At 44.1% G+C, this 119925-nt stretch overlaps 2 protein-coding genes across 3 annotated transcripts; one reads left to right on the top strand and one right to left on the bottom strand.

The window, feature by feature from the left end:
- Positions 1-53225: 53225 nt before the first annotated feature.
- HADHB (hydroxyacyl-CoA dehydrogenase trifunctional multienzyme complex subunit beta) lies at positions 53226-81286 on the bottom strand. Of its 2 annotated transcripts, none has more exons than XM_063441941.1 (16): positions 81221-81286; positions 75107-75169; positions 74667-74708; positions 73753-73852; positions 72772-72816; positions 71779-71878; positions 68367-68454; positions 63432-63619; positions 62889-63069; positions 62429-62550; positions 58987-59066; positions 58852-58899; positions 57553-57640; positions 55125-55199; positions 54355-54519; positions 53226-53631 (listed from the first exon to the last, which is right to left on the bottom strand). In XM_063441941.1, exons 2-16 carry the CDS (start codon positions 75159-75161, stop codon positions 53596-53598), a joined length of 1413 nt encoding a protein of 470 aa, XP_063298011.1. In that variant the 5' UTR covers positions 75162-75169; positions 81221-81286; the 3' UTR covers positions 53226-53595. The 2 variants fall into 2 exon arrangements, with proteins under 2 accessions (XP_063298011.1, XP_063298012.1); XM_063441942.1 differs by having other exon boundaries at positions 81212-81273.
- A 236-nt stretch (positions 81287-81522) lies between these two features.
- On the top strand, positions 81523-113153 carry HADHA (hydroxyacyl-CoA dehydrogenase trifunctional multienzyme complex subunit alpha). Its single transcript, XM_063441940.1, has 20 exons — positions 81523-81602; positions 86494-86535; positions 86639-86709; positions 95413-95546; positions 95635-95773; positions 98283-98402; positions 101681-101783; positions 102264-102386; positions 105600-105718; positions 106182-106238; positions 106387-106496; positions 107003-107137; positions 107876-108047; positions 108296-108382; positions 108618-108758; positions 108955-109023; positions 109185-109380; positions 110531-110645; positions 111912-112057; positions 112370-113153. The coding sequence occupies exons 1-20, from the start codon at positions 81548-81550 to the stop codon at positions 112513-112515; spliced, it is 2280 nt and encodes a 759-aa protein (XP_063298010.1). The 5' UTR covers positions 81523-81547; the 3' UTR covers positions 112516-113153.
- Positions 113154-119925: the final 6772 nt, after the last annotated feature.

Here is a 119925-nt window from a genome sequence, read left to right as displayed (position 1 = left end):
GGGCCACACGACCTCCTGTGTGTGGTCTCCCTTCAGTAGTTTGGTTGTTTCACAAACAGTGTTGAAATTCACTGTTCGTGAAACTATTGTATGAATGCTGGCGTTTTTTCATGCCGCCAGCATATGAACGCTATTGTTCGCATGGAACCTATGCAGCATACACATACTTGGTTCTTAAAGGGATACACACATCTTTATGACAATACAGTAAATATTGGCTAATTTGCCACATTGATGTTTTCATTCTTATTACCCAAAGCAAATACAGCAATCCAGGTATACTGTGCAGGGTACTTTCACAGGGTACCAGATGATGTCATGGAATCAGTCATTTATTTATACCCATACAATGGCTGGTGCTTGGCAGATTGTAGCCAAAAAGTGACACTGAAAAATAGTTTCTTGAGTAATTCATTATACTCTTCTTTGGATCGTATTATCTTGTTGTTGTTATTATTATTATTACTGTTCTGGTTATTATTACTTTTAAAGTAACAACACATTACTTAGCACTGTACAACGAGTGAACAAAGCATACAAGGAAATTCAAATAGACAAGTTTGACATACATGTACAAGAAGTGGTTAACTTCCTGCTCAATTTAGCTATCAATCTAAATGTTTTAAAATTCCAGAAAAGATTCCGATACAGTACATTCTACTCAGAATGAAAATGGATTGTTGGGTGAACTGACAGCACTGTCTGTAAATAGTGTGTGACTTGAGTAGACATGATGGAGACACTAGGAATTAAAGAAGACAAAAGGGAAATGTGACACCCGGGACAGTTAGTTACTTGGTAATGGAATGCTTTTCTACAGAAGTGAGCTTTTAAGAATTTGCCAAAATCATGACATGTAAGGGAGCATCTGAATTCTCTGGGAGGCAAACCCCATATGCATGAGGCAGCCCTGGAGAAATCTGATAGCTAGATTGTGGACAGAGGAGAAGCCCAAGTCTTCTGAGAAATTGAGAGCACAGGATGGGGTATTTATCATGATGTAATGGACCCCCTATACTCCGGCTGAGTATATCCATTATAAATCTCCTGAGTCCCAAGCACAGTAGTGATTATAGCCCACGTTCCCCAAACATCTTGATGAAGGGTAAAACAAATCAGTTGAATCTGGCCAACTGGCCCACTTATATAAAAAAATCAGGAGGCTGGAGAACATGCCCAGAACAATCCCACAAAATGGCTACAATTTACAGTGTCAGCATGACTAAGCATAAATAACATAAAATAAGAAAACACATAACAATACATAATAATCATATAGGAACCCCCACAAATGTTATAACCCCCGGATAGCTTGGGTCTGAGCGCCCAAGTTGTCCAAATAGCACTCAGATCCATGTAGTGTAGGGGAAACAACACCGTGTCAAAGTTATGAACGTCCGCACACGTGGTCCTATGCTAAAAGTTCCAGGGCATTTTGCCAGTCAGCTTTTGAGAGCTCCTGTGGCCGCAATACAGAGTGCTCCACCTGGCTCTCAGGTAGCGTTTGTTCCCCTTAATCTCAGGCACCTTCCTTTCAAAATGCGCTCTCCTGTTGTATTTCAAAGTCGTTCAAAACCCTGGACCAAGTTGTCTGGGAGTCGCATGGTCAACACATGCCGACAACAGTTCCATAACATTCGCGGCTAAGTACCGCTGAGAACAATTTGTGGGTTTCTTCATCCGAACAGCCGCCAGGGAGCTAGTGTTTTCGTTCCATTCGAATGAAGGTAAAGTGCAGAACCAGGGGCATCCAGGGAAAGCTGCTAATGGAGGCTGGGGAGATTTAACTCCCGAACAGGGTCTTTGTATGTGGCCCATAGTCCTCGTGCAGGAGGCTTTCTAGCAGGCTCCTCCAGGAGTTTGTGACAAACGTCCAGGATAAGGAGCGTTTGTCACAGGTGAGAACTAGGAATATAAATTGAACTCTATCTAGAAGATATATAGTGAGCTGTTGCAATGACTGACAGAGGGGTGAGGTGGGAGATAGTTACAGTGTAGAATTTAGTTGCATTAATAGGTACTAAGAAGTTAATTTCTCATGCAATTGTATTTGGGAAAATGTCCAGTCACCCAGGGAACCAGTGTGACAAAAATATTGGGCCCAGAGCCTTGTGGAACTCCAACAGAACAATGCATATGGATGTGCCAGAAAAGGAGACATGGAAGTAATGGTGAGACACCTGTGCAGAAATTCATGAATTAGCAAAATCAAACAGGCCAAGGTGAACACAAATATGTTGGCACCCAATGTTGAAAGCAGCAAAATACTTTGAAGAATTAGTGGGTAAAAGTGAACATCAAATAAAACCAGATTGCTGGTAACTTTGGTAAGAGGCATTTCAGTAGTGTTGGGATCAGAAAAGAGTACGAAGAGGGCCACATACAGTAGGCAGATGGAATGAAAGAGACTGGCCAGACTGGTAATTAGGGATGGACGGCATGGATAGGACATTTCCATAAAGTGTAAGCCAGAAGAGTTGCTAAACAGCTAAACCCAAACAGTAGATTTTATGTTCCGCCCTCATTTTTTGCCTTAAGACCCTCCTTAAACCAGCTCTACACCATGCCCTAAGCCCAGACCCGAATATGTTCTATAACTCACATTATGACACCAAACCATTGATTGAATTCAGAGTATTAAATAAACCTATCTTTATAAACTCTGCCCCTGCTGTATTTACCCCTCACCATGCTATATTAAACCCTTAAACCCTGTGCATTGAATCTCTATCCCCACAGCAATACTCCCACACTGTGCTGCATAATGAACTCAAAATATAAAGTATCTTGGTCACCAATTACATAACTGGAGATACAACAGCTCTCTCATTATTACAGGAGACTCAAAGCTAGTAATGAAATGAACCAGAATTAGACCTGGGCTTTCCAGGACTCTACTCTGGCCTGCAGTATCGACTAAATCAATTTACTTCATATGACGAAAATCTGTAACATTAACATTTCAGATCCTTATCCTAAGTTTCATATCCTTATATTTAAAAAAAATGTCTGCTCACCTGTCATCTAGCAGGAGCAGTTATGAGTTCCAGATATGAATACATCTAATTAATTCTGCTAATAATGTCGACTAGGTAGAATAATGTCTGAATTACAAATTCCAGATATTGATAATTTCAATCTACAATGTCTGGATTTTGCCATCCATATGACGTTGTATGCAGCAAATAGTTTTGCCCCATTGGGCATGGACCATTCAGACTGCAAAATATGGACACTGTTGAAGGAATATATCATTGTCCTAATTTTGGTCATTCAGAGCCTGAATTTGGTCTGGATTTCAGACGAAAACGAAAGCTGCCGAATGGCTAAAATCTTGACCGAATGAAAATTCAGGCCTAAAAAGATTCCGAACTATTTGCCACTATTTGCCCACTGGCAACACTATTGCAATATGGAGGTCAATAAGACCCCGTATTGCTACAATGGAGGCAATGTACCTCAATTTGCCCCCACCTGCCATGCGAGAAATGGACACATTCATTTCTTCTAAACATTAAAAACTAGTAACTGGGCAGCCATTGCTGCAAAGTCACTAGAAAAACCCTTATGGTGGAGGAACTAGCATCTCCCCCATGGTCCAATCCCATGATAGCCCTAACATGAATATTAAAGGAGAGAACTCATTGTCCCCTTCCCTGGCCTGCAGCAATTGGTGACATGTCAGGGCTCTAATATTTTTAATAAAGATGGGGACCTTTTGTACTCACTCCCAGCCTCCACTCAAGGGAAGATAGTGGGGGTGCCATTGTCCACAAAATTAGTATGCCCCCTGGATGGCTAGGGGCACCATTGCTGCCCAGTCGCTCGTTTTTAATGTATAATGGATATGCCACCACCTTCTGCATAGCGGGGGAGGTACATTACCTCCATTATAGCAAAATGGGGATCTTTATTTGCTATTTTAATGTGGTGAGGTTGCACTACAGAGAGTTTTTTATGTGCACTGAATGTTTGTGTGAATATTAACCTGAAATTGTTTCTCGATATGATAATGATAATGTAGTATTAGTAGTTACATAACAGTATTACTGTAATGTCAGCCATTCAGACAGACAAGCCTCTCTGCTAATGCCCATTCTGGTCTGTCAGACAGTTCAAAGAAAGCAATAGGGGGTGTGACGAAACCAACCTCGCCACTGGGCATTGGAGAAGCCTGTTTGCCCGCCTCCTACCTGCTGACTATGGCCCCTTGAAAATTGGTACGTTTAGAGAACTATATTTGGGCATATTGTATTTTATTGTGCGACTGCTGGCCCTTTAAGCACAGTCAATGGTATTTTATTGTACTGCTGCTGGCCCTTTAAGAACTATCCGTGGACCTATTGGGACTTTTGGGATACTGTACCTTTAAGACTGTGGAGCATATTACAGTAATACTGCCTTTAGTCCTTTAATATCAGGTATGCATTTATGTGTTCAGTTAACCTGGGTTATATGTATGCAGCATTCAACCGATTGTTCGGTAGAATCACTCCATTCAGTATATTGAGTGAAACTACCGAACAACCAGACCACCCAGGAATAAGTGTGCCTCCAATTACCGTTTGCAACAATGTTGCAAACGGGTAATTGGCAATCAGTGTAATGTATTCTTTGTCCTCTGGGTGGCCGCCATTCGGGAAACAAACACGTGGCGGCGGCCATCTTAAACTACCGAACAGCGGTGTTTTGCCGTAGAGTGTCTGGAACTAAAATCGGACACTTGACTAGGCAAACACCGCTGAGACCTCCATACTTCCAGAAATTCGGATAGAAACTACCGAATGACCCGCCGTTCGGTAGAAAGAACCCCACAAACAAGGGAATTCATTCAAACCCTCTCCAGGCTCTATAACACAGGAAATTCGCCTGTTTTCATTCCCTTGTTTGTGACCGACCGCAGGGCCAAAATGCATGGAACTGTTTTCGGATACTTTACCCATGCGGTCGGTCAAATCTTTGGAACCCCATATCTCACGAACCGTTCATCCGAATAACTTGAATTTTGAATATGTTGTCCCCCTGAATAAGGGCTATCCAGCGATACTGGATTTAAAGGTGTACCACCTGGTTTTGGGGTACATCCAGAACTTGGTTAAAAATGTGTACTATATAATTGGGTTTACTGTTATCTGAGGGGAGGGGATGTGTGGGCTGAACCATGTATGTGATTGGTTGTTTTATGCCTCCCCCTGGGTGTGGCCTGTAAGTGTACAACTGTAATAAAAGCCAGACTGGGTGTGCTAGCACCTCAGATCATCTTGTACCTTCATGAAGTTTCGGCTCATGTTTGGGGGATTGGAGAACTACACTCTGGGGATTGCTATAATCACTATACTCCCCAGGGTATTATCGCTGAGCTATGCTAAGAGCTTGTTCCTGTTCCTGCTCTCTGGAATTCGGAGAGGTCCATCTACTGGAAGCTAGTCCCTGGTCTTGGGTCCAGAGTGGGTAGCGTGGCGAGACCCCAACCAAGCTGCGGCGGTTCGTGGGGGTCTACAGTGGTTATGGTGTCTGGTGGAGTGCTTGGAGACCTCGGAAAGCACTAGGAGCATCCGTCAGCGGAGGGTACCCGGTCGGGGTGCCAGCGGTTCCGTTACAGGGGGAAACTGCGCAGACAAGGGTACACACAATTAAAATTATTCAACAAAATTTCCAGCTTATTGCCTATATACTACGCTACAAAGCTTCAGCCCCCCCCCCCCCCTTCATCACAGTAAATAGCAATTCAATCCATAAAACAAATTGACCTTTTATTCAGCCAAAAGATAATATTGGTGTCTTGTTGACTGTATTTGGGTAAAGCATGTTAATTCCACAACTTGGACAGAAACAGTGAATGCAGTCCAATAAATGGTGATATATACGTAATAAATGCTTCTTACTCATCAATCAAATTCAGCTGTCACAGTTATAGCAAACATTATATGGAGAGAAGGAGGAGATATGGCATGTCAACTGTAGAATGTTACCAAATTATTGCTCTTTGCCCAATAAATAGTGAGACATACATTTATTTTTCTTAAGAACAAAAAAAATAATATTGATATGATGGGATATGTCCAACACACAGGAGAAACAAATGACCCAATTCATCAGATACCAACAACATTAAACATTATATGGAGAAATGTCCCCCACATTTTTCAAAAGGAGCTCTTTGCCCAATAAATGGTGACATGTACATTAATGCTTTTTAAACACACAGATACACACTCTCAATGACAAACACACAATCTCACTGATTTGAAACACTTACTGACACACGCACTGACAGACACACGCACTGACAGACACACTGACACACACTCTCAATGAGAGACATACAATCTCACTGATTTGAAACACTTACTGACAGACACACGCACTGACAGACACACACTCACTGATAGACACACTCACTGAAAGACACACTGACACACACTCTCAATGACAGACACACAATCTCACTGATTTGAAACACTTACTGACAGACACACGCACTGACAGACACACACTCACTGATAGACACACTCACTGAAAGACACACTGACACACACTCTCAATGACAGACACACAATCTCACTGATTTGAAACACTTACTGACAGACACACGCACTGACAGACACATACTCACTGATAGACACACTCACTGAAAGACACACTGACACACACTCTCAATGAAAGACACACAATCTCACTGATTTGAAACACTTACTGACAGACACAATCACACATAGACCCACACTCACGATTTTACATTCTTGCACACACACTCACAAATGTATTTAATTTCTTGTCGTTTTATTATTATTTTTTAGGCCCATTCAGTCTTCTTACCTTCAGGAGAGCTGGTGTGAGTCCACTATTCTTCTCTCACCTGTCCCCTATTTTCCCTTTAACTTATTTCAATAATTTCACTGTTTATTGAAAAAAAAAAAATCTTACTCCCATTACTCTCGTTACAAACAATACTGATACTTTTCATATAACATGTACGTAATAACTGCGAATGAAAGCCACATAAATCCTGATTCATTCTACAAAGTAGCAGCTAATATAGAATGAAGTGAAATCTGTAAAATTCTAAATATCGTGCTTGTGACGAGACCAATCTCGCCACATTGCATTGGAGGAGCCTGGTTGCCCACCTCTTGCCCTGTGACTATGGACCCTGGGAGATTTGACCCGTTCAATTCAGTATGATAGAAGTTATGTATTTTTGTATCCTTTTGTGTTTTACTGGTAACATGTGCTCAATGGAGTCTGCCTCTATCCCTGGATATAATTGGATTATTTTCCCCATTGTCTCCAGGATAGAGGGCTCTGTAAAACCGGTTTGGGCCAGATAGCCATGCTGTCAGCCAGGCCTCAAAAGATACTTTACTAACTTCTGAACCCCTGGTCTGATTCATGCCATTTTTTGATATGTTGTTCCCCTGAATGGATTGATTGTGAATATATAATTTTTTATGTAACTGTGATGTATATTTTAGAAGTTATGAATATGCTGTAAAAACTGTATTTTTCCTGCCTGTGATAAATTACATTAACCCATTGTGTTCAGTAATTATATCACAGGCAGAGGGGAGGATTTTATGTGTTTGTGCTGGGTGTGTTTTATGTTTTACTGTACGGGATTGGTTACATGTTGTCCCTCCCTGTGGGATGTCCCCTTGCATTGGGACTTGCATAAAAGTCTGTGAGTGTTAATTAAAACAGACCACTGCTTGACCCTCAACACGGAGCCTTGTCTCGTTCTTGGGGGGATTTACTGTATGCTGCTAGAGACTGATTGCCAGGAGTGTAAGCTGATTGTCTGCTTTTCCTGTTCATCTGCTAGCAGCTATTAGTGAGGTTCCAGTTCGGGAGTTGGAGTGCTATTTTGTATCCAGTTCGGGAGTTTGGTGGTCTGCAGTAGCTGTGCCTGTATCTCTGGAAGGGGAAGATCTACTAAATGGCTTTTAACTCCTTTTATGCCTGGGGGTGCCGTTACAGTGCTGCAAACAGATCCCTCACAATCTGCTCTCAAAATTCCAAATCTAACTAAAAGCTTCAAACGTATAACCTGCTCAATGTAAATGTAGTCTTCATGCACGGCCATCCCCCGGAGTCTTCATGCATGGCCATTCCCAGGAGTCTTCATGCACGGCCATTTCCTGGAGTCTTCATGAATGGCCATCCCCCAGAGTCTTCATGCACGGCCATTCCTCGGAGTCTTCATGCACGGCCATTTCCTGGAGTCTTCATGAATGGCCATTCCCCGGAGTCTTCATGCACAGCCATTCCCCGGTGTCTTCATGCACGGCCATTCTCTGGAGTCTTCATGTACGGTCATTCCCCGGAGTCTTCATGCACGGCCATTTCACGGAGTCTTCATGCATGGCCATTCCCCGGAGTCTTCATGCATGGCCATTCCCCGGAGTCTTCATGCACGGCCATTCCCCGGTGTGTTCATGCACGGCCATTCCCCGGAGTCTTCATGCATGGCCATTCCCTGGAGTTATGCATGGCCATTTCCCGGAGTCTTCATGCACGGCCATTCCCCGGAGTCTTCATGCACAGCCGTTCCCCTGAATCTTCATGCACAGCCATTCCGGGGTGTCTTCATGCATGGACATTCCCCGGAGTCTTTATTCATGGCCATTCCCCGGAGATTTCATGCACGTCCATTCCCCAGAGTCAATGGAGGTCTAGGTGATGGTTCTAGGTCATTCAGTCGCTATGGATTAAAGTCTCTATAATGTCAAATAACTTCTATGACTGATACAATGCTGGAACCAGTGGCGAAACTACCGCTGGTGTAGCTGGTGTGGCTGCACCAGGGCCCGCACGCTCAAGGGGCCCATGCACCGAGGGCCACTCAATGGGTCTTGTTGAACAGGGGCCCTTTGAGTGTTGACCGTGCCCCTTTCACATCTGCCGTCTGGGAACAATCCCCACGCTAAAGAGAGCTAAAGTGGTTAATTTTTATGTTTTGTGGCACTACTATATGTCATTGCCATCTAATAAAGTTTTATTTTTTTTAATTTTGCTACACATTGGACCTGAATATCTATAGTGGTAACTTTGTTCTTTGTCTGAGACCAGTTCTATTTTTTTTTTCTATATTTGAACTTCGGGGTTATGCCCTCGCTAGCCCCCTTCTTAATGCAACAGGTGTAGGACATATTTTTTCTAAATATTTACAAAGTAACAGATCGTCAATCATGGACCAAATCTAGATTGCAGGATTATATATGGAGTTTGATTGGCGCTAAATACAAACTGCTCCTAGCTCAGCTGTCAGTCAGACATGACTGGTAACACCGGTATGGCCTCACCTTGTGGCTCCACTGCCTTTTTATATGAACAGTGTGATGATGGTACCATTGGCATCCAATCACTGGTAGATGCTTAGCAGCCGTCTCCCGGCATTACAATGATTTATTTATGGACAGTAAGGGGTGTGGTGATGGTGACATTGGCATCCAATCACTGGTAGATGCTCTGCAGCCGTCTCCTGGCATTACAATGATTTATTTATGGACAGTAAGGGATGTGGGGTGATGGTGACATTGGCATCCAATCACTGGTAGATGCTCTGCAGCCGTCTCCTGGCATTACAATGATTTATTTATGGACAGTAAGGGGTGTGGTGATGGTACCATTGGCATCCAATCACTGGTAGATGCTTAGCAGCCGTCTCCTGGCATTACAATGATTTATTTATGGTTATTTCAGGACATTACACAGCTGGAATTTATTCAAACTAGATGCAATATCCTGCTTCATTCTCTGTTTGCAGATCACACCGTCTTCCTCCCAGAGATAGTGCTCTATCCACGCTGAATCCCTGACATTAATCACCACCTTGTCAGCATGGACACTGCTATATTCCTTCTCCGTCTGCTAGTGCTCGAAATCTTCTACCTTCCTTTAAGGGATCTAGAACCTGTTGGAAGGAACTTGGTGAGTCCAGCTGCTCTCCTTGTCTATAATGCTTACTGTGAGCTCTCCTAACTAGAATTCTTGTAACAATCTTGATTCACTTTAAAAATGTTAGTTAAAACACTGAGATAAAATGATGAACTTTGCTATAGAGACGGTGCCATGATGCTACCGTCAGCATAGAATAGAATTTATGTTTTAGCATCATGGATGTTGAAGAGTTGCAACAGTTGGGGATCTTCACTGGACAAATATGAGAATATTTTCACATATTTGAAAGGGTAACAGGGGAGGGGAGAGCAATGATTTTGCTGCTGCTCTCCCATCCCATTTTAATTTAATCCCCCACCTACATAGCCAGTGAGGGACATGGGGGACACCTTTGGCCAGGCCACGGGTTCATAAATGTCTCCCCATCCCAAAGACCAAGGATTGGGGTAGGAAGCAGCAAGCTGCACAGACCCCATTTTTCACTTTATTTAACAGTTAATTACAAGGACGGAGCCTGGAGATCCTGCCTTGTAACAAATCCAAGAGTTATCAATACATTGCATTTAATGTTGTACTACAGGTCATTTATCTATTCATGTTTGAGACAAAAGACGCAAAATTCTGACAAATTAGTTGTTGTAGTTTTATCTAAAGTATATACCTACTGACTGTATACCACACAGTACCTGTTATATTGTTTAAACTTAATATAATTCAAGAAGAAATTAAGTGTAAAATATGATACTATCTCAACAGGCGGATCATCTTCAGAAACTGTAATCTCACAGGGACAAAAGTCACAACTCGCAGACTCATTCACTAACGCCAAAATAGCAAAACTATAATCAATCTCTCAGTCAGCCAAGCGTCCAGCTCGGTTACGTTGGGCTTAAATGTGAAACTCACTTTGAATTAAATGTAGATTCCCTTTGAATTCTCATTTAATGAATAACTCTGTGAGTGACTTGTGAGTGTGAACGTAAAACATAAATGTGTGAGTAGAAATATTTTTGTGAAAAACTATTCAGCAATACACCTTAGTGGAAAGTTTTTATTGCACATGAAAACCTAATGATTTCTTGAATCAGGATATTCATCCCACTTCTATCAGATTAATAGACTTATTTACTGAAGTCAGATTTCAAAGTGAATTCCAAATTTAAGGCCAAGATAGCCGAAGTCAGCTACACTTCACGTTTGACTACTTTGGTCTAAAAGTTGAAATTCCCTTTGAATCCTCACATAAGTAAATTACTTTGATGAATTTCCCAGTCGTGTTCTGAGCAATCGATGCTGCTCAGTAGATGCTCAGTAATCTGTATACTCAGTAATTCATCTCCGGGGTGAGATCTCAGACTCTTAGAAAAACAGAAGAGGATTAGACGGTAGGAAACTGTGTATTTATTTCTTTCCACTATTTGTTCCCCTTGTTATTGGGCATTTGTGTGACTTGTGATCAGTGTGAACATGTGATGTTTTAGTGTAAGTCCACCTGTACCTTAAAAATACTTCTAAATCATTTTACATAAAACCTTAAAAAAACATTATGTAATAGAGAGTTTCTTTAGACTCTCTGAATTGTGTTACTGTCCCATACCACAGGTACAGACTGTCATCACTCTTGGGCAGCCCATAGCATGTATATCATGGTACATTAATAGAGCATGTTTATAGAGCACACCTCCCATCACTCATAGGCAGCAAGAAGGAATCCATCATGGTGCGTCAAGTCACGTCCCAATCATGGAACCATCACAGTGTTAAATACGGTGTGTGAAAACACAATCCAACATTGAAATGACCAGCAGATCGTGTAATATGTACATTTTGGGGGATTAGTGTTGTGAGATCTATATTGGTTTATTTCCATTATCAATGAGTATAAAGGAAACTTGGCTCAACCTGCTGTTTGTTTAGTCAAACCCAGTGTCCGTGTTTGTCTGATGAATCATTACAGACGGATATGAGAATTTCAGTAAATAAATCAGAATAGGAAATAAGCAAATATTTGTTTGCACAGCAGAGCTTCTATCCCGGGCCCAGTAACATTATCCATTCTCGTGGACCATTGCTCAGGGTATCAGTTTGTGTTATGATAAACTCACCTTGGACATATGGATATAGTGTGACCGTGGACATACGGACAAAGTGTCACATTGGACATACGGATAAAGTGTCACCTTGGACATACCGATATAGTGTCACCTTGGACATACGGATATAGTGTCACCTTGGACATACGGATATAGTGTCACTATGGACATACAGATATAGTGTCACCTTGGACATGCGGATAAAGTGTCACCTTGGACATACCGATATAGTGTCACCTTGGACATACCGATATAGTGTCACTATGGACATACAGATATAGTGTCACCTTGGACATACGGATATAGTGTCACCTTGGACATACGGATATAGTGTCACTATGGACATACCGATATAGTGTCACCTTGGACATACCGATATAGTGTCACCTTGGACATACGGATATAGTGTCACCTTGGACATACGGATATAGTGTCACCTTGGACATACGGATATAGTGTCACTATGGACATACAGATATAGTGTCACCTTGGACATACCGATATAGTGTCACTATGTACATACGCATATAGTGTTTAGTTCATCATGAGGCCTCAAAAGGCATTCTCCAAAAAATTCCACTTTTACTGTTTAATGGATACTTGTTTACAGCCGTTTGTCAAAATTCTCTACTTTTAAAAAATTCAGCCTTTTCTGAATTACCCCGATTGAACTTTTTTATAACTAATTTATTTGGCCGAACAAAAGCCAATTATTTAGCTAATTTGTCTTGAGAAATGACTTATTTAAATGGCTGAAAATGTTGAGTTTCTCTTTGTGTGGATTCTCCAGAGTATTCTCTTACATGTCTTCCTCACCATGTTTCTTATTTTTTCTGTTTTCATATTTTAGTTGGAAAACGATCCTAGAATCTGGATGGCAAGATCTGTAGGTCTGTATAACATTCGTGATAATACATTGAATTTAGTAACATTACTTCTCAAACATTCTTCTGTCGATCTTCTTATCTTATCACGATTCATAAACCTGACAATTGATATAGTGTGTAGTTTGCCATTTACAATTGATCATTCGATGAAAAGGAGGATTGTCACTCAGTAAGGACAGATTCCGATCACCATAAAGATGGATTATAGGCACATTATTTAATACCTGGTGAATCTAACAACCAACTAAAAATGCAGTAACGTTTCATCCTTCGTCAATACACACAAACACAGTTTACATTTAGATTAATAGGCATGTGCATGGGGAAAATATTCGGCTTGGTTCGGCATTCCGAAATTTGGGACTTCATCAATTCGGGACTTCAGCAATTCGGCACTTCGGAAACTTCGGCACTTCGGATCTTAGACACTTCGGAACTTCGGCATCTTCGGCAACTTCGGCAACTTCGGCACTTCGGAACTTTGGCAACTTCGGAACTTCGGCAACTTCGGAACTTCGGCAACTTCGGAACTCCGGCATTTCGGGACTTTTCTTGCAGCCGCTTGGTAGATAACTCCCTAATTCCCACGGTATTAGGGAGTTATCTACCAAAAGGCTGAAAGACCTAAATTGGTCTTTCAGCCAAATTTACTAATACTAAGTAAAAATTACTTAGTATTAGTAAATTGTGCCCCTACTCGCTATACCGCGAGTAGGGGCATGTCTAGTGAACAGTGAGCAGCCTATGGCTCACTGTTAAAAAAAAAAAAGAGGCCCCCTCCCTGAGCGGCGGGTGGGGCCCCTAAAGTAAAAAAAGGGGGGAGGACCTATTGTCCTCCCCAACGGCCGCCACCCCTGAGCGGCGGATGGGGGCCCTAAACAAGAATAAGGGGGGCCTAATGTTCTCCCCCCTGGCCCCCACACCTGAGCGGTGAGTGGGGGCCCTAAATACAAATTGGGGGGCCCAAATGTCCTCCCCCCTGACCCCAACCCCTGAACGGTGGGTGGGGGCCCTAAATACAAATTGGGGGGGACCTAATGTCCTCCCCCGGCCCCCACCCCTGAGCGGTGGGTGGGGGCCCTTAACAAGAATAAGGGGGGACCTATTGTCCTCCCCCTGGCCCCCACCTCTGAGCGGTGGGTGGGGGCCCTAAACAAGAATAAGGGGGGCGCCTAATGTCCTCCCCCCTGGCCCCCACCCCTGAGTTGTGGGTGGGGGCCCTAAATACAAATTGTGGGGGGGACCTTATGTCCTCCCCCCTGGCCCCCACCCCTGAGCAGTGGGTGGGGGCCCTAAATACAAATTGCGGGGGAGACCTAATGTCCTCCCCCCTGGCCCCCATTGAGGCTGCTCACTGTTTAATAGACATGCCCCTACTCGCGGTATAGCGAGTAGGGGCATAATTTACTAATACTCAGTAATCTTTACTTAGTATTAGTACATTTGTCTGAAAGACCAATTTAGGTATTTCAGCCTTTTAGTAGATAGCTCCCTAATACCTTCGGAATTAGGGAGTTATCTACTTATTCATTCCTGTCATTACATGATTGGCTAAGTAACTTACATTTTATATGAATGTATGTTACTTGATTGTTGCAAATGCTTACAGCTGAATCCTGTCTATGTTTGTATACTTTTTATCTGAAATTGTATACAGTGTAACATTCTTCTTCTTTCACTGGGTAAGTATATTAGTACTTAGGCAATACTGTGCTTCGGAACTTCGGCACTTTGACACCACGGAACTTCGGCAACTTCGGAACTTCGGCACTTTAGCAATTCGGCACTTCGGCACTACTACACTTTGGAAATTCGGCAATTTCGGCACTTCGGCAATTCAGTTATTCGGAAATTCAGAAGCAGTCTGAATTACCCGAAATTCGGCCGAATTTTAATTTGGACAGAAACGAATTGAACATGTCTATAGATTAACGTGCACTCATGTTTTAGGGACGGGTCTATGCTAATCACACAGCCAAACATATATAATCTAATTTTGCCCAAGGCACAGTGCCCTGTTGTGGTTCCTAGTGTCCCAATGTTGCATTCGTTTTGTATATTTTGGTATTGACCCGGCTTGCTTTCGACTACCCTGTTTGCTGGCTTCCCTGACTCGGTTTAGTTTCCCGTATTTGTGTATTTCTGGCTCCCCTTGACCTTGGCTTGTTCTGATGTTCCTTGTATTTTATTCTATCTATACAGCCTTTCTAAAGCTTGGTTAAGGGACTTTTTTTTTTATCTTTCTTCATTTCTTCTGGTGGATTTTCACTCTACATGTTTGGTCATAACGCTACACATAGGTAATTCATAGAAAAACCTCTGTCTCCCATATTTATGTTAAGCTTTGAGTTTTACTGAAATATTACAGAAACCAGTATATTTTCTCAATGTAAAGGCATTCTGTACAGAATATTTGGACTGATATTCTCCTATTCTGATAAAAAATTAATCGGACAATCTGATACTCTCTCCTAGGCCAAGTGTCCAGCTCTGCCGACATAACACTAATCCCTCAGAGTCCAGCCAACGATGATCTACAGCTTCTTAACAACAATCTCCTAAATGCAGTATTTCCAGAAAAAGATCCTGTAATCACTAGCATCACGGCAGGTTGGTAATGAGTAACACAGTATGCTTGGATCTACAGATTCCCAAAATGTAAACATTCTACCTGTAACTATATCCAACAGCATTGCACTGGCGTCTTTAAGAAATACTCCAAGCACCATAACTACAGTGCGCTGTAGTGGTATTAGTGCCAGGAGTCCCCGGGTGCCCTGCCATGGTTTGACAACTTACCCGGAGTCCACTAGTCACCAGTCACAGCCTCCAGGAGAATTGGAATGTCCGTGCACGAGCTGGAGTAGCTTCTGGGTCTCCTGGAGGAAGTGAATGGTGTCCGGTAGACCACAAGTAAATTTGCAAATAGTTTGACTGTTTACCCTGGGATAGCACCATGGATGTCCTTACACCATAATCACCGCAGGACACTGTAGTGGTTGCTGTACATGGGGTTTGCCTCTAAATTTCCCAGCACATCACAAGAAAAGCTACAAAGTTGGTAGCCATGAACAGATGACCCTCTTACATAATAACATGCATCATGCAATCGACACATCCAATGGTCTTTCTCCTGTACAACATATAGTTAATGTGTCTACCTATCGAAAACTGATTGTGTCAGTCAGATGTATTGATTCTTCATAGATAGACGGTGTTGATGGCACAGATCGTCATGATATTTATAGGACAGATGTATACAGGGCCGGACTGGGTATGAAAACCAGCCCTGGAAAAAATTACATACCAGCCCCATAGCATTGCGGAGTCATCAGAATTCAGCTTAACAGCCCATTAAAATGCGGACGGCATATAACGCCGTAACAGCGTTAAAGGGACACTATAGTCACCCAGACCACTTAAGCTCAATGAAGTGGCCTGGGTGCAATGTCCCTCAGTTTTAACCCTTCACATGTAAACATAGCAGTTTCAGAGAAACTGCTATGTTTACATTTGCGGTTAATCCAGCCTCTAGTGGCTGTCTTCCGGACAGACACTAGAGGCGCATCTGCGACGTTGGAGGCACATTTCGCCTCCATCGCGCAGAGTGTCCATAGGAAAGCATTGAGAAATGCTTTCCTATGGACACTTTGAATGCGCGCGTGGCCATGCGCATTCAGCTCCAGTGACGTCGGACGGGGGAGCTGACGTCAGACAGGGAGGAGAGGTCACCAGCGCAGAGGGAGCCTGGTGCTGGATTAAGGTAAGTAACTGAAGGGATTTTAACCCCTTCAGCACCACGGGAGGGGGACCCTGAGGGTGTGGGCACCCTCAGGGCACTAAAGTGTCAGGAAAATCGCTTTGTTTTTCTGACACTATAGTGATCCTTTAAGAGTTTAAGGGGTTATTTTGGCCTGGGGAAGCCGAATGGTTATACACCTATGCTCTAAACCAGGAGTAGACATCCTTTGCCACTCCAGATGTTGTGGACTACACCTCCCATGATGCTTTGCAAGCCTTAATGGAGATGTAGTCAAAAAACAAAGGGAGTGTCGAAGGTTACCTACCCCTGCACTAAACCAAAAATATATAATACAGTTCCTACCCCATAAATATAATATTTAATGCTATAATATTTAATGCTCTCATCCAACCCCCTTCCCTCCACAGTTCCTAATAAATATATTACAAATATAATTCACCCCTGTAGCCCCCTCTATTTACATTTCCTTCTACACACACACACATATATACATATATATATATATATATATATATATATATATATATATATATATATATATATATACATACATATACATATATATATAAAAAAATATATTAATTGGGCCACAAATATAAATGTAAAAAAAAATAATCATTGCCTCATCTCAAATTCCCAAGTCGGATCTTTCCCGTCCCCCCCTCCCCCAATACACTGCTGACCCCCCCTAATATACTGCTGTCACCCCCCTCCTCTAATATACTGCTGACCCCCCCTCCCCAATACATTACTGCCCCCCTTCTTCCCCTCCCCAATACATTGCTGCCCCCCTTCTTCCCCTCCCCAAATACATAACTGACCCCCCTCCCCAAATACACATTACTGACCCCCCCTCCCCAAATACACATTACTGACCCCCCTCCCCAAATACACATTACTGCCCACCCTCCCCAATACACATTACTGCCCACCCTCCCCAATACACATTACTGACCCCCCTCCCCAAATACATTACTGCCCCCCTCCCCAAATACACATTACTGCCCACCCTCCCCAATACACATTACTGACCCCCCTCCCCAAATACATTACTGACCCCCCTCCCCAAATACATTACTGCCGCCCCCTCCCCAAATACATTACTGACCCCCCTCCCCAAATACACATTACTGCCCACCCTCCCCAATACACATTACTGCCCCCTTCCCAAATACACATTACTGTCCCCCCTCCCCAATACACATTACTGTCCCCCCTCCCCAATACACATTACTGCCCCCCCTTCCCAAATACATTACTGTCCCCCTCCCCAATACACATTACTGTCCCCCCTCCCCAATACACATTACTGTCCCCCCTCCCCAATACACATTACTGTCCCCCCTCCCCAATACACATTACTGTCCCCCCTCCCCAATACACATTACTGCCCCCCTCCCCAAATACATTACTGCCCCCCCTTCCCAAATACATTACTGCCCCCCCTCCCCAATACACATTACTGCCCCCCCTCCCCAATACACATTACTGCCCCCCCTCCCCAATACACATTACTGCCCCCCCCTCCCCAATACACATTACTGTCCCCCCTCCCCAATACACATTACTGTCCTCCCCTCCCCAATACACATTACTGACCTCCCCTCCCCAATACACAATACAATAGGTCCCCCAAGCCCCCTTATTCTTACCTTCAACCAGGGGAGGGCTGGCAGCCTTAGGCCTGGGGGGCAAAACCAGTCAAGTGGCCCATTGCGCCACCAAATCAGTTCACCATCCATGCCCACCTTTTTCTGGTTTTATAACGGATATTGATGTTATGGTAATCAGTAGCTCTTTGCCATACCCGCTCCTTCACGGCTCTGACTTTCAATGTTGTCAGAGCACAGGCTGAGAATCTCTGAGCCTGTGCTCTGACTCACTAACTGAGCGCCGGAACCACGAGGGAGAGGATTTGATCTGACTGCACCTACTGCTGGTGCGCACCAGTGGACCACCAGCGAATCGTTTAAATTAAATATGCTGGTGTACCCAACTTGTGAGCTGTGTTGGCCGCCGGGCGCCTCTGTTGTCATGGCACCCTGCGTGACCGCACAGCTTGCCCACCCTAACGGCTGGCCCTGCTGACACACACTGATGTTACTACTTAGACATCCCTCAATATTAATACAGAGATGAGAGTAAACACCAATAAACTGTGGAAACAGAGCTGATCCCCCCAAATTTATAAAGGTTTGCTTAGAGGATTTATTCAAGATTAAATCATGCCTCCTCCTCTCTCCCCCATGCGCTGCTCTGTAGGCTGGGAGGAAGTAAAGAGTAATCACAGTCTCCCAGCACAACGCCACCTGTGGCTGCATGGGGAACAGCTGTTTAATGTAATGCTTGCAGGACGGCCAGCTGCCGCAGAACCTCTTTGTTTCCGTCTCTGCAAAGGGCTCTAGGCACTGCTTGTTGTGAGTGTGAGCCACTGTAAATTAGGGGCAGAGGGCACTTGCACTGTGGTCAAGACGGGTCTGGGCAGGAGGAGAGTGCAGTGCAATCAGTGCACTCCCCTCCTGTGGGTCACCAGTAGACTGGTGCACCTGCCCAGGATCAGAGCCGGTGCAAGGATTTTTGCCGCCCTAGACAAAATATAAATTTGCCGCCCCCCCCATGTGACATCACAATTCCCCACCCATATGATCTGCCATATGAACTAACGCCAGTGCTGCACACAGTGCGTGTTTACATTAAAAAGCCTGCAGGGACCAGCTATAGACACCAGAACCACTTCATTAAGCTATAGTGTCCCTTTAATGTGAGGTAAATTATAGATTAGTGTCACTAATAATATACTAGATTGCCTACTTACAATTAGATGAGGATGATGATGGGCTGCAGTTTGGCTCCACTGGTCTGGTGTAGAACAGGACCTCTGGAGGCTGTTTGCAACTGTGGTCACAAAATTCAACGTTCTGGGAGAATTGGAAGCAGCTCCATTTTTGGGGGGCCTCTTACACAGCTCAAGGTCTGGGCCCCAGTGCCTGACGGTGAGTATGCCCATAAGGCCCACTCATAAGTCCACTTATATGTTCCACCCACCCATGAGCTCGCTCACAGGGAGTGGAGTGTGTAGGGGATGTGTTATGTGTTATCTCATATGTGTGCTTATGATATGTAGTGTATAGGGATACCAGTTTGTGCAGGTGATGCAGTGTGTGTGTGTAGTGGAAGCAGTGTGTATTTGTGTATAAGGGATGTATTATGTGTTTCTGGTTGTGTGTGAGGGATGCATTGTGTGAATCTGTGTTTGTATGCATAAGGGATGCAAGGTGTGTGTCTGTATGTGTGTGCATTGAGTGTAAGAGATGCATTGTGTTTCTGTGTGTAAGAAAAACAGTGTGTGTGTTTGCATGTGTGTGTAAGGGTTTGCATTGTATGTTTCTGTGTATGTGTGCAAATGATGCATTGTCTTTGTGTGTAAGGGTTGCATTGTGTGTGTGTGTGTAATGGATGCATTGTGTGTTTCTCTGTGTGTAAGTGAAGCATGTTCTGTTTCTGTGTATGCATAGGGATGCATTGTGTTTTTCTGTGTATGTATAGGGGTGCATTGTGTGTTTCTGTGTATGTATAGGGATGCATTGTGTGTGTGTGTGTGTGTGTGTGTGTGCGCGTAGTGTTATAGAGCTCCCTGTCTTGCCCCCTGTCCTATAGAGCTATCCCTTCTGTCCCTTAGAGCTCTCCCCTGCCCCTTAGTGGTCTCTCCTCTCCCCCACCCTCCCCTAGCGGTCTCTTCTCACACTCACCCACCCTCCCTGTGCTCTTCTCATCCCCCCTCCACCCTCCCTGTGTTCTTCTCACTCCTCCCTCTGTGTGTTCTCACCCCCCCTGTGTTCTTCTTACCCCCCCTCCTCCCTGTTCTTCTTACCCCCCCTCCTCCCTGTGTTCTTCTTACTCCCCCTCCTCCCTGTGTTCTTCTTACTCCCCCCCTTGTTCTTCTTACCCCCCCCTTGTTCTTCTTACCCCCTTCTTCGTATTACTCCCCCCTTCTTCTTACCCCATTCTTCTTACTCCCCCCTCTTCTTCTTACTCCCCCCTCTTCTTCTTACCCCCTTCTTCTAATTACTCCCCACTCTTGTTCTTACTCCCCCCTTCTTCTTCTTACCCCCTCTTTTTCTTATCTCCCCTCCTTACTTCCCCCTTCTTCTTACTCTCCCCCTCCCCTCTTTTTACTCTCCCCCTCCCCTCTTCTTACTCTCCCCCTGCCCCTCTTCTTACTCTCCCCCCTCCCCTCTTCTTACTCTCCCCCCCCTCCCCTCTTCTTACTCTCCCCCCTCCCCTCTTCTTACTCTCCCCCTCCCTCTTCTTACTCTCCCCCCTCTCTTCTTACTCTCCCCCCTCTTTTTACTCTCCCCCCTCCCCTCTTCTTACTCTCCCCCCTCTTTTTACTCTCCCCCCTCCCCTCTTCTTACTCTCCCCCCTCCCCTCTTTTTACTCCCCCCCTCCCCTCTTCTTACTCTCCCCCCCTCCCCTCTTCTTACTCTCCCCCCCTCCCCTCTTCTTACTCTCCCCCCCTCCCCTCTTTTTACTCTCCCCCCCCTCCCCTCTTTTTACTCTCCCCCCTCCCCTCTTTTTACTCTCCCCCCTCCCCTCTTTTTACTCTCCCCCCTCCCCCCTTCTTCTTACCCCCTCCCCTGTAGGTGGCCGAGCTGCACTCCGGTCCGCGGTCCCGGCCGGAGTGATAGGAAGGTGCTCAGTGTGCACCTTCCTGTCAGTCCGGCCGGGTACAGGAAACAGAAACTCCTGTTCCGCGCGGAACAGGAGTTTCTGTTTCCTGTACCCGGCCGGACTGACAGGAAGTGCACACTCAGTGTGCACCTTCCATCACTCCGGCCGGGACCGCGGACCGGAGTGCAGCTCGGCCACCTACAGGGGAGGGGAGGGAGGGAAAAGCAACTGCAGCCGCCGAGCGCTCTTTACAGAGCGCTCGGCGGCTGCATCATTTAAAGGGCCGGCCCGCCGCGGCCGGTCCTAAAATAATTTCGGGCGGCCTGGGGGGCAATTGCCTCCCTGCCCCCCGGCCCAGCCCGCCCCTGCCTTCAACAACAGTTCAGGGAAGAGAGGCCGCGATGCAGTCTCTGTAGAGCCGCCGCCGCGCAGCCGCCGGATGTGACGTCATGTCGTCATTTGACGCTCACATCCGGCGGCTGACAGGAAGTAGCTGTGCCCTCGCAGAGCAAGCAGCGGCCGGCGCAGGTGTGGCTGCGGCCGTGCGGTTGTGGCTGCGGCCGCACGGCCGCATAAGCAAACAGAAAAAAAAGTGCAGCCACATGTCAAAGCGGCCCCAGGGCTGGCGGCCTACCGGGAAATTTCCCGGTATCCCGGTAGGCCAGTCCGGCCCTGGATGTATAAATATGACCATGAACGGAAATATTATTTGAACTTTTACCTTTACTATAAATAGCTTGAATAGTATTTCTGCAGCCAATTATTTGTTTTAATTTAAATTCTTTCTGTAGGTCCGGGAATTATATTATTATTAGCTCCGAGCATAGTTACAGTTGGAAGTGACCTACAGCTGCTCTTTAATTCCAGCGAAGAAGTGACCGATGTTCATTGGTCTCTGCTTAATGTTCTGAATCAGAGGAAGGAGCTCAGTAATGGCACAAAGACCACCATAGTGACATCCAGGACCGACTCCATGCTGCGCATAACTGAGTTACCCAAAAGCTGGGCAGGTATATTCTTTGATGGTTTTTATGCTTTGTTTTCCTGTATTAAGGCTGATCGCGATCTACATTCACACAATATCTAACAATACACACGTTTTATAAAGTAGGACCATAAAGCTTGGATTGTCCTTAATCCATAAAGCACAGAAAGTTTAAGACATAACTAGGAATCTTCAGTGGCGTGTGTGAGGAATTATTTCAGCTCCTACCAGTAATTGCATTTTGTCTTTTTAATGGTTCTAATAAAGAACACCTGGATACTTTTTTTCCCCAAAATATTTGTCAATTTATTTTACGACTACAATATTTGTATTCAGCTCTGCCCCCAAGATAATGTGTTGCAGATCTAGTGCTTTATCTCTCTTCTAGATATTAAACCTCTTCTATTTTAATATTTTAAAGCTTGCTTATTTCTTTCAATGTGGGTGAGCAAAGATGGTGATAAAGCAAGATCAGGCTAAACAATTAGAATAAATTGATCGGACATGTAGCCAAAACTTTAGGCTTGTTAAAATTTTTTTTATCAGATCCTACATAATGGAGAACAAAGACACAACACATATATTGGAGTCAACGGCAAATACGTACTGACTCGTCCGTTAGGTTAAACAAGATCTGTACAAGAAATCTGAGTTGCATTGTCTATTATCTCCTGGGTATTTTTCAGGTGTGTATGTCTGCAGATATAAACACAATAGTTTACAGCAGCAATCGAACTACATAGTCAGACTGCCCTTACAGCATCAGGAGATCATGACCGAGCCAAAACAAGTGACAGTTTGGAGAAGTGACACCGTCTTTTCAGGAGTTCCCCTGGAATGCTGCATTTGGGAAGATGGCAAATCGTACAGCGTGTTCTGGGAACCTGGCCACGTCGCCGCAGGTATGACTGCCTCCATGTGAGACACTCTGATATTGACATATAGCATAACATACCTACATAAAGTCCAGTAGGTTTAATGGTGACATACCACTTTAATTCTGAGTTTTTTTTTTATATTTTATTATGTATGTGATTTTGACATGGATTGCCTGGATCAACAAGTTAAAGGATCTAGAACCCAAGGCCCAATATCTAGATGCAGCAACTCTAATTACTGTATCTGGGATCCAGCAGTTGTTGCTGCTATGACAATGTATCAAGGACAAGAGAATGGGTTTAGATTTCCAATACTGATCTGAAAATATTTTAGCAGAGTCAATATGTTTATTCTTCTCTCTTGATGTTTTATTTTTGGGGAAATTGTGACCAAGAGGAATGGGTGTAGTTCATAGAAAGACAGCATGACAGAGCAGGGGACAGAAGACAGAGGCTCCAAACCTGGATTAGTGACAGTAACAGTTACTGGGCGGAGGGCGCACAGATTAGATCTCTGAGAACCCATCTCATCACATGGTCACAGTATTGGGGAAAACTCCCCAATATGAGAAACCAGACAAGAATAAAACTGTCCAAACTTAAAACAGGACAAGAAAAACAACAACATTAAATTGACTGAGGGTTGTAGTCAATGGAGTATATTCAAAGCATGTGCTTGTCACCAGTGGGGTACCTCAGGGATCTGTACTTGGACCCATTCTCTTTAATATTTTTATAAGTGATCTTGCAGAAGGTCTTGATGGTAAGGTGTGTCTTTTTGCGGATGATACTAAGATATGTAACAGGGTTGATGTTCCAGGAGGGATAAGCCAAATGGAAAATGATTTAGGTAAACTAGAAAAATGATCAGAGTTGTGGAAATATCTAATGTGGATAAGTGCAAGATAATGCATCTTGGACGTAAAAACCCAAGGGCAGAGTACAGAATATTTGGTAGAGTCCTAACCTCAACATCTGAGGAAAGGGATTTAGGGGTGATTATTTCTGATGACTTACAGGTAGGCAGACAATGTAATAGAGCAGCAGGAAATGCTAGCAGAATGCTTGGTTGTATAGGGAGAGGTATTAGCAGTAGAAAGAGGGAAGTGCTCATGCCATTGTACAGAACACTGGTGAGACCTCACTTGGAGTATTGTACGCAGTACCAGAGACCATATCTTCAGAAGGATATTGATACCTTAGAGAGAGTTCAAAGAAGGGCTACTAAACTGGTTCATGGATTGCAGGATAAAACTTACCAGGAAAAGTTAAAGGATCTTAACATGTATAGCTTGGAGGACGAGACAGGGGGGATATGATAGAAACATTTAAATACTTAAAGGGAATCAACACAGCAAAGGAGGAGACTATATTCAAAAGAAGAAAAACTACCACAAGAGGACATAGTCTTAAATTAGAGGGACAAAGGTTTAAAAATAATATCAGGAAGTATTACTTTACTGAGAGGGTAGTGGATGCATGGAATAGCCTTCCAGCTGAAGTGGTAATGGTTAACACAGTGAAGGAGTTTAAGCATGCGTGGGATAGGCATAAGGCTATCCTAACTATAAGATAAGGCCAGAGACTAATGAAAGTATTTAGAAAATTGGGCAGACTAGATGGGCCGAATGGTTCTTATCTGCCGTCACATTCTATGAAAAGAAGCAGCCAAAGTGAGGTTTATTCCAGCCAGCGATTGGGCTTGATGTGAAAGATGGTCTTTATATTTCTTGTGTTATAAAAGTTTATTCTATATAATGAAAGTTAAAGAATTTCTAAAATTACATATATTGCTTTTTTTTTTAAATATAACTTTTTTTTAATTATTATTATTCTGAGCGGCCATTTTGGGTCCTTACTGTTATCTCAATTGCTGCTCAACCTTACTTCCTGCTGCTGTGATGGTTCTGTGTGAACCTGCAGCAACTGGTTGGTCAGATAATGGTATACTCTTGCCCAACATGGCTGCTCAGCCAGATACAAAGTGACCTTTTCTCTAAATAAATATACATAATTGTAGGAAAATATCATTACGTTTCATTAAATGTAGTAACTAAGTTATAATAGTTGTCCTTTATTACTTGCGTGTGGTGTTACCTAGAATATGTCTGGAACTGTCCGAATGCCGCCTTGAATACTTGAATTGATGAAATGACCCCCAATAAACACAGTCCCAGATTATTTTAAAGAGAAACTTCCCCAATTTAACACAACCAGACGGCAAACTAAAAGTGAGGGATCGTGGGGAGAGCAGAAGTGTAATTAAGTTTATTATTCACCCCATAAGATCAACGCTGAAATCCCTTTTATTGGGGTTAAAAAAACAATTAGCTCTCCCCGCCCCAGCAACGACTTCCCATAACGTGACAGGATGCGTATACTATCACTATCATCAATAATAATATTAATAATATCACCACAAATACGTGCTTTGACTTTGGTTTAATTTGTTTCCAAATGATCTGCCAACAGAACTCGCCATTAAAGTCTATGGGATTTTTTTGTAGATTAATAATTTGGAAAGATTATTAAATCCAGACATTAATTAGGAAAGGATCAATGAGATTTTAATGTTTTCTAAGTTTGTTCAGGGATCTCGATTAAATTATTACTAACGATACTCATCATATTGACCATTGAAAATGGGATAGCCAGATATAACCTCGTTATTCTAATCATTGTGGGTTATTTGCTTAAGTGACAATTCAAAGAAAATCCAAATTTCCATTTTAAGGAAAAAAATCTGTAAATCAGCTATGCTTCCAGTTCAGCTACCCGGGCCTTAAATGTTAAATTCTGATATACAAATGGCCCTGGTTCTTTTTGTAATGGCACAAGATGAGCTAAAACCAGCTTGAGATTTGAGCGGAACCCACCGTAGGACAGGCTAATTGAACTTGAACTGTTGTCTGTTCTCAATACTCTCTTGCAACATGTTATATGCAGAGACGCACAAATATACATTCACAAACACGCACTCATTCACACACATGCACACACATTTATCTTAATTGTCTCAGTGTTACTGGTAAAGCCCTCATGCAAAAGGATATAAATATTCCAGTTCCTTTCAACCCTGTTAAAAAAAAAATACATATTGTGCTCAATGTCATAATCAGCTGCATCTGTCTTAATTCTGCCCCGTGTTCAATTTCTAGAAATTAAAAAAAGAAATGGCGAAGTGTGTTACACGCTCTTTGTAGACAAAGTTCCTGAGACAGATACAGTATACCGATGTGTGTTCCAGGATAATACAACCCGGTCAGTAGAAGCTGGTATCAAGGTGGTGGTTATACAAGGTGAGTAGGCCATTCACTAACACTTATCTTTGTAATAAAAATAATAATAGCATAAATTGTTTGTATATTGACCATTTGCAGGGATAGATAGAAAATATAAATGATAAAAAGGCACACATTTTAATTTATTTATTTATCCCTTGAAGAAAGTGTTTTAGAGAACATAAAAAATATCCATTATAGTACAATATTTTTAAAAGGGTCTGAAATCTGAGCATAGAGGCAGAAACACAATGTTGCCACGGACGGTGGAGTAGAACGTTCCATAAATGCCTTCAGATTTGTAAAAGGTCTGCATATAGACATAATGCCCACACACAGTAAGTAGAGATGCTGGTTGAAAAACAGGCACTTGTACAATAATAAGACATTTAGTCTGGGCTGGCAAAGTCCTTGTACTAGCAATGTACGTTGGGCGTTGTAGCTATACAGTAGTTGAAAAACTATATTTTGAAAACCCTGGTAAAGACTATTTAACTTCTCTAAGTCCTTCTTTAAGCTCCCTATTAATCATGCCTTGCATTTATATATCTTATATTTTGTGTGATTTGATTCACAGCCAGAGACACTGTCTGTCCAGTAGATTATAATTATAACTCCATATGGAATGACACCAAGGCTGGGCATGTGGCAGAAATCCCCTGCCCTCCGGGCAAAGTGGGCAGCATAACGAGGCTCTGTTTGAAAGATGGCAAGTGGGGGCCGCCTCGGGTACCATGCCAGGACAGAATGCTGCTTTCACTCATGGAACAAACTCAGGTGAGTGTCTCTTTAAATCAACTATAATATAATTATAAATATACTGCAGTTTATGGGCTCCGTGGGTTGTTGATAAAGGCACGTCGGGGCCATAGTTTTGCTAAATGCAAGAATATTACATTCAAGGCCATAACACTGATATGAAATGTTCAGTGGCCACGTTTACTAACTTCAGCTAACTATTTAGACCCATAAATTGGGCTGTACTTTGTCATCACTTACAACATCTGGGGGAATCTGAATATTCATTTTTGTCATAAATTAATTTGGAATTTCCATGAAACTAATAAAAGAAAAGCCTGGATTTAATTAACATGAAGTTTACAGAGATACATTGTGACTTCCTGATAGCTTACATCTAATAAAGACGTAATGCTATTAAACGGGCCCCAGCAGACACTGGGCAATACTCCGTATGGATCTAATTGTGCTTTGTCCGGGTCTCTCGACCTTGTTTTGCATCGCCTGGAGGGACTTATTTGCATCTTCCACCAGCGTCCAACTTCCTTTCCAGTTTTTTACATTACAAATCCCTTCCTCTTACTCCATCCAAAAACTCTGGGGATCCAGAATGAGTACCTATAAGGCTCATTCTAAATGTCACATTAAAACTGGAATACCCTTAATAACAGATTAAATGAAAACTGGAATAATGCTAAAGAGGACACTATAGTTAGACAGAGGTAATTACATAAAAAGCAATAAGAACGATGTATTATATTTGATGAAATGTTAGACAAGAGGATACAATTTAACTTTAATTCCTGAAATATGTGTGAATGGCTCGGTTCAAAGTTTACACTGTAATTCGTCTTGGGAACGCATGTAGACCAGAGTATGAGGAATCATTGAACATGTTGTCTCGAACAACGCAGGATATTTATCAAAGCGTTCAGAAAAGTCCTTGTTAAATGTAGTTGTTTTTATTGCATTTTGTGGCGGAACGCACCGTTCCTTTTATCTGTTTTCCTTTTTATACGTTCAGGACTCATTTGCCAGAACCCACTGTATTCGACTTCCAAACGAGGACCACCCCTGTACCCCATTAGATCCTTCATACCAGTGTTCATAAGTGCGAAACTGCAAGGAAAGTAATTAATGAATGCTTCCCTGGATGGCAAGATTGATCATATAACAGTTCCAGTCTGGCTGAGAGGATAAATTAGCAGAGGTAACCAGTTGGGTTAGCCGGGGTCTGCTACATCTATCCCACTGTTACCGGTCACTTTGCTGGGGGGTATCATTCCACCGATTCCACCAGATATAGGTAACTGACTGGTTACCTCCGCTAATTTCTCCTCTCAGCCAGACTGAAACCGTTATACGATCAAGCTTGCATTCCCCCAGTAACTAGACGGGACATAATACTGGGAGTCAACTGATTTTTATTCGGCCACACACAGCTTTTATGCACTGACCTCAAAATGGGGTCTCCACAACAAAAGTACAAGGTTTTCCCAGGAGCCTCTGTGTCTGAGAGATAATTGAGTCAGAATACTATAACTCAATTATATCTCAATTACAGAAAAACATAAAAAATATTATACAATCCCCCCAAAATACCCCCAATATGAACAGGAAACCCACCTCCCTGGATAGCACTGGTCTGAGCGCCCAACTTGGCCAAATAGCACTCAGATCCGTTTGGTACAATAGGATCGCCACCAGGGTAAAGTTCTGACTGGCCAGCCACGATTCCCTGGCCCAAAATAGTTCCACGGAGTCCGACCGGTCTCTGAACGGGGGTTCCTGTGCATACAAGGTATTCCCTTGGTTTCAGGGAGCGAATGGTAGTTCCCATCTCCCAAATGTCGTTCGCATACCTGGTAGGGAAGTAGGACGGACGGACGGACAGCGGTATAATCTTTGACGGGGTTTGGGCAAGTGCCTAGCCATAAAGAGTTCCAGGCACTCGACCAAGTACAGCGTCCCCCGTTAAGGAGACACCCAGTGGAAGCATTCATTAATTACTTCCCTTGCGGTTTCACACTTATGTTCACTGGTGTGAAGGTTCTAATGGTCCTCGTTCGGGAGTAGAATACAGTGGGTTTGAGCAAATGACTCCCGAATGTATAAAAAGGAAAACAGATGAAAGGAAGTGTTCTCAACTTGTTCTAAAAAAAGAGAAGGCTATAGAAAATTCTGTCAGATTCTGCAGAAATGTACATTTTACAAGACCACCAACTTTAGAATGGTAAGAAAAGAAGAATTGAAACAATTTTTACAAAATCCAACAGATTTACGTATCTAAAAATAAGATATAAAGGTGTCAGCATCACTTTGAAAAACATCTCCCAGTGAGTCTAGGTGTGCAAGGGCCTTCCCAGCAGTCTAGTTCAGTATTAAGAAATATTATTAAAACATTTTAATAATTTCACATTTTGATATTTTTTTTATATATTGGTATATTTTATACATATATTGGTATATTTGTTATATTTAATATGTTGAAAGAAAATTTGTAAAAAGTTTATCCAAAAATATGAAATAATTTGAAAAGTTTATCCAAAAATACTAAATCAAGGCCTTAGTCTGATCTAATTCATTTAAGCCTGTTCTATTATCTTGCCAGTAAACTGATGTAAAGTTCAAGCCTTCCTACAGTGTTCTTTAAATAGTTTGCCTCTGTATCCACTTTGTTTTTGGCTTAACAGCTCCAAATCTAGTCCTGTAGAAACAAAAGCTTCGGCTTACTCACAGCAACTGCACATGCAAAGCTTTTGACTTGTCTTGGCCTGAAGATGATTCTGCTGGTGTGCTCACTTCTTGGATTAACTTGTGGAGAGCAGAAAATGGGGCACAAGAGAATACTGAGAACGGGCAGCAGCTGAATTAGCCTGCCCTTCAGTGGGTCCCCGCTCAGATCTCAAGCTGGTTTTCGCTCGTCTTATGCCATTACAGAGAGAACATCTCTGAAACATATCAGACAGGTCCCACCCATACAGGCATTCCAGATCCGAAATGCCAGCAAGTTCTCTCTGCACGAGAGACACAGCAACCCCAGACGATCGTTTCAGCCTTGTTAGGCATCATCAGTGAGGCATAGCTGATATCTCTCTAGGCACCGTGAGCAGTTTTGTATGTTAGTTCCATTTGGAACTGGGTGTTCTGTGTGGATTTTTAGGGATCCCAGTGACAGAGTCTTCGGACCTGTATGCTGGCTGCATGATGCCTCTAGCCCTAAATTGAAAGAGCTAGGCATGAGTGTCACAAACACATCCTACTTCAAAAAAGTGTGTGACGTAGTTGTGGTGGTGAAAGGGTTAAAGTTCACCATCTGTCTGCACTAGACCGGAATAAATGACAATATCCACCCCCACTTAAACATAATAATATATCTATTACTATTTTAACGCTGCCACCACCAAGACAATTTATAAATGGAGTGCCTTGGTCCCCCTGGTATTTCAATAATAAAAACCCACCAAATATTACTTAGTAAAATATCTATGTAATTGCAATATACTAATTAGTCTCTTCAGGTAACGTGATTCTTAACCAGAAGGCAGAACTTAATAAATTAATGTTTATTATGAGCAAAAAATAGTCGCAGTGCATACAAAAATATATGATAAACAAATTATTTACACCAACAACAGATAAAACCAAAAATGATAAAATAACAGAAGTCCTAATTACTCACTTAGGTTTTCAAAGTACAACTTCTGCCCAGGGGGTCTCTGGCAAGGAAGGTTGATGGTGACTCACACAAAATTAGATCTTGGCACCAACACGCCCCCAAATCATTGGATATATACCCTGTGGATTATCAAGTCTTGCCCAGGGGTGGAATTAAGGCGTACCTTCAGAAATAATAAGTGACAACCTCCTTTGTTCCAGACCAACCTCAATCCCAATGGAAACATTTGGCTCTATCTTCTCTTCTGTACCTGCCACAGAAATAATAATTGCCTCTATGAATTTGTTGTTATTTTCCCATTCTATACATATGTCGTATTACGGCCTTGTGATCCAATAAGATGGACATCACAATTCCTTCCCCAACGGTCAAGTTAGGCCTCTCATGTTTGGGCTTGTTTAGAAGATGGCGCTTGTCACATTCCAAATATAACAAAAATGAGGCTTAATTATTATTATGTGGGGTAAATATGAATGTGTCTCTTGGATATGATACTGGGACACCAGTGTCTCCATGAAACTAATACCATTACCACATCAAAGGATTGAACTATCAATTGAGCGTTTCAGGCCATATGGTCAAAGTCAGTTATTTTACATTGAAACTAGACATACAGGTGGCTCAACTGTAAAATATCTCACCTTGCAGAGCTTTTGATAGATCAAAAGGGCAATCCTTTTCACACCTTGCAGAAGCCCCTTTTGATCAAAAGAGCAATTTCTCTCTACCATTTGTGTAACCCCCTTTGACCTCCATACAATCAGATTAACCCCTTTTGACACTGACAATACCATCTCTGCCAGACCGACAGGTTCTTAATACACTACACAAATTACATTAAAGGGCAATATTCCATAGTATAATAATAAATTATGCACCCTTGCCGTGATACTGAGAGCTGCAACTGCCTTTGTAAACATTCACACCTCGTAACAAGGGGTGAAAACCACAAACCGCAAGGGAAACAAGCGGCGCGTGCTTCCCCTGGGTGGCCGCCGGTTCATATAACCGAACGCCAACCAGGGAAAGCATTAGTTTCTCGAGATTAGCATTAGGTAACCGAGAGAGGAGCGAGCCCTAGTGAAATCTCTGGAGCTGTGAGTCAGCTACACAACCACAGGGGTCCCGCTGGCTGCCCGGAAATATGTGCCGACCAATGGGAAAAGGAGCACCCATTCAAACTGGGTTTGCGCCACTTTCCTGGTTGGTCGGCATGAGTGATTGCTGATTGGTCGCTGCGGGGCACAAATGACCAATCAGCGAAGGAGCGCCCGTTCAAACTAAGTTTTGTGCCCTTTCTCCAGATTGTGCGGCGAAACCTCTTTCCTCCCCGAGCACCGATTGGTGCAGTCGGGTTTCGAGCCCTTCCTTCTGATTGGGTGGCGAAACCCCTCTCCTCCCCGAGCGCCGATTGGTGTAATCAAGTTTCGCACTCTTTCACCTGATTGGGCGATGAAACTCCTCTGCTCCCTGCGAGCTGATTTTCGCGATTTGTTTTTGCGTCCAACATCCAATCGCCTCGTTATTCACAGGGATCCCAGATGGGACCCGGGGCTATCTAGTGATGTAGATTTTATCTATGTGACCCCTTCCCTTACTGGGGTGCTGAGCACCAAAGTTTACCCCCCCCTTATGGAATATGTTTTTTTTTTTTTTTGACAATCTTTATTTATCGATATTTTTCAAAAGGTAAGGCAACATATGTCAGTCAGGGATAATACATTTTGTATGAGTAGACAACATTACACATGTAAGGATGAATTCTTGCCAATACAAAAATCAGACTACAGGTTCTTTTCCATTGGACCATCTAGATAATTAGGCTAAAGCCTGCGTTTTACAGCCCCTGTACGAAGCCAGGCCAGTGTCTCAGGATTGTGCGGCAATAGCCGCATCGGCCCCAGCCGATGAAGGCCGTGGTTCCAGATGTCCGCAGCCGGCTTGCTGTCACCGGGACACTGCCCCTGCTCCCCCAGAAGCCATTAAGGGCTATCTCCTGGGAACCCAGTGCTGTCTGAGGTGCCCGGTTTACCTTTGGGCCAGATTGTCTGTGCCCCCCAGTTTGTGTCTGTCGTCCCAGGGTGTATCTTCCCCCCAGCAGATTACGGTGTGAAGTGTTGTGCTAGTCTTATGGGAGGTCAACTGTGCTTCTCAGAGTCAGGGGAGGGCCTCCATTTCACTTAGTAGCATTCTATCTACTGTAGGGGCGGTGCTCGGGGCAATTCGCATGAGCTTTGGGGTCCAGCTGTTAACCGGGAGCCAGGTGATTCAGTCTCACAAACCTGCTCTGAGCTATTGGCTGATTTAAGTTATCAGTCCTGGATTGCTCCAGGTCTCAGTGGTGTGGGCAGAAGTCCAAGTGAGTGTTAAGTCGTCTCGTTGTCAGTCTTGTTTGTGGGGGGAACCGTCGGTTGTCAGTGTGGAATTGGGTGGGGGTGTCTGTGTCCATGAGAGGCAGGATATGTGTTGTGATGTTCAGCGAATTTCAGTTAAGTTGGAGCGGGGGTTACTGTTCTATCAGCCACATACGTGGTCCATGGATACCAGGTCAATGCACACTGCTCCGGTCTACCGTGTAAATCGTCCGTCAGGGTCTCCATCGAGTGTATGTCCTCTACCGCCGCCACCCATTGCCTCAGGGTGGGCGCACTTGGCTGTTTCCACATCCTAGGGATGAGGGATTTGGCGGCGTTGAGGAGGGGCAGCACCAGGGATTTTTTATATGCTTTCAGTGGGCTACGGGTGTGATGCAAGAGCATCGGTAAGGGAGCCAGGGGTATATCGGAGCCTGTGATGTTGTTGATCACTCTCCTAATTTGATCCCAGTAAGGGGCAATGACCGGGCATGACCACCACATGTGGATATACGTGCCAGGTTGTGTGCCGCATCTCCAGCAAACATCTGATGTGGTACCGAGCATGCGGTGCAGTGTGTCGGGTGTTCTATACCAGCGTGTTAGCACTTTATAGTTTAGCTCCTGAAATTTTGAACTAATGGAGCATTTGTGCGTGAGGGTGAAAATCTTTTCCCAGTCTTGGGTAGTGAGTGTCTCTCCCGCATCCCTTTCCCAATGATCCTTGAACCTAAGCTCTACGTCCCTAGTCGCCCGGGCCATGAGTAACGTGTAAAGTGTTGAAATACCCCTAGCGATGTGTGTGCGGTGTACACAAAGGGTTTCGAAGTCGGTTAAGGGTCTATGTATGTGCCCCCTACCCGACAGGGATGAATAATACGATTTTATTTGGCAGTACCTGAACTGTTCTAGAAATGAGGGTGTTCTATCGGAACATAGCTCACCAAGTGTTTTGAGGCCGCTGGTACTGAGCCACTGGTGTAGATATGGCCAGTCCGTCGGCTGGAGCCCGGCTAGATCCCCGCGCGTCAGCGTATCTGCCAAGTCCGGGTTATATATGAGGGGGGTCAAGGGGCTGGGTGAGGTGGTGAGTTGCAGTCGGTATCGGGTTGCCATCCAGACCCGTATGGTTGCGTCAATTAGGGGATTGTTAGTTTGTAGGGCTGCATACGTGGCCGTGTGTAGCCACAGTTTGGGGGGTATATGCCCCTCCGACTGTTCTAATTCCAAAGTGACCCATTGTTTTGTGGGATGTTGTGCATGCCAGTCTATGAACCTGTGTAAATGTGCTGCTCGGTAGTAAGTCTCTATTGAGGGCAGTGCGGTTCCCCCCAGCGGTTTGGGTAGTTCCAGTGTCGACCTCTTGGTGCGCGTTGGGCGCGAGTTCCAGACAAATCTAAAAAAAAGCTAAAGAACGCTCTGGGGACCGCGATCGGCACAGTCTGGAATAGGTAAAGCAGCCTGGGTAGTAGGTTCATTTTGACTGCGTTAATACGCCCAAACCATGATATATATTGAGGGGCCCATTTTCTCATATCTGCCTGTAACGTTTGTAGCAGTGGATGATAGTTATGGTAGTACAGTTGGGTTGTGTCTTTAGGTAACCAGATGCCCAGGTATTTCAATTTAGTGGGACACCACTTAAAGCGGAATTGGGTATGTAGCGTCGAGGGGGGGTCCTGTGGGTTAGGCAGGTGGAGAGCCTCTGACTTATCTGTGTTAAGCTTAAGATTAGATATTGAGCCAAACCTTTGGAATGCGGCCAGAAGATTAGGGAGTGAAACCCGCGGTAAGGTGAGAAAGAACAACATGTCGTCCGCGTATGCGGCCACCCGATATTCTCGATGACCAACAGTGAATCCCGTGATACCCCCGTCCCGTCTGACCGCCCCCAGGAAGGGTTCCAGGGAGAGGGCAAACAGGAGGGGGGACAGCGGGCAGCCCTGGCGGGTTCCGTTCCGTATGGTGAAGGGGGCGGATAATGCTCCGTTCACCCGTATCCGAGCCGTTGGGCTCGTGTACAGGGAAAGGACCCAGGATCGCATATGTGGGCCGAATCCCATATGTGTGAGCGTTTCTTCCAGGTACACCCAGTCTACTCGGTCGAATGCCTTCTCGGCGTCCGTCGAGAGCAAGAGTAGCTCCCGACGTTGCGACCGAGCCACCTGCAGAATGTTGAGGGCTTTGATGGTATTGTCCCTACCCTCCCTTTCAGGGATGAACCCAACCTGATCCGAGTGTACTAGGTGAGGCAGGTGCTTCGCGATTCGTAGGGCCAGTGTCTTGGCGAACAGCTTGAGATCAGCGTTGAGCAGGGATATGGGGCGATAGCTAGCGCAGTTCGTTGGATCTTTGCCTTCTTTGGGTATTACCGTGACTGTGGCCGCTAGTGTGTCGGCGGGAAACCGCCCCCCGTCTTGTAGTGAGCTAAGACCCCGTAGGAGGTTCGGCAGTAGGATGTCGCGGAATGTCCGCAAGTATGCCAGTGGGAGGCCATCTGGGCCGGGTGCCCTGTGGGATTTGGAGACTTTTAGTGCCGCTGCTAACTCATCTACCGTGAGGGGTCGTTCCAAGTCTCCTATCATCTCGGGGGTAAGTTGTCGTACTACGTGTTGGTCTAAGTACTCAGATATTTGTTTACGTCGTTGGGTATATGCGGCATCCGTCGTGGGCTGGGGGATGTTGTATAAGTCAGTGTAAAAGTCTACAAAGGCACGTTGGATACCGTCTGGTAGGCTTGTTTCAGTTCCGTTCCTCGCTTTAATTTTGTGTATGTGGTTCGACCTACGTCTGCCTTGGAGTTGGCGAGCCAACAGCCTATCGCTTTTGTTAGAGTATTCGAAAAAGTGTAGAGCCGTCTTTCTAAGGGTGCGCAAGAGTCCCTTGGCTAGTATGTCCCGTCTCCGCCTCCTGAGCTCCGTCAGTTGGTGGAACTCGTCCTCCCCCTGATTTTGTTTGTGTGCCTGTTCTAAAGTGGCGATTTGTGCGTGTAGGGCGGTCAATTGTTGTGCGCGCTCCTTTTTGCGCTGTGAGCATACTTTGATATAGTGGCCCCTGATGACGCATTTATGCGCCTCCCAGGTGGTAAGGGGGGGGGTGTCGGGAGTGTTATTAGTATCAAAGTAATGTGTCAGGGCTTGCCTGGCCTGTTCCCTATCCGCTAGGTCGAGCAGTAGATTTTCGCTTAACTTCCATTGCCGTTCAGCGGGTTTGTGCAAGGGGGACTGTATTTGTACTGTAATTGGTGCGTGGTCAGAATCTGCGATGAGCCCTATGTTAGCTCGTTGGAGCAGTGGCAGGGCCTCTTGTGCCATTAAGATGTAGTCGATTCGGCTGTAGCGTTGGTGCACAGCCGAATAGAAGGTGTAATCCCTGGCCTCAGGGTTTGCCACCCTCCAGCAGTCGGCCAAGCCACACCGGGCCAGTGCCCTTCCTGTGGAGCGTATGCAGTGACCTGGTATCGAGGTTTCTCCCCTGGATGTATCCAGCCTAGCGTCAAGGGGGGTGTTGAGGTCACCGGCAACTACCAAAAGGCCATCCCTGAATTTATTTAGTAGGGTGAGCGTCCTAGCCAGGAAGACGTGTTGGCGCCTGTTGGGGGTGTACAAGCAGGCGAAAGTGTAGGTGGTTTGTGCGATTGTTCCCTTAATTAATAAGTATCTACCCCCAGGATCTGACTTCTGCTCTAGGCAGACAAATGGAACCGTACTGGAGAGTAAAATTGCCACCCCGGCCTTCTTCCCATCTGGGTGATTAGCATAAAATCCTGTGGGGTAACGGCTGTTTCGCACGGCCGGCGCATCTGCGCCATGAAAATGGGTTTCCTGTAGGAACGCCACTGAGGCGCGCTCTGCCCACAGTGTGCGGAGTAGTTGGGACCTCTTTTCAGGGATGTTAAGGCCTCGCACATTGTTCGACCAAAGGGTCAGTGGCGTAGGCTTATAGTTAGAGCCCATCGCTTGCATCGTGGAGCGTGGGGTGCGTGAGCGGGAGTGTGTGTGTCGGTAATTGGGGGAGAAAGGGTAGTTAGGTCTGTCGGATGTCCGGGAAGGGGTGAAGTCTGTCTAGGAGAAAGGCAACTGTGACTCGCCTCGGTTGTTATCGCCCTCAGGTGTCAGGTCCCCTAAGTCACCTCAGAGGCCTCCGAGTATATGTACAAAGTGAGTCCGTTACTTGGGGTATGTGGTCTCTCTGGTCTGGGTCGTCCGTGAAAGTCGTGGTGAGCCCTTCCCCGGGCTCCCAGCTCATCAGTCGTGTCAGTTGGCTCTATCCGAGTGTGTTCCCACCCCGGAGACCCCACCCGCCCCGTGCGTCCCTCCCTGTCGTGGCCCACGTGCGAGCTATCCGAGTGACTCGGCCCCCAATTTGCACGCTAGTGTGGAACTGTTTCTATACATACTTTATAACGCCTAAGCAAACATTTTCAAACATTTGAAACTACATAACAGTCACATTAAACAATTGTGGAGACTGGTCCCTTTTCCCCCCCCTCCAAAGGGCCCCCCACCTCCCCGCCCCCGAGACACCACCACATTACAGAGAAACCCGCAGCAGTCCAGGTGGAGCGGGAGTCCGTGCTATAGGCCGGGCCTATCAGGCTAGTGCTTGGGGAGTTAATCTTCTCAGCGGGGTGCAAAAAACTTTGGCTTGGTGTAAGTCCCCTCGCCCCCAACCCCACTCTCCACCCACCCAAAAGGTGGTTAGTGTTCCCAAACAGCGGCAACTGGGCCAGTTCTAGCAAGGCATGTCCAGGCGAATTCCAACCCCGGTGAGTCCCCCCTCGGGTGTAAGGCTCCGTCTAGGCCACCCCCCGCCAGTGGGGGTCAGGACCCCTATATATGGGCTTGGGTCAGGGGACAAAGTACATACCAAGATGTGTCAAGGCTTCTGTCGGATCCATGGGGGGCCATGACCGTACAAGGTGTCCGACACCCACTGGGGCTTCCGGCGTGGTTGGCCAGGTCTTCAGGGACGTCTCGTGGTTTCTTTCAGCAGCGGATAGATGGTCATTGATGTGGGGGCAGGTCAGCGGTCGGGGTAGCCGAACGGGGGTCAGGGTCATAGGGCTTCATCATTCTTCGTGGCTGTCCGGGCCGCCCCGCCGGAACCCGCTGCCTGTAAGGCCCGTGCCCGGTCTGTCGTTAGCGGCTCGTGTCTGCTGTGGTTGTCGTTCCAGGACCCAATTGGGTACTGTCACCGCAGGTAGGCTTGTGGCTCGTAGGAAGCGCGGTACATCTGCAGGCCAGCGGATAATATGCCAGGAAGAGCCCACCTTCGCCTGCAGGCTGAAGGGGAAGCCCCATTTGTAAGGGATCCTCCGCTCTCTGAGGATGGCGGTTAGCGGATGCAGCGCCCTCCTGGCCTCCAGCGTGAGTGCAGAGAGGTCTTGAAAAAGCGAGATCTGTCCGTCTCTAAAGGCGATGTGCTGCTGGTGTCGCGCCGCTCTCATGATGTCGTCTTTTAAGGCGTAAGAGAGCAGGCAGCATATTACGTCCCTTGGTGGCCCCTCAGGGGACAAAGGCCGCAGCGCCCTATGGGCTCTTTCGATGCCGTAGTCTTCTGGGGCTCTGTCCCCCAGAATATGGGTAAACAGGTCCGTCAGGAGCTCGGGCAGCGTTTCGTCTGCGTTTTCGGGTAGGCCCCTTATGCGGATATTGTTTCTCCGTCCGCGGTTGTCAAGATCTTCAAGCTGTCTCCTCAGGTCCAATAGGACATTTCCCTGTCTGGTGGTGGCAGTGTCAGTAGCCTGTTGGTGCTGTACAGTCTGGGCTCTGTCTGCTTCTAGGGCCTCAACCCTGTGTTCAAGGGCTGTCAGGTCTTTCCTCACCTCTGTAACTTCTTCTCTGATCACAGCCCTGATTTCAGCCAGCATTTCAGTCTTGTCTGCGCGGGACAGCATATTGGCCGTGATCTTGGCCACATCCGATGCAATTTGGGCAAGGGATTCCCCCCTGGGCGAGCCCTGCGTCTGGCTGTCTGTGCTGTAAGCTCCTGGGGAGGCCGGCGCCATTTTGGCTGCGGCCGGTGCGGACCACGTGTCTCGCGGCGTGCAGACATATCCGTCCATGGGGCCGGAGGTGCGACCCGGCGAACCGGCTTGTGAGGGACCCGGTGTGTGGGGTCTCCGGGATTTACCCATCCCGGCTCGATTAGCGCTCGTTAATGGGTGCTAGTGTGAGCTGGGGGCGCGGAGCAGGCTCGAGATGCGTCCTACTCCATTCCCGTGCAGGCCACGCCCCCCCATGGAATATGTTTTAAGGTGGGTCCCTGTGTATTGTCTCCCAGTGCGGGAGATTACTATCTGTAACCCAACTCCCTCCTGCTTGACCCCCTGTGCATAAAAGCAGTGTGTTCCAAATAAAGATTGTCAGTGTTTTAACCTCCAGAACTGTGTCTTGTCTGGTTACTGGAGGGAAGGAAGATGAACCCCTGTGTCTGCTGTTCCAGCTTGGAGGGGATGCAACAGGGAAAGTCCTTGTAAGGACTAAAAGAGCTAGTTCCCCCATCCGTTTCCCCTGGTCCAGCTAGGAAGCAACCCCTCTGGTGGAGGTACCCAGCAGGGGTACAGGGAGCTCCGCTACACACTATAAGCAGAACTGCAGCAGAATAGGCAGAGGAGACGATACCTGTCTAGAAGGAGAGCTGCAGAGGAACAGGCGGAGGGGTTGATACCTGCCTGGAAGCAGAGCAGTAGCCTGGTTGGGTGGAAGAGCTCCTGAGAGTCCCCAGTGAAGCTTCGGCGACTGGGGCGAAAGCATTCCAGGGTCCCAGCAAGTGGCTAGGAAGCGGATTGGGGGGAGGTACTCGGTCGGAATACAGGAGCTCTGTCATAGTAGGCTTTGTCCTGATTACAACTCCATTGCCTGTACTCCATGACTGAATTACTTTAGGCAGGTTCAGTTAAAATCATTTTACACATCTGAATTAACCTCTAATTTTAATCATTGTACTTTTTTAGTTAGCTAAACCTCGTGGAACAAATTATAATCCTGATATTTTATCCTATTAACTTAACATTGAGAAACAAGCAAAAATATATATGTATGGTGTGAATATATGTATGGTGTGAACAAATGAAACAAAACCTTCATTCTTCAATTCTTCTTCTAATTATCTTTGAACCTCCAGTGGCTCCGTGCAGGACTTGGAGTAAAAGAACAGGAGATTCCTGGGGTGATAAACACTTTAAGAAACTACACTTTACCAACAGAGAATTATGTCAATCATTCCGGGGACATTGTTGCAGTGGTGGAGACAATACAGACCATCTCCTTGATGTCTGTGGAAAACGATATAAAAATGAACTCCAGCACAATTATGGTTAGTATTATACTTGAAATTATCAAACCGAGGAAAGCTTAAATACCTTTTGCCATGCAGTATACTACAGGGCTCGACAAAGGTCACCATGGCGACTAGAAATTTTGCCCTGTCGTCTGGGATTTGTCAACCTTTTAGCTAAAGCAGGCAGCTGGGCAAATAATGGAGCCGAGCAAGGGAGCAGAGAGGAGCTGCAAGTAGATTATTGCTCCCTCCAAAGGTAGGGAGGCTGGGTGCAATAAAATATATAACATAAATGTGTGAGTGTGTGCATGTCTCTGTAAGTGTGTGTGTATGTCTCTGTCAGTGTGTGTGCATGTCTCTGTAAGTGTGTGCGTGTGTATGTCTGTCGGTGTGTGTGCGTTTGTGTGTGTGCAATTGTGCGTGTATGTCTGTCACTGTGCGTGTGTCTGTCAGTATGTGCATGTGTGTGTCTGTAAGAGAGTGTGTGCCTGTTTAGGTACCTGCCCCCTCCAATCACCTTTTTTCTTGCTTGTCCCGCCTCCCTAGCTGAGTTCATCAATCTTTATAATTTGAGCTTTTTCAATGCTTTTCTATAGGAAAGCATTGGGTGGGTATTGCGCATGCTCTCTATGGGTAACATTCAGCGCCTCCATGCAGAGCACTGACACAGGACTCTCTAGTGGCCGTCTAAGTGACTGTCACTAGAGGTCTTAGTAGGCAGCAATGTAAACACTGCCTTTTCTCTGAAAATGCAGCGTTTACATTAATAAGGCTACAGGGACAGGCCATAGACACCAGAACTATATTAATCTGTAGTGGTTCTGGTGACTATAGTGTCCCTTTAAAAAAAAAAACAAAAAAAAACCATAACTGGCTCCTAACTTTTTAAGCTGGCTCCTAGATTCCAAACAAATTTGTCAAGGTCTGTTATATTATACTGTAATTCCCAGTGATAAGATGATGAGCCAATTTGTTGTCTGGGTAAATCTCTCTTGGGCAACAACCTCCTTCTAAGTTATTAATCAAATGTTAATGCAAAGCAAGATTGCATATCAATGAAAATGTTTAACCTTTCCAAATATTAAAATTTGTTGAAATGAATCTTCTTGCACAGTTTGGTCCTCAATGTTCCATTAATTCTGACTATCTATGGGCATTTATGCTGTACTACAATCTACTTCTTATTAACAATTACCATTACATAGATTTCACTTTAGATCATTCCAGAACATACTCTAAGCTTCGGGACTTTCTATCCAGAGGCTGGAGTATTCTTTTTACTTATTATCTTCAGGCCTTATGATAAGTAAATAGATATCTTGAGGTGGATTTTTTTTAGTGACCTTCACCAAACACCTCTTTTATCACTATTTCAAGGGATATATATCTTAGCATACATTTTCCAAATTCAGCTTGGATGTCACAATAGTTCACTGGTTACTAAACAACTCTCTTGATGTTCCTTTACGTTTTTCAGGACTTTGTTGCATTATGCAGTCAAATCTTGGACTATGATGTAGATACCTTGTGGTACGATGCACGTCTTGACGTTACTTCCTTGGGGTCCATCTTTATCCAGTCAGTTGAGAACATGACCAGAATGCTAGAACTGGATAAAGAAACCTTTCAACTTTTTGAGCCAAATATTTTCCTAGATGTTATCGTTCTGAGTAATATCTCCATAATGGACTACAACAGAACATTCTATGCAAACCCCAATGTCGAGGTATACATTCAGAATACTGTACTACAGAAACTTCTTGAACAGGGCAATATTACAGTTACCAGTATGGCGATTAAGCAATTAGCTAACGTGCTTCCTAATAATTATGATGACAGCCTTGAGGGCTTTGAACACCTAATCAAAAGCCATATCCTAATCAACACTATTACGACAAAGAACATCACTGTGAGAAAGGCAGATATAGAGATAATTTTTACCCTAACAAATGAAGAAAATAAGACAAGCAGTGAATTTGGTCAATGTGTCTTTTGGGATTATACCTTATTTAACGGAGTAGGAGCCTGGTCAAATGAAGGATGCCAATCTTTCCCTGTAGACAACAGGACAATGTGTCAATGTAACCACCTAACACCCTTCTCAGTACTGATGTCCGGTTCTGGGTTTCTTGAGGGTTTCCCTCTGAAAATTATTCGTTACATTGGTCTTATCACGTCCATCATCTGTCTAATTATTTTGTTAATCATATACATCTTTCGATGGAAGTCAGTGGTTACGAACAAAATTTATTTTTTCCAATACACAACATTGCTCAATATTGCTGTGTCTTTGCTCATTGCTGATGTTTGGTTCTTGGCATCTTCCTTTGTCGTCAAGAAGCATTCAAATAAAATTTGTATATCAGCGACCTTTATCAAACATCTCTTTTATTTATCCATGTTTTTGTGGACACTTTGCCAAGGGCTCATTCTGCTCCACCAACTGGTCCTTGGTTTTCACAAGCTCAGCAGGCGGACATTTTTACCCATTATGGTGGGGATTGGATATGTTTGTCCATTTGTTATTGCTTTGGCGACTCTTGTAATATATTATCCAAAGCACTCATACACTCAGGAAGGAACCTGTTTTCTCAATGAACACAATGAAGCTTTATATGCTTTCTCAATACCAGTTCTTATTATTGTTCTATTGAATATACTAACAATGGTGTTAGCTGTCTGGAAATTTTTGAGACCCACAGCCTCCGAGGGACCTGGTGGAGAAGACAAGAAAGCTCTGGTATCAATGCTGAAAGCTCTCCTTATTCTTACAGTAGTCTTCGGCTTCATGTGGATGATTGGAATTATGACAATGATGTGGGACGTTCATATATTTTTTCACTATGTTTTTGATTTTAATTCATTTCAGGTAAGTTAGCTAAGCGTGGGCAATTATATGCAGAGAAGATACTAAGGCTGAAATGTTGTTTCATATTATAGTAAATTATTTATCTAATCATTTATTATAGTAAATATATTATTAGTTTTACATTTTCCAAAGAAGCATTTCACAGCAGCATAGAATACAGTATTCTGTCGACCGTGGTTCAAATATTTTAGTTTTTGAGTTGCCTTTTCTGTCATTGGCCAAATCAGTTTGTAATTTTCAAATTATCGTTGCCAAAGTGATTTTTTTTACATATGTAAATCCTAGATTGAGAGCTCTGTTTTCCGCCTTTCACAAAAACTTTCATTTTTTTTTGTTTTTAATGAAAAACTCAATCAAAAATAATCTGAAATGTGCAAGACGGAACTTCTCCACTATATCTGCTTCTGAGTATTTCTTCCTAGGTCACGTATGGGACATTCATTATTAAACAGAACAAAGTTACTTTATCACTGGGCTCTGTTTAAGATCGTGATGATATTTGCAGTGATACCAATCAGCCAGCTTGTGATAGGTTAATAGGGCACGCCTGGGCTCTCATTGTTTGGATAGCACCGAGTTATCTGTTGAATAGGTGGTCAACTGCAGGGAAGCCTCTGAAAACAGAAGTGCATGTAGAGCCTTTTTCTCTAGCCAGTTTTAAAGGAGCACTCCAATTTAATGTCGGAATTGTCTCAACATTAAAAGGATCAAAAAGGTATTATATACACCTTTATTGACACTCCGGGAATGTCTCTTTTTTTTGCAGTCCAAGTCTGCCTCCTGTGCTACTGTCTAATCAGACTCTAATTGTATTAGAATGCCTACACCGGGGCTGCCCAGTAGGTCGATCCCCAGATGTTGTAGATTTACAACTTCCATGATGCTTTGCATGCCTTTATTATTTTATTATTTATATAGCGCCAGCAAATTCCATAGCGCTGTACAAGGGGTGGACTAACAGACACCTAATTGTAACCAGACAAATGGACGCACAGGAACAGAGGGGTTGAGGGCCCTACTCAATGAGCTTACATGCTAGAGAGTAATGCCGATAGATTGACAAAGCAACAGCTTGGAGGTCTACCTATTGGGCAGCCCTGCTCTACACGAACGCCACAGAAAATATTGCTGAATTCCTGCTGTTACATGATACATATTAATAGTTAAATAATGAATGCACCCACCCAGGCTCATTCACATGTACCACATTCCTGCAGCTGACCGATATTAGTATTACATGCATACTTACAGATACATTCATGTAAAACGCTGTAATATTGCGGATTCTGTCTCCCCAGGGCCTTTTTCTACTGATATTTGGATGCTTTATGGACATAAAGGTGAGGGATGGACCTTCGTTAAGTAATTAAGTTGAAAATCTCATGAATTCTCTGATAGGAAACCGTATGAATTGTGTCTCACCACAGGTCAGACTGGCTATTTGTGATATGTTTCACAGGGTCCAAGCTTCCTGCCCAACGCTTCCACCCCTGGACTTGTGTGGGAAGTGCTCGTATTCAATGGTAAGAAAACCCAACACAGAGCCTCTATAATTCACCTACTCCATGCTTGCCATCGTTTCATTTACAGGTTATTCATAAATAAATCCAGAGTAATTCATTACTCTGGATTATCAACATTTTGTGAAAAATCACAATATTTCCCTTCCCAAGATTCCAAATCAGATATTTATTAAAAGCAAATGCAGCTGTTCGCACCAAATGTGCGTATTCAGTTAGAAACAATTCAGCAGATACATTTTCTGATTACTCACAAAGACCTGGCTGTCCCACTCTGATAGCGATACTCCTGCTTCCTAATGTTTTGGTGGGCTACAATTGAAGATTATGCTAGCTTTAGTGTACTAATAATCTTAATTTTAGTAATGCCAGGAGGCGAGTATTTTGCATATCTATCTTTACTAACTCCACACAGCAGTTAAGAAACACATAGAGAAAAGAACCAATCACAGGAGAGCAGGATGTACACAATGCAATGTGACCTCATCATTTCCTCTTTCATAAAGCGACAACAAGCAGAAGTAAATATATAGCAAACAATAAAACTAATAATAACTCCAAGTTCCCATGTGCGAAGGAGCAAACTTCCAAAGAATTCTATACGAACAATGAAAAAGAGTTCAGGGTTGAGACAAATCCGAAGGATAAAATCTCCAATAGTTTCACGTGAAATGCCAATTATCTTCAGAGACGAATCATACTGAAAAGAGAATGTGTGACAGGTTTAGATATAGTCACGAACATGTAACTCCAATTAAAGTACCACCTAACATCCCATTGGAGAATATAGTAACTATAATCTGATAACTGAGTAATTGTAATGAGAACTCTAATGAGGATTCCATATTAATGGAAGTACGAACATATCATATAAGCACCAATGTGAGAGGCAAACCTACCTTAGCACCTGATATCTGCAAAGCAAACGAATAGAAAGGGTGGGCAGCGAAGCAGGGAGGGAAAATACTCGCCTCCTGTCATTATTAAAATTAAGATTATTAGTACACTAAAGCTAGCATAATCTTCAATTTTACCACATGACAGGAGGCTTCGTATTTTGCATTCTTTATGCTGAGAAAAGAGTATAGAACTAAATAAGAGTCCTACGGTGTGCCGAGAGACCCAGTATTCAGCGTTGTGGGGAGGTCTTCCCCGTTGAGCACCCACGTATACACCATCTAACGGGAAATTATACAAGAGTCCCGTAGAGTGAAAGGAGAACGACCTCCACAACTCATAAGCTGGAGAGGTATGACATTGGGTAGTTGGTATCCTAGAGGATCCTAGTCCCTTGGGCGTCCTCATGTAGTGATACTGGCTGCAGTTCCGTCTCCATCCTCACATAAGAGATCAAGATGCAGGACCGAACCAAACAGGCTGGGAATGTCCAGATGTAGGGGTAGGGTCGTCACATCTCTGGGTTCCCAGATTCTCAAGAGGTCCCCGGCAGCCTGCGATTGTCCGCTGACCTGCCAAGAAACCTCCAAAGTGGGTCCAGGTCCCCAGGTAGCCGACCCTCCTGAGGTAGAAGATGTGAGTAACCTATGGCTCCATGAGGAATTGTTTGTCATGAATGTAGCAGGAGAAGATCCTCGCCTGCTCGAGAATTACTGTAGACCTTGTAAGCATGAGAAGCATAAGTCCTCCGGGGAGGTCCGGTCGGACGGAGCGCGATCACCATCGTGCCTCGACCTATACTTTGACGAGTGGTAATATCCAAATCAGTCGGCCCCTGTGAGATGTGTCTCCCCCGGGAGACGGGTTGATCTTCTGTGAGGAAGATGGGGATCGAAGAAGCCTACATTTTGTCTGATAAACGTGAGTTAGTCCATCGCGGTGGATGTGAAACCTGACCGCCTAATCTGTGGTTACCTGCAGTAGGGTGCAGCCGATCTAGTACTTCTTTATCAATCCATGTATTGTGAAGTATAGGACCAAGAAGTCTAGGTATACAACATACAGAGTCGTGGTGGTGCCACGGAGAGTCGTACGAATATTCCCAAGTTGTGGAATAGTCTACGAATCCTCTGAGCGAATAGTCTTCTACAAGAGGTTCCAGACGGTTATCGGATGAACGTGGATGTTGACGAGTTTTCAGTTCACTGGAGTGATCTGAATGAGGTTCTCCCGGAAGAGAGTGTCTCGTCTTCCTCCTCTGTATTTATTACTTCTTTCGGTAGTTTATCAGCGCCCACCAGGCTCCGAGCTACTGGATCGAGAAGGAGAGGCGGTCGAGCGGGAAGCAAGAAACCGTCCTGACGTGTCTTTAGGTCCTGAACGCAAGTCGGTTGACTACGTGAAAGTGGTCTTCCCCGGGATTGAGTGCCTTTCACCTAGATGTGGTGAAATCCCCTGTGGATGTAGTAGGAGGAATATTGATGGTATCTGTGCGTACCGTGTTCTCTGTCCGCTTATCTGGAGCACCATTGGTTGACTCTCGCTCTATATGGGTAATAGAGCCAGCGGTAGCGGATCTCGGGTCTAATGTCCCGAAGTTGTCGACGACCGGCTCTGTTGCCAACTGGTTCTAAAGAATCCCTTGTAAAGGTAATCGCATCCCTCCTAGGGTTTTGGGCCCTTATGAAAGTCGTGGGACCCTTGCGAGTCTAATAAGTTCCCTTCGGAACTTTGTGTCTTGTGTCTGGGGTTCCGACTATCTTGGCACCCAGTACCGCCAACCATCCGTCAGTGCGGAGGAGTGCTGCTATGGGCATCCTATGGGAGAGGCCAACACTGGGGTTTCCTGCGAAGTGCAGAAACAGTTTTTTGAGTCCATATACCCAAGTTGTATGCCCGTTCCCAGACGATGTTTGGCGGCGTCCAGCATTGCCCATGGTAAGGTCGTGAATCCTGAAAGACCTCCTCCGTTGGTCACTATAGTCGTCTGAGACGTTCTGACCGGAATGGAAGGGCATGGGTTTGTCCGACCGTCAGCGGATATGGACATTCTAAGCAAGAGGCTGCAAAGCCACGAGTGCATAACGTCAAGTAGGTTTATCGTAGTAAGGGATACCCCTGTGTAAGTCACAAACCAGTAGTCAGGCACAGGATGCAGGGCAAACAGATCAGTCTACTATGATAGTATGCAATGTTCACGGAAATCCTTGCGGGTCTATTCCGAATCGTGGCCAAATAAAACAGACTGGGGCTCACCCAGTATATAGACGTTGCCATAGCATTGCCTCCGTTCAGCAGCACCGTGCAGTGCACGTATAGTGGGGGCTCACCTCGGGTGCACAAGGTATGAACCCTTAAGTGCTGGCCATCGCCCTGATAGAGAGTGTCAGTCACCTCTTCCATTATCAAATTCACCACAAGGGGAATATATATCGTTAAGTAGGCAGCTCAGAACTCCTGTTCAGCGGTTGTAACCGCATGCCTCTGTTCGGCATTTTAGTGCAGTGCACGTCTAGCCGGGCCCGGTGTAGGGGCGTGGGCCTTTAACTGCAGGCTGCAGAATAGCTACAGGGCATAAACCCGTACCGTATCATGATTCATTATCAATGGAGGTATTCCTTCAGCTGTAGGTAGAGGCTGTTGCTGTAAGACTTCCTTCCATCGGATAGTGTGACTCGCCTATCATAGGGGTCTCACCCCAAGAGCACCGGGTCTGAACCTGTAAGTGCTGGTCCCAGATCCGAAGTTTGGATTTTCAATCCTCGAGCTCGCTCTTGAGAGGGGTAGGAGTAGAAGCAGCAGTGCTGTAGGGGGCTCACCCCGGTTGCACAGGGTATGAACCCATCAGTGCTGGCCATCAGCCTGATAGAGAGTGTCCTACAGCTCTATCAATAATTAATGCACCACCATGGGGGATATTCTGCGCTTAAGCTTGCGACTCTGTCCCCTTTTTTGCCGAATAGATTGGTTTATACCTAGTCCGAGATCACCTCAGGTGCGCGGGGTATGTACTCGTCCAGCGTGGGTCACGGCCAAATAAAACAGACTGGATGAGAGCGCAATCCATTTCATTGTGTGCAATGCACCATGCAGACCCCAGCAGGGTGTAGTAGTGTGCAATTTATTGTGTGCAATTTATTGTCTCAAAGTATCAAAACAACTGCAGCAGGGTGTGTGATATGCAGTAGTGCGCACTTATTGTGTGCAATTTAATGTCTCAAAGTACCAAAACAACCCCAGCAGGGTGTGTGATATGGGGTACCCCAGCAGGGTATCTGTTGTAGTGTAAATAATGCCAGTGGACCCCAGCAGGGTCTGTATAAATGACAATAATGTGTAATAACCCCGGCAGGGTATTCTGTATCTGTCACTTAGTGTTGTCAAATTGTCCCAGCAGGGCAAACCACAATATTGGGATTTGTATAAATGGGCCTCACCCAGGATCACAGAGGTGGCCACAGGGCGACCTCCAAAAAGCAGCACGGTAATAGGGGCAGCACCCCAGGCAGGCACAGGGTAACAAGCCTTTTAGTGCCTAATATGGCAGTAAGGGGAGACAAAAGTGACTGACCTCTGAGGGATAATAGGATATAGCACTAGCTCTAAGCTCCGTCGTCTGTCATGTTCTGACAGGTAGTCTTAAGTGATAGGGGTCATCCCTTTGAGCATCCATTACCAGACATAGAGTCTTGCTGTAGATTCCTGAACCATGATCCAGGTGATATCCTTTCAAATCTCCCATCACTGATATGTACTCATACAGTACCATCTTGATAGTTTGTGTCCAAGGGTGCTATCCCTTTAAGGAATTCAAGGGTGGTATCCCTTTAAGGATTTGGTATCCCTTTTAAGTAGTTCCAGAGTGGTATCCTTTTAAGGAGTTCCCTCTAAGGGTCCAAGAATGGTATCTTTAAGGAATTTGAGGGTGCTATCCCTTTAAGGGACTTTTGGGGGTGATATCCCTTTAAGGTTCCAGTACCTCGAACCACTATACATGAGTACGACTCAAATCTGTAAATAAAAGGCCAGTTAGAATGCTTACCTTTGCTTGGATTCGAACTTGGGACCCTGGGGTCCAACGTCCGTGTCAGAGAATCGTGATCCCAAGAGCAGCTAGGCTAACTAATATCCCAGGTATATGTTACTCTCGAGCGCCGAAATCGTGGTGGGCGAGAGTAGCAAAACGGCCGTCCATAATCTCGCGAGACGCAAGATTAAAGATGGCCGCCGAGCGTAAAGGAGGGGGAACATGGTCCCTGGAGTCTCGGTAGACGCGGGATCAAAGATGGCCGGCCGCATCATGCTCGGGCTACCTCGTGGTCGCTCCACAGACTGCCCTGCACCAAGGTAGTGGATGTTGGAAAGCATCCAGCACATTACCAGGTGTACGGTATGGGGCAGCCTGAGAGAGCGAGGGCAGTGAGTCCGGCCATCCCCCTGAGGGTTGTGGGAGGAAGGGGCCGAACGGATAGGCCGGAAGAATGGGTTAATGCCCGGGAGCCAGTGGGAGCCGACGGGAACCGCGGGACGGAAGGGGTTAAGCCCCAGCCAGACCCAGAATCCCCATGAGACCCTGGGGGGAAGGAGGAAAGTGGGAAAAGAGGGTCCCCAGATGCTCCAGGTATAGAAGGCCAGGAAAATCGCGAGACAAGTCATGATACATATGGTATAAAGTACATCTACCATAACTACACATAAAACCTATCAAGTCAATAATAATAAAATTTACAGAATATCGAAATGGGTGGGTGTACCAGCGCTAATGTGAAAACCAAAATTAATATATACCAATTGGATAAAATATAATACAATTAAAGCTGCTAAAACACAAAAATCTTATCTTTAAAACAAAGGAATGAAATACAGGGTGATGGTGAAGCGCTATATTTGAATAAAATGTAGAAAATGGAGATAATACTAGAGATGAGTGAATATACCTGAATAAAATCTTTTTCTTGAAACCTTAACCTTGATATAAGTTTCCTTAAAAGTATAAACACAAAAAATATATCGTAGTGTAAAACTGTAAAATACACAATAAAATATGTACATAAGATTATTCCCACTCACACTCTATAGAGCCAAAAGATTTTAGCTCAGTTCTTGCGCATGTAGGGTCCGTAAAGGCGACCCTCTCCCTTCTTGGGAACCTTTATTCTTCCTATTTTCGATCTAGGATATAGAGCATATATAGTGCAGTACCTTAAGTAAATATCTTATAATTGATAAAATACAGAATGGGGTACTCACAAACCCAGAGCCTTCAGAATAGGCTCAATGGAACAGCATATGTGGTTAAGGACCACAATCCTTCTTTCTTGTAGCAGGAAAAGATTTGCCAAATAGTGTCTCAGTAAAAAATATATTTTTATTAAACTATCACGTTAAAAGTATAAAACAATATCTATACAAATATCCACTATATAGGCAAAAATCAGAAGAGTCCAATAATTACAGTCTTTTTCATACTCCAGGACGCCATTCGCCAAATAGGCTTCCTCAGCTGGATCAAAAAGTCTTTGTGAGTCACAAAGACTTTTTGATCCAGCTGAGGAAGCCTATTTGGCGAAACGTGTCCTGGAGTATGAAAAAGACTGTAATTATTGGACTCTTCTGATTTTTGCCTATCCTCCCTAATACACAAGTATGTCCCAGTCTAGTCCCTATGTTCTGCCGAAGAACTATATCTATCCTCTGTGCTCCCACCGCTGATGCTCACCTTCAAGACTTCTCTAAAGCTGCACTGTTCCTGTGGAACTCCCTTCCCTTATCAATTAAACTGTCAATAGCACCTGATTCCTCTCCTGCCACGGTCATATAAAAAAAAAAAAAAAAAAACCCCAAGTCTTCAGTGAATACTATTCTACCACTCTACTTTTCTACCCCTACCAGTAGTGTAAATATACCCCACTACCTCTAGCAAGTAAGCACATTGAGCAGGTCCCTCAACCCCACTGTGTGTCCAACTCATCTGGGTACAGTTACATGTACAGCACTGTGGAATTTGTTGGCTATATATATATATATATATATATATATATATATACACACACACACACACACCCCACCCCAAGAGGATGCACTCACCTGAACATGCATACATTATAGAGTGTTGCTGAGGCCAATTCATACAACATACAAGAGCCAGCACACTTGCTTATTCATTAAAAATCAATTCCAAGTCTCAGAATTTAATAGTTTTACATAAAAATATCTAAACCTTTCCATTTTGTAATTCAGAGTTTAGTGAATAAACTTTTTTTCTTCCCAGGATCAGAACAATGAGCAGGCCAATGAGGAAAGCTACAGGCCGATAGACAACGATACTGAAGTATCCAATACATGATGTTCATCACAATGAATCCGGTTTTACCTGCCTTCACCAGTCCCAAAGTATTTCCTCTCATCGTACGGTGTGGGCTGACTGCCAGTCTCAGGGTGGGTGGGCAAATTGTCTGGGTTTGAGGGTACATAGGCAGTCTTACAATCTGAGGGTGGGCAGATTCTTTGGGTTGACTCATGATGACGCAACTGAGGGTTTGTTAGGTTCAGCTCCCAGCATTGACACGCTTCCGGCTTCTGCAAGCCACCACAGGGTTAAAATTTACAGTGAAATGCTGGAGATGCAGACTGCAGTGTCATGACCACTTCAAATCACTGAAGTGGTTATGGTGCGTGGAGTATCCCATTAACTTGAAAAAGTCACAACCAAGCTCTTTTGGCATCAATTCACAGTTGAACAAATAATCAGATTGTAATAAAGTGATTTACCTTTTGATTGCAATGGTTTTATAGAGAAGCTGTGTAAAGGTTTTATTGCCCCCTTTCCTTAAGTCACTGCCCTGCAGATCTATCCCGCAGCTAGTTCACATTGTTACAGCTGCCATGCATCGTTCTAACAGGACTTGTTAGATGTGCTGCACACCAACCAGTTCTCCAGCACTCCTCCTACAGTGTACTTACTGCTAATGACTAAAGGCAGAGCACCGTGGGATGCATGAAGATCTCTCCTGTCCTCTCGTATACGTAAAGGTCTCGATCAAAATAACAAAGAACTGAAATAGAAACAAGCACCTAGAAGAACTATTTTGTTAGAATTGTTTTGTTTCTAAGCAAGTGATCTTTGACATATAGGGATGAGCTTACTAAACAGTGAGTCATGGCAGGCTGACATTTCATATACAAACGTTTGGTAAAAATAGGCACGTCCCTCAACACCCAACTTATGTGAAAAAGTCCAGCACGTAACAGACACCAATAACTGGGGGTAATTTCTGTGTAAAGTGACCACACTGAGAAAGTGCTACTTAAAAACGATCACAGTAATAGCAGAAGTTCCTCCCAGTACGGAATCTGGAAATCCTCCGGTGATCTGCATAGTAAAAACACATTTTATTGTGAGTGAAAAATGTGAAACACACATGGCAACATTTCTAGTTCTCATTTATTAAGGCAGAATAGCTCAGGAGGCCTCGGTTGCTGTCATGAGGCCCTGACGGAATTAAAGTGGCAAACATCTTCACGATTTATTTCCCAAGCAGAGATGCAGCTATTATTAAGCAGTTTAATAACTTCTCGTTTTCATTCTCTCGGGGTCAAGCAATCTCCGGTGCAGCAATGTCCTATGATGACCATTAGATGGCGCTAAGTGCTTTAGTAAAAAGTGGTGCGTTTGCAGAGAAGGCAACTAAGAAACCATTCACAAAACTGCAGATTTTTCATGGAAGGATCAAGATGTTTAGTGCATTATGACAGTCAGAACATGTCCAGGTCAATTCACAAATCGAGCTCGGATATTACTGGGGATAAAGTTCAACAATCATCCCGTGACCCTGAAAATATAAAATATTATGGACTTATTAAAGAGTAGGCAGGCGACAAACAGCTAAACAGAGTATCCACACAAGTGTAGTGTGCGCGTGTGTGTGTAATATTAATTTTATTATGTATGCCCACACATATTACATATACACACACACAATTTTATTTGAGTGAGTGTGTGTGAGCGAGTGTGTATGTATGTGTTTGTGTGTGAGCGAGTGTTTGAGTGAGAGTGTGTATGTATGTGTTTGTGTGTGAGCGAGTGTTTGAGTGAGAGTGTGTATGTATGTGTTTGTGTGTGAGCGAGTGTTTGAGTGAGAGTGTGTATGTATGTGTTTGTGTGTGAGCGAGTGTTTGAGTGAGAATGTGTGTATGTGTTTGTGTGTGAGCGAGTGTTTGAGTGAGAGTGTGTATGTATGTGTTTGTGTGTGAGCGAGTGTTTGAGTGAGAGTGTGTATGTATGTGTTTGTGTGTGAGCGAGTGTTTGAGTGAGTGTGTATGTATGTGTTTGTGTGTGAGCGAGTGTTTGAGTGAGTGTGTATGTATGCGTTTGTGTGTGAGCGAGTGTTTGAGTGAGAATGTGTGTGTCTATGTGTGAGTGTCTTGCAGTACCTAGAATGCCTTTGAACACAGCATGTAGCCAGTGTGCCGTATGACCCAATATATCTGCGTTTCCCGTGATGCAGAAGACCACCCAATAAACAAACGTGGGTGTTTTATTTGAAATGATTCACCTGTCCACCAGCTGCACAAGCAGCAACAAGTCCGTACTGTCCTCCCTCTTGCTTCAGTCTGTGGGCAGCAGCCATAACAAGTCGGCAACCTGTGGCTCCAAACGGATGTCCCAGGGACAAGGACCCACCCCACTTGTTAAATTTCTCAAGGGGAGGGGCTCCAACCTGCAAGAGTCAGATGGGAGTTCCATGCAGTTATTGGATAATACCAGATTTATAACGCTATCAAGTGAGCCAATATCACAATCAAATATATCCCCATCCAATATCATCAGCCAAAATAACCTGGCTATTGCACACACACAGTGCTCACCCATTACCAACCACCAAAACAGCCCTGCTACTGTGCTCACCCATTACCAACCACCAAAACAGCCCTGCTACTGTGCTCACCCATTACCAACCACAAAACAGCCCTGCTACTGTGCTCACCCATTACCAACCACCAAAACAGCCTCACCATTGAATATTCTGTGCCCAATAAATAACCAATCACCAATACAGCTCCGCTACAGTACACACAGTATCCACCCATTACCAACCACCAAAACAGCACTGCTACTGCACATACTGTGCCCACCCATCACCAACCCCCAATACAGCCCCGCTACTGCACACACTGTGCCCACCCATTACCAACCACCAAAACAGCAAATGCTTACCAAACTGATAGCAATAAAATCACCACCAGGGGGCAGAATATAATCTGTACTAACAGTAAGTGCTGCGGTATTATTAAAGGAAACAAAAGCTAATCAGGGAGTCCTTACCTTTGTCTTCCGTCCCATGTAATTCTGTGCAAACCAGTCTGAATCCATAGCCTTTAGGTTGGCCAAAATCTGCCCCTGAAACAGAGAATCAAAGGTTTCATGGAATGAGTTAACCAGAAACTCCAACAGAGGACAATCAGTGCAATTAAAATAAATAAAGTTAGTCAGTATATAAGGCAATATTATCCACACAGATTGGGTTTGTGTGTGGTGTACCGGAAATTAAATTTTTATAATGACAAGCATTTGGAAGAACCTCCCTTTCTCAAATCTGGAGCATTTCTGAGCAAGACGACACATAGAATTCAAAGTGGAGTTTTGATACAGGGGTTAAAGCGACATGAGTGCAGATAAGACACAGGTTTGATTGGGGGGGGGGGGGGGGGGGGAGAGAGGGAGAAGAGAAACAAACAAACAGTGCAGAAGATGGTACACTTTATACATACACACAAATATATATATATATATGCAAATGCATAAACATATACACATTACATACATGAACTCAAATACTAAAATATAAATGCACAGACCCATATATCTATGTTTACAGCAGGCAGGGTTAACCCTAGATGGACCTGGCACCCAGACCACTACATTGAGCTGAAGTGCCTATAGTGGTCCTTTAAATTCTACGTATATATTTATATAATAATATTTTTACATAATTGTGTCATTTAATTAATTACAATTTAAGGGGCTTGCCCGACAACCCAGGCAGAAATTCCAGAGAATTTGGTTCGCAAGCCTTGTATTTAACCCTGTAACTTTCCAAGACATTATAAAACCTGAACACAAAGATTAGTGTTTTAAAACATCACAACAATGATAGTCAGTGAAAGTGGCATTTTTTTGCCTTTTTCACACAAAAACGACACGGTCACTGAGGATATAGTTGTTGTGATACGTTTTACTTTTTTGAAACACTGATCTATATATTCAGCGAAGTCTCCCGAGTATAACGTACAGATTAAGTTTTTTTGTTTTTAAAGTTACATGGTCAAATAAAAGGCTTGCATTTCCGTTTTTTCACATGGAATTTTGCCAGATTGGTTACATTTACAGTGAAAAGGACATGGAGAACTAAAAAAAAAAAAAAAAAAAAAAAAAAAAATCCTTCAGCATGAGGCTGGTTACTGGTTTGCTATTGAGTTTTGGTAGCGCTTGGGAATCAAAAATGTTTAAAATGAAATGAGGCAAAAATGTGATTCTTTGTTAAACTAATTTGCATATGCCAGCCCAGAATCCTTTGCAGTAGTATCATCACAGCAAATTGGTGATTTCTGTGGGAAAAGCAAGTCTTATGGCTTGACTGGTGTGCAGATCATTAACATTGTATTTATATATAGACATACATAAACAAACTGAACAGAGGCTTTCTGATGCTCCGATCTGTTAACACAAAATGCACGGTACCACCTAGGCGTCAAACATTCTCGGACATGAAGAGAAGCCCGACAGGGTTATTTACTAAAAAGGAGAAAAGTGCTTTAAAGGGACACTATAGTCACCTAACTTACTCTAGCTAAATAAAGCAGTTTTAGTGTATAGATCATTCCCCTGCAATTTCACTGCTCAATTCACTGTCATTTAGGAGTTAAATCACTTTGTTTCTGTTTATGAAGCCCTAGCCACACCTCCCCTGGCTATGATTGACAGAGCCTGCATGAAAAAAAAAAAACTGGTTTCATTTTCAAACAGATGTAATTTACCTTAAATAATTGTATCTCAATCTCTAAATTGAACTTTAATCACATACAGGAAGCTCTTGCAGGGTCTAGCAAGCTATTAACATAGCAGGGGATAAGAAAATCTTAATTAAACAGAACTTGCAATAACGAAAGCCTAAATAGGGCTCTCTTTACAGGAAGTGTTTATGGAAGGCTGTGCAAGTCACATGCAGGGAGGTGTGACTAGGGTTCATAAACAAAGGGATTTAACTCCTAAATGGCAGAGGATTGAGCAGTGAGGCTGCAGGGGCATGTTCTATACACCAAAACTGCTTCATTAAGCTAAAGTTGTTCAGGAGACTATAGTGTCCCTTTAAAGTCATTTGAAATTTACGGTCAAAATATATGAGCTGAAAAAATGTAAATTCTGCTTTCAATTTGGCTACTGTGGCCTAGAATTTGAAAATGGACACTTTAGCAAATTACCATGCATGTATTTTAATTTAATTTAAAAAGCCTACTAGGTGCTCTCCAATCTAGAAAGAATTCTGACAGTGTGAAAAATTAAAGAGGAGCCACTAGTCTACCACAACACAGCCTGAGGAACTGGTTACTTTCACCTCATTCTTTTAAATTATTTAATTTATTTATGTTCTTATAACCCCAAGTGTCAGTAGCGTTCGTAAGGAAATCCTCATCCATCGGTCATTCACAGCGATTTCCTTACGAACAAGGAGAGATTTCAGAGATTAACTTACAGCAAAAGCCTCATGGAATTCAAAGACATCAATGTCAGCGAGGGACAGTCCAGCTCTCTCCAGCACTTTGGGAGTTGCATATGATGGGCTGGAACAGAAATGGCTCATTAATTTGAGGTATGAAGGAAAGATACGGACAAACATGGCAAGGGGGAACACTGCATCGTACCAACACGTATTTCTTATATGGGAGTGACAACAATAGCAAACACAGAATACAGAGCAGGCAGACAGCAAGCAATACAACAAACTGGGGTGGGATTTACATTTATATTAAATGTCTGAATGATGTCAGCCAAGGAATTTCAAAACAACAAATGTAAAAGATTTTGTGTTTAACAAAATAAAATCGGGGGCAATGTTTTAAAAGAGGAGCAGTCACCATGGAAACTAGCTACTTATTTTTGCCCTTTGATATTATATGGAATGCCAGCTTGCTAACTAGCAGCTCTAATATATCACTAGTTACAGAGCCAGTTAATGACACACCAAGTGCACGATTTCTAGGAGTTCATATTATCTTGGGAATGTACTTTGGTTTGTATCTAGATAATGGATTGAGAAGAGCAACGTCTCCTTATCTGGCCTTGCTACACACAGTCAGCCAAGGGAGCAATATTCAGAACAAACACAGGCCTCAATCTAATTAGCTTTCCAAATGAGTCACATAAAAAAAAAAAAAAAAAAAAAAAATCAGACTGTAATGGCGAGTGCTGCAGATCACCATTTGGAAGGTTTTGTGCTAACCGAGTGGAATCATTGGAAAGCGTATTAAATCCAAGCCATAGTTTGAATGACTACAATATCGGCCACTTTAATACGCTTTCCCAAACGTTGGCGTTTCCGTCTCATATTGGGGATTTCACATTACATCATTTGATTTTTTGCAGACCGTTGCATTCACAGACACACATAACTTTTGAACTACATGTCTCCCATTTTGGCACTCCGGGTTGGCTATTTATTTACTTCCTTTAGCCCTGCCGCAGACAAATGGTATGTTAGATGGGGGCCAGAGAGGACATCTTCATGTGTCCCCATGTAAAGAAATAAGTGGTCTCTGGCTTAAAAAATAAAAAAGTCACACCCTGTGACTCACGGTTTAGTTCGATTATCATTTACATCTCTGAATTGAGCAAAGCATTAGCCAATCCCATAGGCTTCAAATGCGGTTTAATTTACCAAAATGTTTGTTAATTTGCAGAGTTTGGAAACATTTCTCACCTGCTCTTACAATTAAATCAGCAATTCTCATCGAGCAAAGTTACTGCTGCTTTGACATTTTGGAAACGCACTTACCCCAGAAGAAGCTGGTCCTTAGGATCCTGAGACACGAAAACAAAATCCCTAATTGGACAAAAAAGCAATTCAGTTATCAGACCTGGAACAAAAAAAAACAAAAAAAACAAAACAAGAACTCATTGTCCAACTCACCGGAGATAAGCCTTAGGCTTGTAACCCAAAGCTAGAGCTTTCTCCTCAGACATAATCAGAACCGCCGACGCACCATCGGTCTGAAACAAGACAACGTGACCCATTTGTAAGAGCTTTCCAGGTTTAAAAGATACAACAACCAGTCAGCTAGCACATCCCAGCATGAACCGCACAGCAGCCAGCCTCCCTGCATCTACCACATCCCAGCATGAACCACACAGCAGCCAGCCTCCCTGCATCTACCACATCCCAGCATGAACCGCCACATAGCCAGCCTCCCTGCATCTAGCACATCCTGGCATGCACCACCACATAGCCAGACTCCCTGCATCTAGCACATCCCAGCATGCACCACCACATAGCCAGCCTCCCTGCATCTAGCACATCCCAGCATGCACCGCACAGCAGCCAGACTCCCTGCATCTACCACATCCCAGCACGAACCACACAGCAGCCAGCCTCCCTGCATCTACCACATCCCAGCATGAACCGCACAGCAGCCAGCCTCCCTGCATCTACCACATCCCAGCACGAACCACACAGCAGCCAGCCTCCCTGCATCTACCACATCCCAGCATGAACCGCACAGCAGCCAGCCTCCCTGCATCTACCACATCCCAGCATGAACCACACAGCAGCCAGCCTCCCTGCATCTACCACATCCCAGCATGAACCACACAGCAGCCAGACTCCCTGCATCTAGCACATCCCAGCATGAACCGCACAGCAGCCAGACTGCCTGCATCTACCACATCCCAGCATGAACCGCACAGCAGCCAGCCTCCCTGCATCTACCACATCCCAGCATGAACCACACAGCAGCCAGCCTCCCTGCATCTACCACATCCCAGCATGAACCACACAGCAGCCAGACTCCCTGCATCTAGCACATCCCAGCATGCACCACCACATAGCCAGACTGCCTGCATCGACCACATCCCAGCATGAACTGCACAGCAGCCAGACTGCCTGCATCGACCACATCCCAGCATGAACCGCACAGCAGCCAGCCTCCCTGCATCTACCACATCCCAGCATGAACCACACAGCAGCCAGCCTCCCTGCATCTACCACATCCCAGCATGAACCACACAGCAGCCAGACTCCCTGCATCTAGCACATCCCAGCATGCACCACCACATAGCCAGACTGCCTGCATCGACCACATCCCAGCATGAACCGCACAGCAGCCAGACTGCCTGCATCGACCACATCCCAGCATGAACCGCACAGCAGCCAGCCTCCCTGCATCTACCACATCCCAGCATGAACCACACAGCAGCCAGCCTCCCTGCATCTACCACATCCCAGCATGAACCACACAGCAGCCAGACTCCCTGCATCTAGCACATCCCAGCATGCACCACCACATAGCCAGACTGCCTGCATCGACCACATCCCAGCATGAACCGCACAGCAGCCAGCCTCCCTGCATCTACCACATCCCAGCATGAACCACACAGCAGCCAGACTGCCTGCATCTACCACATCCCAGCATGCACCGCACAGCAGCCAGCCTCCCTGCATCTACCACATCCCAGCATGAACCGCACAGCAGCCAGCCTCCCTGCATCTACCACATCCCAGCATGAACCACACAGCAGCCAGCCTCCCTGCATCTACCACATCCCAGCATGAACCGCACAGCAGCCAGCCTCCCTGCATCTACCACATCCCAGCATGAACCACACAGCAGCCAGCCTCCCTGCATCTACCACATCCCAGCATGAACCGCACAGCAGCCAGCCTCCCTGCATCTACCACATCCCAGCATGAACCACACAGCAGCCAGACTGCCTGCATCACCACATCCCACCATGAACCGCACAGCAGCCAGCCTCCCTGCATCTAGCACATCCCAGCATGCACCACCACATACCCAGCCACCCTGCATCCCTGCATCTAGCACATCCTGGCATGCACCACCACATAGCCAGCCTCCCTGCATCTAGCACATCCCAGCATGCACCACCACATACCCAGCCTCCCTGCATCCCTGCATCTAGCACATGCTGGCATGCACCACCACATAGCCAGCCTCCCTGCATCTAGCACATCCTGGCATGCACTATGCTACAACTACAGTTTCTATGCAACTGCAGCATCCCCACAGACACCGTTCAGCTCCCACTCCTCGCAGACACCACAATGCTCACACTTCACCATAGACTTCATTAACAGCCACCACAACTGAAACAGCGCTGCCGAATCCTCACGGGCACAGCACAGCTCTCACTCATGGAAAGCTCCATGTAGCAGTCAGAGTATAAAGGATCAGTATAAAAGTTCCATACCAATAACAGGGGCCACTCAAGTACATGTGAGGGCTGCAAACTTGGATTAAACAAATTGTCATAAATATAACCAAATCGCTAAATGAAAAATATTGAAATCCAAAATTAATCAACGTAGCAGCTAGAACGTTTAAGTGTAGAATCTTCTGTGGCAGAAATGCCTCTCCACGTGTTCTTGGAGGGGCCTGCTTGCCAGTCTCCTGCCAAAAGCCTACGGGCCCTTTAAAAATGTATGTGATTTATGTACTTTTGTACTCCATAAAGAGAGACCGACCGCTGGCCCCAAGTCCCAGGAACGGTTTTGGGCATAGGACCATGTGCACGGTCGGTCAAAATGACTTCCATTTAAACTCCAAACCCCTCAACCGGTCTGGGTGATTTTTGGATATGTTTCTCCCCCAGATCGGGCTATCAGAGGAGGTGTACTTAAGGGTACTTTTGGGGGGGTGTTGTATTGCATGTGCAGGCACAGGGTAGGGATTGACCTATTTTGTATGGCAGTGTCCTGGACCTGAGAGCCAATGTCATCCTGTGTATGTTTTTACTGTAGTGTACTTTCCGGTCCAGGAGGGAGTGCCCCTTGCATGGTGACCTGCATATAAAGCCACTTGACCTGCCAATAAATGAGTTCCTGCTTCCCCTCAACACGCAGCCTCGTCTCGTGATTGTAGGGAACAGCTATACCAGCTATAACCCCTACTCTTGGGATTGTTCTTTGGATTGCTATAAATCACTAGCTCTTGTAAGAGCTACACTGCTATACCTCTCTGGATTGGGAGAGGTCTACCCACTGGAAGCTGGATCCTGGTCTTGGGTCCAGGGTGGGTGGAGGAAGGAGAGACCCCAGCCAAGCTGTAGAGCTGGAAGTGGGTAGTACAGTGCTGATGTCTGGTGGAATGCTTGGAGTACTCTGAGCACAGGAGGCAGTGATTAGCGGAGGAACCCGGTCAGGGTGCCAGGCGGTCCATCACATCTTCCAAATACACCACCAATAACCATCCAAAACAAAAAAATATAAAGTGCAGCGCTAATATCATCAGGATGCACCAAAAGTGAATAAAATTAATGTGGGGTATACCTAAACAAAAAAAAAAACACAACTTTCATAATCAGATATTTCATATCACACATCCCATGGAAATAGTTACCAGGAAGGAGGAGTTTGCCGCAGTGACTGTCCCATGAGGTTTAATAAACGCTGGTTTCAGTTTTGACAACTGTTCCATAGAAGATGGGCGGATGCCGTTATCTTTATCCACTGTATTTTTACCTGAAATGATGGGTGGCGGTAATTAGTCTATAGAAATCCTATAGATAAAAAAGGGACAAATCGAACTAGGGCTGGATTCATTTATAAAAAGTCAGCGCTAGAGAGTCACTCGAAGCGACCACTTCAATGACTGTCTCTATGAAACATACAGAGTCTAACCCCTCTGCTGCCAAGGTGTAACTTAACCTCCAGCAGAGTAATTGGAGCGCCAACCGGAAGCACGAGTTCTGGGCTGGATAATGACCGTTCGGTTTGGGGTCTGCTGGAAAAACATGCCGCCCAGATTTACACCCAAGCTTCCCAACACAGTACTAAACACAGAGGAAAAGCCACGTTACCTGGGACTTTGTAGGGGATGATGTCCGACAGGAAGCCAGCATCTTGTGCTTTTTGGGCCAGGGTGTGAGAGCGAAGGGCGTATTCATCTTGTTCCACTCGTGAGACAGAGAATGCCGCTGCCAGCCGGTCTGCAGAGTGCCCCATGGTCTCACTGGTTGAGAATTCGGCAACCGCTGGGAGCTATAGGAGAACCAGAGCAATTATTTCAAACTTGCCAGATACAAGCAATCAATCCAGGCAAGAGGCATGTGTGAAACAAGGCTGTCCAGACATGAGCAAGCAATCCAGTCAGGATCAATGTTCACACATTGATAGTCACCAATTTACTAGTAAATGATGGTGTTTCAGTAACAATTCTAAAGAGAAACACAGCAGTAGTTCACAAGGCCTTCTCTGCTCTGCAAACCATAGATTGGAGGCACTGAGTGATGGTTTCATCTTAAAGCAATTCGAGGCTTTAAAATCCCATGACCTGAGAAAGCACATTCAAAAATCCCTAAACCTCTAGATGGACATTACGGTCACAGTTTGGTGAAAGTTACCTCAGGAGCAAAGAAATCAGGTCGAATTCTGGAGACCACAGAAAGCCTCTGTCCCAGGGTCTTGGCCTTATTGAGACTTAGCATAGCCTTCCTCATCTTCCTGCTGTGGCGAATGGGAACATCAGACATGAATTCCACTCCTCCAGCCACAATCACGTCACACTGACCCGATGCAATCAGACCCACCGCTGGAAACAAATAGAGATAGAGACATTAAAAAAAATTTATAATTTTTTTTTATACGTGATCCCTTTATCACTCTCTACGAGCCAATGAAAAGGTATCACTTATAAAGCGGAACTATTTAAGCTGCTCCGCACATCAACGGATAACAGAGGTGGGGGGAGGCACCAGCAACACCAATTCGGGTGACATACATGCTATGCTATCATCACTCATGAATTCCATGAGCAAAGTGAATGACAGACTGGAAAATCTCGAGTCGATCACCACAGCCCTCACAAAGGCTGGGCCTCCCGCTATAGTACAACCAGCATCAACCGAAACTCAGTTAGCGGGTTCAATCAATTCTTCTGACACTCAGGACGTTAACCCTGCACATATGATTCCAGCACACATTAAGAAAGATATCCTGGAAGGTAAAAATGTCAACTTAGCATCTCTGCCAATTGCCTCCCAGGATATTGTCGAAAATAAAACGTATGCTGCTTATGATGATGTATCTGGTGGTCAGATCCAGGGATTTAAGGTTAAACAGGAAACTGACCATCCCTGAGTTTGTTTTGGCATTTGGTATTTACAGAGATGTGATTTGTGCAGTGTACCCTAACAGAAGGGAAGAATTTGACCTATATATGCACAAGCTGGTAGACATAGGAAACAAATATGGTGGTACCGCATTTTATGACTACCATAGGTCTTTCAGCCAAAGTGTCTGGCGCGCTCTCCCAATTTGGTAACAGAACTAACTGGAGCAAGCTGGATACAGAGATTTTCTGCAGACACTTTGGTCACACAGGTCTTAAGACACCAACTTGTGCATCCTGCTCTCCCACTACCCACACGACCAATTTTTGTCCAAACACAGCAGACGAGATCACTCTCATGCTCCAAGCACTAGCACCTCTGGTAGAACAGAGAGAACTACCAGAGACAAATTGGGTCATCCCATTATTTCTTTTGGCAAATCATAGATTTGCAACAATTGTAATGTTGGTACGTGTAGTTACAGTGCATGCAGACTGTTGCATAGATGTTTAAAATGTTTCAGGGCACATGCAAAAACCATGTGTCCCAATAAAATGTACCCTAAACCGTACCCAACGTCTGTAAACATTAATGCATTTTCAGCACTACCGACTCATCACCCTTCCAGACATTTAGTAGATTTCCTAATCTATGAATTTTCAAATGGTTTCCATACAGGCATCGTACATATACCTTCAGGGAATCTAGAATCCACTAACCTGCAGTCAGCACAGCAGAACCCAACGGCTGTAGACACACTCAAAGCCCAAGAAATTGCAGAGGGGTTTCTACTTGGGCCTTTCAAATCACCACCATTTACAGTATGGCGCACGAACCCCATTGGATTGTCACATGGAAATCTTCCCTCAAACAAAGACTAATCCATGCAAGCAAGTTTACCACAAGACAAAATAGGGAACATTCTAACCGGTCCTGCACTATCTTCTGCTAGGTTCATGCAATCGTAAGGAGTTACAATCCCTACTAGGTTCCTTAAATTTTGCCATGCGCATCATACCAAAAGGCTGCGCTTTCATATCCAGACTGCTTTGCCTTTTTCCACACTTCCGACATGACGATCATAGGCTGTCCCTAGATACCCAAGCCACGGCAGACCTACACATGTGGAAGGGTTTCTTAACCACATGGAATGGTAAAAGCGTGTTCCTCCCAGGATTGTCTGACACTTCACCAACCATATGGTCAGACGTGGCGTCTACCACGGGTTTTGCAGCAATCTACGAGAATGAATGGCTTTGGGGTAGTTGGCCTGTAGAAGTCCAGGATTTAGAATGTTTCTCCACTACCTCAGCTCTTTTTGAGATCTACCCTATTTGGTTTGCTTTCATGTACCGGGTGTTTGTAACATAGCCGCTGACAATTTGTCTTGATTTAAATTCCAGGCATTTCATCAAGCACTTCCTACAGCCTCTCAAGCAGCCACAGCATCTAATCATGGATTAGACCTACTCATGCAACATAGCAGGGAACTGTCCCAATTCGCACTTTCATCCAATACTCGTAGGACGTACAGCAGAGCCTTCACCTTGTTTAAAAGATTCCTATTGGAACACAACATATCCCAACCTTTTGTCATGACAGCTATCCTGGGTTTTGCTTCTTTTTGCCATCTTAGACTACAACTATATTACAACACCATTAAATTATTTTTGACAGGCATTAAACACCACATTCTAACCCTATGGCCAAACAACCATAGCTTCATGTCATCATACCAGATAAAAAAAAAAACAAAAAAAAAACATACTCCGATGTATTCAGAAATCAGATCCCACACGTACCTTTCAGACAATAGACAACCAACTTTTCCAATCCTTATCTGACCTGTTAGATTTACACCCATTTAATTTAATAGCCTGCTATGGTTCTCAGGCCAAGAGCGTTTACCACCATCACCACCACTCAGACAGATAGATAGATGTCTTCAACGATCCCACCTACGCAAACACATGCATCACTACACATTGGCTCTACCACAGTCCAAAACGAGCCAACATGCACCACCAGTAGAAATAACATTATCCTACCCACAATAAATGGTGCCCTACCACACAACCATTATTTGTATTACAAGGCTCAGTGCTTACTACCGCTACATTCATGAGATACGTCAGATCTCTGTTAACCCAGCTAGGCCACAACCCTTCTACCTACTCGGGTCACTCCTTCCGTATAGGGGCGGCCTCCACAGCCTCCAGCACCAACATACCAGTGCACAATAGCGAATCAATGGGGCGATATAAATCTTCTGCTTGCACACGATCCATACCCAAACCAGTATAAGAAATAAGGAATGCATTAAAGGAAATGTCTGGTTAATTTGTATGTATTTGTTGACTGAATTAAAGCTTTGATTATTCACTTTTTGCCCTCTTTATTTGCAGGCCTACCGTATTGTCGGTCCTGGCACACCACAACCGACTTGATCTTTTTATACTATCCTATGCTTATACTGGAACTTACTCCTTATACGGCTATGTGCCCCCAACACAAGTATTAAGGCAGTGTGGCCTGTAATTATGAGAGGGGCTTATGATTATACACTTACCTATTTAAGGAACACCCCTTACCTGGCTCCATACCGTCCGAGGTCAGCGTTTGCATGACCTTCCCACCACTCCACAGATAATCTTGGTACCCTGAATTCTCAATAAATGTGGAACTTGCCTCGTTGCAACCTGCATCCATATATAAACTTGGAGCAAAGGGGTGCACTCAGCGGTCGTTTTCAATGTGCTTTATTCAAATCAACTTTGTGTCCTGATCGACGTTTCAACCCTGGCAGGTCTTTTTCAAGATCTTGACTCCCTGCATCCAACCCATCCCAGCATGCACCACACAGCAGCCAGACTCCCTGCATCTAGCACATCCCAGCATGCACTGCATCTAGCACATCCCAGCATGCACCGCACAGCAGCCAGACTCCCTGCATCCAACCCATCCCAGCATGCACCGCACAGCAGCCAGACACAGCAGCCAGCCATCTAGCACATCCCAGCATGCACCGCACAGCAGCCAGACTCCCTGCATCTAGCACATCCCTGCATGCACCACACAGCAGCCAGACTCCCTGCATCCAACCCATCCCAGCATGCACAGCACAGCAGCCAGACTCCCTGCATCTAGCACATCCCAGCATGCACCGCACAGCAGCCAGACTCCCTGCATCTAGCACATCCCAGCATGCACCGCACAGCAGCCAGACTCCCTGCATCTAGCACATCCCAGCATGCACCGCACAGCAGCCAGACTCCCTGAATCTAGCACATCCCAGCATGAACCGCACAGCAGCCAGACTCCCTGCATCTAGCACATCCCAGCATGCACCACACAGCAGCCAGACTCCCTGCATCCAACCCATCCCAGCATGCACCGCACAGCAGCCAGACTCCCTGCATCTAGCACATCCCAGCATGCACCGCACAGCAGCCAGACTCCCTGCATCTAGCACATCCCTGCATGCACCGCACAGCAGCCAGACTCCCTGCATGCACCACACAGCAGCCAGACTCCCTGCATCCAACCCATCCCAGCATGCACCGCACAGCAGCCAGACTCCCTGCATCTAGCACATCCCAGCATGAACCGCACAGCAGCCAGACTCCCTGCATCTAGCACATCCCAGCATGCACCGCACAGCAGCCAGACTCCCTGCATCTAGCACATCCCAGCATGAACCGCACAGCAGCCAGACTCCCTGCATCTAGCACATCCCAGCATGCACCACACAGCAGCCAGACTCCCTGCATCCAACCCATCCCAGCATGCACCGCACAGCAGCCAGACTCCCTGCATCTAGCACATCCCAGCATGCACCGCACAGCAGCCAGACTCCCTGCATCTAGCACATCCCTGCATGCACCACACAGCAGCCAGACTCCCTGCATCCAACCCATCCCAGCATGCACCGCAGCCAGACTCCCTGCATCTAGCACATCCCAGCATGCACCGCACAGCAGCCATACTCCCTGCATCTAGCACATACCCAGCATCCCCTTGTTTTACTTTAAAAGACCCGCCAGGGTCGAAACATCGATCAGGACACAAAGTTGATATAAATAACCACATCAAAAATATATACACATATATTTATACACACACACACAAACTGCAGAGCTTATATAAACCCATATTCACCTAGCAGGAAAGAGCCAAATGTTCCATTAATAGAATGTAAAATAAGTAGATAATAACCAGGAGTCGTACCTGTAGTCATTGCCTGATTGGATGATATACAGGCCATGGTGACAGTGTGCGCAGGCGTCTTATCTGAGAATCCAGCGCCAAGAGCAGCCTAGAAAAAACAGGGACAGCTTACAGGGTCAGTGACGGCAATCTTGTTATAATGCTTGTGACTGAATGTCTGGATAGTGGAACACACAGCTTACAGGGCCAGTGACGGGCAATCTTGTTATAATGCTTGTGACTGAATGTCTGGATAGTGGAACACACAGCTTACAGGGCCAGTGACAGGCAATCTTGTTATAATGCTTGTGACTGAATGTCTGGATAGTGGAACACACAGCTTACAGGGTCAGTGACGGCAATCTTGTTATAATGCTTGTGACAATGTCTGGATAGCGGAACACACAGCTTACAGGGCCAGTGACGGGCAATCTTGTTATAATGCTTGTGACAATGTCTGGATAGTGGGACACACAGCTTACAGGGCCAGTGACGGGCAATCTTGTTATAATGCTTGTGACAATGTCTGGATAGTGGAACACACAGCTTACAGGGCCAGTGACGGGCAATCTTGTTATAATGCTTGTGACTGAATGTCTGGATAGTGGAACACACAGCTTACAGGGCCAGTGACGGCAATCTTGTTATAATGCTTGTGACAATGTCTGGATAGTGGAACACACAGCTTACAGGGCCAGTGACGGGCAATCTTGTTATAATGCTTGTGATTGAATGTCTGGATAGTGGAACACACAGCTTACAGGGCCAGTGACAGGCAATCTTGTTATAATGCTTGTGACAATGTCTGGATAGTGGAACACACAGCTTACAGGGCCAGTGACAGGCAATCTTGTTATAATGCTTGTGACAATGTCTGGATAGTGGAACACACAGCTTACAGGGCCAGTGACGGGCAATCTTGTTATAATGCTTGTGACAATGTCTGGATAGTGGAACACACAGCTTACAGGGCCAGTGACGGCAATCTTGTTATAATGCTTGTGACTGAATGTCTGGATAGTGGAACACACAGCTTACAGGGTCAGTGACGGCAATCTTGTTATAATGCTTGTGACTGAATGTCTGGATAGTGGAACACACAGCTTACAGGGCCAGTGACGGGCAATCTTGTTATAATGCTTGTGACAATGTCTGGATAGTGGAACATACAGCTTACAGGGCCAGTGACGGGCAATCTTGTTATAATGCTTGTGACTGAATGTCTGGATAGTGGAACACACAGCTTACAGGGCCAGTGACGGGCAATCTTGTTATAATGCTTGTGACAATGTCTGGATAGTGGAACACACAGCTTACAGGGCCAGTGACGGGCAATCTTGTTATAATGCTTGTGACTGAATGTCTGGATAGTGGAACACACAGCTTACAGGGCCAGTGACGGGCAATCTTGTTATAATGCTTGTGACTGAATGTCTGGATAGTGGAACACACAGCTTACAGGGTCAGTGACGGGCAATCTTGTTATAATGCTTGTGACAATGTCTGGATAGTGGAACACACAGCTTACAGGGCCAGTGACGGGCAATCTTGTTATAATGCTTGTGACTGAAGGTCTGGCTAGTGGAACACACAGCTTACAGGGCCAGTGACGGCAATCTTGTTATAATGCTTGTGACTGAATGTCTGGATAGTGGAACACACAGCTTACAGGGCCAGTGACGGGCAATCTTGTTATAATGCTTGTGACTGAATGTCTGGATAGTGGGACACACAGCTTACAGGGTCAGTGACGGGCAATCTTGTTATAATGCTTGTGACTGAATGTCTGGATAGTGGAACACACAGCTTACAGGGCCAGTGACGGGCAATCTTGTTATAATGCTTGTGACTGAATGTCTGGATAGTGGAACACACAGCTTACAGGGCCAGTGACGGCAATCTTGTTATAATGCTTGTGACAATGTCTGGATAGTGGGACACACAGCTTACAGGGCCAGTGACGGGCAATCTTGTTATAATGCTTGTGACTGAATGTCTGGATAGTGGAACACACAGCTTACAGGGCCAGTGACGGCAATCTTGTTATAATGCTTGTGACAATGTCTGGATAGTGGAACACACAGCTTACAGGGCCAGTGACGGGCAATCTTGTTATAATGCTTGTGACTGAAGGTCTGGCTAGTGGAACACACAGCTTACAGGGCCAGTGACGGCAATCTTGTTATAATGCTTGTGACAATGTCTGGATAGAGGGACACACAGCTTACAGGGCCAGTGACGGGCAATCTTGTTATAATGCTTGTGACAATGTCTGGATAGTGGAACACACAGCTTACAGGGCCAGTGACGGGCAATCTTGTTATAATGCTTGTGACTGAATGTCTGGATAGTGGAACACACAGCTTACAGGGTCAGTGACGGCAATCTTGTTATAATGCTTGTGACTGAATGTCTGGATAGTGGAACACACAGCTTACAGGGCCAGTGACGGGCAATCTTGTTATAATGCTTGTGACAATGTCTGGATAGTGGAACACACAGCTTACAGGGCCAGTGACGGCAATCTTGTTATAATGCTTGTGACAATGTCTGGATAGTGGAACACACAGCTTACAGGGCCAGTGACGGCAATCTTGTTATAATGCTTGTGACTGAATGTCTGGATAGTGGAACACACAGCTTACAGGGCCAGTGACGGCAATCTTGTTATAATGCTTGTGACTGAATGTCTGGATAGTGGAACACACAGCTTACAGGGCCAGTGACTGCAATCTTGTTATAATGCTTGTGACTGAATGTCTGGATAGTGGAACACACAGCTTACAGGGTCAGTGACGGCAATCTTGTTATAATGCTTGTGACTGAATGTCTGGATAGTGGAACACACAGCTTACAGGGCCAGTGACGGGCAATCTTGTTATAATGCTTGTGACTGAATGTCTGGATAGTGGAACACACAGCTTACAGGGCCAGTGACGGGCAATCTTGTTATAATGCTTGTGACTGAATGTCTGGATAGTGGAACACACAGCTTACAGGGCCAGTGACGGGCAATCTTGTTAGAATGGTTGTGACTGAATGTCTGGATAGTGAGTGAGTCAATGCCCTGGTACTATATGAAGCTCCCACTGAAGATTAAACAAGAATCAGAACCACATGACAGAATGACACAAACCATTATTCTAAGAGGAGGTGGAAGTAAACAACGCTCCCGGAGGGATCCTCTCATGAAATAGGCTTCATGTCAAAGTTTGGGAGTGGATCTTCTCTTGAGCAGGGTCACTATGATCAGTCATATATTAAACTGGTTTGAATACAATGCTGCACATGCAGTGTTAAGATCTTTCTGTATAGTGTGGATTCATTATTTTAGCATAGTGGAGCACAGATAACATTTATGCTGTTTTTCTTTGATTGCTTACCAGGGGACCTGGCATAGGTAGAACAGAGTCACAGAAAGTCGTGTCCTTACCTCTCGAGCTACATTGCTGGTTTTCACCTCCTGGATAACCGTTCCGTACACAATATAATCCACCAATTCTCTGGGAATATTTGTGCGATTGAGCAAACCCCTAACAAAGGACAACGTAATGCAATCATATATCGGATGAAACGCTTACATTAAACGTGTAATTCAACATTTCACAAACAAAAGGGTAAAGGACTGCAGGCACATGGATCATTGAGCTTTCTCAGGACTGCGACAGAAGCAAAATACTCACTTAACACGAGTATCACAGTTTGACATTAATTTTGCTGCAAGGAATACAGAAATAGATCCAACAGTGTAGTATTTGTGAAGTCCTAAAACTATTTTTTCTTTCTTTGTTGTAAATATTCAAATCACTTGAAGACCAACTGGAAAACTTGTTATAATCAGTTTTTACAAAAAGTACACTTTGCGAGAGGGACAATGTCAGTCTCTGCCAGTCGCCAGGTGGAGGCAGCCATAAACAGTCCCTACAATTACGCAGGACTACGTCATGGATGGAGATACACGCACTTTTGAAAAGTTTGGTTGAATATAGCAACACTGTTTAAAGAGACACTTCCATTGTCTCATGAAAACATTTGTGCATTTAATTATGCATTTTTTTCATTTGGCCAAATATCCAAAAACCGCGCGCAAAAAAAAAAAAAAAAAAAGCTGCAATGACAGACTTTGCAATGCAGCTCCATGAGAAGTCTCTGCAAGGCAGGTGTCTGACAGCCAGCGGGGTGAATCGAGGTTTAATAAAAATGCTAATTTTTATTGAAATCTGCGCTTTTTTCAGTAAAAAAACACGACACTTCACACATAAAGCACATCAAAGCCAACGTTTTTAAGGTGTTTGAAGAGTTCCTTTAACATTACACTTTCCATTATCCGAATGATCATTACAGTAAAATAGATAAATCAGATTCCTCTCACTAGAAATGCAGTGATCCACCTGCACAGCTACCTGTACAATGGAGTATTACTTACTGCAGCGCTGTTCTGGCCAAATCGTGCGGCATTAGGTCTGCATATCTGTAACAGAGTAAATGGGCAATTAGTCAGAGGGTACGTACCATACCTCATGATGTTTGGAACAAAATAGCAAGAAGCAGGAAGACAGATCTACGGCAGAGTGATAACTCCCGAATCAGGGAATTAGTAAGAGAAATGCACATATTGCGATGGTCAGCTGGAGAATTATAAACCATGTGAAATAGCAGCTTTGTATTGTTTGTAAAATAAATAAAGTGTATTGAATGTTTCCCAAAAGAGGACCAGACCAAAATAAAATGCCTCTGCAGTTTAGGATCCTTTAGGAGGAAAGTCTATAATGTTTTTGTCTAAAGCACTATTTGTATAATGAAATAATTGGGTGATATGAGGCTCCTTTAAACAGATCCATGCAGGACAAAGGATAAAGGAGCACCCAGCTCCACACAGGTGTGGATTTATATAGATTAACAATTAACTGACCAATACTGCAATATGCAAACCCCAAACGTAATCACTCCGTGATGGCAGAGATTGCATGGTCTGATTAGAAAGAATAAACATAATAAAACACAGGATACTAGAAAAAATAATAATAAAAGTTTTAGAAATATCCTACGGATGAATTTATTAATGATTATGTAGATGCCCCTCACCCCACCCCCCAATTCAACCATTTTATCCTAAATTTGAATACAAGTTTAATATTGCTACAATTGAGTGAATAACTCCAAGAGAATAAAATACAGATTAGTAAACAGCGCACGTACACAAAAATATAGATTTAAATTTTTCCAAAAGTTGAAATTGGTAATTTGAAATAAACTTGTAAAATGTACATTTTTTTTGTGTGTGCGCTCTTGTCCTTAGTCTGTATTTTGTATACATTATGGTCTTTACAGCAGCACCATTTCTGAGTAACGCATGTTCCGAGTGTGCTCCCATGGAATAGTCAGCAAGACACAAGTTACGGCTTACGTAGTTCCTGAGAGCAGAAATGGGGTTCGGACACCTTCAACAATTACTACATTCTTCACGCCGGGTTTGGATAAAGTCTTCTTACTTTTTGTTTGGACGGCTGGAAAGGGGAGAGAAATATTAGTTATATCTGTTTGCAAATAAGCCATAAAAGGAAATTATAGAAACAGATTAATAGGAAAACACAGACTACAATGAAAGATTCAAAGATTCTAACCCCCGCTCTCCATAGCGTTCCCACCTCTAACCCCCGCTCTCCATAGCGTTCCCACCTCTAACCCCCGCTCTCCATAGCGTTCCCACCTCTAACCCCCGCTCTCCATAGTGTTCCCACCTCTAACCCCCTCTCTCCATAGTGTTCCCACCTCTAACCCCCTCTCTCCATAGTGTTCCCACCTCTAACCCCCTCTCTCCATAGCGTTCCCACCTCTAACCCCCTCTCTCCATAGCGTTCCCACCTCTAACCCCCTCTCTCCATAGCGTTCCCACCTCTAACCCCCTCTCTCCATAGCGTTCCCACCTCTAACCCCCGCTCTCCATAGCGTTCCCACCTCTAACCCCCGCTCTCCATAGCGTTCCCACCTCTAACCCCCGCTCTCCATAGCGTTCCCACCTCTAACCCCCGCTCTCCATAGCGTTCCCACCTCTAACCCCCGCTCTCCATAGCGTTCCCACCTCTAACCCCCGCTCTCCATAGCGTTCCCACCTCTAACCCCCGCTCTCCATAGCGTTCCCACCTCTAACCCCCGCTCTCCATAGTGTTCCCACCTCTAACCCCCTCTCCCATAGTGTTCCCACCTCTAACCCCCGCTCTCCATAGTGTTCCCACCTCTAACCCGCTCCTACATCTGGAATGTTTTTATGATACAAGGCGACTAGCGATTGCAGAAGTCCTATCTACGACATTACATTACCTGGAGCCTGGAGATGTGCAGAGGAGCTAAGGCATCGGACAGCTGGAAAACAGAGCGAATACAGAAATACAGTTACAATGTCACAAGCACCAAGCTGATCTAAATGATGTGACAGGAATATTGCCCTATTTCTATAAATCATAACAGAAATAAAATAACATTGTAAACCTGTAACAAGCACCAAGCTGATCTAAATAGTATGAGAGGAATATTGCCATTTTCTTAACACACTACATTGCCTCAGATGACGGATGACGTTACAGGGTCAGGGTTCTGTTATAGAGCAGATCCTACATATACTGTATGGTGATTAGACTTTGCCCTTACTATTTCAGGAGGTCTTCAAGCCAGGGTTATAGTGTGCACAGCCAGGCAGGGGTTACGGTCTTTGAGGTCCATATTAACCTTTGGGCATATTCCCTTATTTTGAGGAACCTTACCAAATCTGGAAGCTCCAGGTAGGCTTCTGGTGGTTTGTCTCAACATGAAGGCCATTGTGCAATCTATAGTGAATAAAAAAAGTATACATTCAGTGTTAATTACTCACACACAAACCGGTTCATACAGATACTGAGTGATTTTGGGCAGAAATCCAGTTTGATTCCCCTTTCCCACTGATTGCTGGGAAAACATGATGGCTGCTGGGATAGAATGTTAACCGCGCAGTTTTATCTTTTTACAGATTCACTTGTATTCGTTTCACTTCCAAGCTGCTAGCAGAGCGTACAAAGCCAAGACTGAATTAGATTCTAATAATTTGACACTGAAACAGTAGGAGACTGCAGACACGGCGGCTGATTTAAATGTGTGTTTTCTTTTTTTTTTTTTTTTTTTTTTACAAACTTGCTGCCACACCACCAGGCCTGTATGTGCTGTAAGTTCAGAATCTGTTTGATGGGTACCCTCGCACGATGCAGAACCCACCAAGCTCTTAGGGAATTATTATTATTTATATAGCACCATCAGATTCTGTAGCGCTGTACAATGGGTGTGTATGAGCGATCGCTGTCTGAGCATGATGTCCAACACAGAATGAGGCTACATTTACCGTGTTATTCAGCATTGTGTGAATTGGACCGAAAAACTGAATTTCCAATTTTAGGCTTGAATAGCTGAACTGAAGAATTTGTTTTATCTTCGCGTAAACATTTGAATTCACAGTTTAGTGAATAATCACATTTCTACTATACACGAAGCACTGTATTAAAATACTAAGAGAGCATGTTTGCATAGTGTAATAAAGAGCTATTAGACACGTGGGCCCAGAATACGTTAACAGATTTCATTTATTCTCCTCCCTTCCCCCTCTATAACCTTTCCCCTACTTCCTGAGTGTGGGAGGGAGATATAACCTTTCGCCCAATTCTTCAGACCTGCAGTGCCTGGCCTGGGATATAACAGGCATTACACAGGACAAGGTCACAGACTAATTCAAGGGCAGTAAATTTCACCCATCCCCTATATCCTGGGCTTTCTTCTATCATGCCCATGGAATCCATGTTTCCGAGCAGCCCTCAAACCCCTCCCAAATCAAGTCACAGTGGGGGAGAGGACACTGCCAACCCCTACTTTCCAAGGTCATTATAGGGACAACCTGTGTTTTCAGTAACCGTCACGGTTCTCAATTCTACATCGATTGGATCAAATCTAAACACCCCACCGGGCTGACACCGGCCTGCGGAGCGCAAATACCCCCACGGGGCTGACACCGGCCTGCGGAGCGTAAATACCCCCACGGGGCTGACACCGGCCTGCGGAGCGTAAATACCCCCACGGGGCTGACACCGGCCTGCGGAGCGCAAATACCCCCACGGGGCTGACACCGGCCTGCGGAGTGCAAATACCCCCACGGGGCTGACACCGGCCTGCGGAGCGCAAATACCCCCACGGGGCTGACACCGGCCTGCGGAGCGCAAATACCCCCACGGGGCTGACACCGGCCTGCGGAGCGCAAATACCCCCACGGGGCTGACACCGGCCTGCGGAGCGTAAATACCCCCACGGGGCTGACACCGGCCTGCGGAGCGTAAATACCCCCACGGTGCTGACACCGGCCTGCGGAGCGTAAATACCCCCACGGTGCTGACACCGGCCTGCGGAGCGTAAATACCCCCACGGGGCTGACACCGGCCTGCGGAGCGTAAATACCCCCACGGGGCTGACACCGGCCTGCGGAGCGTAAATACCCCATGGGCTGACACCGGCCTGCGGAGCGTAAATACCCCACGGGGCTGACACCGGCCTGCGGAGCGTAAAAACCCCACAGGGCTGACACTGGCCTGCGGAGTGTAAATACCCCACGGGGCTGACACCGGCCTGTGGAGTATAAATACCCCACGGGGCTGACACCAGCCTGCGGAGCGTAAATACCCCACGGGGCTGACACCAGCCTGCGGAGCGTAAATACCCCACTGGGTTGACACCAGCCTGCGGAGCGTAAATACCCCACTGGGTTGACACCAGCCTGTGGAGTATAAATACCCCACGGGGCTGACACCGGCCTGCACAGAACAGACAGTCTTGAAATCCATAGAATTCTACTCACAACTGCAATAATAAATACACAAAGATCAGAAACTGCCACAACTTCAAACAAATTGAATAAATGAATATACCAAAATAAATAGACACCATCAAGATGTCTGCAGATTTTACATCTATTGGCATATTGTGAGAAAGCCAAACAAATACTATTTTGGTATGTAAAGGGACCTGATAATGACCGGTTGCCAGGTGTGATGTGGGTGTGCAGGTGCCCGATACACGTGTGTACTGTGGGCAATATAGAATGGGCACCCTACTTATGCTGTATGTGATAAAGCTGTGGGAGACTGGCATCTTTTCACATATTGCAAGAATTGGTTTATGGACAATCCACCACAAACCTCTACGTTATGTTTTTGTGCATAGTGACATTGGCTGCTGGCAAAAGTGACAAGAGCTGGCGTCTGACAAGTTTTTAAAAATACATTAAACAATAAAGGAAGTACCGTACATGAAACCAGTCTGACAGTGACAGAATAAATCGGATGAAATGAAATGTTGCACATTTACATGTAATGATTTTAAGAATAAAGAATAAAAAAAATAAAAATAAAAAGTATATATAACCCCTATGCCTCCGAACAACACAGTCTCATGCTTCACCTTATTGTATAGTGGTACCGAGTACAGATCTCTGTATCTCAAATATATATATGTATTTTTTTCTCTTTCATATAGCGCCATCACATTCCATAACGTTGTACAATACACACTATAGATTAGTAACGAGGATCTCCGTGTATAGTAACCCGGTATACAGCGAGGCAGGGTATCTCAGTGTATAGTAACCCGGTATACAGCGAGGCAGGGTATCTCAGTGTATAGTAACCCGGTATACAGCGAGGCAGGGTATCTCAGTGTATAGTAACCCGGTATACAGCGAGGCAGGGTATCTCAGTGTATAGTAACCCGGTTTACAGCGATGCAGAGTATCTCAGTATATAGTAACCCGGTATACAGCGATGCAGGGTATCTCAGTGTATAGTAACCCGGTATACAGCGATGCAGAGTATCTCAGTATATAGTAACCCGGTATGCAGCGATGCAGAGTATCTCAGTGTATAGTAACCCGGTATGCAGCGATGCAGAGTATCTCAGTGTATAGTAACCCGGTGTATAGCGAGGCAGGGTATCTCAGTGTATAGTAACCCGGTGTATAGCAATGCGGAGTATCTCAGTATATAGTAACCCGGTGTATAGCAATGCAGAGTATCTCAGTATATAGTAACCCGGTGTATAGCAATGCAGAGTATCTCAGTATATAGTAACCCGGTGTATAGCAATGCAGAGTATCTCAGTATATAGTAACCCGGTGTATAGCAATGCAGAGTATCTCAGTATATAGTAACCCGGTGTATAGCAATGCAGAGTATCTCAGTATATAGTAACCCGGTGTATAGCAATGCAGAGTATCTCAGTATATAGTAACCCGGTGTATAGCAATGCAGAGTATCTCAGTATATAGTAACCCGGTGTATAGCAATGCAGAGTATCTCAGTATATAGTAACCCGGTGTATAGCAATGCAGAGTATCTCAGTATATAGTAACCCGGTGTATAGCAATGCAGAGTATCTCAGTATATAGTAACCCGGTGTATAGCAATGCAGAGTATCTCAGTATATAGTAACCCGGTGTATAGCAATGCAGAGTATCTCAGTATATAGTAACCCGGTGTATAGCAATGCAGAGTATCTCAGTATATAGTAACCCGGTGTATAGCAATGCAGAGTATCTCAGTATATAGTAACCCGGTGTATAGCAATGCAGAGTATCTCAGTATATAGTAACCCGGTGTATAGCAATGCAGAGTATCTCAGTATATAGTAACCCGGTATATAGCGATGCCGAGTATCTCAGTGTGTGTATATATATATATATATATATATATATATATATATATATATATATATATATATATATATATATATATATATATATATATATATCCCAGTGTATAGTCATACCGAGTATCTCAGTATATATATAACCCGGTGTATAGTCATACCGAGTATCTCAGTATATATATAACCCGGTGTATAGTGATAGCGAGTATCTCAGTATATATAACCCGGTGTATAGTGATTACGAGTATCTCAGTATATATAACCCGGTGTATAGTGATAGCGAGTATCTCAGTATATATAACCTGGTGTATAGTGATTACGAGTATCTCAGTGTATTATATTATATTATATTGTAGCATAGTGTATTATATAGTATTAGAGTATATAGTGATGGCGAGTATCTCAGTAGTGATAGCGAGTATCTCAGTATATTTAACCCGGTGTATAGTGATAGTGAGTATATATAACCAGGTGTATAGTGATTACGAGTATCTCAGTGTATTATATTATATTATATTGTAGCATAGTGTATTATATAGTATTAGAGTATATAGTGATGGCGAGTATCTCAGTAGTGATAGCGAGTATCTCAGTGTATATAACCCGGTGTATAGCGATAACGAGTATCTCAGTGTATATAACCCGGTGTATAGTGATAGCGAGTTTCTCAGTGTATATAACCGGGTGTATTGCGATAGCGAGTATCTCAGTATATATAACCCGGTGTATAGTGATAGCGAGTATCTCAGTGTATATAACCCGGTGTATAGTGATAGCGAGTTTCTCAGTGTATATAACCGGGTGTATTGCGATAGCGAGTATCTCAGTATATATAACCCGGTGTATAGTGATAGCGAGTATCTCAGTGTATATATAACCCGGTGTATAGTGATAGCGTGTATCACAGTGTATTATATTATATTGTAGCACACTGTATTATATAGTAACCCGGTGTATAGCGGTGCCGAGTACCTCAGTGTATTGTATTATATTGTAGCATATTATATTATATAGTATTAGAGTATATAGTAACCCGGTATATTATATTATAGTGATAGGGCATTATATTATATTATAGTGATAGTGATAGGGCATTATATTATATTATAGTGATAGTGATAGTGATAGGGCATTATATTATATTATAGTGATAGTGATAGGGCATTATATTATAGTGATAGGGCATTATATTATATTATAGTGATAGTGCATTATATTATATTATAATTATAGTGATAGGGCATGATATTATAGTGATAGGGCATGATATTATATTATAGTGATAGGGCATGATATTATATTATAGTGATAGGGCATGATATTATATTATAGTGATAGTGATAGGGCATGATATTATATTATAGTGATAGTGATAGGGCATGATATTATATTATAGTGATAGTGATAGGGCATGATATTATATTATAGTGATAGTGATAGGGCATGATATTATATTATAGTGATAGTGATAGGGCATGATATTATATTATAGTGATAGTGATAGGGCATGATATTATATTATAGTGATAGTGATAGGGCATGATATTATATTATAGTGATAGTGATAGGGCATGATATTATATTATAGTGATAGGGCATGATATTATATTATAGTGATAGTGCATTATATTATATTATAGTGATAGTGATAGGGCATTATATTACCTATATTATATTATAGGGAGTGATTGTGCATTATATGATAGTGATAGGGCATTATATGATAGTGATAGGGCATTATATTATAATGATAGTGATAGGGCATTATATTATAATGATAGTGATAGGGCATTATATTATAATGATAGTGATAGGGCATTATATTATAATGATAGTGATAGGGCATTATATTATAATGATAGTGATAGGGCATTATATTATAGTGAATAGTGATAGGGCATTATATTAGAATGATAGTGATAGGGCATTATATTAGAATGATAGTGATAGGGCATTATATTATATTATGTGATAGTGGATATTGAAGAGCGATGCGGAGTATCTGCTGTCACTCACCTCACCTCACTCACCTCACTCACCTCACTCACCTCACTCACCTCACTCACCTCACTCACCTCACTCACCTCACTCACCTCACTCACCTCACTCACCTCACTCACCTCACTCACCTCACTCACCTCACTCACCTCACTCACCTCACTCACCTCACTCTCGGCTCTCGGTCTCCGGGTTCTGGCAGCTCCCGTGACGTATCTTTCAGTGTGAGGACCCCTGACTCCGCCCCCCGGGGCTGCCCCCGGCTGTGCCTGTCTCCAGCGGGCTCCGTTATTACGCTGTATCCCGGTATCCCGGGTGTGCGGGCGGCCAGCCGTGCAGCCTGTGTATATACCGGCCATGGGACACCCTCACACGGCCCCGGGCCCCAGACAGGCGGATCTCCCCGCTCAGGCCGTACAGGCAGCCCCCGGGCAGCCCCGCACTCAGATAAGGCCCCCGCAGCCCCGGCGCCTGTCACAGTCACACAGGACAACATGGCGGCGGCGAGACTCATCGGAGTGCTGGCCAGGGTCAGCGGCAACGGGGCAGGTAACGGGGGTAACTGGGGGGCAACAACGGGGCAGGTAACCGGGGCAACAAGACAGACCCCCCCCCCCTCCTCCTGGCAGGTAGAGACAGACCCCCCCCCCCCTCCTCCTGGCAGGTAGAGACAGACCCCCCCTCCTCCTGGCAGGTAGAGACAGACCCCCCCCTCCTCCTGGCAGGTAGAGACAGACCCCCCCTCCCTCCCCTCCTGGCAGGTAGAGACAGACCCCCCCCTCCTCCTGGCAGGTAGAGACAGACCCCCCCTCCTCCTGGCAGGTAGAGACAGACCCCCCCTCCCTCCCCTCCTGGCAGGTAGAGACAGACCCCCCCCCCTCCTGGCAGGTAGAGACAGACCCCCCCCCCTCCTGGCAGGTAGAGACAGACCCCCCCCCCTCCTCCTGGCAGGTAGAGACAGACCCCCCCCCCCCTCCTCCTGGCAGGTAGAGACAGACCCCCCCCCCCTCCTCCTGGCAGGTAGAGACAGACCCCCCCCCTCCTCCTGGCAGGTAGAGACAGACCCCCCCCCCTTCCTCCTGGCAGGTAGAGACAGACCCCCCCCCCTTCCTCCTGGCAGGTAGAGACAGACCCCCCCCCCTTCCTCCTGGCAGGTAGAGACAGACCCCCCCCCCCTTCCTCCTGGCAGGTAGAGACAGACCGCCCCCCCTCCTCCTGGCAGGTAGAGACAGACCCCCCCCCTCCCTCCTGGCAGGTAGAGACAGACCCCCCCCCCTCCCTCCTGGCAGGTAGAGACAGACCCCCCCCCCTCCCTCCTGGCAGGTAGAGACAGACCCCCCCCCCTCCCTCCTGGCAGGTAGAGACAGACCCCCCCCCCTCCCTCCTGGCAGGTAGAGACAGACCCCCCCCCCTTCCTCCTGGCAGGTAGAGACAGACCCCCCCCCCCTTCCTCCTGGCAGGTAGAGACAGACCGCCCCCCCTCCTCCTGGCAGGTAGAGACAGACCCCCCCCCCCTCCTCCTGGCAGGTAGAGACAGACCCCCCCCCCCTCCTCCTGGCAGGTAGAGACAGACCCCCCCCCTCCTCCTGGCAGGTAGAGACAGACCCCCCCCCCTCCTCCTGGCAGGTAGAGACAGACCCCCCCCCTCCTCCTGGCAGGTAGAGACAGACCCCCCCTCCTCCTGGCAGGTAGAGACAGACCCCCCCTTCCTCCTGGCAGGTAGAGACAGACCCCCCCCCCCCCTCCTCCTGGCAGGTAGAGGCAGACCCCCCCCCCTCCTCCTGGCAGGTAGAGGCAGACCCCCTCCTCCTGGCAGGTAGAGGCAGACCCCCTCCTCCTGGCAGGTAGAGGCAGACCCCCTCCTCCTGGCAGGTAGAGGCAGACCCCCTCCTCCTGGCAGGTAGAGGCAGACCCCCTCCTCCTGGCAGGTAGAGGCAGACCCCCCCCCCCCCCTTCCTCCTGGCAGGTAGAGGCAGACCCCCCCCCCCCCCCCCCCCCTTCCTCAGGTAGAGGTACTTCCAGTGGCTATTGCTACTAGGAAGCTTTGTCTTGGTGGCTTTTGCACATGAAAGTAGATCCAGGCCTTCAAATGTAAAAAACGGGATAAAACTTGCATATTAAATTCCACCCTTTGTATATCACTATAATTAATGTTTCCTGATATGTGAATCAAGCTGGCATTTTATTAATGTCTGGCGTGTCATAGATTCAGTGGTAATCCCATTAACCCCGATTCAGGCTAGATATGGTAAATTGAATAGGTCATATGACCTTCAGCATTATTCCTCCATGAAATGAAACCATAGTGGGCTATTAATAAAGCAATCATTCTGTATGTGTTGTCCTCGGCTGACCCCGTCTAGTTAACGTTAAGAATGTGTTTAGAGCTGTCTCAACTCTGCAGACACCTGGGGCTAATTTTAAGAGCTGAGAGATGTGTGTTTTAACTGGCTGCATTGTCCCCTAGATTTCATACGTCATACTTCCATTTCAGAAACGTGTTCATAGTAACACTGGTCTAAGAATCCGACCCTTCTAGTTGTCATTGTATTCAGTTTAGATGTGTCCACTTTGAGATGTCAGCATAAACAAGTCCCATTCGCACCACATTACAAACGTGTGTTATCATTACAGCACTGTTTATAATGACAAGTGTTATTACAGTGGAAGGTGTACAGTAGGGTTAGGAGTTATACTGAGATTCCTCTTGCAGATCTCGGCACTGTACATTTACTGTAGCTATAATGTTCGTTGGCATCTTATAAGCTATTCTCTCTCATACTGGCCTCACCTGTACAATTGATGTTCAGTCTGTCACCAAATCCTGCCAATTCCACCTTTAAAACATTGAGCACCTCCTTCTCTTTATTACGCAAGATGCCACAAAGTAACTTGTTCATGCTCCTGTAATTTCTCACATTAATTATTGTAATTCTCTCCTAACTGGTCTCTCCAGACACCCTGCAGCCTCTGTGCAGTCCGTAACGAATGCTTCAGCCAGGCTTATTTCTCTCCATTCGCTCCTCTCACATCAAACCTCTGTCAGTAGTTACATTAGCTTCCTGCGCCCTACAGCATTTAATTCAAAATTGACACTTGCCTATAAAGCTCTCGACAACTATTGCTCGTTAATGAAGACCAGGAAAAGGCAGAAATGTTAAATAACTATATTTTTCTTCAGTATATATTAATGAGGATCCCATGGCAAGAGATATGCAATTGATTGCCGCAAAAAACGTCCAGATAACTTGTGATCAGATGACTCGAGACAAGGTGCTGCAGCAGTTAAAGAAAATTAATGTAAATACAGCTCCCGGGCCTGACTGTATTTACCCACAAGTACTTAAGGAGCGAAGTGGGGAAATAAGTGAACCTCTGTATTTAGAGGACCACTACAGGCTCCCAGACCACTTCAGCACAGTGAAGTGGTCTGGGTGCCAGGTCCCTCTAGTTTGAACTTTGCAGCTGTAAACATAGCAGTTTCAGAGAAACTCCCCGACAGCCTGATTGATCCAAGGAGATATCTGATTGCCATTTTTGGGTCAAGAAGGAATTTTTGTCCTAGTTTTTTGCAAAATTGGAAGCACTTCAGACTGGGTTTTTTCCTTTTCTTTTGGATCAACAGAAAAAAATATGTGAGGAAGGCTGAACTTGATGGACGCAAGTCTCTTTTCAGCTCTGTAACTATGTAATATGTAACCATGCCCCCCACCCCACACACATTTCTTTACTAATTCATAGTTACACCTCTTCTGAACGATTTCATTATGTCAGTGACCTTCTCCTGTCCGCTGCTCATACCTACACTGCTAAGTCCTACAGCACTTGTCTCGGGCAGCCCCTCTCCTATAAAAACCTCCTGTCTCCCCCTAGTCTTCAATATTCTTAAACCCATCTTTACAGGATAGTCTGTGGACTTTACCGGTCATTCCTCAAACCTATCTCTTACTCTATCCACTTAATGTGTCCATACGCTATCCTCGTCTTCCAATTCCGCAGCTGTCCTAGACGAGCTTCTCATTGTATATTTATGCCTCACCATCTGTACATTTTGTCAAACGTGTATTGGTTTGCTGTTAAATCTCCTCCTCTAGAATAAAAAGCGATGTGGAATAAGTTGAGGCTAAATAAACATCAATCTAACTTTATTTAAAGCATCCCTTGCCTTCTTACTGTTGGTGTATCTAGACCATCAAGGATATCATTTTCTCTTTTCTCTTATTTTTCCTGATACATGCTAAATCCTAGTGTTTAATTGCACTTATTGTTCACTATTCTTGTGAACCGGAATTGGCGAGTATTTTTTTAAATTGACTTCTCAATCAACACACTAATCTTTTCTTTTCTTGTTATACTGTGTCGTGTGTATGACACATTAAACTATCTGATATTTAAAGTTAAACCCGATGTACTGTTTTGGGCCCAAACACAGCTGTAAAGACTGCAATGTTACTTCAGGCAAGTGCAAAATCCTGTATTACTATAGTATAGCGATTGTCACGCTGTATAATGTGGATTATCTGTTACTGTCAGCACAGTTTCTTTAAGCCCTCTTTTACTGTGCGACTGTTGTCAGACTGCCCTGTGTGTGTGTCACCTTGTTCATGTATGTAGGACAAAGGTTGCCGATTACAAGATTAGCAATGTAGGCCAAAGTTCCCATGTCTGCAGGCAGCGGGCTAGTTATGTGAGGTGTGCGTCTTTAATAAATCTTACTGCAAGGAAGCATCTCTCCTGCTACCTAGAGGAGGAGGAGGTGTGTGTGTGTGTGTGTGTGTGTGTGTATATATATATATATATATATATATATATATATATATATATATATATATATATATATATATATATATATAATGCAAGAGTTATTTAATCTCATACAGGTCATCATTGCCCACCAGGTCGGCAGCCAAGAGGTTCAATGATTGAGTACAGGACACACCTGTGAGTGGATTACAAGGGGTGTCCATCTTCTAGTTTCCGCTTCTAATAACTATTTATAATTTGGTTTTCCGCTACTTTCTATGTCCATTCTCTTCTAGTTTATTTACACTGTTCCGTGTCTTCAGTTTTACGATTTGCGTGTTTTTCTGCAGTACGTGTTTGTTTTCAGCTTTTATTCCCTCTTCCTCTCATAGTATAAAATCCGTAATGTGTGCACATTATGCCGTATATGGAGAGTACATATGACACGCCTGTATTCTGCATTCCTGGCTGTAATATTTGGATATGTAACTGTCCTGCACTAAAGACAAACCACACTGAGGTCTCTCTATGGCCATGCATTGCAGATACTATGAATGGATTTAACAGTGTAGTTGGGCGGAAGCCATTTAGGGCAGTACATATACTGCTAAGGTGATTCTACAGCTGTATTCTAAAAGTGCAAGCCAAGTTATTTCATCCCATCAGGTTACGTAACATTATCATCTTTCTTCCACAGGTTACACTTGCAGACAGCTCTCAACGACTTCTTCAGTATTGTGTAAGTAACACACGGCCCCACACCCTGCTCTGTACCTGCTACTGTTAAGCTTCTGCATGTAACGCCTTTTTATATATTTATTTTTTCTGTATTGTCTCCTTAGCACGAACACATGTAAATTATGAACTTAAAGAAGATGTGGCCGTCGTTCACTTTAACACCCCAAATTCGAAGGTGAGCCTTTGGTGTTTTGGTGACATCGTCTGTTAGCAGATTTTAGCTGACATTGCCTAGCTCAGTGTTAGCCTTCCCATATCATTTGCTCAATATAAGTTTGTTCACATCACTACAAGCATAAGCACACACCTCAAACTGGAACACAAATTATCGCAAAATAAAGACTATTAAATCATCTCCCAAGATTAAAATCACCCGGTCCTTCAAAAAATGTAATCTTGAATCCTTTCTTAATGACTTCAAGAACCTCCCATGGCACAGATTAAACATTATCCCAGATCTAGACTGTGCTGTTGAATTCTTTCAGTCTGAACTCCTACAAATTTGGAAATTGCATGCCCCGCTGCGTAAGGTGAGGGTAAAAGGAGCACATATGAACTGGATCACAGCTGACCTCATCCAAATGGACCACAAAGAATCCCGAAACTAGTATAAGTCCAAGCATACTGGCTCTATGAATGATCACTGTGCGTATAGACAATGGCGGAATATATGCACAAAACAAACAAAATTGGCCAAGGCCCAATATGTCTGTGAAAATCTAAACAATAACATCTCAAACCCCAGAAACTTTTGGAAAGTCATAAATAAACTACAAACTCCCCCTAACCACTGCCAACCCTCCACTGTCAACGTGGATAACCAAACCCTGCAACTTCCCTTAGATGTAGCAAATGCTTTTAACAATTATTTTGTCGGATGCTCTACTTCCCTGATCGCCAAGCTAATAAATGGCACGCATCCTGAAACTACAAATGTGGATCAGGTCTCACTAAATTTGCAAAGTCCCAATATAGACAAGTTTAATTTTAGACCTGTACCTATTGGTGTCGTTCAAAACACCTAAATAATCTAAAAATGAAAAACCAGTCTGGACCTGATCAAATCCCAGCAATGCTGTTGAAGCTCAGTGCGCCGGAAACTGCTAAACCTGTCGCAACCCTAATTAACGAATCCTTGGTGTCTGGATACATACCCAAACTTTGGAAGACAGCGAGAGTAGTGCCTATCCATAAAAGTGGTGTCAGTACTTTGGTTTCTAACTATCGCCCAATATCATTGCTCCCGGTATTGTCAAAAATCTTAGAAAAATGTGTCCATAAGCAACTATCTGAGTATTACCAACAATCTAACTATCTGACCCCTGATCAATCGGGCTTTCGCCAGAATCACTCCACTACAACTGCCCTCTTAAAAGTTTGCAATGACATCCAAACTGGCATGGAACAAGGTGACCTAACTGGAGCTATTTTCCTTGATTTTTGCCTTTGACACAGTAGACCATGACATTCTACTGCACAAACTCAAAAACTCTGGTATTGGTGATTGTTCGGTAACCTGGTTTCGATCGTATGTATCGGATCACTTGCAATATGTGTCTTTCTGACAGCGACTCCCTCCCTCTCCCAGTCACGTGTGGTGTTCCCCAAAGGTTCCATTCTCGGCCCTCTATTTACATTATTTATAAATGATCTGCCTAATGTCTGCAAATCCAATCTACCGCAGCTTGAGGCTGTGCTCCAAGACCAGTTTACAGCGGTAGAAAAGTGGATCACAAAAAACAAACTCTTCCTAAACACTGACAAAACTGTCACAATGATCTTTGGAACAATACCTAAATTACACAACTTACACAATTCCCACCTATCCAAACAAAATCAAATGGCATACTGACCGCAGTTCACTCTTTCAAATACTTGGGTATGATATTAGACCCCACTTTATCTTTTGGCCTCCACATAGAAAAACTTGCATCTAAACTTTATCCAAAACTAGGTGCCCTGTACAGAAACAAATCCTGCCTAAGCCCTACAGTAAATGAGAAGATTGTACAGCAAATGCTGATGCCAATCATTGATTATGGGGATGTAGTATCTGCATCGCAATCCCACATTAATAAACTCAATACATTGTATAACTCGCTCTGCCGATTTGTGCTACAATGTAATTACAGGACCCACCATTGTGACAATGCTAAAATAATTAACTGGCTGTCACTGGAATCCAGACGCATCCTTCATCTTTCCAGCCTTGTGTTTAAGAGCTTTTCTGGGAAACTCCCACCCTACCTGAGTAAAATGCTCTCCTCAGCTTTTCCCACCTCCGATCCAGTTCAAGCACTTTATTGAGTCTACCTCAATACAAAAAGAAAGCGGCTCGATCCTCCTCCTACAGAGCGCCGCAATTGTGGAACGACCTCCCGCACAATTTAAAATCTTCCCCAAGCCTAGAGTTCTTTAACCCCTTAACGACGTTCAACGGAAATTTTCCGTAAAGGCAAACCTACCCTTAAGGACGCTTGACGGAAAATTTCCGTCAATTACTAAAGTTATAGCCAGATCGCCGCGATCATGGGGTTAAAGGGAAACTCCAGTGCCAGGTATACGATCCGTTTTCCGGGCACTGGAGGGTCCCTCTCCCTCCCACCCCCCAATCCCCAGTTGCTGAAGGGGTGAAAACCCCTTCAGTGACTTACCAGAGGCAGCGACATGTCCCACGTCGCTGCTTCTTCCTCCCCCGCCGCTCCTCCTTCTGCTTACGTCGGCCGGTGGGCGAGACTGATCCCGCCCACCGGCCGAGGAGACCTAATGCGCATGCAAATGAATTTCAATGCTTCCCTATGGGGAATAGAGCGACGCTGGAGGTCCTCACACAGCGTGAGGACGTCCAGCGACGCTCTAGCACAGAAAACCTGTGCTATAGAGCAGGAAGTTCCCTCTAGTGGCTGTCTAATAGACAGCCACTAGGGGAGGACTTAACCCTGCAAGGTAATTATTGCAATAATTACACTTGCAGGGTTAAGGGTAGTGGGAGTTGGCACCCAGACCACTCCAATGGGCAGAAGTGGTCTGGGTGCCTGGAGTGTCCCTTTAACGCTGTTGCTGGGTGCCTTGGCGTTTGAGGAAGCCCAGCAACAGCCAATAGCGCTATCCCAGCACATGTGATCGCTGTGACAGCCAGTCACAGCGATCACAGTGCAGCTGGGACTTCTGATCCTCCTCCCTCCACCTCTGTGTGTGATTAGAAGTGGAGAGAGACGGATCTTTTGAAACTTTGTGTCCCTGACAGAGACAAAGTGTTTAAAAGGTTAAAAAAAAAAAACCTTTTACAAATAACAAGGGGTTAACCCTTTGATCACTGACGGCAGTGATCACAATACTGATCACAGTACTTTACTGCGATTTTTTTTTTTTTTTTTTTTTTTTTTTTTTTTTTTAACCCTCAGGGGTTAAATTTTTTTATTTTTTTTATACTCTTTTCAGTTAATTAGTTAGCTGGGGTGGATTGAAGCTAGGGGGAATTGGGGAATCTAGCATTACTGTCGCTAGGAAGCTGAAAAGTTTTAGAAAGTTATTAAAAGGTTATAAAAGTATAAAAAACAGGAGGGGAAAAAAGTTTATTTTAAGTCAAAGCATTTCTGCTTTGCTAGGTGTAAGCACAAGTCTTTAGCGGTGATCTGATTTCTGTTTTTACCCACAGGGGTTCATATTATTATTATTATTATTTTTTTTTTTTTAGAAGTTTTAGAAAGATTTTAAGACTTTAAAAAAAAAAAAAGTGGGGAAAAAAAGTTCAGAAACCAAAAAAGTAAAAAAAAGTTATTTAGTTAAAGTTAATTTTAAGCTTTCACCATGCTTAGGTTTAGTGCCGAGGAGGCATATAATATATTGGCAACCGACACTGCCTCAGAGTGCAGAGGGGGACTATGTGCCAGACACAGATGAAGAAAGTGACAATACCCCTGGCACTGCTCCTGGTGTTGAGAACTGGGTGCCCCCTAACAATTTTGTCCCTGACATCCCTCTGTTCACTGCGACTCCTGGTATTCAGGGAGACATGGCCAGCTATAGCTCCCAGGATTTTATGGATCTGTTCCTTGGGGATGATTTTTTAGGGCAGATAGTTACAGACAAATATTTATGCAGCGCAGTATCTGGAACAAAATGCAGCAAGTCACCTTGCCACAAAAGGGAGCTGGTACCCCACCAGTGTGCCAGAGTTAAAACAGTTCTGGGCACTAAACATGCTAAGGGGAATTATAAAAAAAGCCCAGCATCCGAATTTACTGGTCCAAAAATCCAGTATGCAATACTCCCATTTTCTCTCAGACCATGAGTAGGCCCAGATAGGAATCAATACTGCGTTTTCTGCACTTCAATGATAATTCGAAGTGTCACCCCAAAGATCATCTGACAGCGGATTCAGAGGTGACAGACAGTGCCTCAGAGTTTGACCCAAAAGGGGACATGGACCCAGCATGAAAATTCAAAGTTTGAAACAAACCTGAAATGGCAGAGTCTCAGATTTGCCCCTTCAACATCCACATATACCTGGGAAAGGTACACACGGGGGTATTGCTGTACTCCAACAACATAGCGGAGTGACATATGAAGCGTTATACTGCCGTAGCACATCTAAGGATTGCAAACTATGCAGTAAAATCTCAGTGTGTGTCAAAAAGGCAGAGAAAATGCTTACTGCTACTACTAGACCTGGTACTCACTAGCGAAAAAATGACCCCACCCTAAGGTATAAAATGGGCCTTTTGAAATACCTTGGGGTGTCTTCTTTAAAAAAAAAAAAAATGGTAGGCTTTTGTGGGGGAAGTTTGAATCAACAACCTGCTATTAGACCCCAAAATGAGTCATAAACCTATGAAATTTATCTCTCAAAATTCTACTGTACTGGCAGTGTAGCTTCAGGAAATACGGCCAAAGGCATACATTGGGGGGTATCGTTTTACTCACAGTAGATAGCTCAGCATAATTTGGGTTGTTTGATCATATTGGAACATATCAAATATACAAAATGTCCAGCAAAAATTTAACGCACAAGTTAAAACTGCGAAAAAAAATTTTTTTTACCACAAACTTTGACATATAATGGTGAAAAAATGGCGACCTGTTAAGGCACAATATATGCCATATGAGATGCCCTGGAGTGTCTACTTTCACAAATGGTAGGCCTTTTTGCGGTTATTGAAACAGTCAAACTGCTATAATGGCCCAAATTGAAACATAAGTCCTGCAAATCCGTCTCTCAAAATTCTACTCTAAAAACTGAAATGGTCAGGTCTCCTTTATGGCACTGTGGCGTCATGAAATAGTGTCGAAGGCATACATTGGGGGTATTATTTTACTCAGAAGACTTAGCTGAGCATAATTAGGGGTGTTTGATCATAGTAGACCATAACAAATATACAAAATGCCCAGCACAAATGTAATGCTTTAAGTAAAAAAAATGCGAAAAATATTTTAACACAAACTTTGACATATAATGGTGAAAAAATGGTGGCCCGTTAAGGCAAAATATATGCCATATGAGATACCATGGAGTGTCTACTTTCATGAATGGAAGGCCTTTGTGTGGTCATTTGAACAACCAAACTACTATAATGCCCTAAAATAAGACGTAGGTCCAATAAATCCATCTTTGAATTTTCTAACTGTAGAAACTGAAATAGTCTGGCCTCTTATGTCATTGTAGCTTCCCAAAATAGTGGCAAAGGCATACAATGGGGGTATTGTTGTACTCAGCAGATGTTGCTGAATACAAAATGGGATTTTGACCAGGAATAGCACACAGCAGCTTTACAAAATACACATTTAAAAAACCTTGTTATATGTGTGTATTTCAAAAAACAGAAAAAACACAATTTTACTACAATATGTAGCAGAGATTGGTGGGAAAATGGCTATGTAAAAAGTGTCAAAATACCCTTAAATAGCCTGTGATGTCTTCTTTATATAAATATATACTTTTGTGTAGCAATTTTGTTTTCTGTGACAGCTGTCAAACTTACAAGTCAAACATACCAACTTCTAAAAGATTTTCACATTTACATTTTATATTACTCCTTGTATTTTGTGACCTGTAACTTTTAAAATAAGCTGAAATCCTTTACATATTATGCACTTTGAAAAACAAAACACCGAAACTAATTTATTTTGAATTAATTTTCCTAAGCTGGACATATTATGCACACACTATTATTGCCAAAACTGTGAAAAAAATATATTTTTAAAATTTATTTCATAAATTAGATTTTATAAATGTATAAGTCCCATCAAAGTAAAGCCCATCTTGTCTTTTTAAAAAACGATATATAATATGTGTTGATTCAATAAATGAGAGCGATGCAAATTGCAGTTGAACACAAACAGCAAAAAATGAAAAAATAGCCTTTACCCCTTCAGGACCAAACTTCTGGAATAAAAGGGAATCATGAAGTGTCAGACATGTGTCGTGTCCTTAAGGGGTTAAGGGTATGTCCAGCTTCTGAAGCTGCGTCCTTAAGGGGTTAAGAGATCCCTCTCTACATACCTCAAAACAGAATGCACCTGTCATGGGTGATTATAGATTTCCTACTTGTTCTGATACATCTTATGTATATATTGTGTATTAATATTGTTTTTGTATTTTATTGTACCCTAATGTAACAATGCAATGTTTTGTGGACCCAGGACATACTTAAAAACGAGACAAATCTCAATGTATCTTTCCTGGTAAAATATTTTATAAACAAATGTAAATAAATCCAGACACTGGTTGGCTTCACTCCAGAGTTTTTTCTTTACCAGCCATTACCTAACCTACTCTGGTGGGTATCTGTCCTGCCATTACCTAACCTACTCTGGTGGGTATCTGTCCTGCCATTACCTAACCTACTCTGGTGGGTATCTGTCCTGCCATTACCTAACCTACTCTGGTGGGTATCTGTCAAGCCATTACCTAACCTAGTCTGGTGGGTATCTGTCCAGCCATTACCTAGTCTGGCGGGTTTCTGTCCAGCCATTACCTAGTCTGGCGGGTTTCTGTCCTGCCATTACCTAACCTAGTCTGGCGGGTATCTGTCCTGCCATTACCTAACCTAGTTTGGCGGGTATCTGTCCTGCCATTACCTAACCTAGTCTGGCGGGTATCTGTCCTGCCATTACCTAACCTAGTCTGGCGGGTATCTGTCCTGCCATTACCTAACCTAGTCTGGCGGGTATCTGTCCTGCCATTACCTAACCTAGTCTGGCGGGTATCTGTCCTGCCATTACCTAACCTAGTCTGGCGGGTATCTGTCCTGCCATTACCTAACCTAGTCTGGTGGGTATCTGTCAAGCCATTACCTAACCTAGTCTGGTGGGTATCTGTCCAGCCATTACCTAGTCTGGCGGGTATCTGTCCTGCCATTACCTAACCTAGTCTGGCGGGTATCTGTCCTGCCATTACCTAACCTAGTTTGGCAGGTATCTGTCCTGCCATTACCTAACCTAGTCTGGCGGGTATCTGTCCTGCCATTACCTAACCTAGTCTGGTGGGTATCTGTCCTGCCATTACCTAACCTAGTCTGGCGGGTATCTGTCCTGCCATTACCTAACCTAGTCTGGCGGGTATCTGTCCAGCCATTACCTAACCTAGTCTGGCGGGTATCTGTCCAGCCATTACCTAACCTAGTCTGGCGGGTATCTGTCCAGCCATTACCTAACCTAGTCTGGCGGGTATCTGTCCTGCCATTACCTAACCTAGTCTGGTGGGTATCTGTCAAGCCATTACCTAACCTAGTCTGGTGGGTATCTGTCCAGCCATTACCTAGTCTGGCGGGTATCTGTCCTGCCATTACCTAACCTAGTCTGGCGGGTATCTGTCCTGCCATTACCTAACCTAGTTTGGCGGGTATCTGTCCTGCCATTACCTAACCTAGTCTGGCGGGTATCTGTCCTGCCATTACCTAACCTAGTCTGGTGGGTATCTGTCCTGCCATTACCTAACCTAGTCTGGCGGGTATCTGTCCTGCCATTACCTAACCTAGTCTGGCGGGTATCTGTCCAGCCATTACCTAACCTAGTCTGGCGGGTATCTGTCCAGCCATTACCTAACCTAGTCTGGCGGGTATCTGTCCAGCCATTACCTAACCTAGTCTGGCGGGTATCTGTCCAGCCATTACCTAACCTAGTCTGGCGGGTATCTGTCCAGCCATTACCTAACCTAGTCTGGCGGGTATCTGTCCAGCCATTACCTAACCTAGTCTGGCGGGTATCTGTCCAGCCATTACCTAACCTAGTCTGGCGGGTATCTGTCCAGCCATTACCTAACCTAGTCTGGCGGGTATCTGTCCAGCCATTACCTAACCTAGTCTGGCGGGTATCTGTCCAGCCATTACCTAACCTAGTCTGGCGGGTATCTGTCCAGCCATTACCTAACCTAGTCTGGCGGGTATCTGTCCAGCCATTACCTAACCTAGTCTGGCGGGTATCTGTCCAGCCATTACCTAACCTAGTCTGGCGGGTATCTGTCCAGCCATTACCTAACCTAGTCTGGCGGGTATCTGTCCAGCCATTACCTAACCTAGTCTGGCGGGTATCTGTCCAGCCATTACCTAACCTAACCTGCCCAGGCCTTACATCAGGTTTGTGACAATGAAAACCTTTCACTGAGCAATGTGTGGGTTTATGTCATACTTCTCACAATTATACCATAAATCGGGTTTAAACCGCTCTTCCAAATCTAATAACTAGGTGGTTGATCCTAGATCTGTTAAAGTTGAGGGTAGATTTATATCGGTCCCATAAAATATTCTGCAATTGCCATTAGATTCTTGTGTCTCTTCTTCCCCATGTTTTGCTGTGCTCCTGTTGCCTTGCGTGGTATAATTGCGTGGTATAATTGCGTGGTATAATTGCGTGGTATAATTGTTCTGTATCCTTTCAGGTGAACACGCTGTCCGAACAGCTGCAGAGGGAATTCAATGACGTTATGAATGAAATCTGGGCCAATGATGCCGTTAAAAGTGCCGTGCTTATTTCTTCTAAACCTGGGTGCTTCATAGCCGGGGCCGACATAAAGTGAGTCTTTTCCAAACTATAGAAGGGTAACTGACTGAGCTGTATAAGGTGTTGTTTGACCATTTTCTGACAATCTCTCTGTTTGCAGTATGATTGAAGCTTGTAAAACCCCTCAAGAAATAACAAGGCTGTCTCAGGAGGGGCAGAAAATGTTCGAGAAGCTGGAGAAATCTCCCAAACCTATTGTGGCTGCAATCAATGGCTCCTGCCTGGGTGGAGGGCTGGAGGTATGTTCTGTGGTATAGCCTTTAAATGGCAGTCCGTGCATTGCTACGTTAATCTCTGTGTTGGCCATTGACAGGCTCAGCTGAAAAGTGTTATTTTTCCTGTTCTCTTTTTATTTTTTATGGTAACTTTTTAAACTAGAGTGTCGAGACATAGAAGCCCAGATTGCACTAGTGGGCAACTGATTGCAAACAGACAATTCTTCCTGCATGGACCCTAACTCTGCAAAGCTTCCGTACATGTTATTAACAGGTTTCCCAGTGCTTTACACTTCTGTTAAGGAAAATCTGTTTTTTAATTTTATTTCTTATATACATATTGTGCTTTTAATGGCGAATGTTACAGGCCCTGTGTATCCAACTGCTTTAAATACCCCAGATTGGTATTCTACTGTGGTTCTTGAGGTATCATCAGATTTTTGGGAAAAGTATCAGTTTACATTGGAGACATGCCCTTGTTTTTACATGCCTGATTGCCTGCTTCCTAGAGAAGCTATATAGTGACACCATCAGTGCCGCCATACTGACAAGCTTCAAACTTAGATGGTATTTCTAACCTTGAACTATAACCATAGCTTGACAATCAGGATATGTGATTTTACTGTGTAAGTTAGTCACCGTCCGCACATTGTCTTAGCTATGGATTGTTGGCTACCATGGTGATCACTCCGCTTTGGGCTGATTTTAAGCAGTATTGATTGCCTGCTTCAGTGGTTCCCTGGCACACACTGTTTATGGCATATACCAGGTACAGACCCTACCTGCAGCTCGGAGTGATGCCAGGACAGACTGTAGAAAACTATTGATTAATGTCGCCTGCTCGAGGCATCTAGTAGCCCAGCTTATATTACCATTGGCATGCCACAAACTGTTTAATTTCTGACATCAATGTGACATGGTGCTACTGTGATCAGATACCTAGGGCAGTATGTGAGGATCTATTGTTGGACTGCGTTATTATTGAGGAACAAGACTTGCATCACAGTGCCCCAATATCGGTGGGTGCTACACTACTTACATCACAGTGCCCCAATATCTGTGGGTACTACACTACTTACATCACAGTGCCCCAATATCGGTGGGTACTACACTAATTACATCACAGTGCCCCAAAATCGGTGGGTACTATACTCATTATATCACAGTACCCCAAAATCGGTGGGTACTATACTCATTACATCACAGTACCCCAATATCGGTGGGTACTACACTACTTACATCACAGTGCCCCAATATCGGTGGGTACTACACTACTTACATCACAGTGCCCCAATATCGGTGGGTACTACACTACTTACATCACAGTGCCCCAATATCGGTGGGTACTACACTACTTACATCACAGTGCCCCAATATCGGTGGGTACTACACTAATTACATCACAGTGCCCCAATATCGGTGGGTACTACACTAATTACATCACAGTGCCCCAATATCGGTGGGTACTACACTAATTACATCACAGTGCCCCAATATCGGTGGGTACTACACTAATTACATCACAGTGCCCCAGTAAAACCCGTTTTCCTGACACTGTCATCCTTCGGGTACTGCGCTAATTCAAACGTGGGAGACAAATTGAATAGTGTTAAATAAGTTAGTGAATTTTAATAATTTATTGTAAGAGCATTGTTATATATGTCAAAATTAATGTGATAAAAAAAAAAAATGCAGTGTCAAAACTAAACAATTAAAGTTAGTGCTTTGATGTGTAAACTCACAATGCATATCACATATCTGCTGTATGCAAATAGAAATTAGAAATAAAGTGACGTTACTATCCAAAACCTCCTCAAATGTATACTTTCCTTTGGGAAAAGGGAGCTGGAACCCTTTTCAGATGGATGCCTTAAAGGGACACTCCAGGCACCCAGACCACTTCTGCCCATTGGAGTGGTCTGGGTGCCAACTCACACTACCCTTTTCATAAACTGCAATAATTACCTTGTAGGGTAAACTCCTCCACTAGTGGCTGTCTACTAGACAGCCACTAGAGGGCACTTCCTGGTTTCTAGCAAAGGTTTTCTGTGCTAGAGCGTCGCTGGACGTCCTCGCGCTATGTCGCTCAATTCCCCATAGGAAAGCATTGAAACCTTTTTTTTTTGTAATGCTTTCCTATGGAGAGGTCTAATATAAGTGTGTGTGTGTGTGTGTGTGTGTGCGCGCGCGGTATTGCAGCGCATGTGCGATCGGTCTCCCCCGCCGGATGATGTCGGTGGGGGAGGAGCATGGGCGGACCCGAAACCATCAGCGGGGGTCTCGGGTAAGTCACTGAAGGGATTTTCACCCCTTCAGCAACATGGGATGGGTGGTGGGAGGGAGAGAGGACCTGCAGTGCCAGGAAAAGGATTTGTTTTCCTGGCACTGGTGTGTCCCTTTAACATTTTGTAGGTTGTTCGACCTCATTGTAAATAAATGTACTTCTTCTCTACGGCCGTGTCTCTGTGCTGTAATATGTTATTCTGTTGGAGTTCTGTAATTGGTATCTAATATAAATTTGTGCTGTACATAGGTGGCCATTGCTTGTCAATACAGAGTGGCGACAAAGGACAAGAAGACCGTCCTTGGGACTCCTGAAGTTATGCTTGGGCTGCTGCCAGGGGCTGGAGGAACTCAGAGACTACCTAAAATGGTAAGTGAGCTGCAATGGCTAGTGACAGGACACTAAAGTGAGAATTCTGCCTGGATTTCTACATTTAAGATCAAAATGGTTAAACAGGAAAACAATCTGTTCACTCACAAGCCCGCTAAGCTTCCAGTTCAGCTACTCTGTCCTTAACTTTGGATTCTCATTGTGGTAAATAGCCCTGTTAGTGTTTCTGGTTTTAAGCCATTCTTAACAGATTCACTGCTCGGTGTTTACATTTGGAAAAAGCCATCACCGTTCAGACAAGCTTCAAACAGCCTTGATCTAGTCTACAGTCCCTCAAGACACTGGAATGACCGGTACCTGCTGTGTCCATTCCATTAACCAGTTTAGCTGGTAGACTCATACATTCGGTTTCCAACAAATTGCGATTTGTCATAATTTTGGCCGATCAGCAGTTTGTCCAAAACCCCAAACTCTGAAACACTAGATGGACATATCACTACACTAACAAAACAGAGTGCGAGAAACTGTTTGGTTTGATTTGTGATTTGTGGATTGGGGTGGGGGGGGGGGGTGGATTTGGTGTATGAACAGCCACTAAATATTGTTTTTATACACCAGTGAGAAGTGGCCAATGGAGAAAACTGAACAGGAAAATAATATAAAATGTGTTGGTGCAAGAGCACCACCTACTGGTAATGTTGCAAATTAAAGGATCACTATAGTGTCAGGAAAACAAACCTGTTTTCCTGACACTGTCATCCTTTGGGGACCCTCACCCTCAGGGTCCCCCTCCCGTGGCGCTGAAGGGGTTAAAACCCCTTCAGCTACTTACCTTTATCCAGCGCCAGGCTCCCTGTACACCGGTGACCTCCACCGCCGACGTCGGCTCCCGAGTGGAGCTGAATGCGTAATGCTTTCCTATGGATGCTCTGCACACTGGATGCGAATTTCACATCCAGCGTCGCAGATTCGCCTCTAGCAGCTGTTAAGACAGCCACTAGAGGTTGGATTAACCCTGCAATGTAAACATAGCAATTTCTCTGAAACTGTTTACCTGAGGGACATTGCACCCAGACCACTTCATTGAGCTGAAGTGGTCTGGGTGACTATAGTGTTCCTTTAAACTATCTATTAATGCTATTACACCATTGAATAAAGCATTGACCATTCTGTGTATCTCGGGTTACCCATTTTTCTGTATTGTATTCTTTAGATTGTATACTATAGCATTTAGAAGTCGCATTACAGTATAATCCAGTTCAATTCAGCCACAGCTAAAACATACAGTACTATGTCAGTAATATAATCAATTTTAGACTTTTCCACTATGTTCAGAGGAAGAAAGGGTTTACATAGTTACATAGCTGAAAAGAGACTTGCGTCCATCAAGTTCAGCCTTCCTCACATATGCTTTTGCTGTTGATCCAAAAGAAGGCAAAAAACCCAGTCTGAAGCGCTTCCAATTTTGCAACAAACTAGGAAAAAAATTCCTTCTTGACCCCAAAATAGCAGTCAGATGTCTCCTTGGATCAAGCAGCTATTACCCCACTAATTAGAAATTATATCCCTGTACGTTATGTTTTTGCAAGTATTTATCCAATTGCAATTTAAACATCTGTATAGACTCTGACAAAACCACCTCTTCAGGCAGAGAATTCCACATCCTTATTGTTCTTACTGTAAAAAAACATTTTCTTTGCCTTAGATGAAATCTCCTTTCTTCAAGCCTAAATGTGTGACCTCGTGTCCTATGTATAGCCCTGTTTATGAATAGATTTACAGATAATGGTTTGTACTGGCCCCCGAATATATTTGTATAATGTTATCATATCCCCTCTCAGGTGCCGTTTTTCCAAACTGAAGAGATTTAAATTTTTTAACCTTTCTTCATAGCTGATATGTTCCATTCCTTTTATCAATTTTGTAGCTCGTCTCTGCACTTTTTCTAGTGCCATGATATCTTTCTTTAGAACAGGTGCCCAAAATTGCACAGCATATTCAAGGTGTGGTCTTACCAGCGATTTATAAAGAGGCAAAATTATATTTTCATCTCGAGAATTTATGCCCCTATTTATACTACACAATACCTTACTGGCCTTAGCAACGGCAGATTGACATTGCATATTGCTACCCAATTTGTTGTCTATAACAATTCCCAAATCCTTCTCGTGTGTGGTTATCCCTAGTTCACTACCATTTAGGGTGTAAATTGCTTGTGCATTCTTAACCCCGAAGTGCATAACTTTGCATTTTTCTACGTTAAATTTCATCTGCCATTTTAGTGCCCAGTCCCCCAATCTATCCAAATCCCTCTGCAGCAAGGTAATATCCTGCTCACATTTAATTACTTTACAAAGTTTTGTGTCATCTGCAAACATTGATACATGGCTTTCAATGCCCATTTCAAGATCATTTATAAATATGTTAAATAGAAGCGGTCCCAAAACAGAACCCAGAGGGACACCACTTACCACTTTTGTCCAGCTTGAAAATTTACCACTTATGACAACTCGCTGTACTCTATCCTTAAACCAATGTTCCACCCAAGAACAAGAATATTCATCTAGACCAATTTCTTTTAATTTGAAGACTAACCTATTGTGAGGAACCGTATCAAATGCCTTGGCAAAATCCAAGTAGATCACATCCACTGCAACACCCTGATCTATATTTCTACTTACTTCTTCGTAGAATGCAATTAGGTTAGTTTGACATGACCTATGTTTCATAAAACCATGCTGATTATTGCTAATAACACAGTTCTTCCCAATGAATTCCTGAATATTATCCCTTAATAGCCGTTCAAATAATTCCCAGTCACAGAAGTTAAGCTCACAGGTCTATAATTTCCAGGCAAGGATTTTGAACCCTTTTTAAATATAGGAACCACATCTGCCTTCCTCCAATCCTCCGGTACAATACCTGAAAGAAAAGAATCTTGAAAAATTTAAATACAGGGCAGGGCTTAGAGGGAGGCACTATGTTACAGAATAGAAGTGTGAATTTACATTTAATTTTATATTTCAGAGCTCACAATCCTAATTGCTGACCGTAGGATATCCGTAAACATATTAAAAAAAAAAAAATCCTGAGTGCCCATTTCCATTTAAATATTCTTATTTGTCAAGTGTCAATTTTATCATGCTGTACCCTTAGTTCACCCGATGAGAACCGTATTATTGTAATGGACAGCCTAATGAGATGTGTTTTGATATTTAAGGAATTTATAATAAGCAGCCATGAAACTGCTACGGATGGACTGGTTGCTACAGCCATTAAAATCTGTTTGCTCTTTTAACCATGATCTGCCTCTTTAGGTTGGTCTTCCCACAGCCTTTGACATGATGCTGACTGGGAGAAACATCCGGGCTGACAAGGCCAGGAAGATGGGTTTGGTTGACCAGCTAGTCGATCCTCTTGGTGAGTTTTCTTTCTTTTGAATCTTTTATCCAGAGCTTTATGGCTTTAGGCCAAGTAGTGTAGGCTGTGGCTGTGACCCGTGGAGCCTCCACGAACCTTGACAACTACTGTGGGACAGACTGCTTTAAAAAAACAAACCAAAAAAAAAAAAACAGATTGAAACTGTAAATGATGTCGCCAAAAAGTTTACAATCTTAAAAAATAACATGTAATTTAATGGGAAACTATTATTCTCTAGCGCATGTGGAAGCCATAGTATTTTCAATAACTGAAGAAAGAGATCCCACCTGTTCCTGATCCTTCAATTAAATTGGTTTAACCACATAATTCCTCTAGTGTTCGGACAGTTCTGAAACCTCTCTCCTTACAAGTTCTAATATGAATGTATGGGTTTATAGCTTGCCATTTCCAGGGCCGGGCTGGAATAAGGTATTTAGAGTGTTAAGTTATAAGCGATTTTCTCCTCCTACTTTCTAATAGGCCCTGGCCTGAAGAGTCCAGAAGAAGGAACCATTGAGTACCTGGAAGAGGTGGCAGTGGATTATGCTAGAGGCATTGCCAACAAGAAGATCTCCTTAAAGAAAGACAAAGGGCTGATAAAGAGTAAGACGCAGGGTGCATCTTTTTGGTCAATATGTCTTGAAATATTGTCCCATGTGCCCACACTGGGTGACATGCTTTGCTGCGCACGCTGCATTAATGGGCTCTTTGACTGTGCTTTGCTTTTCTCAGATTATACTCTGTCACTATTTACAGGATCTAACCTTGTAGGTCAAGCATGTCAAACATGCGGCCCACAATGGGTCTCTTTGCAGCCCAGGGCAAGATTGGGCTACTGGGATACTGCCATGGGCCTCTTTGTGCTGCGGCCGATCACATGCTCCATTGTATGGAGTCATATCTGGCTGCAGAGAGGCTGACGGCGTGCAGAGCAGGCCAGCCACTCCCCCTTACCTGCTCCTTGCAGTGCCAGAGGAGCCTGTGGCCTGCTTAAGCAGAGAAGATCATGCAGGGCTTGACTGGAAGACTGCTTGAGGGAGGAGAAAAGGGGCTTGGAGGAACCTTCCTGTAGTGTAGTGTATTCAATCTGGGAGGCAGGGAGGGGAGGACAATGTAAATTAGGGGGTTGGGAGGGGAGGACAATGTAAATTAGGGGGTTGGGAGGGGAGGACAATGTAAATTAGGGGGTTGGGAGGGGAGGACAATGTATTAAATTAGGTGGGTGGGAGGGGAGGACAATGTATTAAATTAGGGGGTTGGGAGGGGAAGCAGTGTATTAAATTAGGGGGGTGGGAGGGGAGGACAATGTATTAAATTAGGGGGGTGGGAGGGGAGGACAATGTATCAAATTAGGGGGTTGGGAGGGGAGGACAATGTATTAAATTAGGGGGTTGGGAGGGGAGGACAATGTATTAAATTAGGTGGGTGGGAGGGGAGGACAATGTATTAAATTAGGTGGGTGGGAGGGGAGGACAATGTATTAAATTAGGGGGTTGGGAGGGGAAGCAGTGTATTAAATTAGGGGGGTGGGAGGGGAGGACAATGTATTAAATTAGGGGGGTGGGAGGGGAGGACAATGTATCAAATTAGGGGGTTGGGAGGGGAGGACAATGTATCAAATTAGGGGGCTGGGAGGGGAGGACAATGTATTAAATTAGGGGGCTGGGAGGGGAGGACAGTGTATTTAAATTAAGGGGGTTGGGAGGGGAGGACAGTGTATTTAAATTAAGGGGGTTGGGAGGGGAGGACAATGTATTAAATTAAGGGGGTTGGGAGGGGAAGCAGTGTATTAAATTAAGGGGGTTGGGAGGGGAAGCAGTGTATTAAATTAAGGGGGTTGGGAGGGGAAGCAGTGTATTAAATTAGGGGGGTGGGAGGGGAAGCAGTGTATTAAATTAGGGGGGGTGGGAAGGGAAGCAGTGTATTAAATTAGGGGGGTGGGAAGGGAAGCAGTGTATTAAATTAGGGGGGTGGGAGGGGAAGCAGTGTATTAAATTAGGGGGGTGGGAAGGGAAGCAGTGTATTAAATTAGGGGGGTGGGAGGGGAAGCAGTGTATTAAATTAGGGGGGTGGGAGGGGAGGCAATGTGTTAGAATGAGGGGAGGGGAGGAAGTATATTACATTTTGGGGGAGGGAGCAGTGTATTAGAATATGAGGGGAATGGGGCTACAGGAGGCTGTGTATTTAGATTGGGATGGGGGGCATAGTAAGTAACTTTAAGTGATATTTTTGAGTAAAACACACCCACCACCACCCATGTCATCATACATATGGTTTCCATGCGAATGATCCAAGTAATTTTAGTTAGTGTTGGTCTAGAGGTCAAACTTTAAATTTACGCCCCACATAAACTTAAACCTTGGCCTGTGTTAGCCTTTGAGCTTGACTTGCTTGTTGTAGGTATTCTGTATTATTGACCCATTAAGGTGTCTGACTTATTAACTTAGACAGAACTTTGTCACCACCTTAGGGTCGTCATGATTACCAAGACATGTTATCTATTAATTCATATTCTAAATCTTCACTCAATTTGTAAGAACGCACTTCCTGTAAGTCTGAGTGTGGATGCAGATGTTTACACTCACATGCTCTGGAATGTTGTGTATGACGGAGATACAAACTCTGCAGTGAAGGAGACTGCTTTAACTACATGAACAGAATGTTTCTACATACACTGCACAAACACTTGTACTGCTTAATATAAAAAGCTATGATTCCTCACGTGAAACTTAAAAAAAACAAGGGAAGGTGTAAATGCAGGAATATATTATGCAGAATCTAAATGAACACACTGCAAATATGGCCCTTTTGGAGGTAACTACAGGAAGAATGAGTCTAGATCCTATTCCTTAAATATTTGAAAGCTTTCTGTGTTTTCATTAAATTACTCTAACTCCATGAGACTTCATAACTTCCTGGATTGTTATATATTATTAATAATAATAATATTTTATAATTTTATTTTTTTATTTGTTTTTTCCCCCAGGGTTGGTATAAGTATGTGATGTGTGTTCATTTAGTTTGTGCATGTACACCTTCACTTGTTTTTATGTTTTGCACTATATATTCTGGTGTGGCGTGATGCCATAGTAGGTGTATTTATTGCACTATATATTCTGGTGTGGCGTGACGCCATAGTAGGTGTATTTATTGCACTATATATTCTGGTGTGGCGTGATGCCATAGTAGGTGTATTTATTGCACTATATATTCTGGTGTGGCGTGATGCCATAGTAGGTGTATTTATTGCACTATATATTCTGGTGTGGCGTGACGCCATTGTAGGTGTATTTATTGCACTATATATTCTGGTGTGGCGTGACGCCATAGTAGGTGTATTTATTGCACTATATTGGCACTCTCCACCTTTGCACGTCTTTGCTCTCATGATTCCCTATGTGGTCTCAGGAAAGGTGTGACATCCAGACACAATTCTACTTTGCTATTGCTCTCAATTAGACCGTTTCCTGCAATTACTGCTTGTGGGAAAGATTACCAGAGTTATTTATTAAAGTGTGAATTGTCAGGAATTGAGTGAATTGAGAGTTTTAGGCCGCGTTGGCTGAACTAAAACATTCTCCCAAGTCGCCTGTTTCTATTCAAGATATTTTGTTCTTTAAATCCACAACCATTCACTTTTCAGTGGATAATCCTGTTTGTTATAATTATCTGGAAGTGCTGGTCTGCAGCTGTCTTAATAGCCATCAGGCCTCTCTTGGTATTTTGAAATCTATTCCTTCTTTCTTTCCTCCTTGATATGAAGATTTTGTTTCTATGGTGAATTCCTTATGGTTTGTCTGTCTCCTTGTCTTTCAGAGATCACAGACTACGTCATGTCTGTACCATTTGTAAGGCAGCAAATCTACAAAACTGTGGAAAAAAAGGTTAAGAAGCAGACAAAGGGGCTTTATCCTGCACCCCTCAAGATTATTGAGGTATGTTAAGTAATGTGTAGCTTTAAACAAAACCGAGCCTTCCAAATCAGATGTTCTAACAGGAGATATTAATAGGGATATTTTAAGAATCATTAGAAATTGGTAAGCCAGGTGCCTTATGAGACTTCCTACCTCTAAAAGTATTTCAACAATCAGAAACCAATTCAGATACGCACAATACAAAACCAGTTGCTAAATATGGAACCCATAGATGCAGTCTTAATCATCTTTACTATAGCTATGTATAGCTCTGCTAATATCGACAAATTAGTTCATGTTCCTTCTAGCTATGAAGGATTTGTGTATTTGGAAGGTGTATGACTAGTGCTCACGGACACTACAAACTGGATCTATGTTTAGTTAGTTGCATCTGGCTCAGTGTAAAATGTAAAATGCCTTCTCGGAGTAGAGCTTCATGTCAGAGGTTTGTGTATATTGATTCTCCCATTTTATTTGCTGTCAGGTAGTGAAGACTGGACTGGAGCAGGGGTCGGATGCTGGCTATCTTGCAGAGTCACAGGTATAGTGCTGCATTTATCAGCTGTGTCGCTCCTTGTCTGCCCGCGTGATTGTCCTAGGTTGTTTGAGTGGAAGAATGCTTCGTTTTGTACTTTAGTTGGACATCCCCACTTTCTCTCAGAAAACCTACCCCTTTTGTTTGTCTTCAGAAATTTGGTGAGCTTGGAATGACCAGCGAGTCCAAAGCACTAATTGGCCTGTACCACGGCCAGGTTCTCTGCAAGAAGAATAAGTTTGGAGCTCCTCAGAAAGAAGTTGCGTAAGTGGACAAGTCATGTCACTGACCGAATGATTTGATTTGTGGAGATGAGTGGTGGGACGGCATTGTGAAGAATAAGTTAGTCGTTGTTCAGTCATGTTTGTTTCCTGTTGAAAATAAGACGGCGTTAAGTCTGTTATGGCTTGAAACATATACTTTTTATACCAGGTTACAGGCACCAAATTGGTGGGAATTCATGTCAGTATGTGGGTGCGTTGAGTGATTTATTTACTTTTACTCCCTGTTGGTATAATGGTGCTCAGTTTGTCTTCCCGCTCCCCTCTCTGACTCTCTAGGATAGGGGTAGGTAACCTTTGACACTCCAGATATTTCATCTCCCTGTACAGCTATATTGCTGGCAAAGCATCAGGGGAGATGTAGTCCACAATATCTGGAGTACCAAAGGTTGCTAATCCTTGCTCTAGGACAAGCTGTGAAAGCACTTTTGAAATTAGTGGTGACAGGCATGTATGCATTATTATAAAAGTCCCTTTTGCTCTGTGTAGGAAGTTGGCAATCCTTGGTGCTGGACTCATGGGAGCTGGCGTTGCCCAAGTGTCTGTGGATAAAGGACTAAAGACTATTCTGAAAGACACAACAGTTGAAGGTCTGGGCAGAGGACAGCAGCAAGTCTTCAAAGGGTGAGCTGTAAAAATAGGGTGGAACTTTTTTCCCATTTGGAGCTCTTTCTGCATGTTCTTGATTTTATTTGTGATTAGAAAAAAACTCCTAAAAAGAAAAGTTTGTGGTCCATTTTTAGCAAATAAAATATTTATAAATATGGAGGAAGTACAAAAATTGAGCATAAAGTACTCAAGACGAGTGCATGGTGAGCAAAATACATGAACCCAACCTGATAGTTGGATGTACATGAACATAGAACCACAGTAGGATATCTGAGAAAAGACCAAACTAAAAGAAAATGCAATACGCCCAAAAACGGCAAAAGGGGGAGGTGAGACAATCATTCTCAGGCCTTTTCCCCCTACCCCCCACAGGGTTATCTGAATGCAGTTAATCTTCCAACTCTTGATGTGTTGGTACATACAGAGAAAAAAAGAACCGGATAGTGCAATACGTAATATATAAAATACTATTCAATAGTAGTATGCACTTACACGACCAACCGGTATAGATTCTTGTCTCCACGGTTAGTGGACCCACCAATGGTGCCTCAGTCTCCAGCATTATGGAAGAAGGATATGTAGTCAGATGAAGACACCTATAGATAAAATGCAAATGTGAATAAAAACTGTCCAGTTCTAATAATCTGTTCTATTCTTGGACGTGGCATTTTGGTGGTTAATCTATTCAGAGGTAGAATTAGCTTCGTATTTTAGATCCGTGACGTTTGTGTTCTGTCCTATACCTTCCCGCAGCCTGAGCGATAAAGTGAGGAAGAAGAACTTGACGTCCTTTGAGCGGGACAGTCTGATTAGTAACCTGACCGGGCAGCTGGATTATAAGGGCTTTGAGACGGCAGACATGGTGATTGAAGCTGTGTTTGAGGATATCCGCATTAAACACCGGGTGCTGCAGGAAGTGGAAGCTGTAAGTGTCTATTCTTATTCTGAGAACATGTTGGCGCTAAGCACTCTGACAGCGTTGGCACTGACTAAGTATTTGTGCGTGTGGAAAGGATATAAAACTGGCATCTGAACAGGCGTTTGAGCTCATGGCTGCTGCTGTTGCTGTAATTGCTCTTTTTTTTCTTCAGCTAGATTCACGTGATGCAAGTTCACACATTTTTGTGGTTTTTATTTTTCTGCAAATTTACTTTCTATACAATTTTCTTACAGGTTGTTCCTCCACACTGTATTTTTGCCAGTAATACGTCTGCTCTCCCCATTTCACAAATCGCCACCGCCAGTAAAAGACCGGATAAGGTGAGACCAGCAGCCCTCTGTCCATTTTAAGTCTGCCTTCAACATACAAAAACTAATTCTCTCCATTAGGATCACTGATCCTCCTGATCTGTCATTCCCATAGAAAGACGTGCCAGTGGACAGAATGCCAGTTGATTTGTGATTCCTGTGTTAAGAAGTATAAAGTATAGGTATTGGGAATTTTGATTATAGTTAGTTGGTGGGACATTGTCTTACTCGTGTCACTTTGTTCCAGGTAATAGGAATGCACTATTTCTCCCCAGTGGACAAGATGCAGCTACTGGAGATAATCACTACAGACAAAACGTCCAAGGACACTACGGCTTCAGCTGTGTCTGTCGGCCTTAAACAGGGAAAAGTCATCATTGTTGTGAAGGTATGTAGCTTTTGAGAACTCTCATAACCCATTATTGATTCTGTTAACCCCTGGAATAGTTACTCTTCCTTGTTCTTTTAGAACATTCATCTCCTAACCAATCATTTTAGTTTCACATTGTGAGCGATTTACTTTAATTGTTTTGGGCTGAACAATAGAAATGTGCAAATCGATTCCTCTCTTGATACGATTTCAGGATGGACCAGGCTTCTATACCACCAGGTGTCTGGGTCCCATGATGGCAGAGGTAGTCCGTGTTCTTCAGGTGAGTCTCCTTTTAATGGTTTAAAATGTCTACCAATTTTTAAAACAATTAAACCACTTGCGTAAGGAGCTTATACATATGCATTTGCTGGAAGGGATTGTGCTGTTTTCATACATGAATTTTAACTGAAAGCTATTTTGCCTTTGATTTTTCACTCTTAGGAAGGTGTTGACCCCAAGAAGTTGGATGCCCTCTCGACTGGCTTTGGTTTTCCAGTGGGTGCTTCCACGCTGGCTGATGAAGTGGGCATTGATGTGGCAGCTCATGTTGCTGAGGACCTTGGAAAAGCTTTTGGAGAAAGATTTGGTGGAGGAAACATTGAGCTGTTGAAAGCTATGGTAGCTAAAGGATTCTTGGGTAAGTTTTCAGATGGGACTAAAAACTGAGCATTTTGAGACCTTTTCCATGACGCAACTTGTACAAAGTTATCATTCCAACAGCACCTGCAGTTTGAGGGACTTTGAGATGCAGGTAACCACGCAAGGAAATAACAATGTGACAGCCCCTTACTGAACCTATTGAGACTCCTACATACTGCCTCTCACAAGTGTTTATCTTATACCATGTACAACTAGTTTATTATCTCACTGATTAATAAGATTGTATCCGTTGTGTTTGACCGGTGATGTCCGTAGAAATTATTTGACATTGTACCTACCCAAAGTACAGCTTTCTGGAAGTAAAGCAATGAATTCATGATCCCTTATTCAATGTTTCCATTGCTTTCACTGTGAATCCTATGTCGAGGATCTGTCAGCAGACACTGAGCTGGTAACCATAAATGTACAGTGCAAATCCTTAAATGAAATCACTGTATAAACACTTCAAGCCTCTCTCATGCTGTTATTTGTATACAGTTGAAGGGGTAATAAACAAGGGTAGAATGTTAAATATGATGCAAGTCACCGTATCCGTTTCACACTTGGAAAGTGAAGTAAGAGGTTCACAAAAACCTCTGTAAATCTGTACATGCATGGACATCTGATAATCTAAGAAATAACCGTGTCAATGTAAAATCTGTCCGTGTGTGTGTGTGTGTGTGTGTGTTTTATGCTTTATATAAATGAGAAAATAAGTCCCTAACTTTTAGAAAGTATCCATTGGTGCAAAGCTCACCAGGATGAGACTCTTCAATCTCCCCATCCTCAAAGAGTAGTCCAATACTCACACTGGAATTGCTAAATAGCTGATGGCAGCCATACTGCTGCCAGTCAGTGTATACACAGGTCAGGGAATGCAAAGTGCTTATGGTGCATAGTGTGACATTTAATTTAGCTCTGTGTATTCACAAAAACCCTGGCGACCTTTCAATGCTTGGGCCACTTTTATTGTGAACTCCACGCGCTTGGTGTGTACTGAAATTGTATGTAAAATAAAAACCACATCTCTACACACTTTGGAGGTGTGTGGTAAGTTACTGTCCTTGTGTAAACTGCATATAGCTCACTTCTGCCTGTTTTTTGTTTCTACATGATAAAGTATTTGCTATTCTTGTGTTTTTATCTAGGCCGTAAGTCAGGGAAAGGATTTTACATCTATCAGGCTGGACTGAAAAACAGATCTATAAACGATGGCACAGAAGAAATTCTTGAGAAGTTCAAGCTGCAGGCTCGCCCAGAGGTGTAAGTTTCTCACTGTGCCTCTGCTCATCGGACACCACTTTACATTGTTAATTTTTAATTTCTTTCCTGGTTACAGTGCGTGGAAACCCCACATCTGTGACACTTATTCTCACCTGTTTCCTTTTGTGCTCTCCTGGCGTCACTTTCTAAATGCTATCCTAGCTTTACATCTGGATACCGGTTTAAATGGAAAGTCCCCTTAGACCATGATATTCTGTAGCAGCAAACTATAGGCACTTTCAACTGACTTCCAACTCTGCACTCCAACTTTGTAGAATGTTTTCTGGAAGCTGCTGACTAATCTTTCAGAGTATAGTAAGTCAGCTTTCAAACCTGACAGCCTCACAGTTGAACCATGTATAATATGTTACTGTCCCCATATATTTACTTTAATGTGCAGATTATATGTAGTAGCACTCACAAGCTTCCTTTGTTTCAGACCTGGCCTACTGAAGAGAGTAAGCCATGTCTTGGTTATGCATCCAATGGAGTTAAAGGGACACTCCAAGCACCTTACCAGTAGAGCTGGTGATGTCAATCGGATTTGCATTCCTAACACTAAAGATTCTCTTTAAGATAACACAACATTAAAGAATATGTGAGGGAATTGAAACAGCAAGTTTCATAGACAGATTTCTTGATTACTATAACATATAGTGGTTATGGTACTTGGAACAATACTGCATTTAAGGGACAATGTAATGTAACATAACCTAATTGTTATGACGTTGTGTTCCCTTTTTATTTAGAACTATTCATGTTCACTCAGAAAATACTGTACAAATACTAATATATGTAAATTGTTTTGAATGTCGCTATAAATCCAGAGGAGAGAAAACAGTCTTCCCACCAATAACAACTGGTAAAGTAAATGTGTGTAGATCATTCTGATGGCTAGGAATATCAACTGGTAAAGTAAATGTGTGTAGATCATTCTGATGGCTAGGTACTAAAACCATTTCTGGTGAAGCCAAACCGTGCAGATACAAAACTAATGGTTATGCATCACGCGCGGATCTCAAGTTGGGCTTGGTGGATTTTGTTATTAATCTGATTTTAATAAAGCTACTCACATGAAGACTAGTAGCTGCCTCTCTAGTACAGGCAGGAGCACATTTCTCCAGCTTGGAATGGATATCTGAGCTTGGTGCTACTGAGATTTGCTGCTTTGAAGCATCTTCTCTCTGTGAAATAGTGACTTGTCTGCAGTTTCGAGCATTTGTTTAGTAAAGTAACAGGTGAATGGTTTATTTCCCTTTCTTTCAGTTCCTCTGATGAGGACATCCAGATGCGTTTGGTCACTCGGTTTGTGAACGAGGCAGTAATGTGTTTGCAGGAAGGCATTCTCAGTAACCCAGTAGAAGGTGATATTGGGGCTGTCTTTGGCTTGGGATTTCCACCATGCCTTGGAGGTAAGCTTGCATTTCTAGCTTTGTTCTTGGTTTCCAACGGTGTGTTTCGACTTTCTGAATAGATATTGGACATTTGCTTACAGATGTTTTCTAGTAGGCTTGTGTAGCAGATTAATGAAGATAAACACAAATCTTGGACTGAATGCTGGCAAGACAGAGTAGACTATGAGTGAAGAATGGGAAATTAATTAAACTCTTAAGTGTTGGCATTGTGTAGAAATGATAATCAAATATGTGACTTGTCTAAAAAAAAATTTTGTTTATGTATGAGAATGAGCTTTTAATTTTAAACAAACCTGTGTTTGTGTTTAGGTCCATTCCGGTACACTGATGCATATGGGGCGAAGCGTCTTGTTGAAAGGTTGAGAAAATACGAGAATGTGTATGGAAGCCAATTCACACCGTGCCAGCTTTTGATTGACCATGCCAACGATCCTAACAAAAAATTTCACCACTAACGGTCTCTTTACAATGAGCACTAATCGGGAATTCCGTCCATGCTGTGTAGAGAAGGGCACTTGCTAAGGTGCAGTGTGGACGATTTATTAACCTTGCTTAAAGATGAGCCGTACGTGCCTTAGAAATAACATTACCCAGGCACTGGGTTCCAGCATTTCCAATGCTTTCTGTAAAGTATGGCACTTGATTTTTGCACTTAGTTCTTGCTGTGAGACATGGCAAATAATGCTCATTATAGGTGAGGCCATGGTGGTGGACATGAGGTGACTCTTGGCCCAATGCTCCAGCAACGCATCCATTCCATCGCAATGTGGACATTATGAATAAAATATTGTTTTCAATCTGTTGCCAGCTATTGAGTTTCCTACAGAGGTCATCTGGTTCTGCGCTGTCATTGTTGAAGCCTACAGATTCTAATACAGATTCATCTAGTAGTCGATAGAAAGCTATGCTGAATCTGGCATCATAGAATATATTAAATTAACTGGTTCACCTCAATCTTTCAAATACCTTTTATTCAACGATACATGGCTTATAAAATCAGATGCTTTCCAATGTTGAAAAAGATATTCTCTAAAGGGGGAAACGTTACTTCTCTGAAAACTCAATCATTGAATAAAACATTGACAATAATGGTGTTAACCTGTTTCATGTGATGCTCTGTTTTCTTTTAAATTTACATAAATAATTTAGCAAATTACATTACAATCCAGTTGAGCCAGGGAACACACTGCAAATGGGGAAATGTGGTTATATTTCTCCTTGGTTTGTTTTCTCTATGCTGACCACTTGGTGCTAAGGACCTAGCTTATAACATTGGATGATGAAGAGCTAAGATAGTACACCCAGTATGGATTGCTATTTTATAAATACAGATTTGTTAAATATAGGGATTAAAAAAACAAAAGGTTCAATGTGTCTGTTCCACTTTACATTTTTGCTGCTGTCCTTTTAGTCCCCACCCATCTAGTGCTGTGCCAGGAGTGAAACTAAGAGACCGTTTCTCTCCTCAGTCCCATGTTGTTGCCAAGAGGAACACGGAATTAAGCTGGTGGTTGCGGCTGCTGCCCAGATGTTTAGCTGATGGCAAATTTAGTGGCTTCAAGCTGGCCTGTTGGAAACGCACTGTACATAAAGTGTACTGTCACATCAGAAGGACATGGGTGTGCCAGTACTCTCTGCTGTGGCATTCCTTGGTGAGATCTTTGCCCACATCACTTTAACCATCTTACCGGGGGTTGTGGAGAAATTATAAAAGATAATTCTGCTGTTACTTTTTTCTAACTTCGCTATTGCAATCCTAATTCACAATTGATAATAAATCGAGAAATAAGACCAGAAAGAATATCTGTGCAAAAATCTATCTAGAATGTATTTGTAAAAAGTGTGAGAATCTTCAATGTTTCTGCTTATGTTTCATTAATGAACTATAGATAGTAAGCTGTGTGGAGAGTAGTAAATCGCTTTGATCATCAAATTATACAGGGCCATAATTTCACATTTAAAGCAGGTTATGTCTTCCCTAACCTTTGTTTCTCGGTAGAAAAAAACCAAAACACTTTGCATAGTAATTGTCTTGGTGTTTATGCTTGTTTTAAAGAGCTGACTTGCTGCAGTGCTAGATGTTTGGAATAACATGGATACTGAAAAGTGTCTACTCTCCAGCTCTCATTAGTAGCCTGTGTATGATTTTACAAAAAATTGTGGAGAAATTATTCAGGCACATGAAATGTTAGGTCCTCATCAAGTTGGAGAAATTCTCCACTAAAAAGTGAGACAAATATAAAAGTGAGACGTGATAGAATGTTCTCACCATATGAGTTTCATATCTTGAAATACCCTGGAGACTGTATAGCAAAGGTACCAGAGATTGTACTAAATGGATTCTCTGATATCCCTGCGGTGCATGAAGCAGATGCAATTAAATGTATTAGGTGAGATAATTAGGAGCAATCCGGGGGAACAATATTTAAATGAATTCCACGATATCCTGGCAGTGCGGGAAGCAGATAAAATGAAACGTATTCCGTGAGAAGGGGCAATCCTGGTGCAACACTATATAATTGATGCTATAATCAGTGACTGCAGTCGTGCTTCCCAATTTATCACCTTATGATGATTCCAAAAAACATATATGTAGTATCCATATTATCATGAACTTGGGCCCACACTGGACAAAATGCAAGTGGGCCGTGATGGCAGAGGCCCGCAGGGGAGATCAGAGGACCTCACCTCAGGGCCGGTGCAAGGATTTTTGCCGCCCTAGGCAAAAAAAAATTTGCTGCCTCACCCCCCCCCCCCCCCCCCCCCCAATCATATGTCCTGCCCACCATGTGACATCACAATGCCCCGCCCATATGCTCTGCCATATGGGCCAATGCCAGTCTTTACAAAGTGTCTTCTACCTGAAAAGACCGTGTGTTTACATTAAAAAGCCTACAGGCACAGTCTATAGACACCAGAACCACTACATTATGCTGTAGTGCTTCTGGTGACTATAGTATCCATTTAATGTGAGGTAAATTAGAGATTAGTGCCACTAATAATATACTGGATTGCCTACTTACCACCAGATGAGGACAAGAGGCTGATGATGGGCTCAGTCTGGCTCCACAGGTCTGGTGTAGAAGAGGCTCTCTGGAGACTGTTTTTAACAGTGCTCACAACAATTAACGAACAGGAAGCAGCTCCATTTTTTTAGGGCACCTTACACAACTGAAGGTCTGGGCCCCCAGGGCTTGACCGTGAGTGCCTACAATGCCCACTCATAAATACCTACATTGCCCACCCATGAGTTCTCTCACAGGAAGTGGAGTGTATGTGTGTAGGGGATGTTTTATGTGTTATTGTAGAGGATGCAATGTGTGTGTTCTTATAGGATGTAGTGTATAGGGATACCAATTTGTGTAAGGGATGCAGTGTGTGTTTGCGTGTAAGGAATGCATTGTATGTTTCTGTGTGTGTGTGTAAGGGGTGCAAGGTGTGTTTCTGTGTATGTAATTGAATGCAGTGTGTGTCTGTAAGGGGTGCATTGATTGTGTAAGAGATGCATTTTGTTTCTGTGTATAAGAGAATGAGTGATTGTGTGTGTGTGTGAGAGTAGGAATGCATTGTATGTTTCTGTGTGTGGTGTAAAAGAGAGGGTTTGAGGGGTAGGATAGGGACTGAGAGGGGAGCAACTCTTTTTATATTTTAAAAACATTTTCATAGTGCTCTCCCCTCCTGTCAATTATTGATTTCCCCTTCCCTCCTGTCCCTCCGTGTGCTCCCCTTCTGTCCCTTAGTGCTCTCCCTTGGCCCCCTGTCCCTCTGCAGTCCCCCCTTGGTGGTCTTCTCACTCCCCCCTCTCCTCCTTAGTGGTCCTCCATCCCTCCCCTTAGTGGTCCTCCCTCTCCCAAACTCCTTAGTAGACCTTTCCCTCCTTCCCCCACCCCCTTAGTGGTAATCCCCCAGTGGTCATTACCCTCTCCCCCCTCACTGAGCAGGGCCCTCAATCCCTCTGTTTCTGTGTCACTATAGCCCACTCCCTCTAGCATGTATACTCACTGAGCAGGGCCCTCAATACCTCTGTTACTGTGTCGCCATACCCCCACTCCCTCTGACATGTAAACTCACTGAGCAGAGCCCTCAATCCCTCTGTTACTGTGTCACTATACCCCACTCCCTCTAACATGTAACCTCACTGAGCAGGGCCCTCAATCCCTCTGTTACTGTGTCACTATACCCGACTCCCTCTAACATGTAACCTCAATGAGCCGGGCCGTCAATCCCTCTGTTACTGTGTCACTATACCCCACTCCATCTAGCATGTAAGCTCACTGAGCAGGCACTCAATCCCTCTGTTACTGTGCGTCCAACTTGTCTGGTCACAAATACTTGTCTGTTAGTCCACCCACTGTACAGGGCTATGAAACTTGGCACTTTATAAATAATAATTTCTCATAGATGGCTATAAAAGATTAAGGTTGACCATTTTCAGCAAGAGCCAATCAACGTAATGGCAAGAAAGATGAAAAAGAAATGTAGTCATTTAAGCCATGTAGGGCTAGAGTGTTCAAAGTTTTAATCCAGAAGGTCTCTCGCTGCAATTATAAGCGGGCTCTATCTTATCCTCTGTGTAGTGGTGGTACCCTGTCAATGCCAATAAACTTCAGTGTTGCTCAGGAATGTCCCATGTGCAGAACATGTTTGGCCACCGTTGTTTCTGTATATCCATCTCGGTATGCTGTGTTAATTGCGAAGTGATGTCCTCTCATACAAGCTCTAAATTCTAATTCCGTCTTCCCTATGTAATGTAGCCTGCACGGGCAGGTGATTTTGTACACTACATGGTCCGTAAGACAAGTCATGTGATGTTGAATATCGTAGCGTTTATTATTATGAGGGTGCATAAAAGTCCTGGCTTAGTATATCTCTGTAATCGGTCTCCAATGAGGACCAGTTTAGATACATTAAATTAAAAAAAAGCTTGATTTAGATCTCCATGGTCTGTTTTTATCAGACAATTACCGAGCAAGGAGAATACTGAGAGGCTTTAGAATTCAAAATACGCCTACATTGGGATGCTATAAAGCAATGGTATGCAAAAGATGGATATGTCTATTAAATAAATGCTCTTTAGATTTAATGGTTGTCATAATTGAGGATGTGCAAGATGAATTAACAACTTTTCGTAAACAAATACTGGAATATGAGCATATCGTGGCTGCAGCCGCGACACGGGGACACTCCTGGTCTGGGCACACGGTCCATTGGTTTTCAGATAACCAAGCAACATGCCACATTATTAACAAAGGCCGGTCCCCCTCTCTAGTCATTATGAGTTTCGTGAGACGATTAATTTGGCTTGCGACAACTCATCAGTTCTTTTTGTATTGCACACACGTACCGGGTGTTCAGAACACCGCAGCTGACCATTTGTCCCGCTTCCGTTTTCAGGAATTTCGGTTATTCTATCCCAATGCCTTCATGGTAGCAACTCCGGCCCCTCAGTTTCAAGACCTCATATTGGATTAAATCATCTCCTAGAGCAAGGCAGAATACTGTCACAAAGAGCTCTGTCCGAAAACGCCAGGCGTACATACAAAAGAGCTAATGTTTTGGTGAAATTTACTAGGGACTTCCAAGTGGCAGACGTATTTGCGATGGATTCTTTGGTAGCATTTGCCTCTTTTTGCCACCTCAATTTACATTTGTCCTACAATACAGTTAAACTTTTCCTCACAGGGTTACAACACCACATGTTAACTCTATATCCAAACAAACATACCTTCTAATCCTCCTACCAAATCAAGACTTTATTAAAATGAATCCAAAGGATCAGTACAACACTAGCACACAAAGATTGCGTATTACTGGGAATGTGTTTCAGATCACTGTCAGACCTTTTGGATAACTCTCTATTTGAACCTAAAACCAATCAGACCTTAAAAGTCTATGTCTATGTATTTAGCTTTTTACGGGTTCCTTAGGCCAGAGAATTTACTACCATCTATACTACCGACTCTAGGTCCTGTCTTAACGTTGACCATATAATTAAACAGGAAGACCATTACCTCCTCTCACTGTTACATACCAAGACAAGTCACCCTGGGCAAACCGTCACAATCCCTTATTACCCCACATTTAATAAATGGTGTCCCGTAAAGAGATTCGATACCTATCGGACTAATTTACAAACACCTACTAATCGCCCGTTACTCACCTTACACGGCACCATCCTCACGACAAGCAAATTCACGCTTTAAGTTAGAATCCTGTTGATGAGATTAGGCCTTAACCCCTCACGCTACTCGGGGAGTTCTTTCCGTATTGGAGCAGTGTCAGCAGCCTCATACAGGAACATACCTACTCATATTATTAAGTCACTGGGGCGCTGGAAATCTACAGCGTACTGTAGGTACATTCCACAACCTGAGAGAGAAATCAAACAAGCTTTCCAACATTTGGCATTATGATGTTATGTTGTACTAAGTTATTGTAGATTGAATAAATCTTTTTGGCATACATCTTTTGCCCACTTTATTTACAGGTCTACTAATACGTCTGTTTCGGCACACCTCAACCAAATTATACATACCCCTACTGGTATGAGAAGGTATCTATTACACTTACGGCCTTTATTGTCCTGAACACAAATTTAAAGGCGGAGCCTGGAGTTGTGGGAGGGGCTAGTGCTGATATAAATACTCACCATCGGCACTAGACTCCTCCTAGGCATTCGTTCCATTATGAGTCCCTCCCACCACGCCACCTTTATTAAATGATTTCACTTAAATTACCTTTCTCGATGGGCCACTTTATTTACAGGTCTACTAATACGTCGGTTTCGGTGTCAAACGGTTTTAAGTCAAGCAGGTTAGATAATGCTTTGAAGATATGGTTATCTATGGGTAGCCTCTGGGCTGTATGTGTGGGTTCTGATTTCTGAATACCTCTGAGTATGGTCTTAATTTGGTGAGAGGCCATGAAACTGTTATTTGGGTGTAAGATTAGCATGTGGTGTTGAATGCCAGTGAGAGAGTTTGATGGTGTTATATGACATTTTAAGTTTAAGGTGGCAAAAGGAACCAAACCCCCAAAAAGATGTCATAACAAATGGTTGCATGATGTTATGTTCCAGAAGGAATCTTTTGAATAGTGTGAAAGCTCTGTTGTATGTTTTGTGTGTATTGTTTGAAAGTGCCAATTGGGACAATGTCCTGCTATGCTGCATGATGGTTTCTAGTCCAGTATGAGTTGTTTGAGTGATGGTGGCTGTGGGCGCAGCTGACGGGAGTGCTTGATGAAACGCCTGAAATTTAAAGCGAGACAAATTGTCAGCAGCTGTGTTACATACACCTGGAACATGGAAACAACCAAGCCCGTCGCTACCCGACAGGCAAAACAAGCAACTGCTTGGGGCCCCGAGCTGGCCCGGGGCCCCAAGCAGAGCCGGCAGGGGCATGCGGTCCTGGGGGGCCCGGACTGCTCAGGTCGTCCGGGCCCCACATTCAGTGGGTACATACCGGGTCGCAGGGGGCCCGGTATGTACCCACTGGGCCAGCCTCTTCTCCTGGGGGGCCCAGCAGCCGGTCACCTCAGGGCCCCCCAGAGGCTGGCCCTGCTGACACCCGGCGGGTGCGCGAGGGAGCACTCTCCTCTGAGTGCTTCCTCTTCAGCTCCCTCGCGCACCGTACTGATGCCGGCATCAGTACGCGGCGCGCGAGGGAGCTGAAGAGGAAGCACTCAGCCAGGGAGAGTGCTCCCTCGCGCGCCCGCCGGGTGTCATGGACAGCCAGTTGGGGGAGGACATTTCAGTGAGTGGGGAGAGGGAGGGAGGAAATTGGAGGGGGGAGGGGGGAGGGGGGAGGGGGGAGGGGGGAGAGGGAGAAAATTTGAGTGGGGGGAGGGAGAAAATTTGAGTGAGT

The sequence above is a fragment of the Pelobates fuscus genome, chromosome 2, assembly GCF_036172605.1.
Source record: "Pelobates fuscus isolate aPelFus1 chromosome 2, aPelFus1.pri, whole genome shotgun sequence".
NCBI lineage: Eukaryota > Metazoa > Chordata > Amphibia > Anura > Pelobatidae > Pelobates > Pelobates fuscus.
Note: the sequence above shows the minus strand (reverse complement) of the source record. Positions and strands in the feature narration are given on the sequence as shown.

What these genes read in the sequence shown, in the direction of transcription:
- HADHA (XM_063441940.1), top strand. Translation starts at nt 81,548, where the DNA reads ATGGCGGCGGCGAGACTCATCGGAGTGCTGGCCAGGGTCAGCGGCAAC. An exon ending in GCTCCTCAGAAAGAAGTTGC is followed by an intron (nt 106,497 to 107,002) that starts GTAAGTGGACAA and finishes TGCTCTGTGTAG; the next exon opens with GAAGTTGGCAATCCTTGGTG. An exon ending in TGCTGCAGGAAGTGGAAGCT is followed by an intron (nt 108,048 to 108,295) that starts GTAAGTGTCTAT and finishes ATTTTCTTACAG; the next exon opens with GTTGTTCCTCCACACTGTAT.
- HADHB (XM_063441941.1), bottom strand. Translation starts at nt 75,161, where the DNA reads ATGGCCTTCATGTTGAGACAAACCACCAGAAGCCTACCTGGAGCTTCC. An exon ending in CTGATTTCTTTGCTCCTGAG is followed by an intron (nt 63,070 to 63,431) that starts GTAACTTTCACC and finishes GTTCTCCTATAG; the next exon opens with CTCCCAGCGGTTGCCGAATT. An exon ending in CATCCCCTACAAAGTCCCAG is followed by an intron (nt 62,551 to 62,888) that starts GTAACGTGGCTT and finishes CCATCATTTCAG; the next exon opens with GTAAAAATACAGTGGATAAA.